Source organism: Scyliorhinus torazame, chromosome 16, assembly GCF_047496885.1.
Source record: "Scyliorhinus torazame isolate Kashiwa2021f chromosome 16, sScyTor2.1, whole genome shotgun sequence".
NCBI lineage: Eukaryota > Metazoa > Chordata > Chondrichthyes > Carcharhiniformes > Scyliorhinidae > Scyliorhinus > Scyliorhinus torazame.
The window spans coordinates 157,646,546-157,790,724 of NC_092722.1; the positions used below are offsets into that span (position 1 = coordinate 157,646,546).

The following is a 144,179-nucleotide window of genomic DNA, read 5'->3' on the forward strand; positions in this document are numbered from 1 at the left end:
CAGTCCATTGGGTCAAAGATAACGCTTTGGAGCAGTGGTGTTCAGCTCGGTGTGTTATGTTATGACCTCAGTTGATGTTAAAACTGGACGGGATGATCCCAGAATGGAACCTTGACTCAAAAGGCCATAACGTTTACGTTTTTATATAAAATGCGGTGGAACAGAGTAGCAATAACACTACTTAGTTTTAACAACAAGAAAAAAAAATTAAATACGAAAGTTGGATTATTATACAATCCTCCTTTACTCTCCCCTAGCTTAACAAATACATAACAATTTTTTTTTTAAAAATAATCTTTATTGTCACAAGTAGGCTTACATTAACATGGCAATGAAGTTACTGTGAAAATCCCCTAGTCGCCACACTCCGCCGCCTGTTCGGGTACATTCAGAATGTCCAAGGCACCTAACAGCACGTCTTTCGGGACTTGTGGGAGGAAACCGGAGCACCAGGAGCAAACCCACGCAGACACGGGGAGAACGTGCACACTCTGCAGAGACAGTGACCCAAGCCGGGAATCAAGCCCAGGATCCTGGCGCTGTGAAGCAATAGTGCTACCCACTGTGCTACCGTGTCACCCATAAGATTATCACAGATTGCTAAGTACATCTTAAGCTACAAGAGTCTCTTAACACAAAGACTCTTTTAAGCACACACTCCCCTCTGAACCCAAGTTAGTGTCAGTGGATTCCACCTCAAAATCCCCCGAGATGATTGTCATGTGAGAGTTCCAAACGCCACTCCTAAAACACACTTTAAAATCTTCTCTGATAATGCTTTCCCGGTGGCACAGTGGTTAGCACTGCTGCCTCACGATGCTGAGGACCCGGATTTGATCTTGGCCCCGGGTCACTGCCCGTGTGGAGTTTGCATATTCTCCCCGTGTATGCACGGGTCACACCCCCACAACCCAAAGATGTGCAGGGTAGGTGAAAAGGCCATGCTAAATTGTCCCCTAATTGTAAAAGAAAATTAATTAAATAAATAAATAAATAATACAATAAATAACAATAATGCTTTCCCTTGGCAGTTTACATTATAAAATTCAGTCCAGGTTTTATAAACGACTCTTTTAAACAAAGCTTCCACTCCATTTTTAACATAATCCAGTCCAGGATTTACACCGCCTCCTTTAGGATTTCTTTTGCCTTAAAGGCTTTTACACAAACCGAGGTCCAGCCACCGATTTCCACAATTATTTCAAAAAATGTCTCCCAAACTGTAGTAATTTCTCACAAAACTTCGCACTACTGCGGATATCTATTTGGCCTTTCACGCTCCAATGACTTTTCAACTCTCTGTGACTTTACTGAACAATAATCTGTTCTGTAAAGTTCCCTTTGTTCTGTTAAATCCAGACTTCTTGCAAACATCTGGTCATTCCTCTAGTTTCCTTAACTAGCTGGATGTTTGGTTTCTGGCATCTATTTTCTTTATCATTACTTCCTAGTGTAGTGATTGTGGTGTCTGTCTCTTTAAGGCAGCAGAGCAGAAGAGGGTCACCTGGCTTGAGGGACCAATGGAAACAGTGAGCGGGTGATCACCCCAAAGGGAAAAATCCTCTCTTCGGCAGAATACATCTAGAAGCCATGTAGTAAGCATGTAAGGACGGAGCAGCCAGGGGCCGCTGCTCCAAGGCAGCTTAGGACTGCAAACCCCTGTATATAGTTTCTCTTTATTAATAAAAACATTTTGTTCCTGACAAAGCTTGAAGTGACTTGACAACACCAGAAGTGCCACTACATATTACATAGTATGGTTTTTCTTCTAGCAAGGCTGAGAGAGATATTCCCACTTTCGTCTTCTAAAACCACTCCTTCTAGCATTTCAGTCAGAAACACCTTCTCTCACCACCTATGTACAACTGCAATCAAATTAACTTAAAGCTTCTCTACATTACAAGGCCCCAGTTACTAAACAAACATTGCTGGTTTATTTACTCCTCACGGCATAGCCCTGACTAAACACAACAGCATCTCAGTTGGAATTTAAACCAATCACACACATAGCAAACAACTTTGTCCAACATGATTCTAACTAGAGGTTTTACCTTTCCAGACACAGAAACATTAAATAAACACACTTCAAATTATCCCTTATTTCTAATGTTTACCAATACAAATATAAATACTTTAAACCTACCTTTGTTTACCTAACAGATAAAAGAGCTGAAGCTGTGCCTCAGAGATGGTGCTGGACACAGAAATGGGAATCCAGGGGAATGCATTCTCGGGAAGCAAGATTGAAACCTGGGAGCTGATGAGTTGTTGAGGCAGCAAACGTTAGAGAGACATTTGTAAGGAATTCTGAGACTAGATTTTCAAAAACGAAGAGTGACGACTTGCATTCTGTCGTCTTTTAAAATCTTTCCTACTTCAAGACTGTGAAAAAAACAACTTTACACCTTGGTTTCGATAAAACTAACTTCGTCTTTATTGACCAAAGTCTGCATGCAGATGGCTACAGGTTAGAGAGAGAGAGAGAGCTGTTAAGGTAAACCTGCTCATTCTTTCTCAAGCTCGCAAAGACATGGAGAAAATGTTCAATATTTATACAAAAGCTGTATCATTTTACAAAAACAGACCTTGTTCAAAAATGTCAATGCAGTCATAACTTCTGATCAAACATGTTGTCATGGAAAGACCCTGACTCGGCTTATTTGCAGTATTTTGTCTTTAGAGGATTTAAGACGTGGTCCTATTTTGTTTTTCACCTCTGCCCTCATGATGCCTTGACACAGATGGACCTAGGTCATGAGGAGGTTGTGTTATTAGGACATTCCTAGATCGTGGCTTTGTTATCAGGTTTTACTAAGGTCAGGCACTATTTTCCCTCTTCTGGCCTTGTATGATACGATTATGTGGATTCTTAGCTTTGTCTAGTTTGTCAGGGTCTGATCTTGGCACTTAGCTGACACAGCTGTCTTACACTTGGTTACATAAGTTGGCTATTTTTCCCATCATGCTACTGCTGAGTTTGTACACTTTCACAATTCCCTCATAAGGGAGACAGAGTTTTAACGAGATTATGTAACTTATAGTGAACACTGACATCTGGGTGGGTTGCCTGGTGTAACTATGACTGAGTCACATTCATACTTCTTGACCTTTCAATAGTCTTCAATATGGTTGCCCAGATCATTAACCTCCACTCATTTCCTTAATGATCCCTATCTATGGCATTACCCTCTTGTGGTTCCTCTCCCACTTCTAACAAAGCTGACAATGATTTCAGCCGCATTCTCTGGCATATTCCAACTTTCATCAGCGTGTTAAGGTTTGAAACCCCCCCCCCCCAGCTACTCATTCCTCCCCCTCCCCCCAACAACGAGCAGTGATCAATTCTCTGAGATACAATACAAACGGCCACCATCTCCAGTAGAACCCTTCAATTGACCCCCTCACGGTGTATTTAACCTTCTCAAGGTGCAAAAACTTCATCAAATCCCCTAGCCAAGCCAAAGCACTCGGCGCTGCCCCCAACCTTCAACTCAGCAGGATATGCCTCTGTGCCACCAACAAGTCGAAGGCAAGAACATTCCTCCCTGCAACCCTCCGAAGCTCCAGCACATCCAAAACACCCCAAAATAGCCACCAAGGAGCAAGGCTCTAACTGAATATTTAGCATTAGCGGCATGGTCAAAACAGGACCTCAGAAACCCACCTACTTAGATTAGGATCAAAGCATGTGTGTGGTGTTCAGGCTCCCTCGAGCAGCGCTCGCAACTATCCTCCACCCCCTCAAAAAAGACTCATCCTCGCCTTAGTGAGGTGCGCTCGAAACACTACCTGTGGCTCGATAAGGCTCAAAGGCTCAGTCTCGCACACAACTTCTCATAAAAGGCCCTAAACACTTCATTCACCTTCTCCGGGGCAGAGACCATTCTACCCTGCAAATCCATAACCTGAACAATCGCCCTGACCGCTTCCTGCCGCCTTAGCTGGTGAGCCAAGAGATGACTGGCCTTCTCCCCATACTCATACACCGCCCCATACACTGCCTCAATTGCCACACCGCCCTGGCCATGGACAGCAAGTCAAACTGCATTTGCTCTGCGATGGGGTCCCTGGCATATCTACGATCTACCTCTTGAATCTCATCGACTGGTTTCTATTGCTCTTCCCTCACCTCCCCATCCACATGTGCCTTAAATACAATGATCTCTCCCCTGATCACTACTTTTAACGCCTCCCACAAAATTGAGCGTGATACCTCCCCGTTACTATTACTTTCCACATAGAGGTTACATTTTCATAGTTACAGTACACAGTAAATATAGAAACAGAGTGGTACCTGTTAGGAACAGGTAAAATGATCAGAAAAGAAATGTAAAAACAATCGCTAGTTCAGTTGTATTTAAATGTTAATGCTTAGTAAGTCTTGGAATCACTTCTATAGTACAGCTGTAAATTCTTCTTAGCTGCTTTTTCATTTCCTTCATTTGCCAAACATCATTCACAGGCATTAAAATATGAGAAATAATTTGACAATTTATTGATAATTCTAAACTGTACTTCCCCCAAAAATCAGTATTAACATAGGACATCATATCCTGACAGTGTATACAGGACAATAAAGCATTGACGAGTTAAAACATTGTGGGTGGTCTGATAACCCACAGGAACATTGAAATAGTCTCTTGCACGCTTCATGTTCTTTAAAATCAGGACAGAATTAAACAGATTTCCTGAATGTGTAACTATTGCTTAGTGTACTTAGTGAAAATAAAACATATGTATAAAAGAATTGCGATTCATAGCAATCTGATAGAAGGCTTGCTCATTATTTTAATACAGTTCTCTGTAGCACGGTAGCTTAGTGGTTAGCACTATGACTTCACAGCGCCAAGGTCCCAGATTCTATTCCCGGCTTGGGTCACTGTCTGTGCGGAGTCTGCACGCTCTCCCCGTGTCTGCGTGGGTTCCCTCCAGGTGCTCCGATTTCCTCCCACATTGCAGTGTTAATGTAAGCCTACTTGTGACAATAAAGATTATTATTAATATTTGGTTCAACTGAAGTACCTCTCTTAACAAGCATTGCGAAAAGCAGTTGCAATTGATTGCAACATAAAATATTAAAGTTAAAAGCAATTAAATAAAATCCAACCTGTTTAAAACTAAAAATGTGAAATTCTGGAGCAGATTGTCTTTCAGAGCAGTCCTTTCTGTTCACTTTTTCATAACCTATCAATTGAATCATTATGTGAATAGAATCACTGGCAGCCAATCCCATAATGGTTGGCCAATTATGGGTAAAATACTTCTCGGGCTAGGCATTTTAAGGACATACCCCTTCAATGTATCTCATCATTTTTTTCCAACTCTCAAGATGTTGAAAAATAGCCTTTGAGCACCTCGAATCAGAATCAAACCTATTTTACGTCAGTGCACCAAATTACCTCAAAAGTAAATGGATAAAGCAAATCAATCATTTTGAAGCGCATTAGTTTCCTAAACTTGATGTTAGTACATGAGGTCTGATTCAAGATCAATGAGTATTTTCTAGGTTGTGATTTTTTTTTAATGCCAGTAGTCTGCAGACAGATTTTTTTTTAACATTGGAAACTTGCAATTGGCCAGAAAACAGTCTCAAAAGATCAAGAAGAAATGGAAAGGGGAGTTGGGAGGGGAGATTATTTGGGGAGTATGGAGGGAGGTACTGCATAGGGTAAACGGGAACTCCTCCTGTGCAAGGATAAGTTTAAGGTGGTGCACAGAGTGCATATGACTCGGGCGAGAATGAGTGGGTTCTTCCACGGGGTAGCAGATGAGTGTGAGAGGTGTGGGCGGAGGCCAGCGAATCACGCGCACATGTTTTGGGGTTGTGAAAAATTGGGAAGATCCTGGGCGGGAGTGTTCACGGTTTTAGCCAGGGTAGTGGAGGAGGAGGAGGACCCGGACCCTTTGGTGGCGATATTTGGGATCTCAGAGAAGCTGGAGCTCATGGAGATGAGGAAGGCCGATGTTGTGGCCTTCGCCTCTCTGATTGCACGGTGGCGAATTTTACTGGAGTGGCGGTCGGCATCGCCACCGGGTATAGCGGCCTGGTTGACCTGTACGACTTCCTGCGGTTGGAGAAGATAAAATATGAGTTAAGGGGCTCTGCAGAGGGGTTTGAGAAAAGGTGGGGGATGTTTGCGGCCGTGTTTGAGGAGCTGTCCATCACGGAGGTTTTCAAAAATGTAGAAAAATCTGTACAGACTGTGCAGCTGATTGCTGGGAAGGAAGTTTCCCGGGGTGTTTATGTGTTGTAACCTGTTTTGATACATGTTTGTAATAAAGTACATTAAAAAAAAAGTCTCATAGACAGATGCCAATGTGTTTTTATTTCTAGTTGATATTACAGAAGTACATCTGTGTGTACTTTCCTTTTCAAACACAGGGTACCACATAGGAATACTTCAATGTGGATTCCTCTTTATTTCCCAAAGCAGGTGTCGGGTCACTTTGTGCATATTAAATTACTACAAGTGATTCTATTGTACAGAATTTGTGTATGCACAAGTTTTCTAAAAAGCTGATTATTCTCTCTATTTCTTACATGTTCAGTCATTTCTACTGATTTATAATTCATACGCCCTCAAACTCCAGAACCCACTCACTGAAAGTGAGGAATAGGCTAGTAAATTAGTAAATTCATGGCTATCTGCAAACTGTGGTAACCAGTATGGGTGGAGATCCAATAAGTGAGATCTTTGATCCCCAAGCCCCCACACCAAGATGTGAAAGCTTGCAAAATTCACCCTTCCTTATATACAGGACAATATCTGACTGATCTCAACAGCAGACTGTGTTGTGGTTATTAATTTATTACTAATTTAGTAGATTAAAGTGCAATTTAATTTATTCGATAACATTTTAACAGTATTCTTCACTCATGCAGTTCAAATGTGGTAAAATGAACAGCGGCCTGAATTTTGGACCTGATATAAAATTGGACACTCTAAATTTAAAAATTGGATATTTTTAATCAAATCCCAGCCAGCTCCAGGACCGGCCTGATGGGAATTCAAACTTGACCAAGTTTGAATACAGTAATGTTGCTCTATTTATTTATCTCAGTGAACCACAAGCCTTCCCTTATATCGATCAAATAACCACACAACCAGTTAGTTAGTTCAAAGATGGTTTATTTACATACACAAGAGTTATCTCAACATGCAAACTCAATATATACTACGTGTCAAACTACACCTATCAGCCACAATAACCTATACTTAACTTCAGGGCGACCGGCACTGTGCAAATGGTTAAGGCCTTTATCTGGATTTCACTTGGCTGGTTCGAAGAAATTGGCTCCGTCTCTGCTGGGCTCGCCTGTCAGGTAGCGATCGTTGGTCTTGAACTTGGCTGGCTGTTCCTGCTGATATTGGGCTGGCTCAGGCTGGATTCAAAAGAGACAGAACACATGGCTGTGTCCTCTTTTATCCCTCTGGGATTTTGCGCTCTTTGGGGCGGTCCTTAACCTTGGACCCAATAGTTAGACAGGGCTCTGATCACTCTCTTCCGTTTCGGCCAATAAAGGGGGGGTGCCTTGGTGGCTGGGCGGGTCCTTAGCGGTCATTGACCTTGGCAGTTATGCTTTCTGAGTAAGGGGAGTGGCGCTGATCAGTCTGTGGCTGTACTGGCTGCTTGATTGCAGTTCTATTGTCCTGGGAAAATGGGCCATTAAAATGCAAACAAGCGGGGGTTTCGATCAGGTCTGGTTACCTGTGTTTTAGATACACATAGGCTGTGTATCTGTCTGAGTCCTGGGTTGGCCATAATTCCCATGGTCCTTTGCAGGTGGCCATCTTAGATGGCTACACTAACCACAGATAAATTGCCAGGACATGTCTGGACCGGCCATGTCAATAACCAATCGGTCCTATTCACATGAATCGATTGTTTTGTGTTGCCCAGATCTAGCTAGACATTTTGGCACCCAGTTTTTCCGCAGTTACCAAATATGGGGAGACATTATGTGCAAATAATACACAAAGGAATGGGCCCCTGGGCTTGGATTCCTGGTGTCCTGCAGAGTTGCAATCAGCAACAATATTGGGTATTGCGGCCCCCGCCCAGAGACCTCATTGGCTGGAGGCCAGAGAACTTTCTGGCGATGTATGAAGAGGGGTATAAAGATTGACCACCAGGACCCTCCCCAACGAAGACTCACAGAGGGAGCAGGGAAGATTGGGCGACCGACCAGAGTTGGAAGGAAGCAGTGTGCGAGACCCATCTTCGCGGATGAAGACCCTGAGGAATCAAGACTCAGAGAATCGGACCTGCAGCTTGACTGAGTCCATCGGCTCAGGTAATATTAAGAGTTTTGGGATCGTTTAGTATTATTTTGGGATAGTCTAAGAAGGGTAACTTTTTACTGTTTGATAAATAAATTTGGCTGAATCATACACTTGCATTTGTCCTTTGTTCATCTCGCAAAGAAAGACACCTGGGTAAAACATTTGACTGGTCAAAGTGTCTGAGGTTTTACAGATATCAATGACAGACATCAAAATGAAGCTGGAAAGTGTTAATGTAAGAATCAATGATTTTAAGGTTAAGTAGTTTAGGATTATTTATATTTTCTTATGTTATAGTGCTAAAATTTCCTAGAATTCCGAGAATTTTGTTAATTATTTTACAATATGGGTCCATTGTGATGCAAATTGCTTAACAATTTAGTTATTAGACTAATGAAACTTACTGAAGCATTCACAGTAAATCACTTTATAACAGAAACCCTTTAAAATATTTCATCATAAATTAACATTAAAGTAACATTTTTTGTTTCTAGACTATGTCAGAAAGTAACACAAAGAAGAAAGCCAATTTGATCTCATTCTTCTAGAATACTAAACTAACTGTGTTCCAAATAAAGTATTCAGTTGTTGATCAATGTTAAAATATTAGCAAATTTTTCTACTTTTAGATGTAAAATTATTCTGAATTGATATTTTCCAAACATGCACTGTGAATAGTTCAAATGAAGAAATGTTAGAACCTAGCAGGTCCATATAACTAGAATTACAGTCAGATCTATTGACGTCAAGTAGAGACATGCAAATTTCTATTGTGCAGTAAGTAGATAAACACAAATCAATTTATTTTGGGATGAACATGAACATGGACAAATACTAATGACGTATTCCAAGAAATTGAGCTTGTACCCAAAGTAGACAGAGTCAACATAGCACTTGATTTGTCCATCGGTTCCCATGAGCTTGAGGTTTGACTCAAATTTGGCTTTGGGGTGCAACTAGAGAGGACAGAAAACGAGCTGGATCTTATACCAATTCAGTTTAAAATTCATGTTCTGGGAGTGCTTTGAACATGTCAGCAGTTGTTTAGAGTATTTGGATGTTTTTTTTTGTAGCTACACAAAAATGAAATGGAAGTTTTCCTGGATTTCTCTCAATTGATCTCCTTTTAAGGGTCCTTGCTTAGGCCACTCAACACCTGGGGCAGAATTTCATGCTCCTCTGCTTGCAGGTTTGTAGGTGGGGCCTGAGTATTAAATTCCTCGGATGGGATTCTCACTGGGTTCCTGCCCACCTCAACCTCTCTGAAATTTTATACTGTGGCAGGTGAGGCCTCGGACAGATAGCTGGGGGGGGGTTTATATCTGGCATAGCTCGCTGAGTTGCATTTTAAAATGCCTAATTTGTTTACAGGTGTATATAAAAGTTGCCCATGCCATATAGCACACTTCGGGCACATTTTGAGTACAGCAGTTTGCAATCCAAAATTTGGAAGTCTCATGCCTATCTTATGTATGAAAATCGGGCAACCATGAGGCAAATTTATCCTCGTAACGTCTTGTTATCAATAGTTTCAATTTTTCTCTGTCTGGTCCTATTTTTTAAAAATCCTGAGACTTCTGAGTCTGATGTGACACCAGCCGTGGTATCAAAGTGCTGAACTACCATTGAAACCTCATCAACACTGAGTAAAGTTTCTAAAAAATACCTTGTGAATCTACTTGTTAACAGGAATAATTAAAAATAATGATTATAAGGAACAAAAGGTATCTTTTAATGTTTTTCTGAGGCATATATCTGATCACTAATATTAATAGATGCAAGGCAAGGGCAGCACGGTGGCACAGTTGTTACCATTGCTGCCTCACAGCGCCGAGGTCCCAGGTTCGATCCTGGCTCTGGGTTACTGTCTGTGTGGAGTTTACACATTCTCCCCGTGCTTGCATGGATTTCGCCCCCACAATCCAAAGATGGGCAGGGTATGTGGATTGGCCACGCTAAATTGCCCTTTAATTGGAAACAATGAATTGGGTACTCTAAAATTTAAAAAAATAAACATAGATGCAACGCATAGATTGTGTTCATTAGGTGCTGAGGCTGAACTTTATACTGTCGGGGGCACAGTAGGTCGAGGTGGCACGGTTGGTCGAGGCGGCACGGTTGGTTGAGGAGGTCGAACAGAAATTTGATGCTTAGAAGCATAGGCTGCAGATGATACTGGATTTTCTTTTGAAGCATATTGCCTAAAAACAAAGAAGATTTTTAGCCTCTGATAATATAAACTTAAAGAAGCTCTGTACAATTTTCACTTCTTATTACATAAATAATCTGGGAGTATAGCAATTATCTACTTGCATGAGTTGTGTTTACGACCAGGCTGAACGGTGTCGTACAATAGTGAAGCCAACTCTTTTGTACACCAGTAAGAAATACAAGAAGCCTCATGGAACTCGACACGTTCCATAGGGTGGTTTATGATTGATAATGTGTACCAAATGACAAGAGGAATCACCAGCAAGGAAGTCCTGGTAAGCTGAGTCAGCAATGAAGAATCCTTTCACAAAGCACTGCTTCTCTGGATTTGATGACATTATTCATACACTGGGTTCCAAAGCAAATGCTGACAAACAGTAGTATTCCTATATCAGATACATGTGCTGTAACGATATCTTCAAAACCATGCAAGTCCCATTGATTATTTAAAAGTGACAGCAATGGACAGATTATGACTAAAGTTTTAAATACTGCAATTAGTTTATTCCTCAATCTTATATAAGGGAAAACAAGTCAAGTTCATGCAACTGACCTCATAATTTAACTTTGTATAATAATCTAGAATCTTTATTAATGTCGCAAGTAGCTGTACACTGCGCAGTCTCGTAAAGAATGGTCTGAACGACCAGTTAATTTATTTACATTTTTTGGTATTGCTGGGTGAGAACACTTGGCAAAGTCCGTGCTCCACTTTGTAAAATGTAATGAGGCCTTTTGGATCCAAGGGAACAACCTGAGAAGGGCATGTTTCAAAGTCTTAGCTGAAAGATCATGTTTACCTGTCTGTACTGTATTGTAGGATCAGATGTTCTCAAGTCCCATAGTGAGGCTTGAACACTTTTGAATCTCAGCTGAGACAATAACCACGAAGCAAAGATAATTCTACTCTTCTGCTCACCTTGAGATTGAACAATTGAAACAACATATTTTTTGTCAATTTTACTCAATGATTATTTCCAACATGGAGACTACATGGCCACAATTATTTTTGATGTTTCCATCTGGAAATTTCATTTATTATTTCCATTTGTGCTAAATAAAGCTAAGCACAAAGTGCAAAGATTGACAGCATTAGTAGCACATACAAAATATACATACCTCTGTGGAGTAATATTTGCAGAGTTATTTGTATTCACAGTAGAAATAACCTGTAAGTACAAAAAAACAACCAGTGTGTTATTATTCCACCCTTTACCTTTGTAATATTAAAATATGCAAAACTCTGAGGTTTATGATGATGTTAGGTTGAAATTGTGCTTTACAAAATGAGAAATTAACATATTAATGTATTTGCATTAAATTTGTTTGTGTGCTTTTTTAGATATATTAACCAATTTCTTTGGTTGGGGAAGACTGAGGCCATGGAGAATGCTGGGACAATAGACAGTTCCATACTGATGGATGGTGGCATAATGATAATGTTATTAGACTAGTAATCCAAAGGCCCAAGCTCATTCTCTGAGGGCATGGGTTCAAATTTCATCATGGTAGATTGCAGAGTTTTAAGTTAAATTAATAAAGTCTAGATTTGAAAGTGAGTCACAGTAATGGTGGCCAAGAAACTATCATCACTTGTCATGAAATTCATTTGGTTCATTAATGCCAATTAGGGAGGAAAATCTGCCATCCTTACCTGGTCTGACCTACATGTGACTGCAGGTCCACAGTAATGCGCTTGTCTCTTAACTGCCCTCTGAAACAGTCCAGTAAGCCACTCAGTTCAAGAGCAATTAGGGATGGCTAACAAATGCTGGCCTTCCCTGTGACACCCACATGTTATTCTCTAATTCTGAATAAAGATTGTAGACTTCCAGTTAACACAAATACTTTATTCAGTGGGTTCGTTCTGTTTCCAGAGTTGAACTAGATACAATACAGTCAAGAGGTATGACCAGTGAAGCTAAGGTAAACTGCCTATGCTGAGCTGTCTCTGTCTGCTGCTGCTCACTAGCCTGGTGCTTCTGAAGGGGGCGGATCCTCCTTTGGGCTGGACCCTTTATACCCGTCTCTGTTGCTGCCCTCTAGTGATGCTGTGGCTGTTACATCTGTCTGTAGTCCCTGGTGTATGTGCAGATGTATGTACAGATGTACAGATCACTAAAACCCACATCTCACATAAATGTGCTACTTGTGAGACAGTCATTACTACTAATTTTGGGCGCGATTCTCCGATCTCGTCCATTGCCACCTTACTGCAATTGCGAACGGAGTCAAGTTTGGCGTTCCAGCCAAAACTCCATTCACTTTCAGCGGGACCGGAAAATCCCATCCGCAAGCGAGTTTGGAGAATCCCAGCTTTTGTCTGTGGTGAAATATACTTCCCAAATCTTACTGGGTGAATGAAGAAATGGAATGAGGCATAGAGGAGGCACAAACTAAACATACAATAAAGTTTATACAGTGCACTTTGGAAAAGTGTGGTTCTGTTCAAATTGGAATAAACATCAATAGTATCTTGTACAATGAAAATATGAAACTAAGATAACGTCACAACTGTCTGAATGTCAGCCCCATTATCATGGTTGATCTGACGGACAGGAATTTGGTAGTCGCAATGTTTATATGAAAGTCTCCTACTTGCATGATAATATCCTGGAATACTATGGCTTTCAATCCATGATACAAAGGGTTATTGAAATAATAATGATTCTTACTGGATTATTTCTCTGAACGCCTAGGTTTGAGAAATTGTTCTGTGGTTGTCCTCTACTCTGTGCTCTGTGAAATAAATGAAATTTCATGGATTGAAATGAACAGCTGAAAATTTTGCAAGTTAATCAAGGTTATACAGTTTCCTAATTTTAGGTTTTAATCTGAGGGAACAAATCATTTTGTACACGTTTTATCTTGTGAACACTTCCCCAGCACTGTGTTATGATCAGTGCATTCTTTATTTGGCACAGTAACACAGTGGTTAGCACTGTTCCTTCGCAGCGCCAAGGTCCCAGGTTCGATAACCGGCTTGGGTCACTGTCTGTGCGGAGTTTGCACATTCTCCCCATGTTTGCATGGGTTTCCTCCGGGTGCTCCAGTTTCCTCCCACAAGTCCCAAAAGACATGCCATTAGGTAATTTGGACATTCTGAATCCTCCCTCCGTGTACCCGAACAGATGCCGGAATGTGGTGACTGGGGGCTTTTCACAATAACTTCACTGCAGTGTTAATGTAAGCCTACTTGTGACAATAAACATTATTATTATTATTGGCAGAAGAAACTTTAGCTCTGGTTCTCAATTCTGATTTCTCCTGATGTCAAATGCAGAATTAGCCATCTAGTGAGGACAGATCAGGTTCAGCTTTGATGCCTCAAAGAGAAATGGCATGCCAATATTTGCTGTTCATGTTCACCCATGAGGAATGGTGAGATAGGCGGGGTACTTGCAGGAAGTCAGTACCCATGGAACCATAACCCATCAAGCGCCACCTCCATCAGGAGGTTGGGAGAAACTGGACAGTAGAATGAAATCAAAGTAAAATATCAATAGATGAAAATAAAGTGAACTAAACAAGAAACAAAGTCAGTAAGGAAGTAACTGTCTTTCTGCCAAAAATTCAGTGAAAAGTTGGAGGTGAACTCAAATCTCACATACGTCGTGTGCAGAGATGTCCTCTTTCTCCAGAGTTGCTTTATTGCGTTGCGTTTGAAGAAAATCATTAAACCAATCAAAACAATCACAGGGACCACCAAAAGGAAAAATATCAGCAAGCCATCGCGAACTGAAGTGTCTAAAGGAAACAAAAATACTTCTTAACTAGTTTTCCTATAATAAATCACATTGCATGTTATTAATGATAAATGGGCGGAACGGTAGCACAGTGGTTAGCACAGTTGCTTCACAGTTCCAGAGTCCCAGGTTCGATTGTTGGCTTGGGTCACTGTCTGTGTGGAGTCTGCACGTTCTCTCTGTGCCTGCATGGGTTTCCTCCGGGTGCTCAGGTTTCTTCCCACAAGTCTCAAAAGACGTGCTGTTATGTAATTTTGACATTCTGAATTCTCTCTCTCTGCACCTGAACAGGTGCCGGAATGTGGCAACTAACGGCTTTTCACAGTACCTTCATTGCAGTGTTAATATATGCCTACTTGTGACAATAAAGATTATTATTATTATTATTAAATATAATGGCTAGATGAATAAGATTTATGTTGTTGGAAATATAGAAAAATCCACACAAAGCTATTTCAAAACTTTCCATGTTGTAGAAAGGCTTTATATTAATATAAAAGAATGGCACGGCGGCATTTCTAATAATTTAAGAGTGTAGCTTGAGTTCCGTATTTGTGATCAGAAGAACTGCCAGATGTTTGCTTCACTATATCTGCATTGCGAATTCACTCACGGCGTCTCCTATTTCTTTACCCTGAATTCAGCAGAAATTCTGTTTCAACAGATCAAAGGGATTTCCAGCGAACCCCTGTCAAAATTACTGTTAGGAAGTGGGAGATGTTCCAAGGAAATTCCTGGTCAAAACCTTTAGTTCATTGTACAAAATCTTTTCACTCTTTTTTAAATTAAATTTAGAGTACCCAATTCATTTCTTCCAATTAAAGGGCAATTTAGCGTTGATAGTCCACCTAGCCTGCACACCTTTGGGTTCTGGGGATGAAACCACACAAACACGGGGAGAATGTGCAAAGTCCAAATAGACAGTGACCCAGAGCCGGGATCGAACCTGGGACCTCGGCACCATGAGGCAGCAGGGCTAACCCACTGCGCCACTGTGCTGCCCATCTTTTCACTCTTATTACTGAAAATGGACTAATTAGATTGGATAAATAAATGGCCCTTTAGATCATTTTGGGTAGTTGGTTGGTTGGTTGGTTTGCTGCCCTTCTCTGCAGGGATTTGATTCAACTACAACCTAAATTGTCGGCGATTCTTTAGAAATTATGGTTTTGCGCCCAACCCATAATGGACGTTACCCGGTCAAATCTCACAAGAATGCAGGTGGAAATAATGGGGTTATCACACCGTCTATGAATGATTAGATTACCTTGACAATCATAACTAAATACACCCAACATCCAATCTAGTGTATAGCTCTTGGGCCTAGAAATTAGTTACCACTCACCTGTTAAGTGCCAAAGGGCTGATATGCAATTCTCTAAACTTCTTGCAAACTCTATTTGTATATTTCATCAGCTATCAGAATAGGTGCATCTCAATGCAGTTAATATACATTCCATGAGAAATACACGTGGTTTCCAACAATGCATCTTTATTTTTTAAATACCTATGCGAGTGGGCCCACTATCTATGCTTCCTCCAAAACCGCGGGTGTCACAATTAGGTGGTGCCCATCCATCATCACAGTGGCAATTCTTGTTGCTGTTGCAAATCTAATAAAATATAAAAAAGCTTTTTGATAAAAGGTTACAGCAAAAGAACGATTAAGGTAATTTACCCGTCACTACTATGGCCATCAATCTAATATTTTGATCATGGCAGCCTGTAGTTATACTAATACTAATTATAGTCTACACACGCATCTGCTGAATTGACTTTTCACCATCCGTTCTAAGATGGTGTTACCATTCAGAACGCTGTCACCTACTAAGCAATATTCAGGACCACTGGCTTTATTTATGAATAAGCTCCATCAATTCTCTGTCAAACAGTGGTACTATTATGGGTACTATCACAATAAAACATACCATACAGTATGATGGCAGACACATTACTAGTTTAATGAAGATAGCTAATACCCTGTTTCATTCAGAGGGGAGCTCTGCTCACCAGAACTCCCCATTGTAGCAAGGCCCCCCGAGACAATTCCCTCTTTCCCCCCCACAGGCCAAACACACTATGGGCACCACCAACCTGGCAGTGCGTATGTCAGCTGGAAGTGCTGCCTGGGTACCTTGTCAATGCCAGGGTGCTGAGTTGGCACTACCAGGATACCCAAGTGGCATCAGCAGTTCCTGGGCACCACCCTGCTCAAAGGGCATGCAGCTGGAGGCCTCTAATCCCCTGGGAGACTGCCACAAGTGCCATTCCATCTGGTCCCTATTTGTGGAGACTAGTTTTTTTTTTCAAAAAATATACTTTATTCATAAAATCTATCATAAACATTACAGAACATTTTGAATTGTCTTGACTGTACATTTCCATCAGAGTTACACATTCCCTTGACTTTCTTCCATTCAATTTTGATAACATTACACACATTTCGCTCTTTACGTTACAATTCCTTCTTAAACATTTACATTGTCATGTTTCTTTTATACATTGGAGTGTTAATGACCCAGACCGAGGGGGGTTTACACTGTTACCCGCCCCTCGGTGTACATTTGCTGGTAAGACCTTACACAGTGGTCTTTCCCCATTGCGCCTTGGCGGCAGCTGCCCCAAGCTTGAGTGCGTCCCTCAGTACGTAGTCCTGGACCTTGGAATGTGCCAGTCTGCAACACTCGGTCGAGGACAGCTCTTTACCTTTGTTTTCTTTTTTCAAAAAAATATACTTTATTCATAAAATCTATACTAAACATTACGAACATTTCGAATTGTCTTGACTGTACATTTCCATCAGAGTTACACATTCCCTTGACTTTTTTCCATTCAATTTTGATAACATTACACACATATCGCTCTTTACGTTACAATTCCTTCTGAAACATTTACTAGTGCTGAACGGCACTTGCCTGAGGTCTCTGAGGTGAAGGGGTTGAATCCTAAAGTCTCAGGTACCTCAGGAATCTGCACATTAGAATGAGACTAGTTGCCTTGCTCTAATATGCAGATTTGCCAAAAAATGATCCTGCCCATTGCAACATCTCGCGAGATCACGTTGAATCTGGTGAGGTGTGCCAAACCGGGTCGATCCCGGGAGCAGGGTCTCCTGGCTTTCAACGGCCACGCTGCGCTGTGGCGAGCTGCTTTTTGGGTGCAGTGTGGCCATTGGATCGTGCCCAACAAATAAATAAAATAATTCAGTTGATTTGAGAAAATAAATCAAATCCAACTTCTGGGGCGGGATTCTCCCCTACCCGGCGGGGTGGGGGTTTCCGGCATAATGGAGTGGCAGGAACCACTCCGGAGTCGGGCCGCCCCAAAGGTGCGGACGTCTCCGCACCTTTAGGGGTCAAGTCCTCACCTTGAGGGGCTAGGCCCGCGGCGGAGTGGTTTGCGCTCCGCTGGCTGGCGGGAAAGGCCTTTGGCGCCACGCCAGCCTGTGCCGAAAGGTCTTCGCCAGGCGACGCATGCGCGGGAGCGTCAGCGGCTGCTGACGTCATCCCCGCGCATGCGCAGGGGAGGGGGTCTCTTCCGCCTTTGCCATAGTGAAGATCATGGCGAAGGCGGAAGAAAAAGAGTGTCCCCACGGCACAGGCCCACCGGCGGATCAGTGGGTCCCGATCGTGGGCCAGGCCACCGTGGGGGTATCCCCCGAGGCCAGATCGCCCCGCGCCTCCTCCCCCCCCCAAGTCCCCGGAGCCAGCCCGCGCCGCCTTGTCCCGCCGTTCAAAACGTGGTTCAATCCACGCTGGCGGGACAGGCATTCCAGCAGTGAGACTTCGGCCCATCGCGGGACGGAGAATCGTCGGGGGTGGGCACGCCGACCGGTGCGCCGCAATTCCCGCCCCTGCCGAATCTCTGGTGGCGGAGACTTCGGGACACGGCAGGGGCGGGTTTCATGCCAGCCCCCGGCGATTCTCCGACCCGGGGGTGGGGGGGGGGGGGGTGGGGGGGGGGGGGGGGGGGAGGGGGGAGAATCCCGTCCCTGCTTAGTGTTAATTTTCAAAACAGATCTCAGTACATCCTCATAACAAAGATAAAGCATCAAGTAAACAAATATGTAATATTCGCACTGTGAATAGGAAGAGAATAATTCTTACACCATTGTTATTGCATTTCTCTTTGATATCACAATCAAATCCCAAGTTGCTGGCATTCACACATGAAAAACTAACGCAAGCCTGAAAAAATACAAGTAATAAATTAGATCAATTAAAATATAATAAATTAATATACACTTAATTTTTCATTTCTACACTGCCTATATCACAATTGAGAATGTCTTTTATCACTTGGGTAGAAATTGATCAATTAGCACAATATACCTGGGGCAGGGGGGAGGGGGGGGTATAATAGGGTGTGTGCAGTGTGCAATATATGGGTGCGATTTAACAGTCCTTCCCACCAGTGGGATCATCTATTCCCACCAAATCCCGCCCACCCCTCTCCCCCCAATGCAGTGAGGCAGCCATGTTTTTTCAAACTTTTTTTTCGGGGATCCATTTTTACTAACCGGCAAACCTTCGGGACCCAACCCGACCGACCTTCACGACCCACGCCGGCCGACCTTCGCGACCCATGCTGGCCGAACTGCGCGACCCACCATTTACTCTTACCTTGTTTGTTGTTGACAAAAATGGTGGAAATGGTTTTGGGTCCCTTTGGCCCCAATGGTCCCTTTGGTCATTTTGGCCCCCCGACTTGGAAAATAAAAAAGCCGCAACCGTATGAAAAAACATGCGGCTGCACTGTGCATGCGTGCCCGATCATCTCTGTGGAAGCTAGCATATTCTTGAGGCGGGCATAATGACCAAACCAATGGTGTACATGGGGACCAGCGAATGCTGCAAATTAGGATTGTGACAAGATCCCCTCAAATCTCTGCATGTACAGTGCGGCTAGATTTTAAAAATCTATTCCTGGCCATTTTGAAGACCGCTTGCAGCCGGCATTATTAAAAGCCGGCTGCTGCGGCTGTTGTGCGTGGATTTGCGCGATCGGGAGCCCCGTGACGGACGGCTCCGCGACCCTCCCGACACCCTAAGACCATAAGACCATAAGACATAGGAGCGGAAGTAAGGTCATTCGGCCCATCGAGTCCACTCCACCATTCAATCATGGCTGATTTCAACTCCATTTACCCGCTCTCTCCATAGCCCTTAATTCCTCGAGAATCAAGAATTTATCAACTTCTGTCTTATAGACACTCAACGTCCCGGCCTCCACCGCCCTCTGTGGCAATGAATTCCACAGACCCACCACTCTCTGGCTGAAGAAATTTTTCCTCATCTCTGTTCTAAAGTGACTCCCTTTTATTCTAAGGCTGTGCCCCCGGGTCCTAGTCTCCCCTGCTAATGGAAACAACTTCCCTACATCCACCCTATCTAAGCCATTCATTATCTTGTATGTTTCTATTAGATCTCCCCTCAACCTCCTAAACTCCAATGAATATAATCCCAGGATCCTCAGACGTTCATCGTGTGTTAGGCCTACCATTCCTGGGATCATCCGTGTGAATCTCCGCTGGACCCGCTCCAGTGCCAGTATGTCCTTCCTGAGGTGTGGGGCCCAAAATTACTCGTGACCCACCCGCAGGTCGCGCCCCCGAGTTTGACAATGCCTGTCTTATAGGATACTGTGAGGCCTGGATAGAGTGGAAGTGGAGAGGATGTTTCCACTTGTAGGAAAAACTAGAAAAATCCTTCAATACAGAGATCAGTTGGAATTTCTTTAGCCAGAGGGTGATGAATCTGTGGAACTCTTTGGTGCAAAAGGCTGTGGAGGCCAAATCACTGAGCATCTTTAAGACAGAGATAGATAAGTTCTTGATTAATAAGGGGATCAGGGCTTGTGGGGAGAAGACGGGAGAATAGGGATGAGAAAAATATCAGCCTTGATTGAATGACGGAGCAGACTCAATGGGCCGAGAAGCCTAATTCTGCTCTATGTCCTATGGTCTTATGTCAAAAATAAATATCATGAAAAGGCTTTGGGGGGTCTTGTCACAATCCTAATTTGGAGCATTCGCTGGTCCCCATGTATACCATTGGTTTGGTCATTATGCCTGCCTCAATGATATGCTAGCTTCCACAGAGACAACCAAGAGCAAAGGAATTTTTAATTTGGAGTTCCCACACATAGAGTCATAGAGTCATAGATGTTTACAACATGGAAACAGGCCCTTTGTCCCAGCTTGTCCATGCAGCCCAGTTTCTATCACTAAGCTAGTCCCACTTGCCCGCATTTTGCCCATATCCCTCTATACCCACCCTGCCCATGTTGCTGTCTAACTGTTTTTTAAAGGAATAAATTGTACCCACTTCTACCACTGCTTCTGGCAGCTCATTCCAGATGTTCAACACCCTCTGTGTGAAGAAATTTCCCCTCTGGTCTCTTTTGTATCTTTCCCCTCTCACCTTAAACCTATGCCCTCTAGTTCTAGACTCCTCTACCTTTGGGAAAATATGTTGACTATCTACCTTATCTATGCCCCTCATTATTTTATAGACCTCCATAAAATCACCCTTAAGCCTTCTACGTTCCAGGGAAAAAAGTCCCAGCATATCCAGCCTATCCTTATAGCTCTGACCATCAAGTCCAAGTAGCATCCTCGTAAATCTCTTTTGCACTCTTTCTAGTTTAACAATATCCTTCCTATAATATGGTGACCAGAGCTGAACACAGTATTCCAAGTGTGGTCTTACTAATGCCTTGTACAACTTCAACAAGACGCACCAACTCCTGTATTCTACATTCTGACCAATAAAACCGAGCATGCTGAATGCCTTCTTCACCGCCCTGTCCACCTGTGACTCCACCTTCAAGGAGCTATGAACCTGTACCCCTAGATCTATTTGTTCTGTAACTCTCCCCAACTCCCTACCATTAACTGAGTAGGTCCTTCCCTGATTTGATCTACCAAAATGCATTACCTCACATTTATCCAAATTAAACTCAATTGGTCAAGATCCTGTTGCAATCTTATATAACCTTCTTCAATATCCACTATGCCACCAATCTTGGTTTCATCTGCAAACTTACTAACCATGCCTCCTACATTCTCATCGAAATCATTAATATTTGTAACAAATAACAGTGGGCCCGGCACTAATCCCTGAGACACACCACTGATCACAGGCCTCCAGTTTGAAAAACAACCCTCCACAGCCACCGTTTGTCTTCTGCCGACAAGCCAATTTTGTATCCAATTGGCTACCTCAGCCTGGATTCCGTGGGATTTAACCTTTTGCAACAACCTACCATGCGGTACCTTGCCTTGCTAAAGTCCATGTAGACAACGTCGACTGCACTGCTCTTTGTACCTTTTGGTTACCCCTTCAAAAAACTCAATCAAATTGGTGAGACGTGACTTTCCCCTTACAAAGCCCTGCTGACTTTCCCTAATTCGCCCTTGCCTGTCTAAATGCCTTGGGCTTATGGAGCCTCTGCAAACCTTTGTGCTTTGTCGGAACTTGGTTATCCAATCCTGACCTCGCTTCGAGGTGTTAAGATTCTTGTTCTCACTAACCTTATAATGGATACACCAGAACATTTTACCAGTGGCAATATAACTCTGGGGGCAATTGGTAAACTACAAATGATCAGAATTCAAAACTACAATTTCAAAAGAAATAAAAGGCTGAAGAGTTGAAACTGGGAGGCTTGAGTGTAAGAAAGTAATTTTTTAATGGCAATAGAAATGTAAAATATTTAAATACTGAATAGTGATAGGAATGAGAACAGTACGATTAGAGTTGGGTAATGAAGGGCAATGTTCAACATAGAAACTTAGAAAATAGAAGCAGGAGGAGACCATTCGGCACTCCCAGATTCATTAAATCATGGCTGATCATCAAGTTCAATACCCTGATCCCACCTTCCCCCATATCCCTTTAGCCCCCAGAGCTATATCTAATTCTTTCTTGCAATTAATAGAAATGTCTTCCCAAAATTGGTGCCAAATCACCTATCCAGAGCTAGTGTTGAAAGGCCTGTTTTGAATCCAAGCCTCAATTAAATGTCAATGTTGCTGGCGAACCTTAGGTCCCAAATGGGTGCCTTGCTGCAGCTCACTGTTTGTGAGAGAGAGAATATTGGCTGGCTGTCATGTTATGCTTGCCAGCAGATTGGATCTACATTGTGGGGGGAGGATGTAATCCTGCAGTGGCTGGGTGGGTAGGGCCTCACATGAGGTGGCAGTGGGTTGAACTTTCTTGTGAGTCATTATTATGTGACCTCTGGTAGTTTCTTTAAGAACTGAGGGTTAGGCTTCATCAGGTTCAAAGAAATGGAACATGCATGTTCTAATCTTTGGCAGCTGAAAATTTAATTCAGAGCCCCACAACCTATCTCGAACCCCAATTTGCATACTAAAGCAGAATCCTGCTGGAAACTGATGGACAGGTCACCCTCATATTTACAGGCCACCCATCAATTGCAGCAGTTAAGCCTTGAACAGCATAGCATGGTTGAACATGATCTTCAACTGCATACTGTCCATTGTTGAAGTGGGAAATGGTAGGCTGACAGGAGAAAAATCGGTCCCAGTATGTTTCCGTGAACAAGTGTAGGGAGTGGCTTTCAGGATTGGTATGGTGATAGGGTTAGAAAGTTAGATTCAGGAAGGTGATGAAGAGCTAGACAGATGCAAACTAACTGAACAGTGCTGCTGGAGGAAGGCAAAGGACAAAGAGGCAGCATGAGATCAAAGATGGAGAGACCAACACAGAGCACTAGAAAAACTATACACGTCATCAGGAAAAATGGGAATTGAGAGCCATGGATCTCATTTTCATTGCTACTGTTGAAAGTTCTTAAGTACACAAATAAATTATACGTAACAGTTCCCTAGTCTTGGAGATTTATGGCTGGAAATGACCAGGCCTACTCCTGACCTCAAAACTTATCAAAATCTCTGGCAGCTATGCAACCTCCAAGAAGTGAGTAATAACAGGAAAATGTAATAATGGAACGTTGCGTAATTCATGACAGACAGCAGTTCCATCAGTAGCTTATTGAATGTAAAAACATTCAGCTCATAACTGAGCCTTCAAATCTCATTCGATGTTTAGTCATTCCCTCTTCATTCTATTGCAATATATCAGTTCATTGTTACCTTGCCCTTGCCACAGCCAGTGCCTGTGTTCACATAAGAAGGATCGGTGATATCTGTGCCCACATGGAAGTCAGCGTTCACACATTCAATACCATCAATCATTGAAGTGCTTGTATCAACACCAAAAGGTTTCTCTGTCACTTTTACACATTGAATTTTACCACATTTAGCATCACTGAAAAAGAAAAGATAACAAGGCAACTTCTCAGATTTAAAAATAAATTGACGGAGAGTGATAATCGTTTCATATACAATAATATACCTCAGGCTGCATTTCTTGAATCCGTCATTTTGGAATCCACAGTTCCCAAACCTATCCCCTTGTCTGTTTGCATGTTGGAAACATGTAGTTGGTGCACGCTGTGAAGCTGTTAATATTTCAAAGGGACACTTTTATTAGTCTTTGGAATAATGCTATCTGCGATCTAATAAATGGGTACAAAATTCAACTTTTAATATTTTGTTGTCAAAAGGATGCAGACATTGAAGATGTCATACAATGGTTAGACGTTCCACTAGGGGGCATAGGTTTAAGGTGCGAGGGGCAAGGTTTAGAGTAGATGTACGAGGCAAGTTTTTTACACAGAGGGTAGTGGGTGCCTGGAACTCGCTACCAGAGGAGGTGGTGGAAGCAGGGACGATAGTGACATTTAAGGGGCACCTTGACAAATACATGAATAGGATGGGAATAGAGGGATACGGACCCAGGAAGTGTAGAAGATTGTAGTTTAGTCGGGCAGCATGGTCGGCGCGGGCTTGGAGGGCCGTGCCATGATATTCAGGTAAACATCATAGCACAAACATACATACATACTGATGGACAGATCAACGGACCAATCAACACACACACAAGAGCATACACAGTACAAAACAGGGAACATAACACTTCCTGAGCATTCCAGCAGGAGACAGCTCAGGGCACAGAGCTCATAGCAAGCCACTCAGACATCCACCATGTGCTAAGTGCCACTACAAGATAGTATTAGGAATAGGTCCACAGATTCTAGGGTTATGATCGAACCTCAGTAACCAGTTTACCACTGTAAATAAAAGTTAGTAATAAAACTGAGTTGTACCATTCGCAACCGTGTTGGTTCGTCTGTGTAGCAGAGCACCCAACATATCAGACCGAAGGGCCTGTTCCTGTGCTGTACTTTTCTTTGTTCTTTGTTCTTTGTATTAACAGTGGTGGAGGAAGCAGCAGGTGAAACTCCAACCCGTGCTGCACATGCTTCCTCCAATAGGTCTGTGGGATTTTCTTTCTTTGCCCTTGAGATTTGAGCAGTGCTGGCAAGGGTATATTGATTGGCCTGAGAAGGTTAGTATTGGGGCTTTATCATGGGGGAATTTCAATCTCAGGATTATAATTACATTTTTATTCTGATACAAAGTGTAAATATTTCTCAAATAAGGACCTTTTCAAAGAATTGTATTTTCTGTGATCTTTAAAAATGAAAACTTTTATACTTACTAGAGCCAAAGAGTGCCTGACATTGTGCCTCGTAGGTCTGACATAAACCTTCATAGCAGTATGTTGTATCATTTGCACATGGATAACCATTTTGGATAAAGACATCAGGCTGGCATAAGTGTGAGGTGCCATTGCAGTACTCTGGGAGGTCACAGCCATTCACTACCCCCCTGCATAACGTTCCTGCAGGACGAAACTACACAGAATATGCTAAGTCTGAGAATGAGTCATTGTTTATTAATGCTGATGTTTTTCAGTGTTTTACAAAATGCATATTTTCAGAAAATTAATCGTGTTGAATAACTGGAGAAATAAATTAGACTTATAGCTGGGATTTTCCAGTCCCGCTTGTGACAATGCTCACTGCTGGTAGGATTGGAAAATCCCACCCAGTTAGGGTGAAATGTAGATTAGTAGAGTGGTATGAGCAGAACACATATTCAACCTATACTTCATCAACCTCATGCATAGACAGACCCAGGCTCAGTTTTGTTTGCATAAACTGCTGCTACATAACTTAAAAGCCTGCTGCAGCTTAAGCAGGTAGGCACCTTCTATTTGCAAGCATGACTGCAAGGAGCTCAGCAGGTCACACAATATCTGAATTCCCCAATGAAGTTGGAACAAAGTAAGGTCCCACAGTCAAGCTGCCCAGCAAGAATGGTAGGAAATGGCAATCAGTATAAATATCAGGAAGAACTGCATGAGGAGGCAGTGTAGGTAGATTTACCAGACCTGCTGAGGTAAACAAATCCGTTCTTCCATTATTTCACAGTATTACCCCCCAGTAAGATTTAAAATCACCCACCCTTCACATAGTCAAATTATTTTCAATGTTCACCTTGAATACCAATTAGGTATCTTGTACACCTCGCATCACCAGCCTTTTCCTGAAGGTGTTCCCTCACTCACTTTCCAGGTAAAGTAATGATTGTATATAATGCATAATATAATGCACGTACAAGTTATGACACCCATTGTGAGCTGCATTCTGCCACTTAGGTGTCGCAATATGCAATCTCGCATTTTTCTACCCTGGCTACAGAAGAAAGACAGAGAACATGTACAGGACTCCCTAAGATTTGTACACTAACTCTATATGAGGAGAAACCCCTGCAGATTTTGATGGGGCTGGAGAAGGAGTAGATTTCAGAGGAAAGAGACCAGTTCATAGTTTGTGGTTATTACTTTCTCCTGTTCTTTTTTCTTAGTTTTATTCTTTTATTCATGCTGCCACAAACCATTTACTGAAGCACTTGCCACTCCTTTTATTAGAGGTTAAACATGAAGGCTTCTTATAAGGAGTCCTTGATAATTTCCCTTCCCCTCCCTATTAGCTTGGTGTGTCAGAGGAAGCTGAATTGAGCTCCACAGAGAATATATCACTATCTCTCACATGCACCAGATATCACCACCTTGGAGATTGAGACAGTGAGATGTGGAGGAGTGTAGTGGTGAGGGCGCAGAACACAAATAAGCAGAAGCAACTGGGACTGTCCAAGGGGAGCAGCCCAAGTCTCTCCGGGCTAAGGAGCCTGCACATTTGGACCTCACAGGACTACTTTCAAAAAATGGATCATCTCTGAGCCTCGTGCAATTTCTGGGGACTGTGCCAAGATGTTCTGGAAGCGATAACCCAGATGGAGGCCTCCACTAGCTTTCTCTGTGAGGCCTTATTAGAAGGATTGGTTCAAGCTGTGAAACTAAAACCAGCAAGAGTCACCACAATCAGGTAAGGACGGGAGAAAGCTGGAAAAGCAATACAAATATCTAACACAAGGACATAACAAACAGAAGCAGGAATAGACCACATGTCCCTTAGAATCTTCACCGCCATTCAAAAAGGTTGTACTGACTCCTGACCTCAACACTATATTTCCACCCTACCCCTGCCAAGTGTATACATTTTCATGGCTCTGAGTGAACTCTGTTGGAGTCTGCCAGGAGTTGGAGGGCACATGAGAGGGAGAAGTAGCCAAACAAGGTCCCATCCTTTTAAAGATTTCTCATTCACCTAAATGTTAAAGTCTCTGTACTAAATTCCTAATTCCAATCTTGATGTGTATCAGTGATAGTGAGGGGGGAATACTGTGAAGTAAAATGTCTGATGTCCACCCTCTCATTATCATTTAAATATGACGGGGTGGTCAAAGAGAAGGGAGTCAACATTCCTACCAATTCCTACCCCTATATCCCTTAACCTAAAATGGCTGATTCCTGATTAGAATGGTCAAACCCCGATCTAAAATGGCGAACGAAAGAGGCTGATGGGAAAATCAGCCAACAGGACTCAAACGGACAGCTGCAGGTAAAACAGTGTCTTCGCCTCTGGGGAAGTCGGCCCAGACCGATACCTGCAGCCATTAACATCACAACAACCCAGCCATCTGCATATTAAGCAGCCATCCCCGGGAACAATTGCAACACATTAGCAACATAAAGCCGATCCAGACCTTTCGGCGCCAGCAGGGGCTGACACAAAGGAAGGTAAACGACCACACCCCGATCAAGGAATCGCCCCATTATTGGAGCATATCGAATCAAGTGATTGGGACCAAGTCCAATCACTTGGAACCAGGTACGAGGTCTGCCCCGAGAGGCGGGAAGTCCCTGGGAACTATAAGAATAGGGGCCAAGTTCAGATCGACCCTTCTCTTCCTGCTCGCAACCTTCGAGACCCTTCGACAAAGAAAACAGTAAGTCTTACTCCAGCGATCGCTACCAGATAGGTGCTCCTGACTATCGACTTGCACCAGCTTTGAATCCCGCAGGCTCAGACCCAATTCGAAAGACCATTCGTTTCCCTGACCTGGTGGGCCATTTCCAAAGTTAAGTATTGGCCTTTAGTGGTAGGTAGTAGTCTAGAAGTAGGATTATTGTCTAAGTATTAATTGCTGTATATAATAAATGAGCGTTGATTTAACTCTTACTAAGCGGTGTGTTGCATTATTAATCATTACTTGGACTTGAACCACGTGGCAGTATCAGAAAGATACCTGGCGACTCATGAGCAAAGGTGACAGAATAAGAATAAAGTAAACTAAGGCTAAAACGAGCAACACTACATTGATTCCCCTCAAAATAAATGCATACTTTCTGGAAAGTTGTCAGTTTGTTACACTTACTATTTGATGTACTTGGCGAACATTATTTAATTACTTTTTGCTGCGGAAATCTTTGGGTCTAGATTTTCCTCCGCCTGGGTGACCAGTCCTAGGTGGTACTGAACTATTTTATTGTGAAACTTAAGGCAGGAATACCTAAAACCAAATCCCTGCCCTTGATTTTAGCCTCTAAAGTCTTCTTCCTATCACATTTAAGACAGAGATGAGGAGGAATTTCTTCTCACAGAGAGTAGTGAATCTGTGGAATTCTTTACCACAGAGGGCTGTAGAGGCTGGACCACTAAGTATGTTCAAGGCTGTGATAGCTAAAATTTTAATCAAGGGTTATGGGGATAAGGTGGGAAAGTGGATTGGAGGATTGTCACATCAGATCAGTCACGATCTCATTGAATGACAGAGCTGACATGATGGGCTGAATGGCCAACTTATACTCCTACATTTTATGGTCTGCTCTTTGACCACACTGTCTCATTTAAATTATAATCCATAGAATCCATAGAATCCCTACAGTGCAGAAGGAGGACATTCAGTCCATCACATCTGCACCAATCCTCGGAAAGAATACCCCACCCAGACTCACGCCCCCACCCTATCCCGTTAATGCCACCTAACTTACAAACCTTTGGACACTAAGGGGCAATTTACCATGGTCAATCCATCTAACCTGCTCAACTTTGGACTGTGGGAGGAAACCGAAGCACCAGTGGGAAACCCACGTAGACATGGGGAGAACATGCAAACTCCATACAGCGACCCAAGGTCAGAATTGAACCCGGGTCCCTGACATTGTGAGACAGCAGTGCTAATATATGAATTCCCTAATGAAAGTGGAACAGAGCAAGGTCCCACAGTCAATGATAGGAAATGGCAATCACTGTGCCAGTATGCTGCCCATGAGAGCACGGGACCCCTGACTCAGCTTACTTCATAGTTCACCCCCTAACCATCCCCTGAGTACCGCTGACACAAAGCAAGACAATGAGGAATGTACAACGGAGACCTTAATGGTTGGTTGAATGAGAAATTTTGGATTGCACCTTGTTTGTGGTGACCTCTTCCTCTTATGTGCCTGCTAATCTCTGGCAGGCTTCAACAGAGCTAATTCAGAGCAATAAAAATCTATACATTTGAAAGGCGGTAAGGAGCTTTTGGTACCCAAATTATATTTTTATTTACTTTGCTCATGGGGTATAGATGACCAAGTATATGTTTCCAGTGCTGTAGTGAGCCCTCTGTGCATCTTCACAGGAATTTCCTGCTTGGAAGAGGCAAAATCCTGCACCAGAAAGATGGCATGAAGACATGGTGAGCTTAACTTGGTTGGCAAATCACTGCCATGAGCCACCAATGCCCATTTCTGGAAGAAAGATCAGTCTCTAAAGTTACTGTATGATTTTTCTCTGATAATGAGAAGTGATACAAAGCCCAATGAAAGGGAAAGCCATGAAAAGCAACCCAGCATCCAACTTGGGAAATACAGGAGGCCAAGTTACATGTTTCTTTGAATTTCCCAAGTTTCGGAGGGAGGCACGATGGTGCAGTGGTTAGCACTGCTGCCTCATGGAGCCGAGGACCTGGGTTGGATCCTGGCCCCGGGTCACTGTCCATGTAGAGTTTGCTCATTCTCCCCATTTCTGTGTGGGTCTCACCCCCACAACCCAAAACTGGGCAACGTAGGTGCATTTGCCATGCTGAATTGCCCCTTAATTGGAAAAAAAGAAATTGGGTACAGAAATTCTGAACCTGGTTACTGGAAATACAACCTTTGACTGTACAACTTTGAAAGCTTATGCTGAGCAGCAGAGTAACGATGTGACAAGGGAAATAATTCAAAACCTGGTTATTAGATCATGAGAGGTATAGAGAAGAAAAATGCCAATGCTGGAAATCTGGAACAAAAAGAGAAAATGCTTAGGAAAGATTAAATTGAAAACGTCCTTCCCCCTTTACATGCATTCATGGATCTCTTAGAATGGGAAATATATTTTATTACAGAAAGTGTGAATGTATTGCACTGTTGTAAGTTTTCTGTGAGGTTGTAGATAAATGCTTTGTGATAAAAGTTAGTTACGTCCATGAGGTGGATCTGGTGAGTGCCTTATTCTGAGTGTCCGTCCATTAAAATATAATAAACATTTATCTAGAGTAACTTTATAAATCTGAGACTGTTACCTGTACAGCAGATCTACTTTACTTACTCTGCAGTTCTCACAGCACTTCCCATCTGCACATTGCGACCCTGACGTTAGAGTACATGTGGCTGCATTACAACAAGGATTAGTGCATTTCTAGAGAATGAAAGATAATAACATTTGAAATGAACAGATTGATTTATAGATTTTCTAAAGTATGAACTAGTTGTAAATTCCATTTGTGTGTTTGAACTTAACCATGTTTTAATTAACTCTACAGTGGAATCACTGAACATACCATATGACTCAGAGGAGAAACACCACAAATCAGATTAGACAATTTCACCTCTTAAAAATGTCATCAGTCAAGGTGCAAAGACATACAGTTATATATTTAATTGCATGATCTGTTTGATAATTGGTTGAGTTATCAGTTTAATCTCTCTTGGATCATTTAGCAAGGTATTATTTCTCAGTGCTATTTTATGATGATTGGCCAATCCAGCTGTCATTCATTATTAGGTTCTGTTCATTCTGACATTGGCAACTACAACCCGTATTTAGATAGTGCCATTGACATGGAAAAATGTCTCATGATATTTCAGCGAGGAACAAGGAAAAGAGATTAGAATCTCAAGTGGGATGGTCAAAAAGTTAACCAATCCACCATTTACAAGGTACAAGTCAGGGTGTAATGGAATACTCTCCACTTTCCTGCATGAATGCAGCTCCAAAAACATTCAAGAAGCTCGACAACATCCAGGACAAAGCAGCCCGCTTGATTGCTACGCCTTCTACAAACATTCAATCCCTCCACTACCGGCGAACAGTGGCGGCCGTGTGTACCATCTACAAGATGCACTGCAGGAACTCGCCAAGGTTCCTTAGGTAGCACCCTCCAAACCAACGACCACTACTATTTAGAAGGACAAGAGCAGCAGATACCTGGGAACCTCATAACCTGGAGGTTCCCCTCCAAGTCACTCACCTCCTAGACTTGGAAATATATAGCTGTTCATTCACTGTCACTGGGTCAAAATCCTGGAACTCCCACACTAACAGCACTGCGGGTGTGCCTACACCTCAGGAACTACACCGGTTCAAGAAGACAACTCACCACCACCTTCTGAAGGGCAACTAGGGACGGGCAATAAATTAAAGTTCCATAAATTAATTTTTAAAAGATGGGTTTTAAAGATGGATTTAAAGGAGGACGGCAGATAGGAAGGCAGATAAATTTCGAAAGGGAATTCCCTGGACGTTGGCAACTAAAGCCAACTAAATTTCCAAGAGGCTGGAGTCAGAGCAAGAGACAGTTTGAGGGTGGGAGGGATTTGTAGGGCTTATTAAAATTGTATGGCTGCGGGGGTGCAGAGCCAAGGCCATGGAGAGGTTTTTAAAGAATTTTCAATTTGGTACATTAGGGATTGGGATCAAGAAGGAAGGTGAGGAGTGGAGAAGGGGATTTGATGAGTTTAAGTTTATGATGGGTCAAGCGTAGGAGAGGTGGTCAGAAGAACATTGGGAAAATCAAAATTAGAAGAACCTAAAGTTTGTCATTAAGTTTGAAGCTGATAAAATACGAAATTTCTAAAAAAAATATTTTTAACCTGTTGTGTACCACAGTCACATTCCTCTCCTTCATCAACAATATTATTGCCGCAGGATGGTAGAGAATACTGATCCTCTGGGTTAGGTTCATTTTGAAGACATCGTCCACCTCCATTCTCAATCAACCTCACAAAATCATTCTGACTGCAGCTACTGAAATTCTTGGAATTTCTGTAATAAAGTGACATTTGTAATATATATAAAAAATTAATTCCAACCAATTCTCACCCCATTAATTGGTAAATTATTTTAAATAACAATGTTCAAGACGTTGGTTTCTCCAAAGGAAAGCTGTAATTATTACTGCTATTTAGTCGGTGTATTAAATTAATACTGCGGATCAGTTATGTGCAGAGACTAGGGGCGGGATGCTCCATTTGAGAGACTAAGTGCAGATGCCGACTGAATAGGGGTTGTTCCACTGTCCTGATGGGGGTGCAGCTGCCGGAGCCATTCAGGACATACTATTGGCCAGCATTCATGCCACGTGGACGAGTGCAATTCCAACACACGCTGGCTGTGATTCGCTGGAGTCGGGAATGGCACTGGAGAAGCTGACAAGCTGCAGCTCCACCCCCCTATCCTCAGGCCGCGTGCGACCCATGGGCGTGGCCATTTTGCCCCCCGGCCACTACGCTGGATGGGTGGGCACCGCCATTTTGTCCCTCGCCGCCGCCATCTTCTGCATCCCCGGACTCCATGTGCGACCCATGGCTGACGCCATCTTGGATGGGGCCCCAGGCCCCCAGCACAGCCGACTACACGCTGCCCGACCAGAACTCTCCTTTACTGCAGCTGGCCTCGGTGACTCTGGACTAGAGTCGGCCCCGGACGCGTGCGAAAGCTACAACGACGATGTCCATCAACGGCCACGTGACGTCGTGCTTGATCGACTCTGGGAGCACGGAAAGCTTTGTTCACCCCGACACGGTAAGATGCTGTTCTCTTGTCACCCATCCTGTAAACCAAAGGATCTCCCTGGCCTCTGGGTCACACGCAGTGGAGATAAAGGGGTTCTGCCTAGCGAACCTCACTGTCCAAGGCAGGGAATTCCGCAATTTCCGCCTGTATGTCCTGCCGCACCTCTGCGCAGCCACCCTCCTTGGGCTGGATTTCCAGTGCCACCTGCATAGCCTGACTTTTAAATTTGGCGGCCCTATACCCCCCCTTACTGTCTGCGGCCTCGCGACCCTTAAGGTCGACCCGCCTTCCCTGTTTGCGAACCTCACCCCGGATTGCAAACCCGTCGCCACCAGGAGCAGACGGTACAGTGCCCAGGACCGGACCTTTATCAGGTCGGAGGTCCAGAGGCTGCTGAGGGAAGGGGTCATCGAAGCGAGCAACAGTCCCTGGAGAGCTCAAGTAGTGGTGGTAAAGACCGGGGAGAAACATAGGATGGTCATTGACTACAGCCTGACCATCAACAGGTTTACGCAGCTGGGTGCGTGCCCTCTCCCCCGTATAGCCGACCTGGTAAACAGGATTACGCAATACAAGGTTTTCTCCGCGGTGGATCTCAAGTCTGCCTACCACCAGCTACCCCTCCGTAATGGTGACCGCCAGTACACTGCCTTCGAAGCAGATGGGCGGCTCTATCACATTTTAAGGGTTCCCTTCGGGGTCACGAATGGGGTCTCGGTCTTCCAACGTGAGATGGACCGAATGTTTGACCGGTACGGCTTACGCGCAACGTTCCCGTATCTTGATAACGTCACCATCTGCGGCCATGACCAGCAGGACCACGATGCCAACCTCCGAAAATTTCTCCAGACCACGAATATCCTTAATCTGACTTAAAATAAGGATAAATGAGTGTTTAGCACCGACTGTCTAGCCATTCTAGGCTACGTACTGCGAAGTGGAGTCATAGGCCCCGACCCTGAGCGTATGCACCCCCTCATGGAGTTCCCCCTCCCTCACTGCCCCAAGGCCCTAAAGCGCTGCCTCGGCTTCTCCAGCTATTATGCACAGTGGGTCCCCAATTACGCAGACAAGGCTCGACCACTGATCCAGTCCACAACCTTCCCCCTGTCGATGGAGGCCCACCAGGCCTTCTGCTGCATCAAAGCAGACATTGCAAAAGCCACGATGCGCGCCATCGATGAGTCCCTCCCCTTCCAGGTCGAGAGCGATGCGTCCAACGTAGCTCTGGCGGCCACCCTCAACCAAGCGGGCAGGACCGTGGCTTTCTTCTCCCGCACCCTCCATGCTTCCGAAATCCGCCACTCCTCGGTCGAAAAGGAGACCCAGGCCATAGTAGAAGCTGTGCGACACTGGAGGCATTACCTGGCCGGCAGGAGATTCACTCTCCTCACGGACCAACGGTCGGTTGCTTTCATGTTCGATAATGCACAGCGGGGCAAGATTAAGAACGACAAGATCTTGCGGTGGAGGATAGAACTCTCCACCTACAATTATGAGATCTTGTACCGTCCCGGGAAGCTGAACGAGCCTCCCGATGCCCTGTCCCGCGGCACTTGTGCCACCGCACAAGTGGACCGCCTCTGATCCCTCTACGAGGACCTCTGCCACCCGGGAGTCTCTCGTTTCTTTCATTTCGTCAAGACCTGCAATCTGCCCTACTCCATCGAGGAGCTCAGGACAGCCACCAGGAACTGCCAAATCTGCGCGGAGTGCAAACCGCACTTCTACCGCCCAGAGAGGGCGCACCTGATAAAGGCTTCCCGTCCCTTTGAACGCCTCAGCATGGATTTCAAAGACCCCCTCCTCTCCACCGACCGCAACACGTACTTCCTGAACGTGATTGAACAGTACTCCCTGTTCCCATTCGCCATCCCCTGCCCAGACATGACCACAACCACCATCATCAAGGCCCTCCAGGGTATCTTTACACTGTTCGGTTTCCTCGCATACATTCACAGTGATAGGGGGTCCTCCTTTATGAGTGACGAACTGAGTCAATTCCTGCTCAGTAAAGGCATTGCCTCAAACAGGACGACCAGTTACAAACGGGCAGTTTGAGAGGGAGAACAGCACGGTCTGGAAGACCGTCCTACTGGCCCTACGGTCTAGGAATCTCCCAGTCTCCCGCTGGCAGGACGTCCTCCCGGTGGCCCTGCACTCCATCAGGTCGCTGCTCTGTACTACCACAAATCAGACACCTCATGAGCGTCTCCTTGTTTTCCCCAGGAAGTCCTCCTCCGGGACCTCGCTCCCAACCTGGCTAGCGACACCCGGACCCATCCTGCTTCGGAGACATGTGAGGGCGCACAAGTCGGACCCGTTGGTCGAGAGGGTCCACCTGCTGCACGCCAACCCCCAGTATGCCTATGTACCGTTCCCTGACGGCCACCAAGACACGGTCTCCCTTCGGGACCTGGCGTCCGCCGGAGCCCCACGCGCACCCGCACCATTGCCCCCACCCCCACCCTCCCCGCAGCACCTGACCAGAGGGTCAGTACTCCCGCCGCCCCTACCTAGGCCCGAACAAGCACCGACGCCCCCTACAGGCGCCCCTCCCCCCCTGCCCACTTTTCGCCAGAACAGCGCCGCCATGGGGTGACGAAGCTGCCTGGGAGGATGACACCACGTTCCCGGAGTCGCAACCGCCGGGGCCCCCATCAGGATCACCGCCGAAGCCCAGACGCTCCAGAAGGACGACCAGGCCACCCGATCGACTGATTGTTGCACCATGAACACTTTGCTATTACCCTCGACATCACGGCACCTCCATACCTGGTTCTACCATGCGAAAGGCGACATTAACGCTGGCCATCACCCCGCCGGGTTCTTTTTAACAGGAGGTGAATGTGGTAATACCAGGTATTGCGGTACCTGAGAGGTGGATGACCATTGGCTAGACCCAGGAGTCTACCATTGGCTGATGTACATAGCTCCGCCCTGAGAGGCGGAGTATAAGAACCAATGCCGTCCCAGCAGCCTTCACTTTCTGTATCAAAGCTGCTGGGGAACAGTTCTAGCAGATTAAAGCCTATTAGTTATGACTCACCTTGTCTCGAGAGTAATTGTTTGCGCATCAGCCCGGTAGGCAGTGCTGGGTGAGGATGGCCAGCCAGGCCAGCCAGGCTGTCACCAGTTCCTTGCCCCTGGCACCTTTCCATTCCACACACCCCTCACCCATTACCCCACCCCATATGGCCCTCAACAGGCAGACCGTTAGGCAGTGCTGAGTGACAATGGGCAACCACCTAGGCCAGCCAAGGTGAGAAACCACCACAGCACCCCCGGCACCACCCCCGACCCACACTCCTGTAACCCACCCCCCTCCTAGAGAATGACCACTGGCAGTCCACGCGCACACCACCCTGCACCACATGCCAAAACCCATGCCACTAGCGTTGGCCGGGTGCCCTGCACACACAAGCCATTAGCCTCATAGCCCCTGTGTTTCCCTCATCCGAGCGTCTCACAGTGCGCATTATCTGCCCCCACAGGAGAAGGCGGCCCACAACTGCTGGGAACAGGATAAGACTGGAGGGAGACCTCCGTACCTGCGGCCCCACACCGCCTCGGAGCAGAGGGTGATGGACCTAGTTGGCGGGGTCGGAGCGGGCAGTCACAGAGGCGGAGGTCGGCATGGGAAAATCATGTGAGCCCCTAATGTGTTGCAATATCCCTATGGCATGTGAGTCACCCCTCCCCCTCACACCACGCCTACCCACGATCTCACAATGTGTTCTGTCTTGGGTCTTGCAGGGTTACCTCCCGACGAGGCGGGGCCAGATGGTTTCCCTCGACCCCCAACCGCAACACCATGGGCAGGATTCTCCGGCAGCCGGGGCAGCACGTTGGAGCAGTGGGTTAACCTCACGGCGACGAGGTCCCAGATTCAATCCCGGCTCTGGGTCACTGTCCGTGTGGAGCTTGCACATTCTCCCCGTGTTTGCGTGGGTTGGGCATGCTTAATTGGAAAAAATGAATTGGGTACTCTAAATTTTTTTTAAAAAGGATTCTCCGGCAGCACCCACCCGGCGATCGGAAATTGCCGTCTGAGGTCAGTGGACCTTTACATGGTCTGTGTCCCGCCAGCCACAAGATCGCCACGGGAAGATCGGTGGAAGAACCCAGCCCCTCAACTCAACTGGCGATAAGGCGGGACCGTTCGGGATCCCTCGGCCCCAGCCACAACCCTGCAACACCCTGGAGCACCAGTCTGGGGTTGACACCAACTTCTCGTCACTGCTGTCACCTGCACCCTCCACCATCACAGAGGCATTCACCTTAGTGGACCAGAGTATAGATGGAGGTAGAAACCCCCGAGGGGGCAGACATTTGGAGGGCGTCCCGACCACATGGTCCAGCTGCTACCCAGACAAGTCTTGGGCTTCTGGAAAGGGTGGTCCCAGCAATGTTGGAAATGCAGGCGCAGAGCAGGGACTACATGAGGGGATATCAGCAACCATCCAGTGCCTGCAAGTGCAGTTGGAGGTGTCCAAATGCCTGCAGGAGCAAGAGGCGGTGCCGACAATGCATGCCACCCAGGCCAACACCACACGGGTGACATCTGGGATGGAAGCCTTGGGTGTGAGGGTCATGGCCATGTGTCAGGATGTCCAAGGCCTGGGGCACAGTGTGCAGGCATTGTGAGGCACAGGACAGGGCAGTCTGTCGCAGGCAGCCATGTACCAGGGCCACATGGACATTTCTGTGGCACCACAGAGCATGGCCCAGTCACAACGGGCCATGGCTGCAGGCGCCAAGAGCATTGGACTAGTGCTATCTGACCAGAGCCAGTCACAGAAGGACCTGGCATGGTCTATGAGTGACGTGGCACAGGCCCAGAGTGATGTGGCACAGTATTGTGCTCCATGGCCGCCAGCATAGAGACTCTAGCCGATAGGAGAATGGGCCTCCAGGACTGGAAGCTCCAGGTGATGGCGGAGCCCCCAGAGTTCTCTCCGGCCGTGTCACCATCCTAAAGAGTAGACCGGGGGCCTCGAGCACCCTGCCCTGAGGGAAGAGGAGGTGATGGAGTCCATGCCGGTGCCTCCCGCAGGGGAGGTGCTAGAACACTGCAGCGGCTCTGAACCTGTCCCTGGTGCATTCAATGGGCAGCAGGAAGAACAGGGTGGCACCACACCATCTGTGACACCCAGAAGGCTGCCAGGCCCATCCAGGCCTAGTCGCTCCAGAATATCAATAAAGGGGCATCTCTCACGAATGATGAGTTTTCCGCTTTTGTGAAGAGCAACAGGATTCGCCATGTCCGCACCGCCCCATACCATTCAGAGTGAGCCATGCAGACCATTTAACAGGAGTTCAAGAAAAAGGCGTCCGGCTCGATGGATGCAAGGTTAGCAAGACTTTATTCTCGTATAGGACCACGCCACATGCAGTTACTAGGGTAGCCTCCACTGACATGTTAATGGGTCCTAAGCTTCATATACGACTGAGTTTAATTTTACCAGCCATCAATGTGAAGATCCGCTGTAACCATGATTTGCAAGAGCGTTGTCCAGTTCAACGTCAACCTCTTTGACACTTCGCACCTGACGACGTTGTTCATTTGTAACTTCAACAACGGTGCCCACTGGCTCTCTGGGATTGTTGTTCGTCAAATGGGACCAGTCTCTTATCAAGTTCGGGTCCGGGGGCAACTAATGAAATGGCACTTGGATTGCATTCGCTCACGGAGGTTGCTCCCTCGTGAAGTGCCTCAAAAGAAGCCCGTCCTGGATCACCCGACTCTATTGTCGAACCAGCTGTGACACCTGAAGTCTCTCTCCATTCTGACATGTCCGAAATTGTGCCATCCAACTCCGAGATGGAGACGCAGTCCTCGGAGATCCCAGGAGCAGGAGCTGCGAGTCGGAGCGGAGATTTAAAAAGAGCGGGAGCTGTGAGTCGGAGCGGAGATTTGAAAAGCGCGGGAGCTGCGAGTCGGAGCGGAGATTTAAAAAGCGCGGGAGCTGCGAGTCGGAGCGGAGATTTGAAAAGAGCAGGAGCTGCGAGTCGGAGCGGAGATTTGAAAAGAGCAGGAGCTGCGAGTCGGAGCGGAGATTTGAAAAGAGCAGGAGCTGCGAGTCGGAGCGGAGATTTGAAAAGGGCAGGAGCTGAGAGTCAGAGCGGAGATTTGAAAAGAGCGGGAGCTGAGAGTCGCGGAGATTTAAAAAGAGCAGGAGCTGCAAGTTGGAGCAGAGATTTAAAAAGCGTGGGAGCTGAGAGTCAGAGCGGAGATTTGAAAAGAGCGGGAGCTGAGAGTCGCGGAGATTTGAAAAGAGTGGGAGCTGAGAGGGACACCTCTGGACAGCAGGCTGAAATTAAAAAACGATTCAGGAGTGACATTGGATTGGATTGGAATTGTTTATTGTCACGTGTACCGAGGGACAGTGAAAAGTATTTTTCTGCGAGCAGCTCAACAGATCATTAAGTACATGAGAGGAATAGGGAATAAAAGAAAATACATAATAGGGCAACACAACATATACAATGTACCTACATAAGCACTGGCATCGGATGAAGCATACAGGGTGTAGTGTTAATGAAATCAGTCCAGAAGAGGGTCATTTAGGAGTCTGGTGACAGTGGGGAAGAAGCTGTTTTTGAGTCTGTTCGTGCGTGTTTTCAGACTTCTGTATCTCCTGCCCGATGGAAGAAGTTGGAAGAGTGAGTAAGCCGGATGGGAGGGATCTTTGATTATACTGCCCGCTTTCCCCAGGCAGCGGGAGTCAATGGATGGGAGGCAGGTTCGTGTGATGGACTGGGCGGTGTTCACGACTCTCTGAAGTTTCTTGCGGTCCTGGGCCGAGCTGTTGCCGTACCAGGCTGTGATGCAGCCCAATAGGATGCTTTCTATGGTGCATCTGTAAAAGTTGGTAAGAGTCAATGCGGACATGCCGAATTTCCTTAGTTTCCTGAGGAAGTATAGGCGCTGTTGTGCTTTCTTGGTGGTAGCGTCGACGTGGGTGGACCAGGACAGATTTTTGGAGATGTGCGCCCCTAGGAATTTGAAACTGCTAACCATCTCCACCTCGGCCCCGTTGATGCTGACAGGGGTGTGTACAGTACTTTGCTTCCTGAAGTCAATTACCAGCTCTTTAGTTTTGCTGGCATCGAGGGAGAGATTGTTGTCGCTACACCACTCCACTAGATTCTCTATCTCCCTCCTGTATTCGGACTCATCGTTGTTCGAGATCCGGCCCACTATGGTCGTATCGTCAGCAAACGTTTAGATGGAGTTGGAACCAAGTTTTGCCACGCAGTCGTGTGTGTACAGGGAGTAGAGTAGGGGGCTAAGTACGCAGCCTTGCGGGGCACCGGTGTTGAGGACTATTGTGGACATCACAGCAAAACAATAAGTTCATTGGCTGATGTTATCGTGCGGGGCGCAGAGGTTGCTGAGTGAGTGCTTGCTGAGAAGGGGAGTGAATAACAGGTAAGCTCTTTCTTTCATTTTCTTTTTTTATCTAGAGGGGATGGCAGGGAAGGTAGTGCAATGTTCCTCCTGCAGAATGTTTGAGGTTACGGACGCCGTCAGTGTCCCTGCTGATTTCATCTGTGGGAAGTGCACCCATCTCCAGCTCCTCAGAAACCGCGTTAGGGAACTGGAGCTGGAACTGGATGAACTTCGGATCATTCGGGAGGCAGAGGTGGTCATAGATAGAAGCTTCAAAGATGTAGTTACTCCGAAGAATAAAGATTGATGGGTGACGGTGAGAGGGGCTGGGAGGAAGCAGTCAGTACAGGGATCCCCTGTGGTCGTTCCCCTTAGTAATAAGAATACCTCTTTGGATACTGTTGGGGGGGGGGGGACTTACCAGGGGTAAGCCATGGGGTACAGGTCTCTGGCACGGAGTCTGTTCCTATTGCTCAGAAGGGAAGGGGGGAGAGGAGTAAAGCATTAGTCATTGGAGACTCCATAGTTAGGGGGATAGATAGGAGATTATGTGGGAACGAGAGAGACTCACGGTTGGTGTGTTGCCTCCCAGGTGGCAGGGTTCGTGATGTCTCAGATCGTGTTTTCGGGATCCTTAAGGGGGAGGGGGAGCAGCCCCAAGTCGTGGTCCACATAGGTACCAATGGCATAGGTAGGAAAAAGGACAGGGATGTAAGGCAGGAATTCAGGGACTGAGGGTGGAAACTTAGATCTAGGACAAACAGAGTTATTATCTCTGGGTTGTTACCCGTGCCACGTGATAGCGAGACGAGGAATAGGGAGAGAGAGGAGTTGAACACATGGCTACAGGGATGGTGCAGGAGGGAGGGTTTCAGATTTCTGGATAATTGGGGCTCATTCTGGGATTGGTGGGACCTCTACAAATGGGATAGTCTACACCTGGACCAGAGGGGTACCAATATCCTGGGGGCGAAATTTGCTAATGCTCTTCAGGAGGGTTTAAACTAGTTCAGCAGGGGCTTGGGAACCTGAATTGTAGCTCCAGTATACAGGAGGTTGAGAGTAGTGAGGTCATGAGTAAAGTTTCAAGGTTGCAGGAGTGTACCAGCAGGCAGGAAGGTGGTTTAAAGTGTGTCTTCTTCAAAGCCAGGAGCATCCGGAATAAGGTGGGTGAACTTGCGGCATGGGTTGGTACCTGGGACTTCGATGTTTTGGCCATTTCAGAGACATGGATAGAGCAGGGACAGGAATGGTTGTTGCAGGTGCCGGGGTTTAGATATTTCAGTAAGCTCAGGGAAGGTGGTAAAAGAGGGGGAGGGGTGGCATTGTTAGTCAAGGACAGTATTATGGTGGCAGAAAGGATGTTTGATGATGACTCGTTTACTGAGGTAGTATGGGCTGAGGTTAGCAACAGGAAAGGAGAGGTCACCCTGTTAGGGGTTTTCTATAGGCCTCCCAAAAGTTCCAGAGATGTAGAGGAAAGGATTGCAAAGCTGATTCTGGATAGGAGCGAAAGCAACAGGGTAGTTGTTTTGGGGGACTTTAACTTTCCAAATATTGACTGGAAACGCTATTTTGTCCAATGTGTGCAGGAGGGTTTCCTGACACAGTATGTAGATATGCCAACGAGAGGCGAGGCCATATTGGATTTGGTACTGGGTAATGAACCAGGATAGGTGTTAGATTTGGAGGTAGGTGAGCACTTTGGTGACAGTGGCCACAATTCCATAGCGTTTACTTTAGTGATGGAAAGGGATAGGTATATACCGCAGGGCAAGAGTTATATCTGGGGGAAAGGCAATTATGATGCGATGAGCCAAGACTTATGATGCATCGGATGGAGACGAAAACTGCAGGGGATGGGCACAATGGAAACGTGGAGCTTGTTCAAGCAACAGCTACTTCGTGTCCTTGATAAGTATGTACCTGTCTGGCAGGGGGGGAAGTGGTCGAGCAAGGGAACCGTGGTTTATTAAAGCAGTCGAAACACTTGTCAAGAGGAAGAAGGAGGCTTATGTAAAGATGAGACATGAAGGTTCAGTTAGGGCGCTCGAGAGTTACAAGTTAGCTAGGAAGGACCTAAAGAGAGAGCTAAGAAGAGCCAGGAGGGGACATGAGAAGTCTTTGGCAGGTAGGATCAAGGATAACCCTAAAGCTTTCTATAGATATGTCAGGAATAAACGAATGACTAGGGTAAGAATAGGGCCAATCAAGGACAGTCGTGGGATGTTGTGCTTGGAGTCCGAGGAGATAAGAGAGGTGCTAAATGAATATTTTTCGTCGGTTTTCACACAGGAAAAAGACAATGATGTCGAGGAGAATACTGAGATTCAGGCTACTAGACTAGAAGGGCTTGAGGTTCATAAGGAGGAGGCGTTAGCAATTCTGGAAAGTGTGAAAATAGATAAGTCCCCTGGACCGGATGGGATTTATCCTAGGATTCTCTGGGAAGCTGGGGAGGAGATTGCTGAGCCTTTGGCTTTGATCTTCAAGTCATCTTTGTCTACAGGAATAGTGCCAGAAGACTGGAGGATAGCAAATGTTGTCCCGTTGTTCAAGAAGGGGAGTAGAGACAACCCCGGTAACTATAGGCCAGTGAGCCTTACTTCTGTTGAGGGCAAAATCTTGGAAAGATTTAAAAGAGATAGGATGTATAATCATCTGGAAAGGAATAATTTGATTAGAGATAGTCAACACGGTTTTGTGAAGGGTAGTTCGTGCCTCACAAACCTTATTGAGTTCTTTGAGAAGGTGATCAAACATGTGGATGAGGGTAAAGCAGTTGATGTGGTGTATATGGATTTCAGTAAAGCGTTTGATAAGGTTCCCCGCGGTAGACTACTGCAGAAAATACGGAGGCATGGGATTCAGGGTGATTTAGCAGTTTGGATCAGAAATTGGCTAGCTGGAAGAAGACAAAGGGTGGTGGTTGATGGGAAATGTTCAGACTGGAGTCCAGTTACTAGTGGTGTACCACAAGGATCTGTTTTGGGGCCACTGCTGTTTGTCATTTTTATAAATGACCTGGAGGAGGGCGTAGAAGGATGGGTGAGTAAATTTGCAGATGACACTAAAGTCCGTGGAGTTGTGGACAGTGCAGAAGGATGGTACAAGTTACAGAGGGACATAGATAAGCTGCAGAGCTGGGCTGAGAGGTGGCAAATGGAGTTTAATGCAGAAAAGTGTGAGGTGATTCATTTTGGAAGGAATAACAGGAAGACAGAGTACTGGGCTAATGGTAAGATTCTTGGCAGTGTGGATGAGCAGAGAGATCTCGGTGTCCATGTACATAGATCCCTGAAAGTTGCCAGCCAGGTTGAGAGGGTTGTTAAGAAGGCGTACGGTGTGTTAGCTTTTATTGGTAGAGGGATTGAGTTTCGGAGCCATGAGGTCATGTTGCAGCTGTACAATACTCTGGTGCGGCCGCATTTGGAGTATTGCGTGCAATTCTGGTCGCCGCATTATAGGAAGGATGTGGAAGCATTGGAAAGGGTGCAGAGGAGATTTACCAGAATGTTGCCTGGTATGGAGGGAAGATCTTATGAGGAAAGGCTGAGGGACTTGAGGCTGTTTTCGTTAGAGAGAAGAAGGTTAAGAGGTGACTTAATTGAGGCATACAAGATGATCAGAGGATTGGATAGGGTGGACAGTGAGAACCTTTTTCCTCGTTCTATGTTCTATAAGTTTATTGGATAAGCATATGGATGATAATGGCATAGTGTAGGTGAGATGGCTTTTGTTTCGGTGCAACATAGTGGGCCGAAGGGCCTGTACTGCGCTGTATCGTTCTATGTTCAGATGATGATGTCTAGCACAAGGGGACATATATTTATCTCCCCTCAATTTAAAGGTAAGACAGATGTCAGAGGTAAGTTCTTTACTCAGAGAGTAGTAAGGGCGCGGAATGCCCTGCCTGCAACAGTAGTGGACTCGCCAACACTAAGGGCATTCAAATGGTCATTGGATAGACATATGGACGATAAGGGAATAGTGTCGATGGGCTTTAGAGTGATTTCACAGGTCGGCGCAACATCGAGGGCCAAAGGGCCTGTACTGTGCTGTAATGTTCTATGTTCTATGACTCCTGAAGATCGTCCGTCACATCGTTCCTGCCGCAGACGGCGTTCACCGTTGCGGTATGTGCTGACTGATACGGCACATCAGCTCCATGATGACTTACTGGAGCTGAGGAGACACCAAAGTCCTGTGCCTGCCCCTCCTTCTCCCCCTCATCACTTGTTAATGGGGTCTTTGAACTTTGGGGGGGGGGTTGAAAATGCAATGACCCACAGGGGACCGATGGGGTGGGCTTCCCTGTGTTCCTTGCGTGTGTACGAGCTCCCCCGCTAGGGGTGGGATATCTCAATTACCCAATGTAGATAAGGTCAACCATTAAGGCACCGGCCAGAGAGGAACCTGGTAGGGGTCAACCAGGGAGTATAAATATCATTTGTATAAATAAAACTTATTACTCGGTGCGGACTCCCTGTGTCCTTATTAAATTGCTTCTGAGTCTGGAGCTCCGAGTTCATGTCCCACCCCAGGACTTGTTGGCCAAGAATGGCCTGTTCTCTTAGCAGCCAAACAGGTTGAGTATTGACCTGCAAATCCTTCCACACAGGCCAGTGACATGCGATAAGAGTGGGAGAGATTCCTGGTTTGCCATTTGGTGGAAAGAATGTTGGAGCCTCTACCATCACTATTACTATCTGTAGTTCAAGACCACAACAACAGATAAAAGCGCATGTTGCCACAGCAGCTGGGATCCCCGGGTGACCTGCAACATACCACCAGCAAGCTTTCTTATAATTCATAATTATGTTACATTCTTGAAATTCAATATTACTGTGAAACAATGGAAAATAATTTCCTTCTTCCATAGCCACATAAAAAATACTAAATGAGCCAGCTTTGTACTTACGTAACTGAACTAGCCATGATGCAGTGCACAGTTGGGCACTCACAGGTTCGCGAATCATCATGACTTATGCCCATGTTATGTCCTAATTCATGAGCAAGAATTGTTGCAGCCCGTGCCACACCACTGTTGTCAAACTAGTTGGTAAAAGAGAGAGAGATTTGGTTACTGAGGGCTCGATTCAACTAAATAGGAACAAAGTCCCATTGTGAGCGCGTTTAGCCTTGTGGTTCCCAGCGCTTGCAGCCCTGAGAAACACATGGCTATTCAACGCGACTCATATTGTATAAGGGCATCAGGGCTCGTGCAACTAAGGCTGCTCATAGCCCAGTTTTGTGCACTGGGGAGATCCGCTCGCTGGAACCCCAGGGTAGCGAGACAGCGGAACGCTATTCTGAGGCCACCAAAGGAATCCGGCCCAACCCAGTCCGAACAGCATTTCTCCCCCCCCTTTCCCGCCCCCATCCCTCCACACACCACTAACGTGGATAGGCTGCTGCGGGGATCCGAGGAGGTGAGCAGCTATCTTTGCTCACAGGCAATGAGCTTAGAGGCACTGGGCGTGCTGCCCCTGTGCTCGGGCAAGTGGGGAGGGGGGTGACCGGAGGGGTGCAGCCCCAGTTGAGGGTAAGCCGCCATGAGGGGCTGGGAGGATCAGGGCTGGGGGGGGGGGGGGTCTGCAGGAGGGGATCAGACATGCGCGGGTCCACCATTCCAAGCCTTGGTCCTGTTCCGGGAACAACCCTAGACTGTCTGCCCCACGGACCACCCATCCCACTGACTGCGGAGGCCTCTGGCCTTACGGTTGAAGGCTATTTTTAATAGGGAATTGGAAATTGTGGTGAAGTGCACACCTCACACATCCCAAGTGGATCCCAGTGGGAGGGTGGGCCATGTAGCATGTGGGGCTCATTGTCTAGCATCCCCAATTACACCTTGATGCATGAACGCTGTGCTTAAACTATGCGGGAGGCAGCACAGATGCAGCGGCCAACTTTCAATAACCCAGGCGATAGGCCCCAGCCCCGAGCACATGACCCCGGCCGGATGTGCATGGGCAGGGTGTGTCTGGTGGGGGGCGCAGGCAGGGGAGGGGGGGGGGGGGTTCATGTCTGGGGGGATGGGGCATGGGATTGGTGGCTGGCCCGGATCGTGGAACAAAGAGCCAGAGGCATCATGCTGGTTGTGGTGAAGGTATTTTAATGTTCCTCGTACATGTGTACACCACTGCTCCACTTTCCCAGTGGTGCCACCCGATTATCCCTCCCCTCCCTCACTCCCTCCGCCCCAAACCCCCCCATAACACCCCCTCCCCCTCTGCCCCAATGCACACTCCACTCCTTAGCCCTCAACTATCCTCGCACCCCCCCAGTGCCCTCAATTATCCTCAATGATCTTGGCCTTCCTTGCTCTACTACTACCTCTATGTGTATCACCAGGCAGCCAGCCAGCTGCTTACCATGTCCTGTGGCCTTCGATGCCCCTGACGGGCACCCTGGAGCTCTGGGGCTGGAGGGCCCTGGTTCACTTGTCGATGACACATGCACAGCCGTGCCACACTGTTCCGTGTTCTAGCTGCGAGATGTGGCCTCATCAGAGGGGTGGTACTCAGGGGAGCTGGTGGTCACCGTCATCAATCCATTGGATGGTTCCAGGTTGTCACCCAGTGCCCGCTCCTCCCGGCCATTGCCCATAGGGCCCTGGAATTCACCTTGGCTGGAGGGGCAGCTGGTTTGAGCCCCGACTGCCCCTGCCTTATCTGGCCTTGCCAGCCCTGGCGCGTCCCCAACGTCTGCTCCATGGTTGACGCCCTCGGCGATGCTCCTCAGTAATTGGGCCATGCTCTGCAGTGACTCGACAATGCCCATCTGAGACCAGGACATGTCCCGTAGAACCTCATCAAGGTCAGCCTGGTATTGGGTAACATCCCCCATCGAGTCGGAGATTCTACCGAGGCCATAGCCATAGCCATCACCATCTGGGCAATGCCTTGGACTCTTTCACTTATGCTGCCGATGTTGTGTACCAGGCTCTCCACCGCAATCGCCACCTTGCAGTATTGACCTTGGCGGCACGCATTGCTGGCGACATATCCTGCGCCCGTAGCCTCTTGGACTCCTCCAATCGACTATGGACCTGCTGGAGTGTCGCTGGCATCCCCTTCAGAATGACCCGGCTGCTCCCTAACTTCTCCATCAGATCCGGCTAAACCTATTCCAGAGGCTCAGCATCTGCCTGGGACCCAGCTGGGTCCTGGGATCCAGCAGCCCTCCGAATGTCTCGCCTGGGGTTCCTGCCTCCACCTGATGTGCATCTGTGTGGTGCTCACCAGATTGTGCCCCAGAAGCATGAGCCAGGCGAATCGGCCTGGTGAGCCTTCATTTGTGACGTGAAGCCCGTGGGACCTCATTAAGTGGATCAATTTACGCTGAATAGGGGCAGCATGGTAGCATTGTGGATAGCACAATTGCTTCACAGCTCCAGGGTCCCAGGTTCGATTCTGGCTTGGGTCACTGTCTGTGCGGAGTCTGCACATCCTCCCCGTATGTGCGTGGGTTTCCTCCGGGTGCTCCGGTTTCCCCCCACGGTCCAAAGATGTGCAGGTTAGGTGGATTGGCCATGATAAATTGCCCTTAGTGTCCAAAATTGCCCTTAGTGTTGGGTGGGGTTACTGGGTTATGGGGATAGGGTGGAGGTGTTGACCTTGGGTAGCGTGCTCTTTCCTACAGCTGGTGCAGACTCGATGGGCCGAATGGCTCCTTCTGCACAGTAAATTCTATGATAATCTAATTCTATGAATTGTGTTGCCAGTCTTGCCAGGCCGAGCAGCAGTTCCCGCTGGTACCACAGTTAAAACTCTTTTGGGACAATAGCACCCCATTGTTACTAGAGGGTTGAATGGATCTGTACAGAATGTATACTGGGTGAATGATCATGGAGAGGCCATGAGTTAACAAGTGGGCTACAAGGGGCCATGGGAGTGGGTTGGGGTGAGAGTTAGAGTGCCTAATCTTTCAGAAATCAACTGGGACAAAGATGCAGAGAACTGAGTTGGGCCTTTTAGAAAGCCCATCTCAGCAAGCAGCAGTCACTGTGGCTACCTACTGTCATAATATACATCAGTACATTATGGTGCAATCACATACACACACTGATGGACATGCAGTAGGACCAACCAGCATACATAACACCGCAACCAATCACCAGTGAGAGCACAAGCACCATAAAGACAGGAGACAGGAGAGTTCCCGCTCATTCTAGCAGCAGCCAGCTCAGAGCACAGAGCTCACAGCCTGCAACACAGACATTCACCATGTGCTGAGTGCCTCACCATAGCTAGTGATAGGAAAGGGTCCACAGTTAAGCTGGTATTGCTTATACCCAAGTTTACAGTATGTTAGCATAGTTGAACAGTTAATAAAATAGCGTTACACCACTTCCAGCATTGTTGGCTTGTTTGTGAACCAGAACACCCAACACGACACCTACAACCTACATGCAAGTGCAGATGGCCTGATGCCATCCATAACCACCTCCATCCCCCTGCCCCCAGAACAAAAATTAGACTGTTTTGGGGCACTTTTTCCCAAGGCGTGTGTACTTCAAGTGACCTATCTCAAGAGTGAAAATCTGGCCCTAAATTCTCCACTTATTCAACGGTTGCCCTGAAGCAATAACGCAGATCACTTACAACATTAATTCCAGCTCCAAGCCTGGAAGAGCAGACTGTGCCTACAAAGGCAAGGCCGAGAATTCCACTAAACTGTGCTTTACCTCTGAAATAGAAATAAACAATGAAACAAATGAAGTCACTGTAGCAGCACCCAGGAAAATGGACAATTAACCCCACAGGTCATCTGACTGTTTAAAATTGAGAACACATTTATTTTGGCTCCACAAAAGTATAATTGAAACATGTATTTTTCGCCCAGGATATTTGGAAATATTGGGGGCGAAATTGAAGATGACTGAAACGTAAATTTATGGCATCACATCAATCGCCTGTTATACACTTCACCCCATTTTCAGCTCTATTGACTTCAATAGAACTGAATATCAGGTATCTTGTATAATGTCTGGCAAATACCATTCCATCTGATTTGCTTCCCACCCATGTCTATGTTACCCTATTCTGTCAATGTAAAGTTGGCCTTTGTTTCTTAAAGCTGAGGAATTTTAAAGTGAACTAAACCTGACAGGAAGACTTTCTTGTATCACTAGTTGCTTCATTATGCATGTGAAATGAAAATGAAATGAAATGAAAATCACTTATTGTCACAAGTAGGCTTCAAGTAGGCTTCAAATGAAGTTACTGTGAAAAGCCCCTAGTCACCACATTCCGGCACCTGTTTGGGGTGGCTGGTACGGGAATTGAACCGTGCTGCTGGCCTGCCTTAGTCTGCTTTAAAAGCCAGCTCTTTAGCCCTGTGCTAAACCAGTTCAGCTCAGATAATGCCTGTGATCAATATCCGAGTTTATACTACGTTGGTTGATCTTGAGCTGGGGTGATGGTCAGGGCACTGAAACTGGCTTCTGGGGCTGAATTTTCCTGATTGCTGAGGTTAGAGCCCCGCATTTAACTGGAGGCCATCTCCCATCAGCAAGCTAGACGGCCATTGACGTTTCCTCTTACTCATCCCTTAAGAATCTGCTGGGATGCAATGGCCACAGCCAGAGCTGCAAGTCATCCGGTGGAAGGAATCCCCCTCCATAATGATGGCCTGACACCTGTGGCCCTTGTGGGATTTCTAATTTTTCACAATGCTGCTGGAAGTAACCCTATTTTGAGGAGCCCCTGCCTTCTCCTGCTGGCCTCAACAGCACCCACCATTCCGGGTGAAGTTGCGAGCTGGACATCACAGTGGGCCCTTCTATTGGGTCTCCTGTTTTCCAGGTCCATCTGACATTTTTAATTGTTCGGGACTCTCGGAAGTAGAATGGTGGCTGCCATCAGGACCGCCACCCAACTGAGAAAATCCAGCCCTATGTTTTTAAAGCTCAGCAAAGGGAAATCAACAAGGCTGATGTCCAGCGACCCCTGTTGAAAAGTGGATGATGCTGAGGGCAGTATTAGGTCATCCACGTTAAATAAGCAGCCACTATGCTGCTTCATCATTTCTGCTTCCACTAATCTCAACACTATGCTCGGTTCTCAAATAAAGAATGGTCATTCTTCAGCTGATGGTGCTACCAAACCCCAGAGACAGGTACTTCAGTATTATCCAATGCACCAGGAGAAGAATAGAAAATCTAAAAACACAATATTGGTATAAATTAATCAAAGTTTTGCAGCCTTTCATTTATGAAAATGAAAATAAGATTAAAAATAATTTAGCTTGGGCTGTTCATCTGAAGATCCCATTTGACATGTTAGTAACCATGCTGAGGTTAGTAGCAGTGGTGTTGTCTGAGGTGCAGTTACATTTCTGCTTCACTGTTGCTGTCTTCCTGCTGGGTGGAGGCCGTGAAAATGAGACAATGCTAAGACTGTATTTGATCACCGGCAACCATAACTCCCTGTTAATACATGAGAGCTGACTGTGAGGAGGCAGACCTCCATGAATTGGCACAGGCAGAATTGGCACAGGCAGTAAGGGGATTGAATCCACCATGTTGAAGAGCTCGATAATTTTGAAGTCATGGAGTCATAGCGGCAATGAAGGAGGCCATTTGGACCATCGAGTCCATGCTGGCTCTTTGTAGAATCCAATCTATCTCATATCTCTCACTCTATTGCATGTAATCCTGAAAGTTTATTTCCCTTAAGTGTCATCCAATTTATTTTTGAAATTATTCATCATTTCCACTTCCGCTAATCTCAAAGGCAGCGAGTTCCAGGTCATTAGCATTCACTGTGTAAAAGGGTTCTTCCTCACATCTTGTCCAAAACCTAAATCCATATCCCCTTGTACAATCAGCAAATCGGAACAGCTTTTCTTTATCTGCCTTTCTTAAACCTGTCATAACCCTGTGCACTGCCACAGAATCTCCCGTCATTCTCCTCTTCCCAAAGAGAACAGAGCCAGCCCCTCCAACATAACCAAAATTTCTCATCCCTGGAACTATTTTGGTAAATCTCAGTAAGTCCTGGCCAGATGAAAAAAATGTAATTTGCTGGATATACTGTTAATAAAAAATGTAACTTGCTGGATATTCATGTTCAATTCTATTACACCACGTAGCATTAAACAGCGCACCTGATTCACTCTATAGTTGCATTATTGAAGAAGTCGTTTAAATGTGGTTCACACATTTACATGTTTAAGTGCTTAAAGTGCAAAAGTTACAGCAACAGTAGAGGAAGCCCTGATGACGTCCCACACAAACAAACTTACAGAATCAGATGTCCACTGTCATGTCTCTTCTCAGGGACCAGGACTCGTTCACGCCATCTTACAAATCTACCCAAAACGTCCCCAGCACTTCCATTGATAACAATCTGATTTTTATCTTTCCAGAGAACAAGACCAGTCAATATGACACGGACATTCAGAAAGCTGTACATCTAAAAGATTTTGAAAAAGGCCAGTTAATATTTGTTAGTGATGATTGGTTTTCTGTTAATGATAAAACAATTAAATGTGCTTAAAGGGGAGCAAAGACAGAACCTTATACTCTTAGGATGTGAGTGTGAGTCAGGATCATTTCCAGGTCCCAACCCTTTTCTCATTGTTAGGGCGACAATCTGCAGAATCTTCAACAATGTGGTCAATTAAAAGGATGTCTCCAGGTCTGCAGTCCAATTAAGGATCTCATTAAGCCCAGGCCTTTGCAGCTGCAGGCCTGATGTTTACATCTCTGACGTTTCTCCTAGTTCCACCTTCACATCTGCACCACCGTCCTCTCCACTCCCCCACCCCGCCCACCTCCTACCGGCCTGAAATTAGCTGAATTATCGATTACTTTCTCTACTTGTATCATTTATGTCCAAAATCTATACAGTCCATTTTAACCCTGTTGATTTAATGGGAATAGTGTGAGCCCTATGTTAAGAAAGAGGCCAAACAGAATATACTAACATTCTGGAGTTATACTAGCGTTCCTGGAGCATTCATGCACCTCTGAATTTGAGCTCCTGGTCTCACAGGAGCCTGGAGGATGTTCAGTTCAAGGGTCTCAAAAATATTGGTGACAATATTTCAACCAATTTTTCTTTGTTGTGCTTGGCCTATTTGTTGCTCTGGTGATTCCTTTAAGATCACTATGTGGCCACACTCACATATCTTAAAGGGAAAGTCGGTTGTGCGCAGCCTGTTTGTTGCACAGCATGGTATGTTATGGATTGCTGTGCAGCTGTGCATGTGCACAGCATAGACAGAACATTGAATCTGGGATCCAATGATGTCATTCAAATTCTGTCACCAATTTATCTGTGGGATATGTGAATTTCATACTATCTCGAGCTGTAAGCAAAATGCTGGTGGAAAGCAGCATTGGGCCAGAAGAGTGCCAGGTGATTAAATATTACATATTACCATTTCTGAAAGGAGCTCTCTGGCCTAGCAGAAATCGGACTCATCCTCAGATAAGGCAATTGTGGACTTCCTCTTCCTCAGGCTTACAAACGTATGAACAAGAGGCAGAAGTAGGTCATTCGATCTTCCGAACCTGCTTTGCCATTCAATCCCTCGAGCCTGGTCCACTATTAGATAAGATCATAGCTGATTTGTTTTTGTTTTGAATTCAACATTCCCATCTACCCAAAATAACTTTTGATTCCCTTTCCGAGCAAGAATCTATCTACCTTTGCCTTAAAAATACTCAGTGCCCCTGCCTCCACCACCTTCTGAGGCAGAGAGTTCTGAAGTCGCACAACCCTCTGAGAGAAAAAGTTTCAACTCATCTCTGTCCTAAAAGGGAAACCCCTCATGTTAAAACTGGGTCACCTGGTTCTGGACTTACCCACAAGAGGAAACATCCTTTTCATGTCTCCCTTGTCAACACCATTCAGGGTCTTATATACTTTAATCACGTCACCCCTCACTCTTCTAAACTCCAGCGGAAAAATGCCCAGTCTGTCTAACCTTTCTTCATATACTTTGGGAAATTCAAGTCTGATGAACCCCATCTGCTTTGAGCCGAACACCCTGATTCCTGCCCAGCATTAACATTAGGCATTAAGCTTCTCCTCGTTAGTAACTAGAATTTAATGAATCATTTTTAGATCGGGAGCATCATCACATTAGTCCAGTGATGTTGATTAAAGAGCAGCTGCTTGACTTTTCTGAAAGCTGACTTTCTAGTGGCCTACATAAAACAGAAGAGTTACTATCAGCTGGTACCTTTGTTTTAGTTCCAGTATTACATTTTCCTAGCTCAAGTGCCTGCAGGTTGGCATTCAGCCAATCTAAAGAACCCACTTCCATTAAGTCAATGGATAAGTTCTGGAATATACTCAGATGGATCTGTTTTAAAGTATCTGGTATAGCCAGTGAGGCAAAGAATGGATAGAAGGATGTGATGCATGCCACCAATAACACAGCAATTATTGCAATCACTGGTCGGATTTCTCTAACCCAAGTAATGTACAGCTTGGTTCTTCTAATCCATGCTACACCCAACCTACTCCCTTTAAATCATACTACGTTTAGCCTGCCATTTATAATCCCCATCATACATGGTACGATACCACAGAAAATCTGCACTAAGGTTAGAAAAGTTATATGAATGTTCAAAGTCAGGAATGTTTCAACTGGATCAGATAATTCAAAACTGACCAAAAGGCCATACATACTCCATCTACAATGTGAACCAGTTCAACCATTTGCTCCTGAATCAGTGTTTCATTCTTGTTGTGCAAATTATACTGGAAAACACAAAACAAGACCAAAGGTAAGCAGCTTTAGTGAAACTGATATTCTTTTGAATCTAAATTTGAACTCATTTGAATAAATTGATACTCACTTTGTCATTATCAACAACCAATACCAACTCCACATAACTGGTTGTTGGCAAAACAGCTCGCTTTTTCTAATGGTTAAACATGAGAGTAGAATTAGATCAATTTTTTTACTGCAAATATCTGAGTGTACTTGACTCTTCGATATGTAATTTGCAATATCTTTAAATGTAACTTCCAGTATACAGAAGGCTATCTTACTTTATGACTGCAATATCAGAACATATATAAAATACTGCATATATTTTGACCGTGTTCCTAACTTTTATGACTTAGTTATATTGGCAAGGTGACACGGTGGTTAGCACCGGGTTCAATTCCAGCCTCAGGTGACTGTCTGGAATTTACACTTTCGCCCCACTTCTGCATGGGTTTCCTCCCAGTGCTTTGGTTTCCTCCCACAGACCAAAGATGTGCGGGTTAGGTGGATTGACCATACTAAATTACCCCTTCATGTCCAAATGATTAGGTTGGGTTACTGGGTTACAGGATAGGGTGGAGGCGTGGGGTGGGATTCTCTACTCCCTCGCCGAAGTGGCTGTGCTGTCGTGAACGCCGTCGAGGTTCACGACGGCGCGAAACGGCCTCGATCCCGACCGATTTAGGCCCTGACAATGGGCTAGGATCGGGGCCACGTCATCTACACGCGCCAGGCTTTGTCGCCCGCATAAAGGCGGCGCAGCATAGATGACGCGGCCAGCGCCGCAGAACTGGCGTCATCCGCGCATGCGTGGTTGCCGTTCTCTAGAAGTCCGCCCCGCAAGAAGATGGCAGACGGATCTTGCGGGGCCGCGGAAGGAAGGACGGCCCGACGATCGGTACATTTGAGGTACCCCCCCGGTGCAGGATCCCCCCTCGCCCCCCCCCCCCCCACAGGCCGCCCCCCCCAGCGTTCATGCACTGTTCACGACGGCAGCGACCAGGTGTGGACGGTGCCGGGGGGAACCCGCCGTTTTGGCCTGGCCGTTCGGCCCATCCGGGCCTGAGAATAGCGGGTGTGCCGGAGAATCGCCATTTTGGGTGTCTCCGGCAATTCTCCGACCTGCGGCCCGCGGAACTTGACCGGGCCGTTCCCGCTGGTTGGGAGAATCGCGGGAGGGCGTCGGACCGGCGTCCCGGGAAATTTTGGCGGCCCAGGCGATTCTCCCAACCGGCGCGGGAGTGGAGAATCTCGCCCGTGGGCTTAAGTCAAGTGCTCTTTTGATGGGGCGAATGGTCTCCTTCTGCATGGTAGGGATTCTATAATTGTATTATAACAGGAAACCATTTTTTCCCAAGTTTTCATATAAAAATGGTTCAAGTGTGTTATCTGAAATCCATCTGAATATTAATTTTTATCACCCAATGCATTATTGACCAAAGCACCGGTCAACCATTCGGTCCATCTCCCGTTGGAAGACCGAGACCCCGTTGGTGACGCCGAAGGGAACCCTAAGGAAATGGTAAAGGTGGCCGTCTGCTTCAAACGCAGTGTATGGGCGGTCCGCCTAACAGATGGGGAGCTGGTGGTAGGCAGATTTCAGGTCCACTATCGAGAAGACCCGGTACTGTGCAATCTGATTGACCGTATCAGATATGCATGGGAGGGGGTATGCGTCAAGCTGCATGTACCGATTGATGGTCTGACTGTAGTCAACGACCATCCTGCTTTACTCCCCGGTTTTCACCACTACCACTTAGGCTGTCCAGGGGCTGTTGCTGGCCTCGATGATACCTTCCTGCAGCAGCCACTGGACCTCAGAACTGATGAAGGTCCTGTCCTGGGCGCTGTACCGACTGCTCCTGGTGGCGAAGGGTTTGCAATCCGGGGTCCGGGGTGAGGTTTGCAAACACAAAAGGCGGGTCGACCTTAAGGGTCACGAGGCCGCAAACAGTAAGGGGTGGTAGGGGCCCGCCAAATTTCAGGGTTAGGCTCTGGAGGTTGCACTGGAAGTCCAGGTCGAGTAGCAAGGCAGCGCAGAGGTTGGGGAGGACATAGAGCCGGAACCTGCTGAACTCTACGCCCTGGACGGCGAGGGTGGCGATGCAGTATACCCGGATCACCACGGAGTGGGATCCGGAGGCCAGGGAGATTCTTTGGTTTGTGTGGTGTACCGCGAGGGAGCAGCGTCTTACCGTATCGGGATGGATGAAGCTCTCAGACCTCCCAGATTCCAGAAGGCAGGACATTTCGTGCCCGTTGACCTTCACCTTTGTCGAAGCGGTCGGGAGATTGTGCGGTCGAGACTGGTCGATCGTGACCGAGGTGAGACGCGGCTGGTCGTCGGCGGTTGCGGGCGATGAGCAGCCCGATGAGGTGCCCGACAGGCAGGGGTCCTGAGGCGGGTAAGATGGCGGTGCCCACGGGCTACACGTGTCCTGGGGCAGGCAAGATGGCGGCGCCCTCGGGCCGCACGTGTCCTGGGGCAGGCAAGATGGCGGTGCACATTGATTCTGAGGCAAGCAAGATGGCGGCGCCCACGAGTCGTACGTGGTCTGAGGAGAGGAAGATGGCGGCGCCCACTGGCCGCACGTGGGGGGTGCCGGGACAATAGGCCTGGCACACTGCAGCAAAATGTCCCTCCTTGCCACAGGCCTTGCAGAGCGCGCTCCGCGCCGGGCAGCGCTGCTGGGGGTGTTTTGTCTGTCCGCAGGAGTAGCACTTGGGTCCCCTGGGGTTGGTTATCTGCAGCGCAGCGCAGGCGTGGGGTTGGCTGAGGGCGGTCGCTGATGGGGTCCACGATGGGGTGGCCGCTGGCGGTGTTCACGATGCACAGAGGGGTGGGCCGTGTGGTCAGGGGCTGATGCACGATCAATTGCACAAAGACGAGAGTTGAATACAACTGAGGCTTTATAGCTCTAAGATGTGTGGCGTCCCACAGCAGCTGGCGAAATGGCTGCTGCACGGAAGATACACATATTTATACTCCGCCTACTGGGCGGAGCCAGCAGACAGGGATTACCGTTGTACCTGTAGTACAGGTCCTACCATACATCACCTAATATATGTGTAACACTGGTTTACCACATTCACCCCCTGTTAAAATTGAGTCCGACGGGCGTGGTGGAGAATTATATACAACAACTGAATTTTACATGTACAATTTTTGTGAGAAAAAAATGTCTTTTGAAGTCCAGTGGACCAGTTAGAGATTCAACCGGTCCGGGGCCTTGATGTGCCGCTGGGAGCGACGCAGTGGTGGCGGCGATGCCGATGCTGGTCTGGTCTTCGATGACTAAGGGAGCGTGCCGAAATCCTCTTCATCCTCGGACGTGGGCATGGGGAGGATGGATGGTCCTGGGGGGGTTGCTGCTGGGAGTGCCGGGGAGGAGAGGGTGGCGCTGGGCCGGAGGGGTGTGTGTGTGGGGAACTTGTTGGCGCCAGGTCCCTGAGGGAGACAGTATCCTGGCGGCCGTCGGGTTACGCCACATAGGCATACTGAGGGGTCGCATGGAGCAACTGCACCCTCTCCACCAACGGGTCCGCCTTGTGGATGTGGACGTGCCTACGGAGAAGGACGGGTCCTGGAACTGCGAGCCAAGTTGGGAGCGACACCCCGGATGTGGACTTCCTGGGGAAGGCAAAGAGACGTTCATGGGGTGTGTTGTTAGTGGCGGTGCACGGTAGTGACCGAATGGAGTGTAGTGCATCAGGGAGGACCTCCTGCCAGCGGGAGGCCGGGAGTTCCTGGACCGTAGGGCCAGTTGGATGGCCCTCCATACCATCCTGTTCTCCCTCTCTACCTGTCCGTTTCCCCGGGGGTTATATAGCTTGTCGTCCCGCTGGAAGCAATACCCCTGCTGAGCAGGAACTGACACAGTTCATCACTCATGAATGAGGATCCCCGGTCACTGTGGATGTAGGCGGGGAAACCGAACAGAGCGAAAATTGTGTTGAGGGCTTTGATGACGGTGGCAGACGTCATGTCGGGGCATGGGATGGCGAAGGGGAATCTGGAGTACTCATCGAACACACAGAGAAAATACGTGTTACGGTCGGTGGAGGGGAGGTGAAATCCACGATGAGGCGCTCAAAGGGGCGGGAGTCCTTCACCAGGCGCGCACGGTCCGGCTGGTAGAAGTGTGGCTTGCACTCCGCACAGACCTGGCAGTCCCTGGTGATTGTCCGTACTTCCTCGACGGAGTAGGGCAGATTGCAGGCCTTTATGAAATGGTACAACCGTGTGACTCGCGGGTGACAAAGGCTGTCGTGCAGGGCCCGGAGTCGGTCTACTTGTGCGCTGGCACATGTACCTCGGGATAGGGCGTCTGGGGGCTCGTTGAGCTTGTCGGGGCGATACAAAATCTCGTAATTGTAGGTGGAGAGCTCGATCCTCCATCTCAAGATCTTATCATTCTTGATCTTGCCCCGCTGTGTGTTAGTGAACATGAAGGCTACCGACCATTGGTCAGTGAGGAGAGTGGATCTCCTGCCGGCCAGGTATTGCCTCCAATGCCGCACATCTTCAACGATAGCTTGGGCCTCTTTTTCGACGGATGAGTGCCGAATTTCTGAGGCATGAAGGGTGCGGGAAAAGAATACCACGGGTCTGCCTGCCTGATTGAGGGTGGCGGCTAGGGCGACGTCTGATGCGTCGCTCTCCACTTGAAAGGGCAGCGTCTCGTCTACTGCATGCATCCCGGCCTTGGCGATATTGGCTCTGATACGGGCGAAGGCCTGTTGAGCCTCGGCCATCAGAGGGAATTGGGTGGACTGTATGAGTGGGCAGGCCTTGTCCGCATAGTTTGAGACCACTGGGCGTAGTATGAAAAGACCCCGTTTGAGGGCCTTGGGGCAGTGGGGGAGGGAAAGCTCCATGAGGGGGTGCATGCGGTCGGGATCAGGCCCCAGAACTCCGTTCTGGACCACATAGCCGAGGATGGCTAAGCGGTTTGTGCTGAACATGCACTTCTCCTTGTTGTAGGTGAGGTTGAGGAGAGTGGCGGTGTGGAGAAATTTGGCAAGGTTGGCATCGTGGTCCTGCTGATCATGGCCGCAGATGGTGACGTTGTCTAGGTCCGAAAAGATGGCCCACAAACCGTACCGGTCGACCATTTGGTCCATCTCCCTTTGGAAGACCGAGACCCCGTTGGTGACGCCGAAGGGGAACCTGAGGAAGTGATAGAGGTTACCGTCTGCATCGAAGGCAGTGTATGGACATTCCGCTTTACGGATGGGGACCTGGTGGTAGGTGGATTTGAGGTCTACCATTGAGAAGACCCGGTACTGTGCAATCTGATTGACCAAATCAGATATGCATGGGAGGGGGTACGCGTCGAGCTGCGTGTACCGATCGATGGTCTGGCTGTAGTCCACGACCATTCTGTGTTTCCCCGCAGTTTTAACCACAACCACTTGGGCTCTCCAGGGGCTGTTGCTGGCCTCGATGATGCCTTCCCGAAGCAGCCGCTGGACCTCGGACCTGATGAAGGTCCTGTCCTGGGTGCTGTACCGTCTGCTCCTGGTGGCGACGGGTTTGCAATCCGGGTTAGATTTGCGAAGAGGGAAGGTGGATCGGCCTTTAGGGTCGCGAGGCCGCATTTAATAAGGGGTGGTAGGGGCCCACCGAATTTCAGGGTTAGACTCTGGAGGTTACAGTGGATGTCCAGGCAGAGTAGTAGGGCAATGCAGAGATTAGGGAGGACGTAGAAGCGGAAGCCGCTGAATTCTACGCTCTAGACCGTGAGTGTGACCGTACAGTACCCCCGGATCACCATGGAATGGGATCCAGAGGCCAGGGAGATTCTTTGATTGGCGGGGTGTACCGCGAGGGAGCAGCGCCTTACCGTATCTGGGTGGATGAAGCTTTCGGTGCTCCCGGAGTCCAGCAGGCAAGAGGTCACGTGCCCATCGATTTTAACGCTGGTCGATGCTGTAGCCAGGTTGTGCTGACGAGACTTGTCGATGGTCACTGAGGCGAGTCGTGGTTAGTCGTCGCTGGTGTCGGATGATGGGGTGCCCGGGGTGCACGGGTCCTGGAATGCTGGTGGTGCCCATGTGCTGTGGGGGAGACAAGATGGCGGCACCTAAAGATCTTGGGGAGGACAAAATGGCGGCGCCCATGGGCTGCACGTGTTGCACGGAGGGGAAGATGGCAGCGCCCACTGGCCGCGCTTGGTCTGAGGGGGATAAGATGGCGGCGCCCACTGGCCGCGCGTGGTCTGAGGGTAGAAGATGGCGGCGCCCACTGGCTGCACGTGGTCCAGAGAGGTGAAGGTGGCGGCGCCCATTGCCGTAAACGAGGGAGGTTGGGGTGACAGCGGCGACTGCGTGGGCATGGCACACCGCGGCGAAGTGCCCCTTCTTACCGCAAGCCTTACAAAGGACAGCGCGGGCCGGGCAGCGTTGGCGGGGTTGTTTCTGCTGGCCACAAAAGTACCATCGGGGACCCCCGGGGTTCGCTGGTTGGCGCGTGGCGCAGGCGTATTGGCTGGGTAAGGACCCCGCTGGGGCAGCCATCTGTGGGGTCCACAATGCGTAGGAGGAGTGGGCCGCGCGGCTGGGGGTATAAGCCTGGATATTGCGCGAGGCGACCGTCAGAGAGAGCGCTAGCTTCTTTGTCTCTGTGAGATCGAGTATGGCCCCCTCTAGAAGTCGCTGGCGTATGAGGTCCGACCCAATCACCGTAACAAAAGCGTCCCGCATAAGGAGGTTTGAATGTTCAGTGGCCGTAACGGCCTGACAGTCACAGTCCCAGACTAGTGGGATTAGGGCCCGCCAGAAGTCTTCTATGGACTCACCAGGGAGTTGAGAGCGAGTGGCGAGTACATGCCTGGCGAAGAGAGTGTTCGTCTTCTGGACGTAATTTTCTTTGAGTAGCGTCATGGCTTCGGCGTAGTTTGGCGCGTCCTGCATCAGCGGAAAAATGTTGGAGCTCAACCTCGAGTACAGTATCTGTAGTTTCTGAGCCTCCGGAACAGGGCTTGGCGCCGAGTTGATGTACGCCTCGAAACAAGCTAGCCAGTGCTGAAAGTCCTCTTTGGCGTCGCTTGATTGCAGATCCAGCTGCAGGCGATCCGGCTTGATACGGAGGTCCATCTTCTGAAAATTTTAGTGCAATAAATTGATGCACGATCAATTGCACAAAGACGAGAGTTGAATGCAACTGAAGCTTTATTGCTCTAAGATGTGTGGCCTCCCACAGTAGCTGGCGAAATGGCTGCTGCATGGAGGATACACATATTTATACACCGCCTACTGGGTGGGGCCAGCAGGCAGGGACTACCGTCATACCTGTAGTACAGGTCCTATCATACATCACCTAATACAGGTGCAACAGTGGTTTACCACAGGGGCATAAGCCTGTACGTTGCGTGAGGCAACCGTGAGCGAGAGCGCTAGTTTCTTGGTCGCCGCGAGGTCAAGTGTGGCCCCTTCTAAGAGGCGCTGGCAGATGTAGTCATACCCTATGCTCGTAACGACCGCGTCTCTCATTAGCAGGTATAATGTTCAGTGGCCGAAACTGCCTGGCAGTCACAGTCTCTCACCAGGGCGAGCAGGGCACGCCAGAAATCTTCCACAGACACACCGGGAAGTTGGTGCCATGTGGATAGGAGGTGCCTGGCGTAGATCTTGTTGGTCTGCTGAGCGTAATTCTCTTTCAGTAGCGCCATGACCTCTGCGTAGGTAGGAGCGTCCTGGATGAGGGGAAAAATGTTGGAGCTCGGCCGCGTGTACAGAATCTGGAGCTTCTGTGCTTCTGAGATTGGGTCTGGCGCAGACCCAATGTATGCTTCAAAGAAAGCTAGCCGATGTTGGAAGTCCTTTTTGGCGTTGTCTGCTTGAGGGTGCAGCTGCAGGCGATCCGGCTTGATGTGGAGGTCCATCACTGAAAAATCCCTGTCTAATAAATTGATGCACTATCAATTACGACGAGACGAGAGTAGAATGTAATCGAGGCTTTATTACACAGAGATGTGTGGCCTCCTACAGCAGCTTACGAAATGGCTGCTGTTCGGAGAGCACACACATTTATACTCCGCCTCCTGGGCGGAGCCAGCAGGCAGGGATCTACCCCCGTACCTGTAGTACAGGGGCCTTACCGTAATACCCATATATACAATATAATACAACAGTGGTGACTACCACATCCCCAAACATCATCCGAAAAAAAACTAGCCCCAAGTTCCTATTTTAGTTGGGTGATGGGTGTGTGCAGAATTGACTGAAATGATCTGTACCCTTCAGAAATATGTGCCTAGTTTCTGACATTCATCGTTTCACCCAATTAGAGACATAAATAAAAGCTAATTCTAAAACACTCAGGAACCTGAGATACATTTTGTGACTTAAATCAATAATTTGTTATTAAATAATGAAACAATTCAATAAAGCTGCGATTACCCTCAGGTGCTGTGCCAAACTCCCATAACTTGAGCGATGATCATGATCTGTTGATCCACTATGGTGAGGTACTCCACACATAAAGGGTTCTGTTTGCATGTCCTCTAGTCGATAAATTAGGTGTTCAAATGTTAATGAGCTTTCCAATGGCTCAATCCCAAAACTTCTTTCCCCAATCAAAATAATTCCTCTGCAATAAACACAACAATGTGAAGTACTCATCGTCCAGTTATTGTAATGAAGCAATGAAATAATTTTTTCCATAATGCCTTGCTTCCAGATGGGAGCCAGACTCAGAGAACTAGACTATGGCCGAATAGCTAATAGTTTCTGGAATGGGTTTACACAAGCACAGAGAGACATAAACTAACATAAACACAGATATACACAGATGGACAGTGAGAGAGGGACATACACACTTGACAGAGTTGAATAATGAGAAAATTTCAATATTATACGGGGTGTACTTTTACGGCCTTGGCAGGGCGGGGCCAGACAATCCGTCCGACAGAAGGGACTGTAAATGTCCACCCATGGTATGTGCAATTTCACAATGTATGTTCCTATCGGTTCAAAGCCAGCTAATTCTGGAAAATGCTCAGAAGATTTTACGTAAGACCCAAAAAATACTTCATCATTATTACTGGATCTTCTCAAATAAAGCTAATGTGAATCTCTATATTATTTATCCCAGCTAGCTACATTCCATGTGTCAATTTCATAGTTCCGGAAGCAAGTTCTTTTTCATGACAACTGGTCGACCATTACTGCTTTGAATCAGTTCTTAACATAGTCTGCCACATTGACAGTGCTATCTGAAGATCCATTAAATAGCCTCCATCCATTCAATCAAGATGCTTTACAAAAATAACCTTATTGGTTTCATTTCAGACTGTTTCCTAAGGTATCTTCTGTTTTTATTGAACACCAATTACATCCTGTGTAGGTGTGTCATGCATTTTTCCCATTGCTGATGCTAGACTAAATAATCTAGGTATTTTCACATCACATCTTGCTTTTTGTTTGAATTTTCAAATATAATTTGCCATACTCCAGTTCTCAAGTACACTCCCTACACTTATGAAGCTCCTCAGCATTAACCCTTACTTTTCCTATTTCTTTCCTCATTTCCTTGAAGAATTGAGAGTAGAATTGCCGTACGAGCACTTAATACTTTCATATTAAACTATTTTGACTAAGATTTTACTGGAGAAATTAACTTGCTCAAAGCAAAATGAACACATTAACACCTTCAAACAGAGGGAATAAAAAGGAGATACCAATGAAAGTGACCATAAATATAAGAACATTATACCATACAAAGTAGGAGCTGGAGTAAGGCACATGACCCCTTGAGCCTGCTCTGCTAAGCACATGGATGATTTGGGCCTGGATTCTCAATTCTGGTGACTGAGGCGGCGCAGTGGTGAGTACTGCTGCCTCATAGCGCCAGGGACCCGGGTTCAATTCAGACCTTGGGTGACTGTGTGGAGTTTGCACATTCTCCCTGTGTCTGCGTGGATTTCCTCCCACAGTCTAAAGATTAGATCGATATGCCTTAATAAAATTGCCCCTTAGTGTCACAAAGATGGGTGGTGTTACGGGGAGTGCGCCGAAGTGGGGCTCTTTCAGAGGGTTGCTGCAGAATCGATAGATCAAATAGCCTCCTTCTGCGTTGTAGGGCTTCTATGATTCTAAGTGCTGCTGCCAATGGAGAATCGCTCTGCCGTGAAGAGCACCGCCAAGGAGCGAATCATACCATACAAATGGGTTAGTGTGCTGCCGTCCTGACTCGCTGGGGCCGGGATTCACGTTCAGAGACTGACAAGTGATCAGGCTCCTGTTCACCCGCTGGGGAGCACCACACACACATGCTGCAGCACATCAGGTAGAGACAGGGACTCCCGAGGGAGCAGATGTGGGAGAACTGCCCTATCCCAAGGATCAGCTGCCGCCCAGACAGGTGTTGTGCTTCTGTAAAAGGTGATCCCATCACTGGTGCAGATGCAGAAGCAGAGCCAGAATCTACAGGACTGGGTGTCAGCAACATTCCAGTGCCTGCAAGTGCAGCTGGAGGAGTCCAGTCGCTTCTGGTGCAGGAGAGAGTGCCGACAATACATGGCACCCAGGCTAACACTGAAAGAGTAGCGGCCGCAGTGGGAGGCTTGGGCATGACGTCAGGGCCATGTGTCAGGAAGTCCAAGGCTTGGGGCACATTGTGCTGTCCATGGCTGAGGCACAGGAGAGGAGAGCCCAGTTACAGGCGGACATGTCCCGCGATTAAATGTACATTGTTGCAACGCTCCGGAGCTTGGCCCATTCACAAAGGGCCATGGCTGAGGGCATTGCGAGCATTGGCTGGACACTGACTGATCTTAACCAGTCACAGAGGGACACGTCACAGGCACAGAGGGACATAATCAAGGCTATGAGGGAGATGCTCACTTGCTGAGGGACATGATCCAGTCTCAGTCCGCGACCACCCTGGTGGGGAGCGGGGGGTCATCCGTCACCGGTGGGGGGGGGGGGGGGTGGGGGGGGAGCCTCCAGAACGGCAAGGCTTGTGATCGGGGTCACCAATCGGCGGGCGCGCGCAATCTTGGGGGGGGGGGGGGGCTATATTGTCGGGGCCGGCTTGCTGTGTGGATCCGCCATGTTGCGCAGGGCCGCCACGCGCATGCGCGGACCCGTGCCCGCAAGTGCAGGGTCACGTATCAGCTGCAGGAGCTGCGTGGACTACTCTGGGGCCCTGCAGGCCCCCTTCAGAACAGAGAATCACTCTGGACTTTCTAGAAAAAGGTCCAGAGTGATTGGCGCCCGTTTTTTTGCGGACGTGGGGGACATAGCCCAATTTTCAGAGAATTCCACCCAGGGTTTGGAGAAAACTCGTGACCTCAGGGGAAGGCTCGCTGACTCTGAGAGGGGAGAGTTCCAGTGGCACTGGTGCATGGGTCCTTTGTTTGGGGTGAGCTCTGCTAATCCCCTGCTTCATCTGCTGTGGGACTGCGCATTTAAGACGTGCACTGGGGAGTGTCAATACCTAGTGGGCCGCCGATTGAGTATGGTAACATCCATCTGCTTAATGATACTGCTGGGATTTCAGGGTATATCCCAGATGGGTGAGCTGCCACATGACCTGTAGCCTCAGAGCATTTGCAGGGTTCTGTGAGTGGGTTGGGTTTGAATGAATTTACAGCAGCAATGAGGGTCTCAGCCAGGGCACCTCAATCTGAGGGAGGCACCCCGAGTCAACACATTGCCACCAAGTCATTCCCCTCTACTCTCTGAGGTCCAAGCTCACATCCCCCAGCAGGCTCAAAAGGTTTGCTTTCCTCCTTGCTCCCCCTCATCGGCCATGGCGCCTAGGCCTCGCTTGTACATATTTGCAACAAATCATGGCCATGTTAATCTCGGCTGTGAGGGTGGAGCATAACGGTGGGCGGAGAATGCGGCTTCCAGCTTGTTAATCAGATTTAAATACACACAAATTGCAGTTTGACATGGTGCCGCCACCACATGGCGTGTAGCTCGCTGCCGCCATTGGCCGGAAATCGGGCATCGCAATGTTTTTGGTGCCTGGCGCCAATGCCGTTTTTTGGGCAATGCTCCATTTGCCACCCAATTGAGAATCCTGATGCTGACGTTGCGCAATAGTGAATCCACCCCCTGATCTTGGCCTCAACTCTACGTACCTTACTGTTTCCCTGCAGTTCAAAAATCTGTCTACCTCAGCCTTGAATACATTCAATTACTTAAAGCTATTGAATTGTAAAAATCCAATTGGTTCACTAATGAAGAAAACCTCCCATCCCTAACTGGTCTGGCCTACATGGGACTTTAGTCCTACAGCAAGTTGATTCATTTCTTCTCTGTGAAGGGACTTAATGAGGCATTTAGTTTCATCAACCTGTAAGATTTTAGCAGCTGAAGATGGCAGTCCATCAGCATTTTCTCAGGGCAAGGTGGGATGGACAATCTTAGTACCTGTAATAAGTTGGATTCACATCGCTGCACACCCTTGACATCAATACCTAAATGAGCAGACATGGACCAATGCTATTTTAGGATACAAAATTTAATTAATAGATATTGACAATTGACTTGTGTCTGCTTTGAGCAATGGAGCACTGAATAACGTTGCCAACTCCACATCTCCCTCCTGTTGTGCATTGCAGTCAAGTAAACCATACTGAAAATTCTGAAATTCCTCAGTCTATTGTCATTATCAATCCAATTAAGCAAACTGCTCTGGCACCACTTGCTATCCACAGGAATTTCTTATTTGCAATAAAGACATTCCAGAAACACGAAACCTGACATTCCAAATCATTTAGAGAAGTTAAAACTAAATCAAGATTATCCTTGCAACAAATCAGTATAGATTAAAACTATGCAATAGTGCATTTGTTTTGAATTTGAATTAATATCACACACTGGTATCTATTGTTTTTAGTTAAGTGAGGCTACAGACACATAACAAAGAAGCAGTTTTTAGGTTTGGTTGAGTTGTGTGTGGTATGGGTTGGGGAGCGGCATTTATTGCTCTTTCGCCACAGCCTTGCAATTTCTTTTCCTTTTCCAGTAAATATTCCATTCTTTAATTCAGGTTATATTGAACGTGCTGTCACCACTCTTTCAGCAAGTGTATCCCATACCATAGCAACTCACTGTGTAAAAACATTCTCCTCCTCTTCCCTCTGGTTCCTTTGCTGATTAACTTTACGATGGCCGATCAATTGCACAAAGACTATAGTTGGGTACAACTGAGGCTTTATTGCTCTAAGATGTGTGGCCTCCCACAGCAGCTGGCGAAATGGCTGCAACATGGAGGACACATATTTATACTCCGCCTACTGGGCGGAGCCAGCAGGCAGGGACTACCAACGTACCTGTAGTACAGGTCCTACCATACATCACCTAATAGAGATGCAACAGTGGTTTACCACACTTTAGAAAAATCCAGATGTGCATGCCCCTCTCTGCCAAAAGAGTTAGCTAAGCTGTTGCCGGACTGTAACAAGATTATAGCCCATGTTTCTTGCACTAAAATTGAACTAAAACAGGATTTTTTAAAATCCCAGTCTTCCGTGCTTCCATGCAAATTAAGATAATGAAAATACTTCAAAACTGGCAACTGATTCTTAGTTACCAGGACACCTTTAGTTTGAGGGTGTTGTCCACAACATTCTACTATGATTACCAACCCCGCCTTCTTGTTCACTTGTAATTGAAGCAGCCGGGTATTACTGGCAAGTTCCAGCATTAATTATATCCTGGTTAATGTGGAAGTTTAGAGTGTACTTTCCTCTAGTTATTCATGTGAGCAAAAAAAAATAAAACATACATTAATGCCGAGAAGCAACATCCCAAGTGCTTGCTTGTAGTAAAAACACTTCAGATCACATTTACCTTTGCAAATCTTCTATGAAGAGCACTTAAGTCTCCATAATTAGTTCAGTGCCGTGGCAAAAATATATCAACTAGAGTAGCCATTTGTTCGTACTGAACTAGAGTATTACTGAAGAAAGAGATTTCCTGTCAAAACACTCATCTTGCACTCATCAGGGCAATGTTTCTTGTATGATTTTTGTTTGATCGAGGGCCTCAGCAGGGAATGTGCAGCCGAGGCTGCATTTAGTCCCATTTTCTTCACTGAGGAGCTCCACTCGCTGGAACCCCTCAGTGCAATGAGTGATCGTGACACCATTTTTAAATGGTGTTGCAAACTCTAGGGTCCCTGACGAAACCCTCTAACATTCCCCCCAAACCCCAACTTACTAGAAGGCTGTCCCCAACCCACACCCTCGCAGGACATCCCATGACCCAATCCCTGCCATGCAGAAAATGCCACCCTGGCACCCTGGCAGTGCCCCTGCTGGCTGGCAGTGCCACCTGGGCATCTTGGTAGTGTCAGGCAGGTACCCAAGTGGCACTGTCAGGGTGCCAGGCTGGAAGTGCCAGGGTTCCCAGTTGGCACCAGCAGCTGCCAAGTGGGCATGCACCTGGGGTCGTCCAATCCCATGGGAGACTCCCACAAGTGCCATTCCCTCTGGTCCCTGTTTGTGGAGACCAGCGCTGAACAGTGCTCCCCCGAGGTCTCCAAGGCCATGTATTTTGTACAATGAGGAATTCCTCAGGGCAATGCCTTGACCAATCAGGGTCAAGCTTTGTCTAAATTTCAAACAATGCTTGGAGGTGTTGGTATGGGCCCTGGGCAGAGGCATCTGCAATATATATACATGTATTGAGTGCATACTATTTGGAATACATATTTTTTCCGAGGTACGCACTAACAATGTGTAACCCTAAAATCCTAATTAAAAATGAAGTGTAGCAGTTTGTGAGGCTTCATGGGGCTTTAGCCACCTGACTTGGCAACATTTGTGAAACCTTGTTAGTTCCCACAGGCATCCATAGAAATGGCTTATTCTGCAGGACATCACTTATCAGCAGCTGCCTCCGAGTAATGCTACCTGTAGACCCAGCCCGTAATGAGGTTAAAATGAGAAAGTCTCAGTATGTGAGATATCATGAAGACCCAAGGACAGTTGATAAGGGGGTCTGGAAAACACCATGAGGGAGCCTCTGTTTGTTTATGAGCTCTGACCACACAGCCCCGTGCTGCCTAGTAACCAATAATTGTTACGATTGGTTGCATCCAGCCGAGGTGGGCTATGTAACTGTTTGAATTGTACAAAGTCTTACAACACCAGGTTAAAGTCCAACAGGTTTGTTTCGATGTCACTAGCTTTCAATGAACGGACATCGCGCAACAATCACCAGGCAGGAATGTTCCCTTCCAGTCAGGGAACACTTCAGCAGTCAAGGGCATTCAGCCTCTGATCTCCAGGTAAGCGTTCTCCAAGGCGGCCTTCAGGACCCGCGACAACGCAGAATCGCCGAGCAGAAACTTATAGCCAAGTTCCGCACACATGAGTGCGGCCTCAACCGGGACCTGGGATTCATGTCGCATTACATTCATCCCCCACCATCTGGCCTGCGAAATCCTACCAACTGTCCTGGCTTGGTACAATTCACGCCTCTTTAACCTGGGGTTACCCCATCTCTGGATCTGTAAAGATTTAATCACCTGCTAATGCTCGCATTCCAAGCATTGTTTGGCATCTTTGAATTTATCTATATATGTGTTTCTGGAACAGACCTCTTCATTCACCTGAGGAAGGAGCAGCGCTCCGAAAGCTAGTGACATCGAAACAAACCTGTTGGACTTTAACCTGGTGTTGTGAGACTTCGTACTGTGCTCACCCCAGTCCAACGCCGGCATCTCCACATCATGTTTGAATTGTATAAGAATTGATGATTTTCTATGTTCAGTGGAGAGGTATATGGTAGCCCAGAGACTTGCTTCCCACTGGTGTTAATTCAATAAACTGTTTGACATTTGGAAAAGACCCGAGTGTTGAGTGATTCCTTTGGAGTCATTCCCGTGAACAAGAGTGAACTTTTATTTGCCATCAACTGGTGCATCCTCCATGGTAATGCCCCTACCAATCAGAGTCCACTTGACAGCCAATCAGCACTTTTTTCTGATACAGTATAATTTTCATTAACATTGGTATTCTTGTGAATGTTCTGATGAGTACAAGACAAAAAACTTCAACAAAGAGCCTCTTTTTTTCAGCAATAAGAATTGTAATTCAGATTAATTTCTCAAAGTACAATGGTTCCATATTTCTCGTGGGAAAATGGTGCAATCCAGAGTGGAAGTTACTGATAAACAGCATGGACCCAGATACACCAGATTATATAGCACAGTTGCCCACTTCATACAAGTCAAAAGCCAGGGATAGAGTCAGGGAAAGGATCTTCTTACCCAGGAATTCCTACTTCCCTGGAGGATTTAGAACCCAAAGTAGTATGGGAGACTGGCACACTGAATGAGACATGGTAGACCAGCCTCCACATAAGCAGTCATGAGCTACACTGGTTTAGGGTGTGTATGATTCAAGGAAATGGACTCCTGAAGAATGCTTCTTCCACCTTCATCGTAAGCAACTAGGTACTTTGGCGGGATTCTCCCAGCCCCGGGCCGGGCCGGAGAATCCCCGTGAATGGGCCACGCTGCCCCGACGCCGGCACTCGATTCTCCGCAGAGTGGACTATTGGCGCCGGCGTGGTTGGCGTGGCACCAGTCGCGGGCTGTTCTCCGTGGCCGGCCCGCCGATTATCTTGCCTGGATGGGCCGAGCGGCCGTAAGTAAAGAGCCGAGTTCCGCCTGCGTCGTTCTAACCTGCTCTAAGCTGGCAGGACCTCGGCGTTTAAGGGTCGGGTGGTGGCCTGTGGGGTGGGAGGGGGGGTCCGACCCCGTAGGGGGCCTCCGATGTGGCCTGGCCCGCGATCGGGGCCCACCGATCGGAGGGCTGACCTCTGTGGCTGGGGCCTCCTTTCCTACGCGCCGGCCCCTGTAGTCCTGCGCCATGTTGCGTCGGGGCCAACGCGTTGAACGAGGCCACTGCGCATGCGCGCGTTGGTGCCAGCACCACTGTGCATGTCCTCATTGGCGCCGACGCAACTGTGCATGCGCAGATCCCGCGGTGCACAGTTCGCACTGGGATCGCCAGCTGGAGCGGCGCGAACCCCCTACGGGGGCCAGAATTAGTCCTGGGAGCGGCCCGTTCACACCATCGTAAAACACAACGGCGTTTACGACGGCGTGGACACTCTGCCGCGGGATTGGATAATCCCGCTCTTTATTCCCTGATTTTGTGAGTAAAACATATGCATGCAATGTAAGCCCTATATAAATTTGATGCTGTCCCTCTGACCCTGCAAACTGCAGCACCAGGGGGGGCACTGGAATGGATGATTCTGCAGAACTGCAGCCCACAGATTTTTTCTGGCCAGTATCTCCTTGAAAAATTCCATCACTTTGTAATTTGGATCCATGCCACTACTGAATTTAAAGATCTATTTGTGTATGTGATGTATTTGTAATACATTAAAAATCTGAGCCTTGTAATCCAATCACATGTACCAATAAATGGATACCTAAGCTCCCAATGGGGCAAGCAACAAATGTAAATGCATCCTGAGCAGGAAGTGTGCCAACCCCTGTGCTATATTGGGTTACGCCGATTTTCTTATGGAAAACTAGATCTAAGCATAAACAAAAATGTATTGGTCATTGTGTCTATTTCCTGTTCCTATACACAAGACTTTACTTCCTGGCTGCGTGGGTCTCACCCCCACAACCCAAAAAGATGTGCAGGGTAGGTGAATTGGCCCCGATAAATTGTCCTTAATTGGAAGAAAAAAATTGGATACTCTAAATTTATTTAAAAAAAACTTTACTTCCTGTTGTCATGTTTTCTTCATTAAAGTTTTTTATTAAAATTCTTCTCCTCACATATACAATTGGAACTGCCTATTTAAGCCTGTTATACTGAAATTACACCCACTCCCCAAGAAGTCCATGCCAGCACCTCTAATCAACTTGCATTTATCCATGTGACTATTCATTTCGTTCAAATTGAAGTTTCTAGAAGTGTCTCCACCTCCAAAGTTAACCTGACTGTTCTAACTCTTGAGATTAGCACATAAAATAGCATTTACTTAAGAATTCCTGGCTAAAATATGGGTCAAACTGGCTCAGTTCATAACATTCCCATCTCTGGAAAAGAAGGTTTGAGTTTGAGCCTCACTCCAGGACTTGAGTACATAGCCTCTGCTGACACTCCAGGGTAGTGCTGAGGAAGTGCTGCATTGTTGGAAGGACCATTCCACGGATTATGCCTTCAACTGAGTTGCAGGTGTTCAACTGGTGTTGAGATACCACAGCACTATTTGAGGAAGAATATCATTTTTTGGATATTTCCTTTGAGAAAGAGGTGGTGACTTGTCACCTTGAACTGCTGCAGTATATTTCATGTAGTTAGTTAGGAGGGAGGGAGTTCTAACATTTTGACCCAGTGACAGTGAAGGAACGGCAGTATATTTCCAAAACAGGATGGTGTGTCACTTGGAGGTGAACTTGCAGGTGGTGGATTTCCCATGTATCTGCTGCTCTTGTCCTTCTAGATCAGTGCTTTTCAAACTTTTTTTGCGGGACCCACTTTTGCCAACCGGCCGACCTTCGCAGCCCACGCCGGCCGACCTTCTGTCAAATATCTCTCTCTCTCTCTCTCTCTCACACACACCCAGACACACAACCTGTGTAGTAACTCTCTCTTACACAACTATTCCATCTATTCCACTGCCCCTCTTGTGTTGGAATCAGTGCATGAATTCCATACAATGACCAGATCTCAATCTTTGTCTGCAAATCAGCTCAGTGCAGACTACAAAAACAAAATTTATGACAAAAGGATTTCATTTATCATTGCAAGTGGATAAAAATAAATACATCTCAATTTCTTCAAACTCTAAGCTGATTTTCTGTCAATTTTTTGTACATTTCGTTTTTGGAGATGGTATGAGTGAGATCAGTTTTATAACCTGGAGAGATGTGCATGTACACAAGGGAAGGGATTATATCAACCGTTCCGGGATACACTGGTCACCAGCAGACTCATTGGCAACCAGGTCTCACCGGTAACCGGCAAGACCATCCCAAAAATGACACGGAACCCAGTGGCATTTACACAATCAACATTTGGTTCCACAAGCATCTCCAGAGTATGGAGTTATTTGGAACTTTGAGGGATCAGATTCAAGCATCCTTGTTCCAGAACAGAGTCTGGCTTGATTCTGCATCTAAACGGATCACATTAACTGTGTCCTGTTTGCTCATGCGATGCTGCTGACTCCAGGAATTGCTGCCTGTAATATTCCAACTCCACCTCCTGCTTGTGACTTTGACGTCTCATTGCTATTGGGAATTGGGCTGTTCCCCGGTGACCAACATTCATCTGCAAGATCTTCTGGGGCATCATAGAAACTTTCTCCACCAGCATCTGCTGCAGAGTCTGGGCCATGCTCTTCAGTTGTGCTACACTCAACGTGAGTTGCCTCTGGCATAAAATGACAGATAAGTTTAGTCCTTTCAATAACACTGCTTGAGCTTTTGATTTTTCCAGAGTCCCATTGGCTAACTCTACCTGATGCTGCAGCACTTTGGCAGGTGTGTGACATTGGCAATATGCTGCACAGTCCGGAGGCCCATCTGTCCCTTGCTTTAGTGATGCCAGCAAACTGTCCTGCTCTGGTACATGCTGAATTGAGCCTCCATCACGAGCCATCTTCTGAATTCAGCAGGTGAAAGAACAGTAATTGCTTCACGGCATGAAGGTTTGTTAGTGCACCTCTGCTCAGGAACAGGAGAGTGATGAGACTGAAGACCTGACTTGAACAGTGCAGCTCATGCCATTTTAATAAATATGCGGGTAGCGGAAATTGGGCGCTTCTCCCAGGATTAGATCGGGATCACTGCGGATACGCTGTGATCGATCGCTCAGCGACCCTCCCGACACCCGTCCGCGACCCACCCGCACTTTGAAAAACTCTGTTCTAGATGGGAGAGATCACAGGTTGGAAAGGTGCTATTGGAGGAGGAGTCTTTGTGAGTTGCTGCATTGCATCTTGTAGATGGTGCACACTGCAGCCACTGTGCATCGATAATGGAGGGAGTGACTGTTGAATGGATTGCCAATCAATTGGTTTGCTCTATCCTGGATGGTATTTTGCTTCTTGAGTGTTTTTGGATTTCATCCATGCAAGTGGAGAGTATTTCATCACACTCCTGATTTGTGTTTTGTTGATGGTGGACAGGCTTTAGGGAATCAGGAGGTGAGTTACTCACCACATAATTCCCAGTCTCTACCCTGTTCTTGTAACCATGGTATTTATAGATCTGATCCAGATCAGTTTCTGGTCAATGGTAACCCCCAGGATGTTGATATTGGGGGGTCCAGTGAAGGTAATGCCATTGCATGTCATGGGGAGATGGTTAGATTTGCTCTTGTTGGAGATTGCACTTGTGTGGTGAGAATGTTACTTGCCACTTATCAGCCCAAGCCTGAATGCTGTCCAGATCTTGCTGCATATGAGCATGGATGTCTTCAGTATCTGAGGAGTCGCGAATGGTGTTGCACATTCTGCAATTATTCACAAACATCTCCACTTGACCTTATGATGGAGGGAAGGTCAGTGTTGAAGCAGCTGAAGATGGATCAGCCTAGGACATTACACTGAGCATCTCCTGCAGTGATGACCCGGAACTGAGATGATTGACCTCCAACAACTGCACCCATCTCTCTTTGTGCTTGATATGTCCCCAACCACTGGGGAGATTTCCTCCTGATTCCCATTGACTTAAGTTTTACTAGGACTCCTCGATGCCACACTCAGTTAAATGCTGCCTTGATGTCAAGGACAGTCATTTTCACTGCACCTCTGGAGTTCAGCTCTTTAGTCCATGTTTGGAACAAGGCTGGAGTTGAGTGGCCCTAATGGAACCTAAACTGAGTAGATTATTGTTGAGTAACTGCTAATTGATTGCACTATCAATGACACTTTCCATCACTGCTGATGATCACGAATTGACAATGGGTTGGTAATTGGCTGAATTGGATTTGCCCTGCCTTTTGTGGACAGGACATACCTGGACAATTTTCTACATTGTCGGGTAATGGCACTGTTGTAGCTGATATCTTAGTCAATATCCTCCCCGCCCCCCCGCCCCCCCCTTGTTGTGCACAAACTGACTGTAGCATTTGCCAAGGAAATAAGTTGTTACATTTCAAAAAGTAACTCATTGAATGCGAAGTGCTTTCAGACAATTCTGGAATATATCAAGTTCTAAGACACATGATAAGGTGCATTGCATTTCTTTCTAAATGGCTTAATGGAAAAGTAGAATTCATAAGATTTAAATCAATAATTTCAGTGAGATTTTTGGCTCAGTTTAGGAATATATGAAATCACGTTTAGTTGTAAAACAAAAGTGTTTATAATAGAATACCTGATACCCGAGCAAGTGCTCAGGAAAACTTTGGAATGGAGCACACCCTCCACAATCCCATGGTAATAACAGTGGATCTGAAATGAATGATTCATTGTAAATATTAATTATTGGGTTATACAATATAAGTATGTGTAACATGATTAATATGGTGTTAGCATTTTGAATAATCTTTGGTTTTAATGAAGAGCTGGCTGGTGTAGTGAAAATTGCAATGATTTTTCCACCACCTCCCTCCATTTTCCTCCCCATTCCTCCATTTTCTTCCCCCTCCCTCCATTTTCTACCCCCTCCCTCCATTTTCTTCCCCCTCCCTCCATTTTCTTCCCCCTCCCTCCATTTTCTTCCCCCTCCCTCCATTTTCTTCCCCCTCCCTCCATTTTCCACCCCCCTCCATTTTCCTCCTCCCTTGGCCCACTTTCCTCCCCTCCCTGAATTTCCTCCTCTTCCCCACTTTCCGCCCCCGTTGTCCCACTTTCCCCCTCCCCATCTTCCTCCCCATTTTCCTCCCTCTACCCCCTTTTCCCCCTTTTCTTCCTACTCCTCATTTTCCTCTCCTTTCACACACCCATTTTCCTCTTCCTCCCCCTTTTCCCTCTCCTCCCTGACCCCCTTTCCTTACCCCTATTTTCATCCCGCGCTTTTCCTTCCCCTACCACCCCCCCCCCCCCCCTCATTTTCCTCCTCCCTGTTGGAGTACAGGCCCATGGTTGGAATGACTCTCCAGTCCCCAGCTCAACTGACTATTCTTCATGGGTGATCTGGGAATATGAGTATTTCCTGGCTGTTTAACTACAAGCACACTACAGTGGGTTATTCCATGTTCAAACGATACCTAACAAACATTTTTCTGTAAACATCACTTATGGTATCATATACTCTAGCTGATTTTCTCTTCATTAACTCATGGTCTCATTAAGTATATGAAGCCAACTAACTCCATACAGACCAGTATTTAAACCTGGCATCTCTTTAATGTTCATTTCTGCCAAATTATAAGTGCTTTGGTTAGCAGGCTCATGCTGAAGAGGGCTGGTCAAATTCATTACATTTAGAACCCACATTCTGATGAAGGAATACGCCCAAAATGTCCGAGTCTCTGTTCTCTCCACAAATGTTGATTGACCTAGAGTCATAGAGAGTCATAGAGATGTACAGCGCAGAAAAGGCCTTTCAGCCCATCTGCATCAACAAAAACTACCCTTAATCTCGTGCTAATCCCACTTACCAGCACTTGTCCCACATCCTTGGTGCTTCAAGTGCTCATCCAAGTGCTTTTTAAAGATTCTCACCACCCTCTAGGTGATTTTTTTTCTCTCAAATCCCCTCAGAATCTCCTGTCCCTTAACTATGCCCCCTTGTGATTGATCCCCCAACCAATGGGAACAGTTGCTTCCTGTTTACCCTGTCCAAATCACCCATAATTTTATACACATCAATCATATCTCCCCCCCCCCCCCCCCCCCCCCCCAGACTTCTCTGCTCTAAAGAAAACAATTCAAGCCTATCTAGTCTCTCCTTATAGCTCAGGTGCTCCTTCCCAGGCAACATCTTGGTGAATCTCCTTTGTACCCCCTCCAGTGCAATCACCTCCTTCTTGTAGTAATGTGACCAGAACTGCACATAGTACTCCAGCTGTGGCCTAACCAACATTCTGTACCGCTCCAACATAACTTCCTTGCTCTTGTATTCTTTGCCACGGCTGACGAAGGCAAGTACCCTATTCACTTGCTCTGCCGTCTTCAGGGATCTGTGAACAAGTACCCCAAGATCCACCTGTTCCTCTGGCTTCCTAGTATCCTGCCATTCATTACATACTCCCTTGTCCTGCTTCTTCTTCCAAAGTGCACCACCTCACACTTATCAGGGTTAAATACCATCTGCCACTGCTCTGCCCATCTGACCAACTCATCCATATCTTTCTGTAACCTGCGGCTCTCTTCTTCACTATTAACCACCCTACCAATCTTGGTGTTATGTGCAAACTTACTGCCATTCCCTCCATGATCTCATCTATATTATTTATATATGTAACAAACAATAAGGGAGGAGCCCAGCACTGATCCCTGTGTTACACCCACTGGATACTGGTCTCCAGTTACTCAAGCAGCCTTCTACCACCACCCTTTGTGTCTACTAAGCCAGTTTCGGATCCATCTCAACAAGTTCCTTGAATTCCACATGCTTCAACCTTCTCAGTCCCCCATGTGCGACTTTGGCAAAGGCTTTAAGGAAGGACCTTCTGAATGTAAACAGTGTTTTTAGATTTTCAACCGTTGAAGTTTCTTACGTTTTGTTTTCAGAGAAACCCCTGACAATCAGTTTTATTCTCAGCAGCCACACTGGCTCGAAAACCAACAATTTGAAAAATGCCAAACTTTGAATTTGGTCGTAATGAATACAAACATTCTGAAAGACTGCATAATGTTCAATGAACACAATGAATTTATTTGTCATACAGGGCTTATGTTCTGCTCTTGCTGGTGGACGGTTTGGAGGTGGGAAGGGCACACATTAGGAATTGTGGTATACTGGAACGCTGCCACCTGCCACCTCCCACCTCCAACAGAATTAAGTTCTGGGTGGGCTGGTCCTTGCTCAGCCTTCCCATCCAATAGCTTATTGAGACCCACAAGTGACTAATTAACGACCCCATAAGGGCTGATGCGACCATCAATTCACACGAGACACAGAGTTGAAGTGAACAGTGGCTTTAATCGACTAGAACAGTGCCTGCCTGCGACTGCTCTGCTAGTGAGGGCCACTTACAGGGCAGCTGCTCTTTATACCTCCCCTCAAGGGGGCGGAGCCAGGGGCAGAGCCCACAAGGGCACCAACATGATACATCCTGTGTAATATCGTACAATGGTCCATAGGTGGAGCCCACATGGGCAACAGCATGATACAGTGTAATACAGTGGTGAATGGTTAGTCCAAAAAGTTCACCACAAGGGTATCATCCCAACACCGCTGATATTAACAGCACTGCTGGCAGGTCTGTCACCATGTAGCGTGCATGGAGACTTGAACCACGTGGCGAACTTGTCACCTCCTGGAGGGGGGTGGGTTCCCTCGATCAGAAGTATTCAGTGTCTGATTGAGTGACTGGACATCAGGAAGTGGAGGGGGGGGGGGGGGTAGTGTGGTGGGGTAGTGGTGGAGGTGGGGGGCAGGGGCTGACAGCAACATATCAAAATTTGAGGATGATACTAAAATAGATGGGAAAGCAGTTAGTGAAGAGGAGATACAAATTTTACAGACGGATGTAGATTGGCTCAAAATTTTACAGAGGAGTTTAATGTGGATAAGTGAGAGTTTATCCATTTTGACCGAAAAAATAGTCAGGCAAATTATTATCTAAATGGAAAGCAGATTCAAAATGCGTCTGGGCAGAGGGATCTGTGTGTCTTTATTCATGAATCACAGAAAGGCTGTATGCAGGTACAAAATGTAATAAGAAATGCAAATGGAATGTCAACGTTTACCGAACGGCACAGTAGTTAGCACTGTTGCTTCATAGCGCCAGGGTCCCAAGTTCAATTCCCGGCTTGGGTCACTATTTGTGCGGAGTCTGCACATTCACCCCATGTCTGCTTGGGTTTCCTCCGGGTGCTCTGGTTTCCTCCCAAAAGTCCCGGAAGATGTGCTGTTAGCTAATTTGGACATTCTGAATTCTCCCTCCGTGTACCCGAACAGGCGCCGGAATGTGACGACTAGGGGCTTTTCACTGGAACTTCATTGCAGTATTAATGTAAACCTACTTGTGGCAATAAAGATTATTATTATTACTGCAAAAGGACTGAAGTATAAAAGTAGAGAAGTGTTGTTGAAATTGTATAGGGTGTTGGTGAGACCACTGGAATACTGTTTCCAATTTTGGTCTCCTTATTTGAGGAAGGATGTGGTGGTATTGGAGGAGGTTCACCAGATTGATTCTAAGGATGAAGGGGTTGATGGATGAGGAGAGATTAAACAGTTCAGACTTATACTCGTTGGAGTTTAGAAGGATGAGAGGGGATCTGATCAGGGTATATAAAATACTAAAATGATAAAGTAAATGTAGACCAAATGTTCGCCCCTCGTGGGGCAAGCTAAAGCAAGAGGTTATAGCTTGAGAGACGGTAGATTTAAGACTGAGATGAAGAGGCACTACTTCTCGCAGAGGGTGGTGAATTTATGGTACTCGTGGAGGAATTCATATCATTAAATGGTTTCAAGAGGGAGATACATATATTTCTTGTTAAAAAAACGGGTTGAAGGGATATGGGGAACAGCTGGGGAGGGGCTTTGAGACTAGGAAGAGATCAGCTATGATCTGATTGAATGGCGGAGTAGGCTGAATTGCTACTTCTGCTCCTAATTCCTATTTTCCAATTTAACCCTCGACAACCACCTGCCACCGCTGCTGATTCCCTTGCGCACCTCTCCCCACAACCTATTAAACAACCCCGTCCAACATTACTTACCGTGTTCCCACGACCCTGCAATCCTGGAACAGCAGCACAGCCCACCAAGTGGGCAAAAGAACTGCTGGCATCTGATTGGCTGACAGCTCTCAGTAGGCGAGACCTCCACCTTGGGCTCTTGATTCCATGGGAAGGCCTGTCGTAGGCCTCAACGCTGCCTGATTGGCTTGTGGTTCATTGGGCCATCACAAAAATAGGCAGCACGGCCTCTTGCTGGCTCTCCAGCCAGCAGACGAGACCCCCGACAGCTCAACAAAATTCTGCCCATAGTCTGCCAACACGTGTATGAATAAATATATGTACATGACTCTGGGGGCTACAATAGGCCTCACAATGTCCTTCCTACTGCTATGGTCTGAGAATAGGGCGGTAAATGCCAAGCTTCAGTCCGCTTACCCGAATCTTGGGTTTGGATGCCTTCATTTTGCCTTCTTTGTCAAATTCATACTGGACAAAATCTTTAGCAAGCAGCTTCCTGTAAAATAAAACTTTATTACTGTAGTACTAAGTGATATTACCTTAGTACCCGACTAATAACGTACTGTGTAAATGGTGTGCCGAGAAGGGAAACGCCTCTACTAAGTAGTACCATTGTGTTACAAGGGCGTCCCAACACAGTTGTGGTTGCGTTACATACAGTAAGGTTGAATAATCAATGATGAGGTTAAATAACCACAAATAAAATACAAAATACTTGAAAATCTGAAAAAAAGCAGAAGCATAAAGCATGCCAAAAATCATTCAGCGGTTGGTGGGGGAGGGGCACATTGCGGCGGGATTTTACCTGCTACGGTGAATTAAGAGTCTACCTAATTAAGGATGGTGGCCCGCCTGGGCCCGCTGCTGGCCCAATCAGAGGACTGACAGCTGAACCGCCTTGGAAATGCCTCCGATAGAGATGGCCTAACCTCTGCTGAGGCTTCAGGGAGAAGAAGAGGGGTTCTCTGTGTTGAGGTGCCCTCAAAGGACAGGTAAGAATATATATTTTTTTGATAAACAATTTGAATGAGGTATTTTTTTGGCATTGCAAACAGTAGAATTACAGAACGAGAAAACAAAAGGACTGTACAATAAACAAAGTATATAGTGTCATAGTATACATCTATGTATATAATGGAGAGCAGATAGGCAGTGTTTGACACAAAGGATGACTAGTAAGCACACAGAAGAGGGCAGCCAATCACCAGACAGGACACGACCACGAGAAAGCCAGAGGGCACCAGTTTTCCCGCTCTCTCGGGACCCAGCCTCTGAGACAGTCAGAGTTAGTGAGCTGGCCAGTGCAAACACCATGTGGTAGCTAGTAAGTCTGGTTAAGGTAGTATCAGGTCTCCAGTCAAGTCAGCATAGTGTCAACCCACAGTTGAACATGTGTAATAGTTCAGATGTTAAATAAAATCGTGTTGCATCTTATCAAGTGTTGGAGGTCTGTCTCTCGCTACACTGCATCAAGTGCAGTCCACATCGACCCAGCCTACCCAACACATCACATAGTGCAATTGCCGTCTCCTCCCCCACCCATCCTCTAGACACTACCCTATCTTGGATCCCCCTTAGTGGCAAGAGTGGAAAAGATGGCACCTGCCTGTGCAAAAAGTCCCGCACCTAAATACACCGGAATTCATTCCCCCTCGTCAACCCAAACTTGGCCTCCAGCGTCTTCAAGCTAGCGAAGCTCCCTTCCAAGAACAAATCTCCCATCCACTCAATCCCCGCCCTCCGCCATACCCGAAACCCCCCGTCCAGCCTCCCCGGGGCAAACCAATGATTGTCACATATCGGGGACCAGACCGATGCTCCCGTTGCTCCCACGTGCCTCCTCCACTGTCCCCAGATCTGAAGGGCCGCCACCACTACAGGACTGGTGGAGAAGCACGCCGGCGGGAACGGCAGAGGCGCCGTCACCAACACCCCAGATTGGTACCCCTACATGAGGCTGCCTCCACCCGCTCCCAAGTTGACCCCCCCCCCTTCCACTTCCTTATCATGGCTATGTTAGCCGCCCAATAACAGTTGCTGAAATTCGACAGTGCAAGCCCCCCTTCCCCCCGGTTCCGCTCGAGCATCACCCTCTCCATGCGCGGGGACTTGCCCGCCCATACAAAGCCCAAAATGATCTTGCTTACCCTCTTAAAAAAGGAACGTGGAATGAAAATGGGGAGACACTGGAACACGAATAAGAACCTCGGGAGGACCGTCATTTTAACTGTCTGTACTCTCCCAGCTAACGACAGCGGGAGCGCATCCCACCTCCGAAACTCCCCTCGCATTTGATCTGCCAGCCGGGACAGGTTCAGCTTGTGTAGTCGACCCCAATCCCGCGCCATTTGTATTCCCAGGTACCTGAAACTGTCCCCAACTAACCGGAATGGCAGCTCCCTCAGCCGGTCCCATTGGCCCCTCTCCTGAACTACAAACATTTCACTTTTTGGCATATTCAATTTGTACCCCGAAAACCGGCCGAATTCCTCCAGGGTCGCCATGATTCCGCCCATCCCCGCCATCGGGTCCGAAATGTACAAAAGCAGGTCATCTGCATACAATGAAACCCTATGCTCCACCACTCCGCGAACCAGCCCCTTCCAACCCTCTGAAGCCCTCAAAGCAATTGCCAGCGGCTCTATAGCTAGCGCAAACAGCAGTGGGGAGAGGGGGCACCCCTGCCTCATCCCGCAGTGCAGTCTTAAATAGTCGGAAGTCGTCCTGTTTGTCCTCACACTCGCCTCTGGGGCCTGATATAGCAGCCTGACCCAGTCGATGAAACCCACCCCAAATCCAAACCGTCCCAGCACCTCCCACAAGTAATCCCACTCTACCCGGTCAAACGCCTTCTCCACGTCCATTGCCACCACTACCTCCACCTCCTTTCCCTCTGGGGCCATCATGATCACATTGAGCAATCTTCTTATATTTGCCACCAGTTGCCTACCTTTAACAAACCCTGTTTGTTCCTCCCTAATAACACTTGGCACACAATCCTCAATCCTAGTGGCCAAAAGCTTTGCCAGCAGTTTGGCATCCACGTTAAGAAGGGAGATCGGCCTATAAGACCCACACGACTCCGGGTTCTTGTCCCGTTTTAGAATCAAAGAGATGGTAGCCTGCGACATCGTCTGGTGCAGCACCCCTCTGTCCCTTGCCTCATTAAAAACCTTGACCAGCAGCGGCCCCAATATCCCGGAGAACTTTTTATAAAATTCTACCGGGTACCCATCCGGCCCCGGGGCTTTACCTGACTGCATGGCCTTTAAGCCCTCTAATATCTCCTCAGCTCTGATCAGGGCACCCAGCCCTTCTACTAGCTCCCTACCCACTTTTGGGAATGTCAGGCCGTCTAAGGAGCGTTTCATCCCCTCTGGCCCCGCGGGGGGCTCCGAGCTATAGAATTTGCTATAAAAGTCCTTGAAAGCTCTGTTCACACCCGCCGCATCCCCTACCAAGTTACCGCCTCCATCCACCACTTTACCTATTGCCCTAGCCGCCTCCCTCTTTCTGAGCTGCTAAGCCAGCATCCTGCTGGCTTTCTCCCCATGTTCATATACCGCACCCGTCGCCTTTCTGAGCTGCTCCACTGCCTTACCCATGGACACCACCTTAAACTCCGCCTGCAGCCTCCTCCATTCCCTCAAGGGCTCCACACTCGGGGTCCCCGCATACCTCCTGTCAATCTGCAGATCTCCACTAACAGTCGGCCCGTCTCTGCCCTGTCCATCTTGTCCCTGTGAGCCTGGATTAAAATCAGCTCCCCTCTCACCACCGCCTCCCACACCACCGCTGCTGAGACTTCCCTCATATCGTTGACCTGCAGATAGTTTTGTGTACACTTCCTCACCCCTTCATCCGCCAGCAGTCCCACATCCAGCCTCCACTGCGGGCACTGGAAGCTCTCTTCACTCACCTGTAGCTCGACCCAATGCGAGGCATGGTTGGAAATGGTGATTGCTGAATACTGCGCATCCACCACCCCTGTCAGTTGATCCCTACTCAGTATAAGAAAATCGATATGAGAGTAGACCTTATGACCATGCGAGAAAAAGGAGAACTCCTTCCCTATCGGCCTGCCAAACCTCCACGGGTCGACGACCACCCCCCCCCGCCCCACATGAACTCCCTCAGCTTTTTTCCCATTATTGTTATGGGGATTGACATATTTGTTGCTGATTATTGTTTATTGTTGGTGGGTGTAAATTTGGGAGAAAATGTGAAAAAGGAGGAGAATAAAACAATTTTTAAAAAAAATCTAAGAAATCTAAACCAAGGTCCAGAAAATTGGGGAGGTCGCTTAGCTGAGCAGGTCGCAGTGTCGACAGCAAACCAAATGCCATCATCATCACCAGTTTAATAAGAACACAGGCAGGCCGACCTTATGTACAAGGGGTTATTGAGATATCCCACCCCTAGCACGGGAGCCCGTAATCCGCATGGAGCACGGGGAAGACAAGCATTCCCACCCCGCAGTTCCCGTGCGGGATATTACACCATGGAGCAGCCATAAAAACACCCTTTCTATGAACCCGATGGAAAGTCAATTCAATATGGCTGGCAAAGTCCCCACATAATGGCAGTCCATCTTATTGCAGCAAAGTGCGAGCAGGGGTGGAAAGTGGCCATGATCAACCACAATGGAAATAATTGCCTGTCTTTCTCTGGTCGGTGAGCAACCTGCTTTTGATAATATGCCATGGCTGTGGGAAGATGGCTGCCCTTTTGTTGCCTTCATGATACCATTTTACCAGCCTTTCTCCCTCAGCCCATCTCCAGAGGTCTGCTAAAACTCTGACCCTTGTCTCTAAGCCTCATTAATAGCCTCAGAAACGTAGGGAAAGAGAATGTAGAGTTGTAGAGTCCTTTAAACCATACTGTGTGACACAGGGCTAGAATGATCACGTGCCTCTTAGACTTTAAAAACACAGAAGCACATTCTTTCTGTTACATTCTTCAGTGTTTCAATCGGGTGGCGATGACAAATTGTCCTCAGGGCACAAACAAAGTTATATTAAGGGAAGACGTTGCACAATACTTCACTCTGCCCGAGAGTGCTAATGGTTTTGACTTTTAGAAATATACTGAGGTATATGAAATTACAGTCAACCCAAGATTTTGTATGTTAAATGGACAGAAAGCCTGGGGTTGCTTGTCCAAACCCCTGTCAGCAAGAAAAGCATCACTATGTGAAGGTGGTGTTGTAAACTTAACTCTTATATTAAAAAATATATATTTAAAGACAGCTAACTTTATCTCACTCCAGAGAATCAACTGAACAGTGACTACAGTATTTATGCTATGCTGAATGTCTAAGCAATGAGGAAGCAAATACTGAATATAACACCAGTGTTTGTGTTATCACAATTTCCTGCCCTCCTCTTCTGATGGCACACATTGACGGTGCTTTTTTAAAATGCAAAGGCACTTATTAATTCTAGCCCTGTTGCACGCAATGCAGTACCAAAACCTCTACTGCTCCATGTCTCCTTGCTCGATCTTGCTGTAATGAAGGTGGGGGAAGCTTTGACCTCTCAGCTAGGGGAGACAATCTTTCCTGTCTACCTATCTAGATCCCTCATTTACACCCCAATTAGATCACCCATTAGCCCCCTCTGTCTGAGGAAAACAACGCTATCTATCCAATCTTTCCTCATAGCTGCAATTTTCAAGCCCTGGCAACATTCCTGTAAATCTCCTCTGCACTGTATCCAGGGCAATTATGTTTTTCCTGTAATTTGGTGACCAGAGCTGTACACTGTGGTAGTCACCACTGATGTATATATTAGGTGATTTGTGGTAAGGCCCTGTACTACAGGTACGGGGGGTAGTTCCCTGCCTGCTGGTTCCGCCCAGTAGGCGGAGTATAAATATGTGCGCTCCCCATACAGCAGCCATTTCGCCAGCTGCTGTAGAAGGCCACACATCTTAGTGTACTAAAGCCTCAGTTGCATTCAACTCTCGTCTTTGTGTAATTGACCGTGCATCAATTTATTACACTAAAGTTTTCCGAACTTGGACCTCCGCACAAGCCGGGTCGCCTGCAGCTGGATCCGCAATCAGGCAACGCCAAAAAGGACTTTGAACATTGGCTAGCCTGTTTCGAAGCTTACATCAGGTCTGCACCAGACCCAACTCCGGAAGCTCAGAAGATTCAGATCCTCTACACGCTGCTGAGCTCCAACATCTTTCCGCTTATCCAGGACGCGCCAAACTACGTTGAAGCCATGGCCCGAATGAAAGAAAACTACGCACAGCGGACTAACACGCTTTACGCCAGACACATCCTCTCCACGTGCAGTCAACTCCCTGGTGAGTCAGTAGAAGACTTCTGGCGTGCTCTAATTCCCCAAGTCAGAGACTGTGACTGTCAGGCCGTCACGGCCACGGAACACTCAAACTTGCTTTTGAGGGACTTCCGGGTGCGGCGATGACCAGCTGAGTCGCACGTTTTGGCACCTCCCATTGGAACGGACTTTTGGGCTCTTATTAGGAGCCCCAACGGCAATTTTTAATGGCCAAATCACTGTGCGGTGAAATAGAAGGGAACCCCCCCCAGATATATATGAAAAAAGGAGAGGATAGCGGCCGGATTGCAGTGGATCCTTTGGAGCAGCGGCAAGGAAGGGAAGCTCGAAGCAAGATGGCGTCGGAAGGTGGCCGTTTGGTATGGGACCCGGAGCAACAAGAGTTCCTGCGGCGCTGTGTGGAAGAGCTGAAGAAGGAGGTGTTGGCCCCGATGCTACAGGCGATTGAAGGGCTAAAGGAGGCGCAGAGGACCCAGGAGCTGGAGTTTCAGGTCGTGAAGGCAAAGGCTGCTGAAAATGAAGATGAAATACAGGGCCTGGTGGTGAAGACAGAGACGCACTAGGCACAGCACAAAAGGTGTGTGGAGAGGTTGGAAGCCCTGGAGAATAATTCGAGGAGGAAGAATTTAAGAGTCCTGGGTCTTCCCGAAGGCACAGAGGGGAAGGCCGTCGGGGCATATGTGAGCACGATGCTTCACTCGCTAATGGGATCGGAGGCCCCGACGGGCCTTTTGGAGGTGGAGGGAGCTTATCGAGTTCTGGCGCGAAGACCAAAGGCTGGAGAAATACCTCGAGCCATAGTGGTGAGGTTCCACCGCTACAACGACAGAGAGATGGTCCTAAGATGGGCGAAGAAAACTCGGAGCTGTAGGTGGGAGAACGCGGTGATCCGTGTATACCAGGATTGGAGTGCGGAGGTGGCGAGAAGGAGGGCAAGGTTCAATCGGGCTAAGGTGGTGCTTCACAAAAAGAAGGTTAAATTTGGAATGTTGCAACCGGCGAGATTGTGGGTCACACACCAAGGGAAGCACCACTACTTTGAGACGGCAGAAGAGGCGTGGACATTCATTGTGGACGAGAAGCTGGAATAGTCTGGCGAGAGAAAGAGCTTCTGGGATAAAGTGGTGGGGTGATTATGTGGGGCGAGGAAGGGGAAGGGAAGGGGGGGGATGATTTTTCAATTTGATAATTTTTCAATCCTGTAACTTTTCTCTCTTCCCCTCGTTGTGGGGGGGGTGGGGGGAGGGAGGGGGGGGGAGAGTATGAGGGACTGTGGGTGCCGGTGGGAAGGAAAGGGCATGGAGAAGGGAACTGCGCCATTAGGGGCGGGGCCGAGTGGGAAACGCGGGAGTTGCTCCCGCGCTATGGTAATTATGGCGGGAACAGGGACGCAGGAAGGAGGGGGCCTCGCACAGTGAGGGGCCGAGGGCAAACGGGGAAGCCGAGGTCAGCCAGAGTTTGCTGACTTCTGGGAGCAACATGGGGGTGTAATTACGCTAGAGGGGGATCTAGCGGGGGGGGGGGGGGGCGTTAACTGGGTTGCTGCTGCTAAGGGGAAGGGGGAGCTGTTATGGGGCGGGGTGGTCGGGACGGGAGGGCACCGTCGGTGGGATATACGGGTACGTGGGAACTGGGTAAGGAGCTGGGTTAAAAAAGGGGATGGCTAGTCGACAATGAGGGGGGGTAAAGAGCCCCCCAACCCGGCTGATCACGTGGAACGTGAGAGGGCTGAATGGGCCAATTAAAAGGGCACGGGTACTCGCACACCTAAAGAAATTAAAGGCAGATGTGGTTATGCTGCAGGAGACGCACCTAAAACGGACAGACCAGGTTAGACTACGTAAAGGATGGGTGGCATAGGTGATTCATTCAGGTTTAGATGTGAAGCATAGGGGGGTGGCTATTTTAGTGGGGAAACAGGTACTGTTTGAGGCAAAGACCATAGCGGCGGACAGTGGGGGTAGATACGTGATGGCAGATTGCAAGGGGAGGCGGTGGTTCTGGTGAACGTATACGCCCCGAACTGGGATGACGCAAACTTCATGAGGCGTATGTTGGGGCGTATCCCGGACCTGGAGGCGGGAAAGTTGGTAATGGGGGGAGACTTCAATACGGTGCTTGATCCAGGGCTGGACCGGTCGAGGTCCAGGACCGGGAGGAGGCCGGCAGCGGCCAAGGTGCTTAAGGACTTCATGGAGCAGATGGGAGGAGTAGACCCCTGGAAATTTATTAGGCCTAGGAGTAAGGAGTTCTCATTTTTATCCCATGTTCACAAGGTATATTCACGGATAGACTTTTTTGGAAGGGCACTGATCCCGAAGGTGACAGGGACGGAGTATACGGCCATAGCCATCTCGGACCACGCTCCACATTGGGTAGATCTGGAGGTAGGAGAGGAAAAAGAACAGCACCCACTCTGGAGAATGGATATGGGCTTATTGGCGGATGAGGTGGTATGTCTAAGGGTGAGGGGGTGTATCGAAAGGTACTTGGAGCTTAATGACAATGGAGAGGTTCAGGTGGGAGTGGTCTGGGAGGCGTTGAAGGCGGTGGTCAGAGGGGAACTGATATCCATAAGGGCACATAAAGGGAAGCAAGAGAGTAAAGAAAGGGAGCGATTGTTGAGAGAACTTCTGAGGGTGGACAGGCAATATGCAGAGGCACCGGAGGAGGGACTGTACAGGGAAAGACAAAGGCTACATGTGGAATTTGACCTGCTCACCACGGGTAAGGCAGAGGCACAGTGGAGGACGGCCCAGGGTGTACAGTATGAGTATGGAGAGAAGGCGAGCCGGCTACTGGCCCAACAATTGAGGAAGAGGGGAGCGGCGAGGGAGATAGGTGGGGTGAGAGATGAGGAGGGAGAGATGGAACGGGGAGCGGAGAGAGTGAATGGGGTGTTCAAGGCATTCTATGAGAGGTTGTATAAGGCTCAGCCCCTGGAAAGGAAGGAGGGAATGATGCATTTCCTGGATCAGCTGGAATTCCCGAAGGTGGAGGAGCAGGTGAGGGCGGGACTGGGAGCACAGATTGAGGTGGAGGAGGTGATAAAGGGGATTGGGAGCATGCAGGCGGGGAAGGCCCCGGGACCGGATGGGTTCCCGGTGGAATTTTATAGGAAATATATGGACCTACTGGCCCCGCTTTTGATGAGAACCTTTAATGAGGCCAGGGAAAGGGGGAAGCTGTCCCCGACTATGTCGGAGGCGACGATATCGTTACTTTTGAAGAAGGAAAAAGACCCGCTGCAGTGTGGGTCCTACAGGCCCATTTCCCTTTTGAACGTAGATGCTAAGCTCCTGGCCAAGGTGATGGCGACGAGGATAGAGGATTGTGTCCCGGGGTGGTCCACGAGGATCAAACTGGGTTCGTTAAGGGGAGACAGCTGAACACGAGCATACGGAGGCTGCTAGGGGTGATGATGATGCCCCCACCAGAGGGGGAGGCGGAGATAGTGTTGGCGATGGACGCCGGGAAAGCATTCGACAGAGTGGAGTGGGACTACCTGTGGGAAGTGTTGAGGAGATTTGGTTTTGGAGAAGGGTTTATTGGATGGGTACAGCTGCTATATAGGGTCCTGATGGCAAGTGTGATCACGAACAGCAGAGGTCTGACTACTTCCGTCTTTATAGAGGGACGAGGCAGGGGTGCCCCCTGTCTCCGTTACTGTTTGCATTGGCAATTGAGCCCCTGGCCATAGCATTGAGGGGCTTCAGGAAGTGGAGGGGAGTACTCAGGGGAGGAGAAGAACACCGGGTATCATTGTATGCAGATGATTTATTGCTGTATGTTGCGGACCCAGTGGAGGGGATGCCTGAGATAATGCAGACACTCAGGGAGTTTGGGGAATTCTCGGGGAACAAATTGAATATGGGGAAGAGTGAGTTGTTTGTGGTGCATCCGGGGGAGCAGAGTAGGGGAATAGATGATTTACCGCTGAGGAAGGTAACAAGAGATTTCCGGTACTTAGGGATTCAGATAGCCAGGAGTTGGGGAACCTTACATAGGCTAAATCTAACACGATTGGTGGAACAGATGGAGGAGGATTTTAAGAGATGGGACATGGTGCCCCTGTCACTGGTGGGTAGGGTGCAGGCGGTCAAAATGGTAGTCCTCCCGAGATTCCTTTTTGTGTTTCAGTGCCTCCCGGTGATGGTCACGAAGGCTTTTTTCAAGAAAATCGAGAAAAGTGTCATGAGTTTTGTGTGGGCTGGGAAGACCCCGAGAGTGAGGAGGGGGTTTTTGCAGCGTAGCAGGGATAGGGGGGGACTGGCACTACCGAGCTTAAGTGAGTACTATTGGGCCGCCAATATCTCAATGGTGTGTAAGTGGATGGGAGAACGGGAGGGAGCGGCGTGGAGGAGATTGGAGATGTCGTCCTGTAAAGGAACCAGCCTACAAGCACTGGCGACGGCGCCATTGCCGTTCTCTCCGAAGAAATACACCACAAGTCCAGTGGTGGTGGCAACACTGAAAATTTTGGGGCAGTGGAGACGGCATAGGGGAATGACGGGAGGCTCGGTGCGGTCCCCGATAAGAAATAATCATAGGTTTGTCCCGGGGAGAATAGATGGGGGATTTAGAGCATGGCAGAGAGCTGGGATTGTGCAACTGAGGGATCTGTTCTTAGACGGGACGTTTGCGAGTCTGGGAGCGCTGACGGAAAAATATGGGTTGCCCCAAGGGAATGCATTTCGGTACATGCAACTGAGGGCTTTTGCGAGGCAACAGGGGAGGGAATTCCTGCAGCTCCCGACGCAGGAGATTCAGGATAGAGTGATCTCAGGGACATGGGTGGGGGATGGTAGGATGTCGGATATATACAGGGAAATGAGAGACGAGGGGGAGATCATGGTGGATGAGCTGAAGGGAAAATGGGAAGAAGAGCTGGGGGAAGGGATCGAAGAGGGGCTGTGGGCAGATGCCCTACGTAGGGTAAACTCTTCGTCCTCGTGCGCCAGGCTTAGCCTGATACAATTCAAGGTTTTGCACAGGGCGCATATGACCGGAGCAAGGCTCAGTAAATTTTTCGGGGTAGAGGGTAGGTGTGGGAGATGCTCGAGGAGCCCAGCAAACCACACCCACATGTTTTGGTCATGCCCGGCAATGCAGGGGTTCTGGGTGGGGGTGGCGAATGTGCTTTCGAAGGTGGTGGGGGTCCGGGTCGAGCCAAGCTGGGGGTTGGCTATATTCGGGGTTGCAGAAGAGCCGGGAGTGCAGGAGGCGAGAGAGGCTGATGTTTTGGTCATTGCGTCTCTAGTAGCCCGGCGAAGGATATTGCTTGTGTGGAAGGAAGCCAAACCCCCGGGCGTGGGGACCTGGATAAACAACATGGCAGGGTTTATAAAACTAGAACGGATAAAGTTTGCACTAAGGGGTTCGGCTCAAGGGTTCACCAGGCGGTGGCGACCGTTCATTAACTACCTCGCAGAACGATAAAGGAAATGGGAAGGTAACAGCAGCAACCCAGGGAGGGGGGGGGGGGGGGGGGGGCTCGGGTGGGTCCTCAGGGGTGTTTTTGTATAGATATTTGTACTTGGTTACGTCTATTGGATTGCTTGATCTTATTATTTGGGAGAGCTATTATTTTTGTTATGGCAGTTGCCATTTAGTTTACATATTATTTATCTATTTGTTAAAAATGGTCACTGTTATTTATATTGTTTTATTGTTGTAAAAAGGGAAAAACCTTTGTACTGTTTTGTTTGGCCGAAAAATTTGAATAAAATATATATTTTTTAAAAACTTGCTTATGAGGGACACTTTTGTTACGGGGATAGCGTCGAATTACATCCGCCAGCGCCTTTTAGAAGGGGCCACGCTCGACCTCGCGGCAACCAAAAAGCTTGCGCTCTCGCTGACGGTCGCCTCGCGCAACATCCAGGCCTACACCCCCGGCCGCGCGGCCCACCCCTCCTATGCATCGTGGACTCCGCAGACGGCCACCCCATCAGGGACCTCACTCAGCCAATCCCATGCCTGTGCCGCGCGGCAGCCAACCAACCCCGGGGGCCCTAAATGTTACTTCTGTGGGCAGCCAAAACACCCCCGACAATGCTGCCGGGCCCGGAGCGCCCTTTGCAAGGCCTGCGGCAAGAAGGCGCACTTTGTGGCGGTGTGCCAGGCCCATTCAGTCGCTGCTATTGTTCCGACCCCCCCCCGTACGGCCAGTGGGCGCCGCCATCTTTCCCTCCTCGGACCACGCACGGCCAGTGGGCGCCGCCATCTTCCCCTCCTCGGACCACGTGCGGCCCGTGGGCGGCGCCATCTTGTTCAATCCCCACCACGTGCGGCCCGTGGGCGGCGCCACCTTACCAGGACCCATGCCCCCCGGGCACCCATCGTCTGCCACCATCGACGATCAGCCGCGTCTCACCTCGGTCACGATTGACCAGTCTCGCCCACACAACCTAGCAACCGCCTCTACAAACGTGAAAATCAATGGGCACGAGATCTCCTGCCTGCTGGACTCTGGGAGCACCGAGAGCTTCATTCATCCCAATACGGTAAGGCGCTGCTTCCTCGCGGTACACCTCGCCAATCAGAGAATCTTCCTGGCCTCCGGCTCCCACTCAGTGGCGATTCGGGGGTACTGCATAGCCACTCTCACTGTCCAGGGCGTGGAGTTTACCGACTTCTGCCTCTAAGACCTCCCCAACCTCTGCGCTGCTTTACTACTCGGCCTGGACTTTCAGTGCAACCTCCAGAACCTAACATTGAAATTTGGCGGGCCCCTACCCACTCCTTACTATGTGCGGCCTCGAGACCCTAAAGGTCGAACCACCTTCCCTATTTGCAAACTTAACCCCAGATTGCAAACACGTCGCCACCAGGTGCAGATGGTACAGCGCCCAGGACAGGACCTTCATCATGTCCAAAGTCCAGCGACTGCTTCGGGAAGGCATCATTGAGGCCAGCAACAGCCCCTGGAGAGCCCAAGTGGTAGTTGTGAAAACTGGGGAGAAACACAGGATGGTCGTGGACTACAGCCAGACCATCAATAGGTACACGCAGCTCGACGCGTACCCCCTACCACGCATATCTGATTTGGTCAATCAGATTGCACAGTACCGGGTCTTCTCAACTGCGGACCTGAAATCCGCCTACCACCAGCTCCTCATCCGTAAGTCGGACTGCCCATACACTGCCTTCAAGGCAGATGGCCGCCTTTACCACTTTCTCAGGGTTCCTTTCGGCGTCAACAAAGGGGTCTCGGTTTTCCAACGGGAAATGGACCGAATGGTTGACCGGTACGGGCTGCGGGCCACTTTCCCGTACCTGGACAATGTCACCATCTGTGGCCACGATCAGCAGGACCATGACGCCAACCTTGCCAAATTTCTCCACACCGCCACTCTCCTCAACCTAACTTATAACAAGGAGAATTGTGTGTTCAGCTCAAACTGCTTAGCCATCCTCCGCTATGTGGTCCAGAACGGAGTTCTGGGGCCTGATCCCGACTGCATGCGCCCCCTCATGGAACTCCCCCTCCCCCACTGCCCGAAAGCCCTCAAACGTTGCCTGGGGTTCTTTTCTTACTATGCCCAGTGGGTTCCAAATTATGCGGACAAGGCCCGCCCACTCAGCCAATCCACTCTTTTTCCCCTAACGGCTGAGGCTCACCAGGCCTTTAACCGTATTAAGGTCGACATCGCCAAGGCTGCGATGCATGCGGTGGACGAGATGCTCCCCTTCCAAGTCGAGAGCGATGCATCAGACGTCGCTCTGGCCGCCACCCTAAACCAGGCAGGCAGGCCCGTGGCATTCTTTTCACGAACCTTTCATGCCTCCAAAATTCAGCAATCCTCCGTCGAAAAAGAGGCCCAAGCCATCGTTGAAGCTGTGCAGCATTGGAGGCATCACCTGGCCAGCAGGAGATTCACTCTCCTCACTGACCAACGGTCGGTAGCTTTCATGTTTAACAACACACAGCGGGGCAAGATCAAAAACGATAAAATCTTGAGGTGGGGGATCGAGCTCTCTTCCTACAACTACAAGATTTTGTATCGCCCCGCCCGGTAAGCTCAACGAGCCCCCCCGATGCCCTATCCTGAGGTACATGTGCCAGCGCACAGGTGGACCGACTCCGGACTCTGCACGACAACCTTTTTCACCCGGGAGTCGCACGTTTGTACCACTTCATCAAGGCCCGCAATCTGCCCTACTCCATCGAGGAGGTCAGGGCAATCACCAGAGATTGCCAGGTCTGTACGGAGTGCAAACCGCACTTCTACCAGCCAGACTGTGTGCGCCTGGTGAAGGTCTCCCTTTGAACGCCTCAGTGTGGATTTCAAAGGGCCCCTCCCCCCCACTGACCGTAACACGTACTTCCTCAGTGTGGTCGATGAGTCCTCCAGATTCCCCTTTGCCATCCCATGCCCTGATATGACGTCTGCCACCGTCATCAAAGCCCTCAACACCACCTTCGCTCTGTTCGGCTTCCCCGCCTACTTCCACAGCAACAGGGGATTCTCATTCATGAGCAATGAGCTGCGTCAGATCCTGCTCAACAAGGGTATCACCTTGAGCAGGACGACCAGCTATAACCCCCCCGGGGAAACGGGCAGGTGGAGAGGGAGAATGGGACGGTCTGGAGGGCCGTCCAGCTGGCCCTACGGTCCAGAAATCTCCCGGACTCCTGCTGGCAGGAGGTCCTCCCCGACACCCTGCACTCCATTCGGTCGCTCCTGTGCACTGCTCCTAATGACACACGCCATGAACGTCTCTTTGCCTTCCCCAGGAAGTCCACCTCCGGGGTGTCGCTCCCAACTTGGCTTGCAGCTCCAGGACCTGTACTCCTCCGTAAGCACGTATGACTCCACAAGGCGGACCCGTTGGTTGAAAGGGTACAGCTACTCCATGCCAACCTGCAGTATGCCTACGTAGCGTACCCGACGGCCGCCAAGATACTGTCTCCCTCAGGGACCTGGCACCAGCTGGTTCCACACACACACACCCCTCCGACCCAGCGCCACCCTCCCCTTCCCCGGCGTACACCACCGCTGCCCCGCCCCAGGACAATCCGTTCTCCCCCTGCCCACGCCCGAGGATGACGAGGATTTTGGCACGCTCCCGGAGTCACCGAGGACCAGACCAACACCACTGCGGCGCTCCCAACGGCAGATCAAGGCTCCGGACCGACTGAACCTGTAACTTGATCGGGACTCCATTTTTCTACTTGTATATATTTCTCCACCACTCCCTCCAGACTCAATTTTAACAGGGGGTGAATGTGGTAGTCACCACTGATGTATATATTAGGTGATTTGTGGTAAGGCCTGTACTACAGGTAGGGGGGTAGTTCCTTGCCTGCTGGCTCCGCCCAGTAGGCGGAGTATAAATATGTGTGCTCCCCATACAGTGGCCATTTCGCCAGCTGCTGTAGGAGGCCACACATCTTAGTGTAATAAAGCCTCAGTTGCATTCAACTCTCGTCTTTGTGTAATTGATCGTGCATCATACACAAGTTTCCAGCTGTGGCCTAAACAGTGTTTTATACTGTTCCAGCATTACATGCCTACTTTTGTCCTCAATACCTCACCCAATAAAGGAAAGCATTCCATTTGCTTTCTTGACTACCTTGTCTCACTGTCCTGCCATTTTCAAAGACATGAGATCATGCACTCCAAGGTCTCTCACTTCCTCAACCCCTCTCACTATATTCCCATTTATTGAGTATTCCCTTGCTTTGTTTGCCCTCCCCAAATGCATTACCTCACACTTTCCTGGATTGATTTTCATTTGTCACTTCTTTGCCCACTGAACCAAACCATTTCACATCATTCTGGAATCAACAGCTGACCTCATCACTATCAACTACCCAGCCAAATTTTGTGTCATCTTCAAATGTCACAATCATGCCTCTCACATTTAAATATGTACAACAAACTGCAAAGACCACAAGACTAAGCGCTGTGAAACATCACTGGAAACCAATTTTTCATTCACAAAAACATCCATTGACCCATTACCCTTTGTTTCCTATCATTGAGCCTATTTTTGGATCCAACCTGCCACCTTTGCCTGTAGATCTCACTTTTCTGACCAGTCTGCCACATGGGACTATGTCAAAGCCTTAAGACATGATCTTCCCCTAACAAAACCACGCTGACTATCCCTGATCAATCCGTGCCTTTCTAAACGACAGTTCATCCTGTCTTTCAGAATTGTTTCTAATAATTTGCCCACCACCAAAATCAGACTGACCGGCCTATAGTTTTCTGGCCTATCCCTCTCACGCTTTTTAAATGACGCTATAACATATCCTCTGGAATTCACCTGTATCTAGTGAGGTTTGGAAAGTGATTATCAGAGCAACCACTATTTCGTCCCTGGCTTCATTAAACAGCCTGGGATACAATCCATCTTGCCCTGGTTTTTCTATCCACCTTCAAGGATACCAGTCTCTCCAGTACTGCCTCACCCACTATGCTTATTGTATTTGCCTTCTCACTTGCCACACTTGTCCATCATTTGCAATGCTCAAGTCAGGAATGTGTTGGAATACTCTCCATTTGCTTGAAAGAGTTCAGTTCCAACAACACTCAAAAACTTGAAACCACCCAAGATAAGGCAGCCTGCTTGATTGACACCTCATCCACCAAGATGCACTGCAGCAACTTACCAAGGCTCACTTTCCCATTCTGCAATCTCTAAAACCTAGAAGGGAGCAGATGCATGAGATCATCATCACCTGCATGTTCCCCTTCAAGTCACACACCATCTTGACTTGGAACTATATCATTGCTCCTTCACTTTTGCTGGATCAAAATCTTGGAACTTCCCTCCTAACTGCTCTGTGGTGTACCTACACCACATGTACTGCAGCAGTTCAAGAAGGCAGCTCATCACCACCTTCTCAAAGTCAATTGGAGTTGAGCAACAAATGCTGACCTAGTCGATGATGCCCACAATGTTGGGCTGCGCAGTAGCACAGTGGTTAGCATTGTTGCTTCATAGCACTAGGGTCCCAGGTTCGATTCCCACTTGGGTCACTCCACGTTCTCCACGTGCCTGTGTGGGTTTCCGTGCTCCGGTTTCCTCCCACAAGTCCCGAAAGACGTGCTTGTTAGGTGAATTGGACATTCTAAATTCTCCTTCCGTATGCCTGAACAGGTGCTGGAGTATGATGAATAGGGGATTTTCACAGTAACTTCATTGCAGTGTTAATGTAAGCCTACTTGTGACAATAATAAATATTATTATTATTAACCCGTGAAAGAATTTAAGAAAACAATACTTACTTGTTCCTTTCCAGTTTTAGCATATACACTTCACCTTCCAAACCAATTAAATAAGACATTTGATCCACCCATCCTCCCTGCAGAAATAAGAACAAAGATAAATTTCAGTTTTAAAAGAGGTTACAATAGACTGATTCTGTGTTGTCTAATTTGTTAGTTCCATATTATCTCACCAGAAAGACTTGGACATTTAACATGGAAATACCATAACCAGGATCTTGCCAGTACTGGGTAAGTCTTGACATCGGGAATATATGCAAGTTCAAGATCATGCAAGAATGTATTCGGGAGCCCTCCCCATACGGCTTGCTAGCATTTTACCTCCTATCTGCCTCCAAGCTTGCCATCTGAGGGTTGGTAAAATCTTGCTCAACAAGCCTGAAGACACATTGCATAGAACAGCAAAGATCCATGGAAAGTTCAGAGAGGTGATCAAAGGCATGTTCCAAAAGATTGATTTTAAGTATGTGTTTAATGGCAAAGAGAAAATGGGGGAAATGCTTAGGGAAGGAGCTCCAGAAAGTAGGCTTGAAATAACAAAGGCCCAATAGTGAAGCAGATGGGAGTAGGGGGGGGGGGAGTGGAGGGAGGCACGTTAGGGGCTGGTTTAGCACAGTGGGCTAAATAGCTGGCTTGCAATGCAGAACCATGCCAACAGTGCGGGTTCAATTCCCGTACTGGCCTCCCCGAATAGGCGCCAGAATGTGGCGACTAGGGGCTTTTCACAGTAACTTCATTGAAGCCTACTTGTGACAATAAGCGTTTTTTATTATTATTATTATGTGTACCCAAGGACATATGAGGCTGGAGGAAGCAACAGAAACAATGTGTGTAAAAGGCTGTGAAGGGATTCATAGATGAGGACAATTTAATCCATTGGGATATTGAGTACTAAGTAGGTCAATGAGGACAGGTGTGATGGAAGAATGGGACTTGCTGTGAAATAGGATAGAGGTAGGAGAGTTTAGCTAAGTTAGTTTATGGAAAGTGGTGGATGTCCAATAAGGTGGACATTGAAAAAAAATCAAACTTGCAGTGGCGAAAGCATGGATAAGGGTCTCAATGTGTGAAGAAAGGGCAGAGGTAGGAAATGTTGATAAGACAGAGGTAAATGCTTTTAGTGATATGTAAAATGTGGCCATTAAAATTGACTCTAGATTGAACAGGGAACAATCCAATTGAGAAGCTGGAAATGGGGTGGGCTACAAAATAGGGTTATTGGCTAGGGCTGAACATGGTTGCCAAGGTCTTTCAGATGTTAAATTGGAAAAAATTCTAGCTTAATAAGATCTAATATCAGTGAAATCTTCTATTGATATTAGGTCTTTTTCACACTTGTTCCTCCAGATTTTCTGGTTTCTGTAGAGAACCATAGAATCCCTACAGTGCAGAATGAGGTCATTTGGCCCATCAAGTCTGCACTGACCCTCTGAAAGAGCACCCTACCGAGGCCCACTCCCCCGCCCTATCCCCATAACCCCACCTAACGTTTTGGACACCAAGGGCAATTTAGCATGGCCGATCCACCTAACCTGCACATCTTTAGACTGTGGGAGGAAAGCGGAGCATCCAGAAGAAACCCACGCAGGCATGGGAAGAACCTGCAAACTCCATACAGACAGACACCCAAGGCCAGAATTGAACCCGCATCCCTGGTTCTGTGAGGCTAACCACTGTGCCACCGTGCCGCACTTCATGAGTTCCAATTTCCCAAGCATTTAAGAGTATCTGCTGTAGCTTTAATATCTAAACAGACTTTCAGCAACATTCACAGATAGAAATACACATATCATTCCAATATTTCAGCAAGCAAATTATCCTGCACCGCTATTGGATCTCTCACCCATTTCTGAGGGGCATCGTGTCAGGCTTAATTTTAGCTTTAATATCATGGGTTAATTTATATTAATAAAGGATCAGTCTGTAATTATTGAGATACTGGATGGGATGAAAAATGATAAAAAGCTGTTGTAAAAGCTGCCTGCACTTAAAAGTGGATAAGTCACCAAAACCGGAGAGCAGGGAAGTGAAATTGTGCAGATACTAGCCATAATCTTCCAATCCTCCTTCGTTAACATCAGTGCTAGTAAAATGGAGAATTGCAAATTTTACACCATTATTTTAAAAGGATGTGAGGATAAACCCAGCACAGCAGGGCAGTCAGTTTAACCTCGGGGAAAACTTTTAGAAATGATAGTCTGAGACAAATGTAACAGTCACTTAGACAAATGCTGATTAATTAAGAAAAGACAGAATGGATTTATGAAATATTTATTGTATTTAACTAACTTGCTTGATGAGGCAACACAAAAGTTTGATAAGGGTAATATGGTTGAGGTGGTGTACATTGATAAAGTGCTGCAGAATAGGTTGAAGTCCATAGAATAAATGGGACAATGGCAGCATGGATACAAAGTTGACTGAATAACAGGAATGCTGGTGAATATTTGGTTTTTAGACTGACGAAAGTATACAGTGGCATTTCCCAGAGCAACTGCTTGAATTGATATATGTTACAATATATATATTGTGGGAGAATTTCAAAATTTTCTGCTGACTCAAAACTTGGAGCTATTGTGTGAATTGTGAAGACAGTGACAAACTTCAACGGAGGGCGGCATGGTGGCGCAGTGGTTAGCATTGCTGCCTCATGACGCTGAGGACCCTGGTTCAATCCTGCCTCTGGGTCACTGTCCATGTGAAGTTTGCACATTCTCCCCGTGTCTTCGTGGGACTCACACCCACGACCCAAAGATGTGTAGGGTAGGTGGATTGGCCACACTAAAGTGCCCCTTAATTGGAAAGAAAAAGAATTGGGCACTCTATACTTCTGTAAAAGTGACAAACTTCAACAAGTCATAGACAGGCTGGTGGAATGCCATATTATCTCAGGCTGTCCATTTGCCTGCCTGCCTGAAACAAATATTAGCTCTTTAAATATGCAAATAAGGGTAGAGGGTGCCGGTCTTCCTGGCGACACCCTGAGCTGACAGTCGCTGTCACTTTCTCCCAGGCGGTATTGGTTGCCCTGTGGCTGACCCTCTGAGCCCCTCGGGGGAACAGGGTATCCCGTCTGGTCTTGACTGCGTCCAACAATCTGGCCAGGTTGGAACCCCCGAATCGAGGGGCTGGACTCTTCAATGACATGGCTGTGAGATGTGTGGGGTTTTCTCTGCAGAATCCGTTTAAGTGCTGCTTCCCCCTGTTGGCGAGCAGCTGGCGGGCGCGGTCCCGGCAAATCAGCTCGTGGTATCATCATTTGCGGCCTGAAACTAATGGGGCCTTGTTAAGTGGACCAATTAACGTTTGATACCAGTGTCCGCTTCGCCAGTTCGAGCGTCGAGAACCTCGTGGCAGTTCCTGCTTGCTACCACAAGAAACCTTTCATTAAATCGTGCCCAATATTTCAAGCCATATGTCTAAAAATCTAAGAAAGTTCCACGGAAGAGTCATATGGACTTGAATCATTAACTCTGTTTCTCTCTCCACAGATGCTGCCTGACGTGATGAGTTTATCTAGCGTTTTATGTTCTTATTCAAGCTCTACTGCGCACAATAGACCAAAGTTGCATCCTATATATTATTATGTATTCTTATCATTTCATGAAATCAATAATGTCAGCAATTGAGAAAAATCTCCACTATGAAAATGAAATACAACTGTTGATGATACACCTTGCCATTGCCGTAATTCTTTTCACATTTTATTGTATCATATATATTTATTGATATAGAATAATGGCAATGAGGAATTTATATGTATTACACATTTGAATAACATCTTACAGGTCATTCAACATTTCAAGTACCTGGCCAACATGTCGTTTCTGACGTTCCCTTACAAGTTTAGGAATAGTGATTTCGTAGGCAGAAAGCCGAGACATCTGGTTGGAAGATGCATCTAATTAAATAAAACAGAACAAAAATCAATTTTGAATCATGAATTCAGCAACTATCAAATTGCAGTCACTGTCCTGTTCAAATGTCCTTAAGTCCATCGCTGGTTAATAAGTTCGAAGGGCAGTACGGTGATGCAGTGGTTAGCACTGCTGCCTCACAGCACCGAGGACCCGGGTTCGATCCCAGCCTCGGGTCACCGTCCATGTGGAGTCTGCACATTCTCCCCAAGTCTGTGTGGGTCCCACCCCAATAACCCAAAAATGTGCATATAGGTGGATTGACCACACTAAATTGCCCCTTAATTGGGAAAAAAAACCAATTGGTTACTTTCAATGTTTTATTAAAAAACAAGTTCCATAAATGTTCCCGTGTTTTGAAAGGTAACTTTACAATCAACACAACGCAATTACATAATTTCAGTGTATATACCCCACTCTAGCCCAAGTGCTATGTTAACATCGCTGAGGGAATTCACATTTTACCGATTTATCAGTGCTGGGCTGGATTCTTGGTTTTGGAGACTAAGTGGTCCCGCCAGCAGGGAATTGCTATTGGTCTCTGCTGGCGCAAGGAGCAGCGCCCAGGTGCAATTCCCTCTCCTTTACCATGCTAATTTATGTAAGAAGGAGAGCTCTCCGGGTTCCGTTGGAATTCCAGTATCGGGCCGCCATTTTGAGCGGTCTGCCCAATACCAAAGAACAACAAAGAACAAAGAAATGTACAGCACAGGAACAGGCCCTCCAAGCCCGTGCCGACCATGCTGCCCGACTAAACTACAATCTTCTACACTTCCTGGGTCCGTATCCCTCTATTCCCGTCCTATTCATGTATTTGTCAAGATGCCCCTTAAATGTCGCTATCGTCCCTGCTTCCACCACCTCCTCCGGTAACGAGTTCCAGGCACCCACTACCCTCTGTGTAAAAAACATGCCTCGTACATCTACTCTAAACCTTGCCCCTCTCACCTTAAACCTATGCCCCCTAGTAATTGACCCCTCTACCCTGGGGAAAAGCCTCTGACTATCCACTCTGTCTATGCCCCTCATAATTTTGTAGACCTCTATCAGGTCGCCCCTCAACCTCCGTCGTTCCAGTGAGAACAAACCGAGTTTATTCAACCGCTCCTCATAGCTAATGCCCTCCATACCAGGCAACATTCTGGTAAATTTCTTCTGCACCCTCTCTAAAGCCTCCACATCTTTCTGGTAGTGTGGCGACCAGAATTGAACACGATACTCCAAGTGTGGCCTAACTAAGGTTCTATACAGCTGCAACATGACTTGCCAATTCTTATACTCAATGCCCCGGCCAATGAAGGCAAGCATGCCGTATGCCTTCTTGACTATCTTCTCCACCTGTGTTGCCCCTCTCAGTGACCTGTGGACCTGTACACCTAGATCTCTATGACTTTCAATACACTTGAGGGTTCTGCCATTCACTGTATATTCCCTACCTGCATTAGACCTTCCAAAATGCATTACCTCACATTTGTCCGGATTAAACTCCATCTGCCATCTCTCCGCCCAAGTCTCCAAACAATCTAAATCCTGCTGTATCCTCTGACAGTCCTCATCGCTATCCGCAATTCCACTAACCTTTGTGTCGTCTGCAAACTTACTAATCAGACCAGTTACATTTTCCTCCAAATCATTTATATATACTACAAACAGCAAAGGTACCAGCAGTGATCCCTGCGGAACACCACTGGTTACAGCCCTCCAATTAGAAAAGCATCCTTCCATTGCTACTCTCTGCCTTCTATGACCTAGCCAGTTCTGTATCCACCTTGCCAGCTCACCCCTGATCCCGTGTGACTTCACCTTTTGTACTAGTCTACCATGAGGGACCTTGTCAAAGGCCTTACTGAAGTCCATATAGACAACATCCACTGCCCTACCTGCATCAATCATCTTTGTGACCTCCTCGAAAAACTCTATCAAGTTAGTGAGACACGACCTCCCCTTCACAAAACCATGCTGCCTCTCACTAATACGTCCATTTGTTTCCAAATGGGAGTAGATCCTGTCTCGAAGAATTCTCTCCAGTAATTTCCCTACCACTGAAGTAAGGCTCACCGGCCTGTAGTTCCCTGGATTATCCTTGCTACCCTTCTTAAACAGAGGAACAACATTGGCTATTCTGCAGTCCTCCGGGACATCACCTGGAGACAGGGAGGATCTCAATGTGACCCAGGCTATCTACACACCCTTCTCCAGACTCAACATCTACCAATTCCTTCTCTTTGGTGAATACTGATGCAAAGTATTCATTTAGTAACTCGTCCATTTCCTCTGGCTCCACACATAGATTCCCTTGCCTATCCTTCAGTGGGCCAACCCTTTCCCTGGCTACCCTCTTGCTTTTTATGTACGTGTAAAAAGCCTTGGGATTTTCCTTAACCCTATTTGCCAATGACTTTTCGTGACCCCTTCTAGCCCTCCTGACTCCTTGCTCCTTCCTACTTTCCTTATATTCCACACAGGCTTTGTCTGTTCCCAGCCTTTTAGCCCTGACAAATGCCTCCTTTTTCTTTTTGACGAGGCCTACAATATCTCTCGTTATCCAAGGTTCCCGAAAATTGCCGTATTTATCCTTCTTCCTCACAGGAACATGCCAGTCCTAAATTCCTTTCAACTGACACTTGAAAGCTTCCCACATGTCAGATGTTGATTTGCCCTCAAACATCCGCCCCCAATCTAGGTTCTTCAGTTCCCGCCTAATATTGTTATAATTAGCCTTTCCCCAATTTAGCACATTCACCCTAGGACCACTCTTATCCTTGTCCACCAGCACTTTAAAACTTACTGAATTGTGGTCACTGTTCCCGAAATGCTCCCCGACTGAAACGTCTACCACCTGGCCGGGCTTTTTCCCCAATACCAGGTCCAGTACCGCCCCTTCCCTAGTTGGACTGTCTACATATTGTTTTAAGAATCCCTCCTGGATGCTCCTTACAAACTCTGCCCCGTCTAAGCCCCTGGCACTAAGTGAGTCCCAGTCAATATTGGGGAAGTTGAAGTCTCCCATCACCACAACCCTGTTGTTTTTACTCTTTTCCAAAATCTGTCTACCTATCTGCTCCTCTATCTCCCGCTGGCTGTTGGGAGGCCTGTAGTAAACCCCCAACATTGTGACTGCACCCTTCTTATTCCTGATCTTTACCCATATAGCCTCACTGCCCTCTGAGGTGTCCTCCTGTAGTACAGCTGTGATATCCTCCCTTTTACATCCCGCCACCCCTTTTACATCCCCCTCTATCCTGCCTGAAACATCTAAATCCTGGAACGTTTAGCTGCCAATCCTGCCCTTCCCTTAACCAGGTCTCTGTAATGGCAACAACATCATAGTTCCAAGTACTAATCCAAGCTCTAAGTTCATCTGCCTTACCCATAATACTTCTTGCATTAAAACATATGCACTTCAGGCCACCAGACCTGCTGTGTTCAGCAACTTCTCCCTGTCTGTTCTGCCTCAGAGCCACACTGTCCCTATTCCCTAGTTCTCCCTCAATGCTCTCACCTTCTGACCTATTGCTCCTGTGCCCACCCCCCTGCCATACTCGTTTAAACCCTTCCGTGTGACACTAGCAAACCTCGCGGCCAGGATATTTATGCCTCTCCAGTTTAGATGCAACCCGTCCTTCTTATATAGGTCACACCTGCCCCGGAAGAGCTCCCAGTGGTCTAGATAATGGAAACCCTCCCTCCTACACCAGCTGTTTAGCCACGTGTTTAGCTGCTCTATCTTCCTATTTCTAGCCTCACTGGCACGTGGCACAGGGTGTAATCCTGAGATTACAACCTTAGAGGTCCTGTCTTTTAACTTTCTGCATAGCTCCCTGAACTCCTGCAGCAGGACCTCATGCCCCTTCCTGCCTATGTCGTTAGTACCAATATGTACAACAACCTCTGCCTGTTTGCCCTCCCCCTTCAGGATGCCCTCTACCCGTTCAGAGACATCCTGGACCCTGGCACCAGGGAGGCAACATACCATCCTGGAGTCACTTTCACGTCCACAGAAGCGCCTATCTGTGCCCCGGACTATAGAGTCCCCTATTACTATTGCTCTTCTGCGCTTTGACCCTCCCTTCTGAACATCAGAGCCAGCCGTGGTGCCACTGCTCTGGCTGCTGCTGTTTTCCCCTGATAGGCTATCCCCCCCGACAGTATCCAAAGGGGTATAGCTGTTTGAGAGGGGGACAACCACAGGGGATTCCTGCACTGACTGCCTGCCCTTTCTGGTGGTCACCCATTTCTCTGCCTGCACCTTGGGTGTGACCACATTTATATAACTGCTATCTGTGATGCTTTCCGCCACCTGCATGCTCCTAAGTGCATCCAATTGCTGCTCCAACCGAACCATGCGGTCTGTGAGGCGCTCCAGTTGGGTGCACTTTCTGCAGATGACGCCATCCGGGACGCTGGAAGCCTCCCGGACCCGCCGCAGCTCACAGTCAGAGCACTGCATCCCTCTAACTGACATTGCGTCAATTAATTAGTAAATTAAAGTTAAAAGTTTAAATTTTTTTAAAAGGTTACTGTTAACTATCTGTTTCCTAGCATTAGATTTCTACTATAAATGTGAAAGCTAAATATAGTACTCTCCGATCTCTGGCTTAGATACCCCTCTAAATTATAATTAAGTAATTATGTTTAATTAGTTACCAATGCTTAATTTTTAAAATTTAGTGTAGATTCCCAACCAGCCACTCAGGTCACAGCTTTTCTGTGATGTCACTTCAGTTTCTCCCCCCCCCCCACACACACACACACACAACGTCCGGTGACGGGCTCCCCTCCCCTTCACAATGCAAATCCCTCCCCCGAGAGGTATCCTCTCCTCCACCACCACAGGAGTAACGGGTCACCCCCCCCCCGTCTACCCCCAGAACGCATGCATGAGGGTGACCAGACTGCTCCGCCCAGGCCCAGCATCAGAGCCCTATCAGACTTGAAAAGTACGCAATTGGCTGTAAGACAGCATGGGCCATCTTGAAGCTATGAAAGCATTGTATAAATGCAAGTGCTCATAAAAGCTGTCATTTTGCCAATGCTCGATCCAAGCTGACGAAGAACAGGCATGAGACCTGGGGCGAAATTCTCCCGAAATGGCGCGATGTCCGCCGACTGGCGCCCAAAACGGCGCCAATCAGACGGGCATCGCGCCGACACAAAGGTGCGGAATGCTCCGCATCTTTGGGGGCCGAGCCCCAACATTGAGGGGCTAGGCCAACGCCGGAGGAATTTCCGCCCCGCCAGCTGGCGGAAACGGCCTTTGTTGCCCCGCCAGCTGGCGCGGAAATGACATGTCGGGGCGGCGCATGCGCGGGAGCGTCAGCGGCCGCTGAAAGTTTCCCGCGCTTGCGCAGTGGAGGGAGTCTCTTCCGCCTCCGCCATGGTGGAGACCGTGGCGGAGGCGGAAGGGAAAGAGTGCCCCCATGGCACAGGCCCGCCCGCGGATCGGTGGGCCCCGATCGCGGGCCAGGCCACCGTGGGGGCACCCCCCGGGGTCAGATCCCCCCGCGCCCCCCCCCAGGACCCCGGAGCCCACCCACGCCGCCTTGTCCCACCAGTAAATAGGTACTTTAATTTACGCCGGCGGGACAGGCAATTTATCGGTGGGACTTCGGCCCATCCGGGCCGGAGAATCGAGCGGGAGGGCCCGCCAACCGGCGCGGCCCGATTCCTGCCCCCGCCGAATATCCGGTGCCGGAGACTTTGGCAACCGGCGGGGGCAGGTTTCACGGCAGCCCCCGGCGATTCTCCAACCCGGCGGGGGGTCAGAGAATGACGCCCCTGATCTCAGCCTAGATCCTATGCATCGATCTTCACCAAAAGACCCAGAAAAGCATAATATTCAGAGGAAGTGGTGGGGACGGGAAAAGATAGTGCAGAGGTAGAACTGGGTGTCAGAGTTCATGTGGACTCCCACATTAAAACAATGGAACTCAAAAAGTTGGTTTAAGTGTGGTAAGAAGCAACTTTTTAGGATTGTGGCAACAGGGACCCATTTTCACCGATATCTTTGATTTGAACTCAAATGAAAACTGGCCAAATTTGCAAATAACATCAATTCAAGGAAGAGGAATTTAAAGAGGCAGCAATGGAATGAATCAGGAAAATTGTCATAAGGGGAACAGTGGCAGATAAAATGTAATAATGATTTGTGAAGTATTATACTCAGTAAGGAATGGATTAAATGCATACTCCATGAATGCTGCTGAAATAGCTATGGTAAAATTGAAAGACATTTAGAAATATTAAAGAACTTGGGGCTTAGCGGGACCGCTAGTGTATCGTAACTCAAGGAGCTGCTCAAGAGGAAGTAACGAGAACAACAGGAACTAAATGAAATTAATAGAATGCCGTTGTAATTTGTATTTGTAATTATAAAAATAACATACATTTACCTGCCCCACTGTGGGTGTAGACTCCCAGGACAATGAGGAAAAGCTCCACAGACAGCAACATTGGGCTTGTTGGAGAGACACTGAGTACTCACTGTCCAAATGTGTCCACCGTGGACGCGATTCTTCACCTCCACCATTCGCAGATGCTAAGCTTTCACTGGCCTGCCTTAATTTACATTCCAAAGAGGTGAATATCCAAACAAACCTGAAAGACTTGTTTTGATCAGTGACGCCAGTCTTTGTACTCTACCCACAAGGTTGCGCCAGATCCAGTTTAGCAAGTAGATTCCTAAAGCTTACAGCTGATAAAAGATGGAATGCATCTTTTTTGCCTGTGTGATATGGATGCCCCCTATGGAGGAACTATCTCACTGAATAAGGTCAATGGAAATATAGAAGGATTTCCCTGCTAAAAGCAAACAGTCTTCACCAGAAATAAAAATAGAAACTATTGGAGAAAACTCAGCAGATCTGGCCGCTTCTGTCGAGATTGAGTTAAAGTTTGAAATCCAATGACTTCATCGGAAATAAAATCAGAAAATGCTGGATAAACTCTGCAGCCCTGGCTGATCTGTGGCGACAATTAGCTTTTGGAGTCCACATGACCCTTCATCAGAACTGATTTCTTTGGAACTGAAGAGAGGTATTTTGCTTCCAAGTTCCACCCCTTTATCACCTTCACCTGGTCCAACACCAACACTTCCTTTCCCTTTCTTGATCTTTCTATTACAATTTCTGGGGATAGACTATCCACTAGTATCCATTACAAATCCACTGACTTCCACAGCTACCTTGACTATCGCTCTTCACACCTGTAAGGACCCCATCGCATTCTCCCAGGTCCTTCATCTCAGTCGCAACTGTTCTGATGATGCCACTTTCCACTGTACTGCCAACATGGCTTCATTCTTCCTCAATCACGATTTCCCACCCTCTGATGGGTGACAGAACTCTCAACTGTGTCCGACCCATCTCCTACACCTCTGTTCTCACCCCTTCCCGTCCCTCCCAGAACCGGGATAACCTCCGCATTCAAAGAATCATCCTTCGCCAGTTCCGCCAACTCCAGCACGATGACACCACCGAAACAAATCTTCCCCTCATCCCCTCTCACTATCCAAGGGCCAAAACACTCTTTTCAAGTGAGGCAGCGCTTTACATGCATCTCATTCAATCTGGTCTATTCCCAAAGCGGTCTACTCTACATTGGAGAGACTAAACACAGACTGGGTGACCGTTTTGCAGAACAGCCTCAGTCCATCCGCAAGCAGGAGCCAGACCTTCCTGTCCTTGCCATTTCAATTCACTGTCCTACTCATGTCCACATGTCTGTCCTTGGCCTGCTCCAATGTTCCAGTGAAGCTCAGTGCAAAATGAAGGAACAACACCTCATCTTCTGATCAGGCACGCTCTAGCCTTCCGGACTTAACATTGAGTTCAACAACTTCAGACTGTGAACTCTCTCCTCCACCTTCACCCCATTTTTATTTCTATCAATTTATTTCCGTTTCTTCCATCGATCCACTTTTCCCTCACAATTTGCCCCTCCCCCCATCCCACCTGGGCCATCTGTTCCCTGTTCCTAGTTGCCCTTTGACACACTGCTCACTTTGTTCTTCCATTGACACATTCTAATCTCTTTATGTGTGTGGTATTATCAGGTATTGCAGTACCCGAGAGGCTGAAGACCATTGGTTAAACCTAGGAGTTTACCATTGGCTGTTTTGTATGTAGCTCCGCCCTGACAGGCGGGGTATAAGAACCGGTGCCGTCCCAGCAGCCCTCATTCTGTACCGAAGCTGCTGGGGAACAGTTCTAGTCTATTAAAGCCTTCAGTTATGTTACTACCTCGTTTTAATAGTAATTGATCGTGCATCAATTTAATAGACTACACTTAAGCTGAAAGGATGGATCTCCGAATCAAGCTAGAGTGTCTGCAACTCAGCCACCAAGCGGAGAACTCGGCGGCGATCTTCAAGCACTGGCTGGCGTGCTTTAAAGGCTACCTTGAGACGGCCGGAGGCATACCCTCAGGGGAGCAGAAACTGCATCTCTTGCACTCAAGGGTAAGCCCTGGGATCAACACCCTCATCGAGGAGGCGGAGGACTTTGATGCAGCGATCGAACTGTTAAAAGGACATTATATACGCCCTGTAAATCAGGTCTACGCACATCACCTGCTTGCAACAAGACGGCAAAACCCCGGGGAATCGTTGGAGGAGTTCTACCGCACGCTACTGATGCTGGGCAGAAACTGTGGCTGCCCGCAGGTTTCGGGGAGCGAGCACACAGAACTCCTAATCCGGGATGCCTTCGTAGCAAGTATGAGCTCCTCAGAGATCCGCCAGCGGCTCTTAGAAAAAGACACCCTGAGACGTAGAGAGGCACGGGCCCTGGCAGGGTCCATGAATGTTGCCTCCAGAAACGCGCAATCCTATGTGCCCGACCGCGCGGCGGCCCCCTGGGCAGCTTGGCATCCCACAGCGGCAGCCCCACAGACTTTCTCCGTGTCCCCGCAGGCCTGCGCTGGAAGACGGCCCACTAACTCCGTCGGGCCCCGCTATTTCTTCTGCGGGCAGGCGAAGCACCCCCGCTAGCGCTGCCCGGCCCGCACCTCCATCTGCAAAGGTTGCGGCAAGAAGGGCCATTTTGTGGGGGTCTGCCAGGCACAAGCGGTGGCCGCGGTCCCCAGCGGCGACTCCGGACCACCGCAGCAATCTTCTCTGGGCCGCCATTTTGTCCATCCCCGACCACCATGTGCGACCCAGGGGGGATGCCATCTTGGATGGGGCCCCAGGACCCCAGCACGGCCGACTACACGCTGTCCGATCAAAACCCGCAACCAACCTGGTAAACAGGATTGCGCAATATAAGGTCTCAAGTCCTGGTGGATCTCAAGTCCGCCTACCATCAACTACCCCTCCGTACTAGTGACCGCAATACACTGCCTTCGAAGCCGATGGGCGGCTCTATCATTTTTTAAGGGCTCCCTTTGGTGTCACTAACGGGGTCTCGGTCTTCCAACGCGAATGGTTGATCGGTACGGCTTGCGCGCAACGTTTCCGTATCTTGATAACGTACCATCTGCGGCCATGACCAGCAGGACCACGACACTAACCTCTGAAAATTTCTCCACACCGCTAAAATCCTTAACTTAACGTATAATAAGGATAAATGCGTATTTAGCACCGACCGCCTAGCTATTCTTGGCTACGTAGTGCGAAATGGAGTTATAGGCCCGACCCTGAACGCATGCGCGTTCTAGTCTATTAAAGCCTTCAGTTATGTTACTACCTCGTGTTAATAGTAATTGATCGAGCATCAATGTGCTACTATCAGCACCCTTCTTAGCCTTAATCACTCCATTTACATTCCCTTTGTCTTTCTGTCCACAACATATTTGTCATTCTCCACCTATCACTGGCCCCCTATCCAGCCCCACCGCTCCATGCCCCCCACAACAGTATAAATCTGACCCTATTTCCATGTTCTCTCCAGCTTTGACAAAGAATCACCCAGACTCGAAACGATGGCTCACTTCTCTCTCCACAGATCCTGTCAGACCTGCTGAGATTGTCCAGTATTTTCTGCTTTGGTTTCAGAATCCAGCATCCGCAGTAATTTGCTTTTAACTAAAGAGGTAGAATTGTGATGGGTTTTAGTTGATAAATGGAGGAGGGGGTTCAGGTGGAACAAAAGGGAAGGTCAAGGATAGATTAGTAGGCGGGGATAATTACATTTCAAAGATGCCATGGAACAAAAGGCAAAGGGAGTGGTAATGGTAGAGAATGCATCATATAACAACATTGGTTTGCTTGCATATGGTGCGTTTAATGTAACAAATCGTCAAATGGTGTTTTGGAAAAGGCAGTTTTATATATGTGTTGTAAATTAATTTACAGTTAATGTATGCATGGTTAATACCATCTATTAGATGTGTCTTGTAGATTGATTTCAAGCGGCAGAGTGGGGTCAGAGAAGAATTTTCCAGATTATCTTTGAAATTTTTTTTCAACTTGCTGCCTCTCCCAGGAGATTACATGCAGTAAGGAGCAACAAAATGTATCTAGTTCTGATGCCACAGGCATCATGAGTGTGGAGTAAACTTGTTAGATCCAATGCTCTTTTCCTTTCTGTCATTTTCATATATTGTATGTTACTTATTCATTTGCTGCATGTGAGATTTTGCTGTGCTGGCTGCTGTTGACTATATAACAAAAATTGCACTTTAAAAGTTATTCATTGGCTGTGAGGTGTTTGGGTGCATGGTATGAAACTATACATGGGTGTGATGTAACCAAATTAATAATAATAATCGCTTATTGTCACAAGTAGGCTTCAATGAAGTTACTGTGAAAAGCCCCTAGTCGCCACATTCCGGCGCCTGTTCGGGGAGGCGAGTACAGGAATTGAACCCGCGGCTGCTGCCTTGATCTGCATTACAAAATTTGTTCAAAGTGTGATAGCGAGCGGGAAATAAGGCCATAAGACATAGGAGCAGAATTAGGCCATTCAGTCCATTGAGTCTGCTCTGCCATCCAATCATGGCTGATACATTTCTCAACCCCATTCTCCCACCTTCTCCCCATTACCCCTGATCCAGGTGTTTCCTGACAGTTGTCCCGGCGAGGTCGTCACCGGTATCGAACGTTAATTAGGCCACTTAACGATGCTCCACAGCCTTAACGCTGCAAATAACTGTCCCGCCAGCTGATTCTTTGGCACCAAGCCTGGCAGCCCCTGCTAACGATGGGGCACAGCACTTAAACCGATCCCGCAGAGCAAACCCCACGGCTCGCAGCTCGTCTCCAGCCCCTTCTGGTCCGGCTCCTCCTCATCCAGGTGCTTGCCTGTGCTTCCTCCTCCACCTCCAGCATGTTGCCCCACTGCAGTACCAGGTTATGGAGGGGCCCAGCAGACCACCACAGGACGGGCGACCCTCCGGAGCGGTGTAGGCATCGGACCCACATTTTAAGCAGTCCGGGCTGTGACACTCACCAGCTCCCCCAAATCAAGGGCGACTCCCCCAACCCCCTCAGTGATGGTGGCCCACCCTGACCTTATATGCCCCCCCTCCCAGGGTGCCCCCCCCACTCCGAGCAGCAACCCCAGCACCCTTGGGCTCATTGCCTGGGAGTGAAGATGGCTACTCACCTCCTCGGGCCCCCGCAGCATCTATTTCGCCAGCTTCATGTGTGCAATGCGCATCAAATCTTCGAATGACTTTGTTAAAATTTTTACTACCTTCATCGTTTGCAAATTTAAACATATTAAACACAGCAATTGCTTTGGGCCCTGCCGCTGTTAGGAGCATTGTTACCTTATGCGAATCTGATTGATCTTTTAAATTTATTGCAGTAAGAAACAGATTAAATTGTTGTTTAAACATACGCCAGTTGCCATCCACATTACTTTGAAATCTGAGACTCATTGGTGGTTTCAAGGACTCCATTCTTGCAGTCTGCAAAATTTTCAAATCTCTGTGGACCGTGTGGCAGGCTTCTTTTTTTTTAGTGTTTAATACTATTTGACCCTGGTACCATGTAATGTTCTTGTCTGATGGCCTGATTTATATTACAAGAACACTTGTAGTTAAAGCTATAAACAATTTATTTACATTAACTGTGGGTAAACTATATGTAAAACAACAGATGAATAACAGTTAGATCATGCACAAGCAACCTCATTCTTCGGCTTCCTTCAGCCAGTCTGATGGGTCACCTGACTCTAACATTCACTTATATACTAGTGAGACTCCTGGTGGTCAGTTGGTGAATTACAACATGACCATGCTATCACTACAGTAAGACGTCTTACAACACCAGGTTAAAGTCCAACAGGTTTGTTTCGATGTCACTAGCTTTCGGAGCACTGCTCCTTCCTCAGGTGAATGAAGAGCCCACCAGGTACGCGGTACATACCCGTGCGACTTGGCCAACGTTGTCCACCTCATACGCTGCAGGAAAGGATGTCCCGAAGCGTGGTACATTGGCGAGACCATGCAGACGCTGCGACAACGAATGAACGGACATCGCGCGACAATCACCAGGCAGGAATGTTCCCTTCCAGTCGGGGAACACTTCAGCAGTCAAGGGCATTCAGCCTCTGATCTCCGGGTAAGCGTTCTCCAAGGCGGCCTTCAGGACACGCGACAACGCAGAATCGCCGAGCAGAAGCCTATAGCCAAGTTCCGCACACATGAGTGCGGCCTCAACCGGGACCTGGGATTCATGTCGCATTACATTCATCCCCCACATTCTGGCCTGCAAAATCCTACCAACTGTCCTGGCTTGACACAATTCACACCTCTTTAACCTGGGGTTACCCCATCTCTGGATCTGTAAAGATTTAATCACCTGCTAATGCTCGCATTCCAAGCATTGTCTGGCATCTTTGAATCTGTCTATATATATGTTTCTGGAACTTACCTCTTCATTCACCTGAGGAAGGAGCAGCGCTCCGAAAGCTAGTGACATCGAAACAAACCTGTTGGACTTTACCCTGGTGTTGTAAGACTTCTTACTGTGCTCACCCCAGTCCAACACCGGCATCTCCACATCATGGCTATCACTACAATTACTGAGCTGTGTTTATGTTGATATCAAGCAATGACTAGTTCCCAAGCAGTGCTTACGAGGCAATGACTAGTTACCAAGTTGTGTTCACCAGACAATGATCAGTTACCAAGCTGTGTTTACCAGGCAATGGCTGGTTACTGAGCTGTGTTTATCAGGCAATGACTAGTTACCAAGCTGTGTTTACCAAGCGATGAGTGGTTACTGAGCTGTGCTTACCGGGGAATGAATAGTTACTGAGCTGTGTTCGCCAGACAATGAGTGGCTACTGAGCTGTATTTATCAGGCAATGACTAGTTACCAAGTTGTGTTTACCAGGCAATGACTAGTTAACAAGCTGTAATTACCAGGCAATGACTAGTTACCAAGCTGTGTTTACCAGGCAATGACAAGTTACCAAGCTGTAATTACCAGGCAATGACTGGTTACTAAGCTGTGATTATCATGCAAAGACAGATTTACTGAGCTGTGTTTACCAGGCAATGGCAAGTTACCAAGCTATGTTTGCCAGGCAATGACTGGTTATTGAGTAGTGATTACCAGTCAGTGACTGGTTACTGAACTGTGTTTACCAGGTAATGACTAGTTCCCAACCTGCGATTACCAGGCAGTGACTGGTTACTTAGCTGTGTATGCCAGGCAATGACTAGTTAGTGAACTGTGTTTACCAGGCAGTGACTGGTTACTGAACTGTATTTACCAGGCAGTGACTGGTTACTGAGCTGTGATTACCAGGCAATGACTGGTTACTGAGGAGTGTATACCAGGCAGTGACTGGTTACTGAGCTGTGTTTACCAGGCAGTAACTGGTTACTGAGGTGTATTTACCAGGCAATGACTGGTTACCGAGGTGTATTTACCAGGCAGTGACTAGTTACTAAGCTGTGATTACCATGCAAAGACTGGTTTACTGAGCTGTGTTTACCAGGCAATGGCAAGTTACCAAGTATGTTTGCCAGGCAATGACTGGTTATTGAGCAGTGTTTGCCAGACAGTGACTGGTTACTAAGCAGTGATTACCAGGCAGTGACTGGTTACTGAGCAGTGATTACTAGGCAGTGACTGGTTACTGAGCTGTGTTTTCCAGGCAATGACTAGTTACCAAGCTGTGTTTACTAGGCAATGACTGGTTACTGAGCTGTATTTACCAGACAGTGACTGGTTACTGAGGTGTGCTTACCAGGCAATGACTGGTTAGTGTGAAGTGATTGGCAGGCTGTGACTGGTTACTAAGTAGTGATTAGCAAGCAGTGACTGGTTACTGAGCAGTGATTACCAGACCAGTGACTGGCTAGTGAGCAGTGATTACCTGGCAGTGACTGATTACTGAAGTGTGTTTACCAGGCTATGACTGGGTACTGAGGTATGTTTACCAGGTAGTGACTGGTTACTGACATGTATTTACCAGACAGTGACTAGTTACTGACATGTATTTACCAGGCAGTGACTGGTTACTGAAGTGTGTTTACCAGGCAGTGACTGGTTACTGAGCAGTGGTTACCAGGCAGTAACTGGTTAGTGAGCAGTGATTACCAGGCAGTGATTGGTTAGTGAGCAATGATTACCAGGCATTGACTGGTTAGTGAGCAGTGATTGCTGGGCAATGACTGGTTACTAAGTAGTGATTACCAGGCAGTGACTGGTTACTGAGCAGTGATTACCAGGCAGTGACTGGTTAGTGAGAAGTGATTGCCAGGCAGTGACGGGTTAATGAGTTGTTTCTCTGGGGGTGAGTTGGGTCGGGGCAGCTTCCCTTCCAGTGCGGTTGCGCACTGCCTGTTTCCGGGCCGGCCTGGGCGGCGATGGAGCCGGTTTGGGTTCGAGCCGCTTGGCCGTGCGACACGGGGAGGCTCCGGGCCGCGGTTGCCGACTGGGACTCGGAGGGAGGGGACGCCGGTGTCCGGTAAGGATGAGGTCGGGGATTGGGACTTGACTTCCTCTGCAGCCGCCGATTCTCAGTCGGGCCCAGGCACGGGTAATTAGCGAGGGGGTTATTGAGAGAAGCTGCTCCGGGTTTGTTAGTCTGGCTTTAACCTGACTTTAGTCTGACATTGACCAGGTTTTAGTCTGGCTTTAACCTGACGTTAGTTTGGCGTTGACCTGTCATTAGTCTGGCGTTGACCTGTCATTAGTCTGGCGTTGACCTGGCATTAGTCTGGCGTTGACATAGCGTTCGCCTGGCATGGACCATGGCACAAGTACGCTGTGTATCTGCCATTTACTTGGCGTTGAATTGGCGATTACCTGGCCTTGACCTGGCGTTAGTCTGGCCTTGACCTGGCGTTAGTCTGGCCTTGACTTGGCATGGCCTTGACTTGGCATTAGTCTGGCCTTGACCTGGGTTTGACCTCAAATTAGTCTGGTGGTAGCCTAACATTGACCTGGTGTTACGGTTTGTTGATCTGGTGTTAGTCTGGCATTGACCTGATGTCAGTCTGGTGTTTTCCTGGTGTTTGTCTGGGATTGACCAGGTTAACGGCACACTAAACTGCCAGATGTTAGTTTGCTGTTGACCTGACAAGCCTGCCGTTAGTCTGGCGTCAGTCTGGCATTAGTCTGGCCTTGACCCGGTGTTAGTCTGGCCATGACCCGATGTTAGTCTGACATTATTATTATTGGCCCGTCGTTTGTCTGGCAACAACTTGGCGTTGACATAGCCAAAGCCTGGCATTGACCATGGCGAAAGTCTGACATTTACCTGGCATTGAATTGCTGTTGAAGTGGCGTTAGTCTGGCGTTGACCTGGCTTTGATATCATATTAGTCTGGCATTAGCCTGACATTGACTTTGCGTTGACTTGACCTGATGTTAGTGTGTGTTGACCTGGTGATAGTCTGCCCTTGAATTGGTGTTAGTCTCCCGTTGACCTGACGTAAGTCTGGCATTGAACTGGCGTTCGTCTATTTTTGATGTACCGTTGACCTGATGTTAGTCTGGAGTTAGTGTGGCATTGCTCTGGTGTTGACAAGGTGTTAGCCTGATGTTGACCTGGTGTTAGTCTTAGCATTGACCTAGCGTTAGTCTGGTATTGGCATGGCGGTGACATAGCATTAGTCTGGCATTGACCATGGCACAAGTCCGGCGTTTACCTGCTGTTTATCTGGCATTGAATTGGCGTTAGTCTGATGTTGACCTTGCATTGACTTGACCTGATGTTAATGTATGTTGACCTGGTGTTAGTATGGCATTGAATTGGCGTTAGTTTGCCGTTGACCTGACGTTACTTTGCCGTTGATCTGACATTACTTTGCCATTGATCTGACGTTAGTTTGTCATTGACCTGACGTTAGTTTGCAGTTGACCTGACGTTACTTTGCCGTTGATCTGACGTTAGTTTGCCGTTGACTTGACGTTAGTTTGCCGTTGACCTGACGTTAATTTGCCGTTGACAAGGTGTTAGTCTGGCATTGACCTTGCGATAGCCTGGTGTTGACGTGGCTTTGATATAGCGTTAGTCTGGCATTGACCATGGCGTTTAACTGGTGTTGAATTGGCATTGGTCTGGCTTTGGACTGGTTTTGGCCTGGCATTGGCCTGGCATTTATCTGGCGTTTACTTCATGATTGTTTGGCGTTAGTCTGGTGTTGACCTGGCAGTCTGGCGTTAGTCTGGCGTTACCTAGTGTTGACCTGGCGTAAATCTGGCATCGACCTGACCTAAGTCTGACATTGTTCTGTTATTAGTCTGGTGTTGACCATGATGCAAGTCTGGCGCTGACCTGACGTTGATCTGGCATTGACCTGCCGTTATAGTGGCGATGACCTGACGTTGATCTGGCATTGACCTGCCGTTATAGTGGCGATGACCTGACGTTGATCTGGCATTGACCTGCCGTTATTGTGGCAATGACCTGACGTTGATCTGGCATTGACCTGCCGTTATAGTGGCGATGACCTGACGTTGATCTGGCATTGACCTGCCGTTATTGTGGCAATGACCTGATGTTGATCTGGCATTGACTTGGTATTAGTCTGGTGCAGACCTGGCATTGACTTGGTGTTAATCTGGCATTGACCTGATTTTAGTGTGGTATTAGTCTGTCGTTGACCTGTCATTAGTCTGGCATCAGTCGCATGTCGCATGTTACAAATGTTGCTCAGCGACCAAATTGTTGAAATGAGTTTCCAAGACAGAGTCACCTGTAGTAAACAATATATAAATTTATGTATATACATATATTTTTAGAAACACAACATATGGAATACCTACGAGTGCTCAGGTATACACGAATAACATATCCTAGCTAGCAATGAAGTGTTCATTCACCTACTTGGCCACATTCCTTATAAGGGCTGATTCATACAGATCTACACAGGAATGACCTGGTCAGCAAGTATTCTAAGGAATGCTGACTGTGGTGCCAAGTCATCAAGATTAAGATGAGAGAGTCTCAGCTGAGACAGGCGAGGGCTAATTAGGGAAAGTCAGCATGGCTTTGAAAGGGGAAAGTCATGTTTCACAAATTTGATTCAGTTTTTTGAAGGGGTAACCAAGAAGGTCCACGTTGTCTACATGGACTTTAGCAAGGCCTTTGACATGGTAGGTTGTTGCAAAAGGTTAAATCTCACTGAGGCAGCCAATTGGATACAAACTTGGATTGGTGACCAAAGCCAAAAGGCGGTTTTGGAGGGTGTTTTTCAAACTGGAGGCCTGTGACCAGTGGTGTGCCTCAGGGATCGTGCTGGGTCCACTGTTATTTGTTATATGTATTAATGATTTGGATGAGAATGTAGGAGGAATGGTTAGTAAGTTTACAGATCACACTAAGATTGGTGGCATAGTGGATAGAGTGGATAGTGAAGAAGGTTATATAAGATTGCAACAGGACCTTGACAATTGGGCCAGTGGGCTGATGAATGGCAGATTGAGTTTAATTTGGATAAATAGATGTCTATAAAATAATGAGGGGCATAGATGTAAACATCTATGACACTATGAGGCATCACCAAGACCCAAGGACAATTGATAGTGGCGTCTGTAAAACATCATGAGTAAGTTTATCTGCCTATGAGCTGATCACGCAGTTCCATGATGCCAAACAACGAATTTCATTGGATTTAACAAACCAATGTATGTAATGTCTAATCATTTTGATTGGGATTGTGTGCAGCCGTGGTGGGCTGACTAACTATTTGAAACTGTTTAAATGATGATGATTCCCTATGTTCAGTGGAGAGGTATCTGGATTTCCCAGGGACCTACTCCCCGCAAACGTAATGATGTTTGGAGCAGAACCGAGTGTCGCGTGAGTCTTTCGGAATCATTCCCGCTAACACTAAGAATAGAAGAAAATTGTGACACATTTTGATTTTGACTTACTCTAAATTAGAGATTACTTACTATTTCCTTTGCTGTGATTCAGTGCAGAACTTGTTACTTTGGTGCGGCCTCAAACCAATACTGTGGAAACTCCATGTGTGCTGTATCTACAGTGCTCTACTCAACAGCCTGCTGACATAGTCTTTGTAGAAGTATTGAGCGAAGCAAGAACTATGGAGGTTTACACAGAAGGAGAATACTGTGGAACAAGCCAAGGCCAAAGAGTAGAGAGCCTACAAATAAATGGGTATGATATTGTTTTGGCTTACAATGGATATGTTACCTTTGCATCAACAGTCAGGAGACTGAGAGTGTGTGCAGCAAAACAAATCTTGAGTGCCAATGGCATTACCAAATTTGAAATTAATAGCCTGTTCGTTTATGGTACTACTTCTCAAAATGTCCAATTTATTGCCTGCTTAAAATAATCAAATCATAAATTGAATTGAAGAACTTGTTAATTTTGTATTTACAATTCTATGAAAATTAATAATGGTTATTTTCATGAAAAATATGTTTAAAAACTCAAATTTAGGCTTATTGACATCACCTATCATTACGCTATACAGGGCAGAGTGGTTTTGTTGTTAGAGTAGGAGCCTGGGCTAATGAGCTGCGGACAATAATTCAAATACCACATAGCAGCTGAGGGTTTTAAAGTCAACAAAATCTGCAATCGTAATCTTTATTAGTGTCACAAGTAGACTTACATTAACACTGCAATAAACCTACTGTGAAAATCCCCTAGTCGCCAAACTCCGGCGCCTGTTCGGGTACACTGAGGGAGAATTCAGAATGTCCAATTCACCTAATCAGCACGTCTTTCGGGACTTGTGGGAGGAAATCAGTAAAAAGCTAGTGTCACTAATGGTGACCATGAAACTACCAGATTGTCATTAAAACCTATCTGACCAATGAGAGTAGGGAAGGAGAACTTCTAATAAGTTTGGCCTCCATGTGACTGCAGACCCATTTCAATGTGATTGACTCTTAAAGGTTTCTGCACTTTCTGCAGATCTCTACTACCTTCTTGAGAGCAATTAGGGATACATTTGAAATGTTGCCTTATTTGGGATATGCACAACTCATGAATGAGTTGAAAAAAAAATCGCATTTAGTTAAATTTTGAAGGTAGGTGTAGCAGCATACAATGCTTTACAAATAACTGTGTATACTATACATTGCAAATATCAGGGCATTTACAATATACAGTGCATATAACTACTTTGTTAGGCTAGGTTCTGATTTTAGAGCGGATACTGTGTAATATGCGCTTATAAGCATTGAGGCTAATGATTGATGCTTTTCTGTGTCTTAAACGTGATGACAGCACTGTTGGATGAAGGCCGAAGGCGGGCTTTTGAGAAGGCATCCATAATGAAGGGTTGGCTGAGAGTCCAGAAATCCATCACTCTTGTGAAACACCTGAGTCCCAGAGAAAACATAATTTTATTGACAGCTCTAGCTCTCTGGAATTCACTGTCAATTTCACAATGTTTGTTTACACAAGGTTAAGCGGTTTCAAGGGCGTGTGTTTTCTGTTACTGGTACTTTAAAGGGTCTGGATGATTGATATATTTTTTTTAACAAACTATTTTTTTGTGGTATTTTAGGCATATAGAAAAAGTGACATTGTACAGTACAAAAAAAAAGTTAAGGCACACATTACAAATTAAACATAGTGCAAACCACGACTCTGTTCACACGGACCTGCCTCAATATCCCCCTATTCTACTCTACCTTTAGCCCCCCCCCCACCCCTGCTGATGCTTACTCCTCTGCAAAGAAGTCAATAAATGGCTGCCGCCTTCGGGCGAACCCTAGTAGCGGACTTCTCCAGGCGAACTTGACTTTCTCTAGGCCAAGAAAGCCATACCTCAGCCCTCGGGGGCTTTGAGTCCCTCCATACTAACAGTATTCGTCGCCGGGCTACCAGGGAAACAAAGGCCAGAACGTCGGCCTCTCTCTCTTCCTGGACTCCCGGGTCCTGCGAAACCCCAAAGATTGCCACCTCCGGATTCATTACCACCCCAGTTTTCAATACCCGGGACATGACTTCTGCGAATCCCTGCCAATACCCCCTGAGTTTAGGGCACGACCAGAACATGTGTACATGGTTAGCCGACCCTCCGGCGCATCTAGCACACTTGTTCTCCAGCCCGAAGAATCTGCACATCTGGACCGCCGTCATGTGGGCCTGGTGCACGACCTTAAACTGGATCAGGCTGAGCCTGGCGCATGTTGCGGTCGTGTTTACTCTGCTCAGGGCTTCTGCCCAAATACCGTCCTCCAGCTCCCCCCCCTGAGCTCCTCCTCCCACTTAAGCTTCAGGTCCTCGGTCTGGGTATCCTCAGCTCCCATTAGTTCCTTGTAGATGTCTGAAACTCTACCCTCTCCCACCTCTCCCCTAGAAACTACCCTGTCCTGCCTCCCCTTCGGCGGGAGACGTGGGAAGGACGGTACCAGTCTGCGTACAAAATCCCTCACCTGCAAGTATCTAAAGTCGTTCCCTCTCGCCAGCCCAAACTTCTCCTCCAGCGCCCTCATGCTCAGAAAGCTCCCTTCCAGGAACAGATCCCCCATCCTCACAATCCCCGCCCTCCTCCACAGTCAATACCCCCCGTCCATGTTCCCTGGGGCAAATCGGTTGGCCCCCCCGAACCCGAACCATCCTAGTACCTCCCACAGATAATCCCACTCGACCCGGTCAAAAGCCTTTTCAGCATCCATGGCTACGACTATCTCTACCTCCCTACTCTCCGGGGGCATCATAATCACGGGAGCAGCCTTCTTCTGTTGGCCACCAGCTGCCTCCCCTTTACAAACCCGGTTTGGTCCTCCACAATTACATCCGGGACACAATCCTCAATTCTGGTCACCAAAATCTTGGCCAGTAACTTGCCGTCTACGTTGATCAAAGAGATCGGCCTGTATGACCCACAGGCCTCCGGGTCCTTATCCCGTTTCAGAATGAGCGAGATGGTGGCCTACGACATCGTCGGGGGTAAACTCCCTCTGTCTTTTGCCTCGTTAAAGACCCTGACCAGCACCGTCCCTACTATCCGGGCAAATATTTTGTAAAACTCCACCGGATACCCGTCCGGCCCCGGGGCTTTACCCGACTGCATGACCTTCAGGCCCCCTAATACCTCTTCGATCCTGACCAGGGCCCCCAGCCCGTCCACCAACCGCCTCCCCACTCTTGGGAAGGTCAGTCCGTCAAGGAATCGCCTCATCCCCTCCCCCAACCCCTGTCCCCTGGGTGGTTCTGAAGTGTACAGCTTTCTATAAAAGTCCCTAAAGACTTTGTTCAGCTCTGCTGGATCACCCATTAGATTACCTTCCTCATCTACTACCCTCCCTATTTCCCTGGCTGCTTCCCTCTTCCTCAGTTGCTGCGCAAGCATTCTACTGGCCTTCTCCCCATGCTCATAAATCGTGCCTTTTACCTTTCTAAGGTGCTCTACAGCCTTACCTGTAGTCAGCACCCCAAATTCGGCCTGCAGCCTCTGTCGTTTCCTGAGTAACTCTGGCCTTGGGGATTCCGCGTAACTCCTGTCCGTCCATATAATTTCCTTAATCAGTCGGTCCGTCTCTGCCCTATCTGTTCTGTCCCTGTACTCTCGGATTGAAATCTGCTCCCCTCTCACCACTGCCTTCAGTGCCTCCCAGAGCACTGCCGCCGAGACTTCTCCACTATCGTTCACCTGCAGGTAATTCTGCATGCACTTCTTCAGCCTCACACACACCGCCTCGTCCGCGAGTAGTCCAACTTCCAGCCTCCATGGTGAGCGCTGAAAGCTGTCCTTACAAAACTGCAGATCTACCCAGTGTGGAGCATGGTCCGATATGGCAATTGTCGAATATTCTGCCCCCACCATTCCGGCTAGCACGTCCTTACAACAAAGTAGTCAATTTGGGAATACACCTTGTGGACGGAGTAGTACGAGAACTCCCTCGCCGTCGGCCGGCTAAATCTCCACGGATCTGCTCCCCCCATTTGCCCATGTACCCTCTCAGTTCCTTTGCCATCGCTGGCAACCTGCCCATTCTTGAGCATGACCGGTCCAGGCTCGGGTCCAGGACTGTATTAAAGTCCCTGCCCATGATCAAACTTACGCGAATCCAAGTTGGGGATCTTCCCTAGCATCCTCCTAATAAACTCCACATCGTCCCAATTAGGGGCATACACACTGACCAGGACTACTCTCACCCCTTCGAGCTTACCCCTCACCATAACGAACCTGCCACCCCCATCCACGACTGTGCCCTCCGCCTCAAATTGTACCCTTTTATTAATCAGGATCGCAACCCCCCTCATCTTAGAATCCAGCGCCGAATGAAAGACCTGACTGACCCAGCCCTTCCTTAACCTAACCTGGTCTGCCACTTTCAGGTGCGTCTCCTGCAACAAGACTATGTCCGCCTTCAGAACCCGCAGATGCGCAAACACACGCGCCCTCTTCACTGGCCCGTTTAATCCTCTAACGTTCCAGGTGATCAGCCTGGTTGGGGCAGATCAGCCCTACTTAAGCAAACACTATACAAGTCATAAACAACCCCCACAATAGCACAATTCAAGTTAAACCAAGAAAAAAAAGCATAAGAAATAACAGGCACTCTTTAGTCCTTCCCATACAGACACAGAAAAAAATTGCACAAAGCTCCCCCGAAGCATCCATTATAACCCAAACTTTTAACTGTTTTCTTTATTAATTTCCCCCAGCCAAACTCCAACTAAGCAAAGAGCCCAAACAGGAAACATTCAGGTAAACCACGCAAAAAGCACGCAAAAACATTCAAAAAAAAAGATACATGACGAAACGGGAGAGACACCACATATACTTAAAAGCTCTAACATGAGTCCAAACGTCCTCGGCTCAGGGCCTGCCCTTGCTTCTTAACGAAGTCCATCGCCTCTTCGGGTTCCTCAAAATAGTGGTGCTGACCCTTGTACGTAACCCACAGTCGCGCCGGAAAAAGCAGCCCGAATTTGACCTTGTTTTTATACAGTATCTCCTTCACCTGCTTGTAGCCTCCCCTCCTCCTGGACACCCCCGCACTCAAATTTTGGTACACACGCAGGGTGGTATTGTCCCAAATACAGCTTTGTGTGCTCTTTGCCCATTGCAGCACCCGTTCCTTGTCCAGGTACCTGTGAAAGCGTACCACCATCGCTTGTGGGGAACCCCTTTGTCGCAGCTGCCTCACCTGCACTCTGTGTGCCCTGTCCACCACCGGCGGGCGCGGGAACACCTCGTTCCCCAGCAACTTCTGAAACATACCCTCCACATATGAGGCAGCGTCTAGCCCCTCTGTCCCCTCCGGGAGGCCCACGATTCTCACGTTCTGCTGCCGAGATCTGTTGTTCAGGTCCTCCAGCCTTTCCAGAAGCACTTTTTGCTGGTCTCTCAGCCTCCGAATCTCCACATCCGTCACCGTTTGAAAGTCAGCCTGCTCCTCCACTGACTTCTCCAACTGCTGGAGCTTCTCCGCCTGATCATCCAGCCTTTTTCTCATCTGATCAATCGACTTCTGAAGCGGCTCCAAGTTGTCACGCTTCAGAGCAAAAAAGCCCCCCTGCATAGCCTGCAGCAGCTGCTCCATTGTGGGCTGGGCTGTCGGCTCCTTGCTCTGAACATCAGCCATGCTGGTCTCTCTCACAGCCTCCACTGTGCCCTTACTCGACCACTTCTTCTGCTGTTTACGGTCCCTCCGGCTTCTTAGGTCCATACAATTCTGTATGGGTCCTGTGCCTGAGTACTATTGCTTTCCAGTTCCGCGCTCAAAAGCGCAAAGAAGTTAGGGGAAAAGGTCCAAAAGTCCAACCAAAACGTGAAGACACAAAATGCGCGCCCTACTCCCTCATAGCCGCCGCCGGAAGTCCCGATGATTGACATTTTTACTAGGCTGTGGTAAAATTAGGTTTTTTTGAACATGAAGTAATGAATGAGCAGCTTTTCTTAAAGCATTTTTTACGCATCCGACTGTTACCATAGGGTTCACTGATCCAAAATACACTATTGAAGCAATGGGTAGAGAAGTACCATAGCTTGGCATTGGGACACGCAAAGCTATTGGGGGTGGTTGGGGAGCTTACCTTGGCATGGGGGCCATGTGGACTTTTTGAACTCCCCATTTGAAAAGTTCCCTTGTGCTGACAGTGGGTGAAATTTTCACCGTCCGTCTCCCCCCAATAGTGTGTTTTGCAGTCGTGGATACGACTCCCCATTGGTCCCTGCTGATGTCAAGGGAGTTTTCCATTGTTTACATCTTCCACTGGTGGGGAACGTGTGGCAGGAGTCGCTATCGGTGGGACTGGGTGACCCTCCAGCAGGAAGGGCTAGAAAATCCCATCCTTTCTTCACAACTCTTCTGAGGGACCTCAACTTTTAGAAAGCATGGCCTGACCCTGGGAAAGTTGTGGAGGAGTAGGACATGCCTAACTCCGCAAAGGAGCTGTCCAGTTTGGGAGTGTCTGATGTGGGCTTTTGACTTGAACCAACCTGCACCCTTTAAAGGTACTCCCAGTCGGAAATCCTGGAATTGGGATCCATGTGCCACTTTTAAAGGGCTCCGGATTAAGGGAGGCAGTGGCTTAGTGTGATTGTTGCTAGACTTGTTTCCAGAGACCCAGCGTCATGCTCCAGGACTCTAGTTTGAATCCCACCATTCATCTCATTAAGGTGAAATTTGAATTCAATAAAAATCTAGAATTAAAAGTCTAGAGGTGACCATGAAACCATTGTCAATTGTCGTAAAAACCCATTTGGGTCACTAATGTCCTTTATCTGGTGTTGCCTACATGTGAATCCAGATCCACAGCAATGTGGTTGACTAATATCCTCAGGGATGGACAATAAATGCTGGCCCAACCAGCGATGCCCACATCCCATGAACAAATACATTTTTTAAAATCTCGACTCTCGGAAAATCCAGCCCTTAGTTCCAGACAGCAGCTATTGCTATAGAATTTGGTCGCCAGGTGGAAGAACGAGTACTAACTTGTATTTACTTAGCCCCTTTAATAATACTCCTTTGTGCTTCACAGGAGTATTTGCAAACAACATTTGACTAAGTAGAAATTATGGCAAATGACTAAAAGCTTGGACAAAGACATAGGTTTTAAGAAGCATCCTAATGGAGGAAAGGTTGGTCAAAAAGCCAGATAACTTTAAGGAGGGAATTCCAGAACTTGGGGCCTGAGCAGCTGAAGGTACATTCACCAATGTGATGTGATTAAAATTGGGGATGCTCAAGAGGCCGGAATTAAAGAAGTGCTGATATCACAGGGCTGTGGTGCTGAAGGAGAATACAAAGATAGGGAGTAGCAAGGCCATGGAGGGATTTGAAAACCAGAATGAAAGTCTGCTTCACCTCCACCTCCTGTTAGGGATCATTTTGGTGAATCTGCTACCCTGGAACCACTGACATTTTGAATGCATTGAGATCATTATTCTTTCTAACTACTAATATTTACTTTTATATTGTCTTTCAGTGACCATGAACAGATCCTCTTGTTTAGGAAGTGTTTTAAATTGGATTTTCCTAGTTCATCCTGTGAACTGAAGGTAAGTTGTTGAAGTTTTTCTTTGTTTTTTACTGATCATGTTTTACTCTTCGAATCCTCTGATAAATGTTCTGCTCTTAGCTGCTATCTTTAGGTGGAAAAGAGAAAGTACGAATTGGTAAATTATTACTGGGCGTGAAACATACTTCAGTCAGGATCTCAAGAGGCTTTTCTCAATTAGGAAAAAACATTAACTTGGAACGAGTGCAAACAATGATGGACTCAATGGGAGCGAAGCTGTCACCTGGAGCTCAGCAACTTTTTAACATGGTCCAGTTCCAGCAGAAGGTGTGTTATGTATTGGTCAGAATAATGAGTTGAATGAGAGTTTTATTTCCAAAAGGCAGCAGTAATTTTAAGACCATAGATATGGTTATTACAATGTCTATTTTCTGTGTTAAAACATATTTTTAAAACTCGATCACACCATTCTTTGTTATTCTCATTGCACATGTTTCTTTTATAAAGTGGAAGAATTTGTTCATCTGAAGATGGATCTCTCTGTTTAGAATGTTAAAATTGTTAAACTATAAATGCCGCAATACAATATTTTCTAAAAAAAAGAAATGTTGAAGTGGGTAAGTTAGGCCATAGTGATGTATCCAGAATGTTCAAATGGAATGAAGTACATGCTGTCCCCTTGCGAGAGCACATTGGAAGTGCCAGACCACATGCCTCCCTTTCCTTTGCACTTGCCCTCCCCAGCAACGCTCAGTCTTCCTCACAGCATGTTTCACGTTGGATGGCCATTAATTGGCCAGCCAGTGTAGTAACAGGTGAGAGCAGGTTCCACATCCGTGCCAAGTTCAGGCATGCCCTGAACGTAAAAATTCGGTGTGCAAGGAGGAAGTAAACCATGTAAATTAAATTGGAAAGTTGTTATTTGAGCAACAAAATGTGCATGACATATTGATTGTAGGAAATTTTCATTTTTAACATAAGTTTTGCTGCATTTTCCTGTTTCATAATTGTCATAAGTTCCGAAACCTCTCTGATTCTCTACTTCTCTTTCCTTCTTTAAGGATGTTTTATTATGTAAAAGGCTTCACAGCGCCAGGGACTCGGGTTCAATTCCCGGCTTGGGTCACTGTCTGTGCAGAGTCGACATGTTCTCTCCATGTCTGTGTGGGTTTCCTCCGGGTGCTCTGGTTTCCTCCCACAAGTACGAAAGACATGCTTGTTAGGTGAATTGGATATTCTGAATTTTCCCTCAGTGTACCCGAACAGGCGCCGCAGTGTGGGGACAAGGGGATTTTCACAGTAACTTCACTGTTGTGTTAATTTAAGCCCACTTGTGATACCAATAAAGATTATTCTTGTGTTTTTTCATAAAACCTTCAGTGTAAAGGTTAAAGCACAAACAATTGAAGTATAGAGATATGATCAATAAATTTGCAAGTTTGATTTGGTGAATGATCCCTCATGACAGATTGTCACTTTATTCTTCACAGTGTTAATCTACTGTCAAACATTGAGAGCCTAGTAACTTGTACTTTTATACCAGATTAATTCCGTAATCAATACTTTAAAAAAAAAATATTTTATTGAAAATTTTTGGCCAACCATCACAGTACATTGTGTATCCTTTACACAGTAATATAACAATATAAATAACAATGGCCAGTTTTATAAACAAGAAATAAATAATATATAAACAAAAACAAAACTAAATGGCAACTGCCTTGTCCTAGATAAATATTCTCCAAAAATATGTTTGAACAGTCCAATATACAATTATCTATAACAACAACCTAAACATATTATACTTATATATTAACATCCCTGAGAATCCCTCTGGTTCCTCCCCCACCCCTCCCCCCCACCCCTGGGCTGCTGCTGCTGTCTTCTTCTTTTCCATTCCCTCCATTCCCTCTATCTTTCTGTGAGGTATTCGACGAACGGTTGCCACTGCCTGGTGAACCCTTGAGCCGATCCCCTTAGGACGAACTTAATCCGTTCCAGCTTTATAAACCCTGCCATGTCATTTATCCAGGTCTCCACACCCGGGGGCTTGGCTTCCTTCCACATCAACAGTATCCTGCGCCGGGCTACTAGGGACGCAAAGGCCAAAACATCGGCCTCTCTCGCCTCCTGCACTCCCGGCCCTTCTGCAACCCCAAATATAGCCAACCCCCAGCTTGGTTCGACCTGGACCCCCACTACCTTCGAAAGCACCTTTGTCACCCCCACCCAAAACCCCTGTAGTGCCGGACATGACCAGAACATGTGGGTGTGATTCGCTGGGCTTTTCGAGCATCTCGCACACCTATCCTCTACTCCAAAAAATTTGCTAAGCCGTGTTCCAGTCATATGCGCCCTGTGTAACACCTTAAATTGTATCAGGCTTAGCCTGGCACACGAGGACGATGAGCTTACCCTACTTAGGGCATTAGCCCACAGCCCCTCCTCAATCTCCTCCCCCAGCTCTTCTTCCCATTTCCCTTTCAGCTCGTCTACCATAATCTCCCCCTCGTCTCTCATCTCCCTATATATGTCTGACACCTTACCGTCCCCCACCCAAGTCTTTGAGATCACTCTGTCCTGCACCTCCTGCGTCGGGAGCTGCGGGAATTCCCTCACCTGTTGCCTCGTAAAAGCCCTCAGTTGCATATACCGGAATGCATTCCCTTGGGGCAACCCATATTTTTCGGTCAGCGCTCCCAGACTTGCAAACGTCCCATCTACAAATAGATCTCTCAATTGTGTTACTCCTGCTCTTTGCCATGTTCCAAATCCCCCATCCATTCCAAACCTATGATTATTTCTTATCGGGGACCACACCGAGGCTCCCGTCTTTCCCCTATGCCGTCTCCATTGCCCCCAAATTTTCAGAGTAGCCACCACCACCGGGCTTGTGGTGTATTTCTTCGGTGAGAACGGCAACGGCGCCGTCACCATGGCTTGTAGGCAAGTCCCCCTACATGACGCCTTCTCCAATCTCTTCCACGCTGCTCCCTCCTCTTCTCCCATCCACTTACATACCATTGAGATGTTGGCGGCCCAGTAGTACTCACTCAGGTTTGGTAGCGCCAGCCCCCCCCTTATCCCTACTACGCTGCAAAAATCCCTTCCTCACTCTTGGGATCTTCCCGGCCCACACACAACTCATGATACTCTTCTCAATCCTTTTGAAAAAAGCCTTCGTGATCACCACCGGTAGGCACTGAAACACAAAGAGGAATCTCGGGAGGACCACCAATTTAACCGCTTGTACCCTCCCTGCCAGTGACAGGGATACCATGTCCCATCTCTTGAAGTCCTCCTCCATCTGTTCCACCAACCGCGTTAAGTTTAACCTATGCAATGTACCCCAATTCTTGGCTATCTGGATCCCCAAGTAGCGAAAGTCCCTTGTTACCTTCCTCAGCGGTAAGTCCTCTATTTCTCTGCTCTGCTCCCCTGGATGCACCACAAACAGCTCACTTTTCCCCATGTTCAGCTTATATCCTGAAAATTCTCCAAACTCCCCAAGTATCCGCATTATCTCTGGCATCCCCTCCGCCGGGTCCGCCACATACACCAATAAATCGTCCGCGTAAAGAGATACCCGGTGCTCCTCTCCTCCCCTGAGTACTCCCCTCCACTTCCTGGAACCCCTCAATGCTATTGCCAGGGGCTCAATCGCCAGTGCAAACAATAATGGGGACAGAGGACATCCCTGCCTCGTCCCTCTATGGAGCCGAAAATACGCAGACCCCCGTCCATTCGTGACCACGCTCGCCATTGGGGCCCTATACAGCAGCTGCACCCATCTAATATACTCATCTCCAAAGCCAAATCTCCTCAACACCTCCCACAAATAATCCCACTCCACTCTATCAAATGCTTTCTCGGCATCCATCGCCACCACTATCTCCGCTTCCCCCTCTGGTGGGGGCATCATCATTACCCCTAGCAGCCTCCGTATATTCGTATTCAGCTGTCTCCCCTTCACAAACCCAGTTTGGTCCTCATGGACTACCCCCGGAACACAATCCTCTATCCTCATTGCCATTACCTTGGCCAGAATCTTAGCGTCTACATTTAGGAGGGAAATAGGTCTATTTAGGACCTGCATTGCAGCGTGTCTTTTTCCTTTAGGAGAAGCGATCTCGTTGCCTCTGACATAGTCGGGGGCAGCTGTCCCCTTTCCTTCGCCTCATTAAAGGTTCTCATCAGTATCGGGGCAAGCAAGTCCACATATTTCCTATAAAATTCGACTGGAAATCCATCCGGTCCCGGAGCCTTCCCCGCCTGCATACTCCTAATTCCTTTCACTACTTCCTCTATCTCGATCTGTGCTCCCAGTCCCACCCTCTCCTGCTCCTCCACCTTAGCAAATTCCAGCCGGTCCAGGAAGCACATCATTCTCTCCTTCCCATCCGGGGGCTGAGCTTCGTATAATCTTTTATAGAATGCCTTGAACACTCCATTCACTCTCTCCGCTCCCCGCTCTATCTCTCCTTCCTCATCCCTCACTCCCCCTATTTCCCTCGCTGCTCCCCTTTTCCTCAATTGATGGGCCAGCAACCTGCTCGCCTTCTCCTCATACTCATACTGTACACCCTGTGCCTTCCTCCACTGTGCTTCTGCAGTACCCGTTGTCAGCAAGTCAAATTCTATGTGTAACCTTTGCCTTCCCTGTACAGTCCCTCCTCCGGTGCCTCCGCATATTGCCTGTCCACCCTCAGAAGTTCTTGCAGCAGCCGCTCCCGTTCCCTACTCTCCTGCTTTCCTTTATGTGCCCTTATTGATATCAGCTCCCCTCTAACCACTGCCTTCAGCGCCTCCCAGACCACTCCCACCTGGACCTCCCCGTTATCATTGAGTTCCAAGTATTTTTCAATGCACCCCCTCACCCTTAGACACACCCCTTCATCTGCCATTAGTCCCATGTCCATTCTCCAGGGTGGACGCCCTTCTGTTTCCTCCCCTATCTCCAAGTCTACCCAATGTGGAGCGTGATCCGAAATGGCTATAGCCATATACTCCGTCCCCCTCACCTTCGGGATCAACGCCCTTCCCAAAACAAAAAAGTCTATTCGCGAATAAACTTTGTGGACATAGGAGAAAAACGAAAACTCCTTAATCCTAGGTCTACTAAATCTCCACGGGTCTACTCCTCCCATCTGCTCCATAAAATCTTTAAGCACCTTGGCTGCAGCCGGCCTCCTTCCAGTCCTGGATCTCGACCTGTCCAGCCCTGGCTCCAGCACCGTATTGAAATCTCCCCCCATTACCAACTTTCCCACCTCTAGGTCCGGGATGCGTCCTAGCATGCGCCTCATAAAATTGGCATCATCCCAGTTCGGGGCATATACGTTTACCAAGACCACCGCCTCCCCCTGTAATTTGCCACTCACCATCACGTATCTGCCCCCGCTATCCGCCACTATGGTCTTTGCCTCAAACATAACCCGCTTCCCCACTAGTATAGCCACCCCCCTGTTTTTCGCATCTAGCCCCGAATGAAACACCTGCCCCACCCATCCTTTGCGTAGTCTAACCTGGTCTATAAGTTTCAAGTGCGTCTCTTGTAACATAACCACGTCTGCCTTAAGTTTCTTAAGGTGTGCGAGTACTCGTGCCCTCTTTATCGGCCCGTTCAGCCCTCTCACATTCCACGTGATCAACCGGGTTGGGGGGCTTTTTACCCCCCCCCCCTTGTCGATTAGCCATCCCCTTTTTCTAGCTCCTCACCCGGTTCCCACGCAGCTGTGTCCCCCCAGGCGGTGCTCCCCCCTCTCCCCAGCAGCAGCAACCCAGTAACACTTCCCCCCCCCCCCCCCCCCCCCCCCCCCCCCCGCTAGATCTCCCACTAGCGTAGTTACACCCCCCATGTTGCTCCCAGAAGTCAGCAAACTCTGGCCGACCTCGGCTTCCCCCCGTGACCTCGGCTCGCACCGTGCAACGCCCCCTCCTTCCTGCTTTCCTATTCCCGCCATGATTATCATAGCGCAGGAACAAAGCCCGCGCTTCCCTTTTGGCCCCGCCCCCCATGGCCAACGCCCCATCTCCTCCACCTCCCTCCCTCCCACCACCACCTGTGGAAGAGAGAAAAGTTACCGCATCGCAGGATTAATAACATAAAACTCACCTTCCCCCCCCCCTTTTCCCCCCTCTTCGCCCCCCATACTCGCCCCACCACTTTGTTTCAAACGTTCTTTTTTAATAACCCGCTTATGCCAGTTTTTCCTTCCACAATAAAAGTCCACGCCTCATCCGCCGTCTCAAAGTAGTGGTGCCTCCCTTGATATGTGACCCACAGTCTTGCCGGTTGCAGCATTCCACATTTTATCTACTTTTTGTGAAGCACCGCCTTGGCCCGATTAAAGCTCGCCCTCCTTCTCGCCACCTCCGCACTCCAGTCTTGATATACGCGGATCACCGCGTTCTCCCACCAACTGCTCCGAGTTTTCTTTGCCCATCTAAGGACCATCTCTCTGTCCTTAAAACGGAGGAATCTCACCACTATGGCTCTAGGAATTTCTCCTGCTCTCGGTCCTCGCGCCATCACTCGGTATGCTCCCTCCACCTCCAGCGGACCCGCCGGGGCCTCCGCTCCCATTAACGAGTGCAGCATCGTGCTCACATATGCCCCGACGTCTGCTCCTTCTGCACCTTCAGGAAGACCAAGAATCCTTAAATTATTCCTCCTCGCGTTATTCTCCAGCACCTCCAGTCTTTCCACACATCGTTTATGGTGTGCCTCGTGCATCTCCGTCTTCACCACCAGGCCCTGTATATCGTCCTCGTTCTCGGCAGCCTTTGCCTTCACGACCCGAAGCTCCTGCTCCTGGGTCTTTTGCTCATCCTTTAGCCCTTCGATCGCCTGTAATATCGGGGCCAACAGCTCCTTCTTCATTTCCTTTTTAAGTTCTTCCACGCAACATTTCAAAAACTCTTGTTGTTCAGGGCCCCTTGTTAAACTGCCACCTTCCGTCGCCATCTTGGTTCTTGCTTGCCTTCCTTGCCGCTGCTCCAAAGGATCCACTGCAATCTGGCCACTTCCCTCTCCTTTTTCCATCCGTTTCCAGGGGGGATTCCCTTCTGGTTTACCGCATAGTGCTTCTAGCCGTTAAAATTGCCGTTGGGGCTCTTATTAAGAGCCCAAAAGTCCGTTCCACCGGGAGCTGCCGAAACGTGCGACTTAGCTGGTCATCGCCGCACCCGGAACCCCGTAATCAATACTAAGGGTGATATGAAGACTGCCCATGACAATACCTCAGCAATGGAGGTAGGAACTTGAGCAGGAAATGAATACAACCTTAAGATTCATGGTGTGATTCCTGGTTTATGTTGAGGTACCTGATCTCAACCTGGGTGACCATAGTTAGTCTTGGTGTGTATGCACTGGGGAAATGTGCAGCTCTACTTATGATGGATGTTACAGGTAATCAGTAAAATAATAGTGATTGTTATAACCTTGAGTATTGATATTTCTCCTTGTAGAATCAGGCAGCAATTGGAGGACTGTTCCAGGGTATTTTTGGAGCAAGAGATGTAATAGAAGTTGGAAAAATTTCAAGTTCACCGCAGTCTGAAGAAGGAGTGACCTCTTCCCATGCACTTAGCAAACCAAACCCGATGTCTGTTTCAAAACTACAAGAAACAAAGGATCCTGGAGGGATAACCACATTTAACGCTGCATTCACACAAACAGGAGATGGCTCAATCTCCCCCACTGAAACAAACAATGAGAATAAAACTTCTGATTCTGAAGACAGCACAAAAGATGTAGATGAACAAAAGTTTGCTCGAGGAGATTTGAAAGGACTTGTGTCAACATTTCTGTGCAAGCAAAGCAACGGAGAGCAAAATGCCTTTAGTTCTGAAATGCTTCCTCTCCTCCAGGACCTTTGTGGCCAGGTGAATGAACTTCGTATGGGAGAAAAGATTAAAGTTACTAAAAATAATGCAGCAGCAGAGGACTTGTCCTGTGGCAGGTATGAATTTCTGCAGCAGTGAAACCTGTTTCCGTGTGTAGTTTAATTTGTATAGAAAATTTTCTGACAAGTTCTTTTTTTATTATAAATTTTTAGAGTTCCCAATTATTTTTTTCCAATTAAGGGGCAATTTAGCGTAGCCAATCCACCTACTCTGCACATCTTTAGATTGTGAGGGTGAGACCCATGTAGACACAGGGAGAACGTGCAAACTCCACACGGACGGTGACCCGGGGCTGGGATCAAATCTGGGTCCTCAGTGGTATAGCAGCAGGGCTAACCACTGTGCCACCGTGCTGCCCAATTTTCTGACAAGTTCTGTTGAAAACGGTTCAGTCTTGTTCTTACTCTGTCCTCCTACCTGCTGTAGACTAGGGAAAGTATAGCAGTCTTGAACTAGCCTGTACATGGTCACTGGTCAATATATAGCATCTGTGGAATGTAAATCTGGTAGTTTATGGTTCAACTATTTCAGATTTTCACAATGACTTAATTATGCCGTGGAGTTATATGAAGTAAAAAAAAGTATTTTGAAGTGCTAATGATTGCAAAATTGTTAACGTTTGGCTTTTGGAATCTGCACAAGCACAGTAAAAAGTAGAAATCCAAAAGTTGTTTCAGTAATTCTATCCTTCCCCACAAGGTATGCTTGTGAAGTGTTCCCCCCTGGAGTGCAATGAAGTCGAAGTCATTGAACTGATGGAAACACTGTCTCTGTGTAAAACCTTGAAGACATTATACCCTGTTGAATGATTGTAACTGGGTTTTTAAACCGTGCACTAAGCTTATAATTACCGTTGAAGATCCTCACAGACCCTGAAAGATTAATTTTTGCAGAATCTCTCCATTATTGCATAAAAATAATTCAAATTTTAAAAAATGTACATCTTTTTTATTTAAAAAAGGCTTTTGATACTTCAACTTCTACCTTCATCCCATAAAAAAATTAAAAGTGAAGGAATTCACTATATTTTTAGAATAACCACAGAATGGTGAAACTGCACAGTAGGTTTGGCAGCATTCGTGGAGAGAGAAACGGTTAGCATTTCAGGTTATGACCTTTAATCAGAGGGCAGGCCATTCAAGAAAGAAGTTCGGAAACATTTTTCCACACGATCAGTGATAGAAATGTGGAAAACCCTCCCACAAACTGTAGATGCTATTTTGAGATCAGTTGATTTTGCGAGCTATGGGCAATGGGTGGATGAAGTTAGGATACAGATCAACAATGATTTCATTGAATGGTGAAACTGCCTCATGGAGCTGAAAAGCCTACTCCTGTTCCTCAGTTCTGTTTGGATTTTGACTTTTTTTCTTTGAATTGACGAAGGAATCTAATTGGAGAGGAATCTCAGACATTGTGACTGCATAACCAGACCCGGAACATGATCAATGATAGTTTCAACAGGAACTAAAAATCCATCTTGGGAAGTTAAGGGGAAGAAAACAATGTAAATAATTCAGCAGAGAAAAGCTTTGGGGGCAGGGTGAAGGGAAGAATAAATGATTTTACTTTATTTTATTGAGGCAACAAATTGCAGCAGCATTTTTACGATATTGTTGCAGTGGGTAAGCTACTGGTGCATTGTTGAGTTCTGCAGTGTCACAGTAAGTATCTGAAACTATTCCAGGTCCTGAACTTCCCACAGGCAATGCTATTGGAGGGCTACTCATTTATGTACAAACAAAACAAGCATCATGAACCAATGATTTATGAAAAATAGACCAGCTGTGCATCTACTGTTCTAACAACTGCAGTGTGCATCACTTTATTGGTTTTGTATGAACTGCTGTCCCACAGAGTGATTTTTGATGAACCATGGATAGTTCTGGAAGTAAATCATTTGTCTATTGCTCTTTTAAAAAAAGTTGTGAGAACCTTCTGTTTGTTTTTATGTTGCTGCATTTCTTCACAGGCATTATCAGCAGGCATTTTGTTCTGATTTGGAAAAGCATATTGCTGAACACATGGAATCAATAGAAAAGAGACTGAAGGATTACATTGATTGTCGAATAAACATCCTGCAAGCTAACCTTGATGAAAAATTTGTTTCGCTCACCAACCTGCTGGAGAACATTGCTTTGAACAGAACTGCAACAAAAAGCTTTGAACGTGACACCATCTTAACAAATGGGGAGCTTTAACTAATGTTTTTTCACGTCCATCGAACGATTACTGTGAAACTTTTTGTTTTGAGAAACCCTGAATGTAACAGTTAGTACAAGGGCAGCAAATTATGATCCTGGTCACCTTGAAAGTTTCAGCCTATTATATTTGTTGTTCATGTGTGCCACATATACAGCAAGTGATCCATGGCCATGTAGTCCAGGTAACTCTGTTTTATTTGTGCTTATTATTACATACTGTTTTGCCATTGAGGTTTGTGGCTCTGGAGGCCTGAGGGTGGCTAATTCTTTTCCTATTGCCCCTTTAATGGATGAATCATAAATCAAGAAACCAAGATCTGTCTAAATTGGCAGCTTACAATGATGGAGAACTGAACACCATATATGTGGCCTGTGAATGTCTGGCCAAAGGAAAAGCTTGGACATTCCCAATCTGCCAAATGTATATCACCAGAAAATAAAATTGAAAACGGAACATTGTAGTTGTAATTTACTCCCATTCTATATATATTTTTTTGGCTCGTGACATTTTTGAACTTGAAATGTTCTCTCTTTAAAAAAGAAATTATTTGCAGAAAGTACAAAAGTACTGAAATCTAAATATTCTCAAAATGATATTGTGACCTCGAGAGAGAGACTATGTGTCACCAGTGTTGGATATTTTGGGTGGCCTATTGTTGTTGCTAAGCCCTTGAAGGGTTAATATTAAGAATGTAAAGGGTCCTAAAATTGCTTTTTGGTCCCTCCACCTCTACTTGTTTGGACACTTGCAGTAGAAATTTAAAACTCCAAGGTAACTATTTAACTTAGCATACCTCTTTAAATTCTACATTTTTAATACTAGGGTGATATCTAACTGCTGTCAAGCACTCCCTGTTTTAGGAAGACATGATTACCATTAATCATTAAGCTAAAAGTTAATGTATATTGAATTTCAGGAAATCAATTTGTATCTCACTTGCATTCATACCAAGGTAGCAGCAGGTGCACACTGGTTTGACCTCCAAATTAACTTCGCCCTGTGATGTTGCCTCAAGGTGGCGTTACAACATGCTGTTACAAGCAGGAAAGGGATATGGGTCTCTTTGGGAATGCTGCTTAAAACAGAGAAATCTTGCTTTTACCCCTTTTCCAAATAAATTAATTTCTCTTAACTGGTTGGCTTGCCATTAAGGAATTGAAATATATTACTAGTGTGTGAATGGGAAATTATAATGGTTATATAGAAAGTAATGTATGAATTATACCAAGAACTGAGCAAATACAAGTTAATTGGAGCTCAGTCAGATAAAATGTAAAGTGAGCAACTGAAAGTGGAATATACACATTGGTGTAATTGACTACAAGCTTAACCAAATATTAAACTGTTCCCTTCAAAGTTTGTTCAATTTATTGGCTCTCCAGTTCTAGATGAAGCACATTTCTGGTCAGCTGTATTTGGAAGAGATTTTCTATCTGTACAGGTAGAAACAGTTTATTACAAGTGATGTTAACAATGAATTTGGTGACTGTGCCCAGTTGGAAGTCCTATAAACCGGGATATATTTGTACAGGCCAATGAAGGAGATTGTCTGAATTTAAAAGTATGTAATTAAGCTTTTTGTAAAACTTAAGTTATTGCATTGTGTTCAGATAAACTGCTTTATGATTAATTTGTTTTATTTTGACTATGCTGAAGACTGAAGTAAAAGCACAAAAGAAAAAATGTGCCTCATTAGGTTATATCTGTGTAAAGTGAACTTTTTATTTAAAATGTGAATACAGTATCCAAAAGAACCAGAAAGTTGTTCTGAAAGTAACAAACGTGCTTGCTTTTGTGACAGAAATATTCTTTAAATTTAAGTATGCAATTGCAGAGCAGGAGTTTTCCTCTTTGTTCCTTTCCCCCCCGGTATATTTTGCAGAAAATATTCGGAGTAAAATTGTAAGCAGCCTAACATATTATTTTCAAATTGTTGGCCAGTGGATTATGCCGGATGTTAATCAGTATATTGATAACTGATCTTAATATTTGTAGGGCTTATGCTGGATATAGGATTTTGAATTTGCAGTCAATGGTATAACACACTATTAAAAATTTCAGTGCTTAAAACATTCAGTTGGGTGCTCATTATGCTTCTACCTGTGATATCCTGTGACATTCACAATAAATCTGTCAGTAGACAGTTTGCGATGATAGGAATGTTACACCATGTAATAGAGAGTGTGCTAATCTGTTCCAAAGTTGCAACAAACTTAATCTAATGTCTCTTTCAGACCACCAATTCTAATCCTTAATGTTTAAAAATATGTAATCATATTAATCTCCTTTACTTATGCCTTGGTGAGTGAGACGGTTAAAGAGCCAAGCACGTCACCCTGGGATGTAGATTGTATTCTGACGATGTCCCTTTAAAGCCACAAAGTCTAACTATAAATAGACATGGGTTGGAATTCTCCCCCCAAAAATGACACAAGTTTCATTTTGGGTAGAAAAACCGGTGCGAATTGCGCTGACTGTTTCCACTGGGATTCCCATCGTAATTCCCCCGCACTTACTCATTTATTTGGAAACTGAGGTGAAACCCACCAAAAAAGGGATGTGTGGGACCCGGCGGTGCCTGCGAGCCATGACAAAAGGGCACCCCAATCCCAAAGTGAGAGTGTAGCACCCCCCTCCCCACTGCCAACATCATAGACATCTGGGCTTCAGATTCCCTGTCTCCCACCACCACTACCCTTGCTGGCATCAACACGTCCCCTCATGGATCGCTGGCATCGGGACCCTCCCAAAGGGTCTTCCTTCAGGCCCCATCTGCTTCTGGCTGACATCAGCCCCAATCCCCCCAGTCTCTGGTACCAGTGGCCCATCTCCACAATGGAGATCCCGAATGCCCAATCCCCTTCATGCCCCCTCCCAAACATGATGGCCCTGCCCTTGGCACCTCAGCAGTGTCAACCTGCCATGTCCCTGACCACCCAGGGGCTCTAATGGCTGCCGAGCCCCCCCTCCTCGGTATGGTCATGTCTGGCCTCCGCTGGTGGAGACCATTGGTTATTCCTAGTGGCCTAAGTTGCTTCATGGGGGAAGAGAATCCTGGGAGCCGGGGGACTCCAGCTTGAAATAGTCTGAGCATATTTAAACAGAGAGTAGGTATAGATGGGCATTTCCCAGACTGGAGACGAGTTGAAAGTGGTGTTCCCCAGGGCTCGGTGTTGGGACCCTTGCTTTTTCTGATTTATGTAAATGATTTAGACGTAGGTGCTGAGGGCAAAATCTCTAAATTCGCAGAGGATTCTAAGCTAGGGTGAATTGTGAGGATAACACTGAGCAACTTAAGAGGGACTTTGACAAGTTGGCCAAATGGGCAGACACCTGGTAAATAAACTTCAATGCAGCAAAATGTGGGGTCATGCATTTTGGTCTTGGGGAGACAATGTAGGCTCAATGGTACAACTTTGAGGGGAGTAGAGGAGCAGAGGGACCTGGGGTTAAAGTGCATAATTCTCTGAAGGTGGCCAGGCAAGTTGAAACAATTGTAAAGACGACTTGTAGCATCCTTGGGTTTATAATTAGAGGTATAGAGTATAAAAGCAAGAAGTGATGGTTCACCTCTATAAATCATTGGTCAGGCCACACTTGGAGTAAGGCCACACTTGGAGTATTGTGTTCAGTTCTGGGCCTTATTTAAGGAAGGATGTTAAAGCCCTGGAGAGAGTGCAGAGGAGATTTCCTCGAACAATACCAGGAATGAGGAATTTTAGATACATGGAAAGATTGGAGAACTTGTGCTTGTTCTCCTTGGAGCAGAGAAGATTAATAGGTGATCTTGTTGAGGTGTTTAAAATTCTGAACAATTTTGACGATGAAGGATATTCTGTTTCCACGAGTTGGTATGTCAGTGACTATGGGGTCATAGTTTCAAGATGATCAGCAAGGCAGCTAGGAGTGAGATGAGAAACTACTCAGAGTTGTGGGTGTTTGAAATGAGCTGCCTGGGAGAGTGGTGGAGGTGGATTCCACAGGAGGTTTCAAAAGAGAACTGGATATGTATTTGAAAGTGATGAACTTAGAGGACTACGGAGATGGGACTGGTTAGGTTGCTCTTTTGAGAGCCGGTGCAGACACAATGGACTGAATGGTTTCCTGTGCTGTAAATAACAAGCAAACAAGTGCTCATTTAAGTATATTTAGCTGGTTCACGCCCAGTGTGAACCCTGTTTAGGGGCTCTCCCGTTTTCTCTCTGAATAATGGGAAGTGCGTTGGTGCAATATGGGTGGAGAGTCACCCCCATCGTGTCAGCCTATTCACAGTTAAGTTAAGAGCTTCCAGAAGTTCAGTTTGTGGCAGAAACACATTAGGTCAGGAATAACAATTGCGGAGAGAAGTGATAATGTTTCAGGCAGAATTGTTCCATCAGAAATTAAAGATGTTACAGGTATATAGTTTGGGAGCAGCAGAGTGAAGGACAGAGGGGAAATCTGCAAGAGGCGGAATGAGCTGCAAAGTGATCAGGTGGAGAACAGGAGCTACTTAATTGACTGAAGTGAGAATAGTGTACAACAAGGGATGGCACAATGAAAGAAGTAAGACATGTCAAAGAGTAGGTGATTATTTACTGAAGCTGGGGAGCAATAAAACCTGACAGGCTTCAGTGGCCCATGTGGAAAGAATATGGAAGTCAGTACCAGGGTTGTAGATCACCTTGCCAATGGTGGAATGGGGCAAATACCATCCCAAAAAGATAGATACTTAGTTTTCCTTCTACCAGACTCCTGAGCTATTGGAGCCTGCTCAATTTGCAATATGGTTTCAGCATTTTCAGATTTTGTATGAAGTATTTTGCATTTTCGTTCAGTTCTGCTGGTTTGTGTTTCTCAGGATTTATTTTGTTCATTCTTTATTTAAAATGTGAAATGCATAACATACTGCTTAAAAAATTATGCTTTTGTTAAAGGTAATTTATTCATTAAATTAATCATGAGCTTTTAATAGGTGGATGTAGGCCTTTTTATCTTGGTCTGACTTGTAGTCGAGTTGAGTTTAATTTTAGAGGTATGACTAGGAAGTGGAGATGCGGCAGAAGACCAGCCACAATGTTATTGAATGGTTTGGAAGACACAAAGCCATATGGCCTACTCCTGTTCTTATTCCTTGTACTCTAATTCTCCTTATGTGTCAGCAGCAAGTTGGCGAGCACTGTTGGTTCACAGCTCCAGGGTCCCAGGTTCGATTCCCAGCTTGGGTCACTGTCTGTGCGGAGTCTGCACGTTCTCCCCGTGGGTTTCCTCCAGGTGCTCCGGTTTCCTCCAGCAAGTCCCGAAAGACGTGCTGGTAGGGCATTCTGAATTCTCCCTCCGTGTACCCGAACAAGCGCCGGAGTGTAGCGACTAGGGACTTTTCACAGTAACTTCATTGCAGTATTAATGTAAGCCTACCTGTGACACTAATAAAGATTATTATTATTAATCTGTACTTGTCTAATTGTCACCATTAACTGGAGGTTTTAGAACTGTAGTGCCCCCAATTCCTATAATTGTAGAAAATTAATAAAAGTGGCTTAATAAAAGAGTGAATTGGATATGCAGTTTGACAAAGCTCGTATTTAAATCATAACGCAGCAAACAATTAGAAAGGGGGACATGAGTACAGGGGCGGGATTCTCCGAAGTGGAGGCAGTGTTCGTGCCGTCGTTACCTATCCCGACCGATTCAGGGCCCGATAATGGGCTAGGAGAGGCGCTGCGTCATTTACGCGTGGCAGGCCTTGGCGCCACGTAAAGGCGGCGCCGCATAACTGGCGTCACTCGCGCATGCGTGGTTGCCGTCCTCTCCGAGTCCGCCCCGCAAGATGTCAGACGGATCTTGCGGGGCCGCGGAAGAAAGGAGGTCCTTCAGAGATGTCGGGATCGCGGGGGAAAATTGATGTAAGAGGTTGATGACCAGCTATGATCTGTGAATGGTGCAGCAAGCTCGATGGGCCGAATGACCTACTCCAATTTTCTGTGTTCCTATATCACACCGCAATTGTAAGCACACACCTTAAAATTCTTAGACAGTTGAAAATATTTAAGTTGGACAGCACCCATCAATGTGCCTTGAATATCGGTTTCGGTTGAATAGGTCCATTAGAAGGTGGCTCTCTTGGTTGCATCCTGCAATGTAAAGCCAAAATATATTTTATATTGTTCAAACCTTTTGGTGATATTATTTAACAGTTCACTGGCACATGAGCTTTATTTTATATTAGCTTAATTATAGCAATGTAATCGATGATTTCAGGACAAAATGCAATATTGGTTCTTGTCTAATTTGTTATAATTGCTATTTGCTCTCAAACTTTGGATGTAGAATGAGAAAGTTGCCTCATAGTTACTGCCATGGATTTGCTGTCTGCTTGTTCCTGAGCTTTATCACCATTGCCAACATAGAAGAGCCAGAACTAACAAAGCCAAGACAAACTTATTTCAGCAATTTTCTCGTGGGGCATGCTGCCTTTATTCAGAATTTCTGAAATATATATTTTTTAAACCTGTTACCCTGAAGCTGTAAAGTGAAATAAAATGCTAATTATTATTCTATAACTTTGTTCTTTCAACTTATTCCATTTTGGGATGACACATTTATAGAAAAAGGTCAGATTAAACTTTGTATTATTTTAATGTAGAGGAACTTCAGTTCTGTTTCAATAGTCATGTGGTTCGTGTTCATGGCCGTACAAACTGCCTATTTTGTTGGAAGAGTCTAGCCTGATGAGTTGTCTTGATTTATTTTTTCACCCCATTCTTTATTATTAATATAAATACTATTATGATTCTTTAGTACTTAAAATTATACTTTACCTTAAAAAGACATATTTTGTGTCAATTTTGCCTCTGGAGGAAACTGGGGAATTAAAGCCCGATTCTAGAATTACATAGAAATGAGAAAATGGAATTATACTTTGGCCCAATTGTTTCACTTTGGTGTTTATCTTTACGGGGTAGTACTAATCCTCTGTGCCTGTCTTGTTTCCATAACCCTTTATTTCTCTCTATCAACAATCTAATTTCTGATTTTTTAACTGTGGTCTCCACTTCAATCACTAACTCTGGTCTCACATCTCACAGCCGAAAAATGCCCTACGTAAAAACAACAGTGTATCATGCTCTCCTTAATCACTTTATCTTGTCTTGATGTCCCCTTATTTTGGACCTCTAAATCACTGGGACAGTCTTGATGGAACAGTACAGAGGGATCTTTACTCAAGAGTTAGCCTGAGTGTTTGAGGGAACAGTTAGAAACAGATGTATTCTAC

At 47.2% G+C, this 144,179-nt stretch overlaps 2 protein-coding genes across 6 annotated transcripts; one reads left to right on the top strand and one right to left on the bottom strand.

Annotated features, from left to right (window-relative positions):
- Window positions 1-9,049: 9,049 nt before the first annotated feature.
- On the bottom strand, window positions 9,050-107,544 carry LOC140393165 (disintegrin and metalloproteinase domain-containing protein 9-like). 2 transcript variants are annotated; one of them, XM_072479287.1, is made up of 22 exons: window positions 107,387-107,544; window positions 100,887-100,978; window positions 97,078-97,154; window positions 79,941-80,019; window positions 75,079-75,155; window positions 62,160-62,349; window positions 53,842-53,907; window positions 53,672-53,743; window positions 51,273-51,442; window positions 48,629-48,713; window positions 44,941-45,074; window positions 31,702-31,873; window positions 30,158-30,247; window positions 24,835-25,030; window positions 23,626-23,731; window positions 23,364-23,538; window positions 18,349-18,429; window positions 15,750-15,855; window positions 14,108-14,243; window positions 13,172-13,235; window positions 11,616-11,665; window positions 9,050-10,486 (listed from the first exon to the last, which is right to left on the bottom strand). In XM_072479287.1, the coding sequence occupies exons 1-22, from the start codon at window positions 107,445-107,447 to the stop codon at window positions 10,348-10,350; spliced, it is 2,418 nt and encodes an 805-aa protein (XP_072335388.1). In that variant the 5' UTR covers window positions 107,448-107,544; the 3' UTR covers window positions 9,050-10,347. The 2 variants fall into 2 exon arrangements, with proteins under 2 accessions (XP_072335388.1, XP_072335387.1); XM_072479286.1 differs by having other exon boundaries at window positions 107,381-107,538.
- Window positions 107,545-115,656: 8,112 nt separating this feature from the next.
- c16h10orf88 (chromosome 16 C10orf88 homolog) lies at window positions 115,657-138,996 on the top strand. 4 transcript variants are annotated; one of them, XM_072479288.1, is made up of 6 exons: window positions 115,657-115,864; window positions 119,329-119,527; window positions 126,779-126,851; window positions 126,932-127,138; window positions 134,282-134,775; window positions 136,692-138,996. In XM_072479288.1, the coding sequence occupies exons 1-6, from the start codon at window positions 115,672-115,674 to the stop codon at window positions 136,918-136,920; spliced, it is 1,395 nt and encodes a 464-aa protein (XP_072335389.1). In that variant the 5' UTR covers window positions 115,657-115,671; the 3' UTR covers window positions 136,921-138,996. The 4 variants fall into 4 exon arrangements, with proteins under 4 accessions (XP_072335389.1, XP_072335391.1, XP_072335390.1 ...); XM_072479289.1 differs by having other exon boundaries at window positions 115,696-115,864; window positions 119,324-119,527; XM_072479290.1 differs by lacking the exon at window positions 126,932-127,138.
- Window positions 138,997-144,179: the final 5,183 nt, after the last annotated feature.

Coding starts and splice junctions, on each gene's coding strand:
- LOC140393165 (XM_072479286.1), bottom strand. CDS start 107,447: ATGTTGCTGTCTGTGGAGCTTTTCCTCATTGTCCTGGGAGTCTACACC. Junction 75,156..79,940: donor CATCCAAACCCAAGATTCGG/GTAAGCGGACTG, acceptor CATTCATTTCAG/ATCCACTGTTATTACCATGG. Junction 30,248..31,701: donor GTGACTGTGGTACACAACAG/GTTAAAAATATT, acceptor TTCATTCTCTAG/AAATGCACTAATCCTTGTTG.
- c16h10orf88 (XM_072479288.1), top strand. CDS start 115,672: ATGAGTTGTTTCTCTGGGGGTGAGTTGGGTCGGGGCAGCTTCCCTTCC. Junction 115,865..119,328: donor GGAGGGGACGCCGGTGTCCG/GTAAGGATGAGG, acceptor GATTCAGTGCAG/AACTTGTTACTTTGGTGCGG. Junction 134,776..136,691: donor GAGGACTTGTCCTGTGGCAG/GTATGAATTTCT, acceptor ATTTCTTCACAG/GCATTATCAGCAGGCATTTT.